Source organism: Podarcis melisellensis (assembly GCF_964234715.1).
Source record: "Podarcis melisellensis genome assembly, chromosome: 8".
Classification (NCBI taxonomy): domain Eukaryota; kingdom Metazoa; phylum Chordata; class Lepidosauria; order Squamata; family Lacertidae; genus Podarcis; species Podarcis melisellensis.
The window spans coordinates 5134276-5274064 of NC_138540.1; the positions used below are offsets into that span (position 1 = coordinate 5134276).

The 139789-nt window shown below is 46.9% G+C and overlaps 7 protein-coding genes and 1 long non-coding RNA gene across 17 annotated transcripts; 5 read left to right on the forward strand and 3 right to left on the reverse strand.

Annotated features, from left to right (window-relative positions):
- The first annotated feature begins 27586 nt into the window (after positions 1 to 27586).
- Positions 27587 to 34383, forward strand: FAM136A (family with sequence similarity 136 member A). Of its 2 annotated transcripts, XR_014171160.1 has the most exons (4): positions 27587 to 27747; positions 30326 to 30466; positions 31984 to 33151; positions 33215 to 34383. XR_014171160.1 is itself a non-coding variant. In XM_081922605.1 (3 exons), the coding sequence occupies exons 1-3, from the start codon at positions 27661 to 27663 to the stop codon at positions 32170 to 32172; spliced, it is 417 nt and encodes a 138-aa protein (XP_081778731.1). In that variant the 5' UTR covers positions 27587 to 27660; the 3' UTR covers positions 32173 to 34383. The 2 variants fall into 2 exon arrangements, 1 of the variants encoding a protein (XP_081778731.1); XM_081922605.1 differs by having other exon boundaries at positions 31984 to 34383.
- Positions 34384 to 35485: 1102 nt separating this feature from the next.
- SNRPG (small nuclear ribonucleoprotein polypeptide G) lies at positions 35486 to 38347 on the forward strand. Its single transcript, XM_081922611.1, has 4 exons — positions 35486 to 35619; positions 35967 to 35989; positions 36573 to 36697; positions 38187 to 38347. The coding sequence occupies exons 1-4, from the start codon at positions 35588 to 35590 to the stop codon at positions 38235 to 38237; spliced, it is 231 nt and encodes a 76-aa protein (XP_081778737.1). The 5' UTR covers positions 35486 to 35587; the 3' UTR covers positions 38238 to 38347.
- PCYOX1 (prenylcysteine oxidase 1) lies at positions 38305 to 51664 on the reverse strand. The gene is made up of 6 exons (XM_081922557.1): positions 51510 to 51664; positions 48251 to 48457; positions 46076 to 46250; positions 43704 to 43915; positions 40479 to 40634; positions 38305 to 40164 (listed from the first exon to the last, which is right to left on the reverse strand). The coding sequence occupies exons 1-6, from the start codon at positions 51610 to 51612 to the stop codon at positions 39515 to 39517; spliced, it is 1503 nt and encodes a 500-aa protein (XP_081778683.1). The 5' UTR covers positions 51613 to 51664; the 3' UTR covers positions 38305 to 39514.
- Positions 51665 to 55509: 3845 nt separating this feature from the next.
- On the forward strand, positions 55510 to 80234 carry TIA1 (TIA1 cytotoxic granule associated RNA binding protein). 7 transcript variants are annotated; one of them, XM_081922563.1, is made up of 13 exons: positions 55522 to 55764; positions 63778 to 63874; positions 64697 to 64795; positions 65126 to 65180; positions 65354 to 65386; positions 66605 to 66692; positions 71332 to 71407; positions 73846 to 73954; positions 74358 to 74453; positions 74543 to 74627; positions 75307 to 75430; positions 76717 to 76856; positions 77289 to 80234. In XM_081922563.1, the coding sequence occupies exons 1-13, from the start codon at positions 55739 to 55741 to the stop codon at positions 77434 to 77436; spliced, it is 1176 nt and encodes a 391-aa protein (XP_081778689.1). In that variant the 5' UTR covers positions 55522 to 55738; the 3' UTR covers positions 77437 to 80234. The 7 variants fall into 7 exon arrangements, with proteins under 7 accessions (XP_081778694.1, XP_081778693.1, XP_081778689.1 ...); XM_081922562.1 differs by having other exon boundaries at positions 55524 to 55764; positions 76714 to 76856; XM_081922565.1 differs by lacking the exon at positions 65354 to 65386.
- A 2003-nt stretch (positions 80235 to 82237) lies between these two features.
- On the forward strand, positions 82238 to 93652 carry LOC309376295 (uncharacterized protein C2orf42). Of its 3 annotated transcripts, none has more exons than XM_081922553.1 (9): positions 82238 to 82495; positions 86073 to 86907; positions 87204 to 87314; positions 87707 to 87808; positions 88701 to 88805; positions 90289 to 90396; positions 91672 to 91772; positions 92695 to 92857; positions 93000 to 93652. In XM_081922553.1, exons 2-9 carry the CDS (start codon positions 86085 to 86087, stop codon positions 93206 to 93208), a joined length of 1722 nt encoding a protein of 573 aa, XP_081778679.1. In that variant the 5' UTR covers positions 82238 to 82495; positions 86073 to 86084; the 3' UTR covers positions 93209 to 93652. The 3 variants fall into 3 exon arrangements, with proteins under 3 accessions (XP_081778679.1, XP_081778678.1, XP_081778680.1); XM_081922552.1 differs by lacking the exon at positions 82238 to 82495 and adding an exon at positions 83764 to 84417; XM_081922554.1 differs by lacking the exon at positions 82238 to 82495 and adding an exon at positions 84441 to 84464.
- A 2119-nt stretch (positions 93653 to 95771) lies between these two features.
- On the reverse strand, positions 95772 to 118925 carry LOC309376306 (aldo-keto reductase 1B-like). Its single transcript, XM_081922581.1, has 10 exons — positions 118768 to 118925; positions 107744 to 107911; positions 106122 to 106238; positions 103824 to 103901; positions 103036 to 103152; positions 102267 to 102373; positions 101094 to 101181; positions 98745 to 98828; positions 97860 to 97948; positions 95772 to 96347 (listed from the first exon to the last, which is right to left on the reverse strand). The coding sequence occupies exons 1-10, from the start codon at positions 118837 to 118839 to the stop codon at positions 96305 to 96307; spliced, it is 963 nt and encodes a 320-aa protein (XP_081778707.1). The 5' UTR covers positions 118840 to 118925; the 3' UTR covers positions 95772 to 96304.
- LOC309376335 lies at positions 98837 to 106644 on the forward strand. Its single transcript, XR_014171167.1, has 3 exons — positions 98837 to 100737; positions 102107 to 102245; positions 106499 to 106644. It is a non-coding gene; the product is annotated as an uncharacterized lncRNA (long non-coding RNA).
- An 11846-nt stretch (positions 118926 to 130771) lies between the features above and the next one.
- Positions 130772 to 137252, reverse strand: LOC309376300 (low molecular weight neuronal intermediate filament-like). The gene is made up of 4 exons (XM_081922560.1): positions 136151 to 137252; positions 133219 to 133536; positions 132441 to 132565; positions 130772 to 131851 (listed from the first exon to the last, which is right to left on the reverse strand). The coding sequence occupies exons 1-4, from the start codon at positions 136853 to 136855 to the stop codon at positions 131596 to 131598; spliced, it is 1404 nt and encodes a 467-aa protein (XP_081778686.1). The 5' UTR covers positions 136856 to 137252; the 3' UTR covers positions 130772 to 131595.
- Between the last annotated feature and the right edge of the window lie 2537 nt (positions 137253 to 139789).

A 139789-nucleotide genomic window follows, 5' to 3' on the forward strand; every position in this document is an offset into this window, starting at 1 on the left:
GCGTAGCATCTGGCTGGCCGTGATGAGAACAGAATGCTGGGCTAGGTGGGGAACCTTTGCCCCTCCAGATATCGCCGGGATACAACTACATCTCTTGCCCTCAGCTTGCTGAAGCTGATGGGAACAACAACATCTGGAGGACCAGCCGTTCCCCACACCTGAGGTCATGGCAATGAAAATAATGAATAGAGTTGGGGCAATAACACAACCTCGTTTAACACCAGATCCCACTGTGAATGGTTCACTTTGAGAGCCATTGTTATCTGCGATTGTTGCTATTCATATTATCATGGAGGAGCCGAATGATGTTTACAAATTCATCTGGGCAGCCAGTTTTCAGAAGGACAGTCCACAGGGCATTACAATTTACAGTGTCAAAAGCCTTAGTCAGGTCAATAAACGCCATATACAGGGGTTGGTTTTGCTCTCTGCATTTTTCTTGAAGCTGTCGAGCGGTGAAAATCATGTCCACTGTCCCCCTAGAAGGCCAAAAACCATCAGGAAGGGTCACCTCGGATATTGGTAAGAGATGGTTTGCTAAGATCCTTGCAATAATTTTGCCGGACGCAGCTAATAGAGAAATGCCTCGATAGTTTCCACAATCAGTTCTGTCACCTTTTTTAAAGAGATTGATAATTTTGGCACCCCTAAATTCTGTTGGGATCTCTTCTCTTTCCCATATTTTTTCGATGAGCTTGTGAAGTTGTTGTGTAAGTTCAATTCTGCCCACTTTGAAGATTTCGGCAGGTATCCCATCAGGTCCACTGGCCTTGTTGTTTTTCAATTGGTTAATAGCTGTACATTTTGAAGACACTCAAACTCAGGACGCAAGGGAGAAACGTGCTAGGAGGAAGGCACACTTGGCAAACCTATTGTGGAAGGACGTGTGAATCCAGAATTGGCCTCGACAGTCACTTACGGACTCATTGTTAAAACCGTGTTTATGGAAGACAATCTTACTCGGCTACGAGTGATCGCCAAAGAAGAAGAAGACACCTGAGGTAAGCCTTTTGTCTGAGCTTGCAGGGATCCTCTTACGATCTTGTGATGGGATTTCTCTTGTGTGGGCCTGTGTCACCGAGATCACACAGGAGACGTTTCATCAGCAAACTATCCGGTATGCTTTGCTGTTGCTTCAGTCATTGCAGCATGATGGCTCTTCCTTCCCCTTTCCTTCTGCGAGGACCCTGCCTTGGTACTTTTTTTCAGCGGGGATTATTTACTTCATTGAGCAACAGAGCTGGTGCCACAGGGAGGTTAAGAGCATGAGCTATGAGTCTGTGATCTTAGCTCAGCCTTAACAGAAGGGCCTTGTTTGGACATCATGGTAGATCCACTGTTCACTGTTTATGATAAATGCTCCTCCCTGCTAGCATATAGCAGACACAAAGCATGATCCTCGCCTTAGCATCACATCCAAACTGGGCATTGGGTTTGTGCCGCTCTGAACCAACCATGATTTGCAGCTGTACTTTGCTCTTGGCTTAATGGTTGCGATTTGCTTGAGCTATGATGCATTACCAACAAAGATGCCATTCTTGCATAGTATTTGTATACTGTACTGTGATTTAGATGTACCGTATTGGCCCAAATATAAGCTGCACCCAAATATAAGCTGCACCTTTAAAATTCAAGGGGGGGGGGAAGAAAAAAAAGACAATACCACCTGAATATAAGCCGCTCCTTTAAAATTCCACAGGCACTCACACCCATTCTGTTTTACTGTATATTTGTTTCAGCAGCGATATCATAAAAGCCAATTTTTGTAAGGTCACGATTTAAGCCGCGCTTTAACTTTAAACGGTCGGAATTGGGGGGGGGGGAGTGAGGCTTATATTCAGGCCAATACGGTATTGACACAAAAGCAGATTCTACGATTCTGAGTGTTGCTACTATTTAAATAGCAATCCAATGCATCTCCCCATAGTGAGGAAGACTCCAGGTGACTTGTGGGCTGCCCTGGATGGCCTCTAGGTTTTGCCACTTGTGGGACACTTCAAGTCTCAGCTGCTCTCCCCAGTGGCGTAGCGTGGGGGGTGCAGGGGGGGCTGGCCGCACCGGGCGCAACATCTGGGGGTTAGGGTTAGGGGGCGCAAATCCACGGGTTAGGGGGCACAAATTACTTGCCTTGCCCCGGGTGCTGACAACCCACGCTACGCCACTGGCTCTCCCCTTTCACAGTTCCTCATCTTTGAACCAGACTTGCACTGGGAAGCCCTCAAACAGAGGGCTGCCCTCTGTAAAGTAGGACACAGGGCTGCCTTCGTTTGAAGAAAACAAATGTTGGCCCCTGGCCGGGACGCAGTGCTAAGTGAAGGATTATTTCTTCCTACTTGCTAGCAGTGGTGGAGAACAGGCAAGATCAGCACAGTTTGCCAGGTTTTTACCATTTAGCTGTGATTCCATACCCGCCAACATTTTCACCTTTGGATCTGGGGCACGGGCATGATGCCTGCCTCAAATTGCTGGGGGCGGAAGCGACAGGGAGAAGCAGCAGTGGGAGGAACAGGGCTGGAACTCTCCTCCGCCACTGGGCACACGGGAGGCAAGGACATCCCCTGAAGGGAGGTCATCTTTGCATCACCGGCAGCACCTACAGCAGGTGTTAATGGAGAAATCTGAGGGCTCCCTTGGACAAAAAACAAGGACACCAGCCAGGAATACCAGAGCAAAACAGCAGCCAGTAGGCTTGGTCTTTATTGAAGACTGTCGTGACAGGACTCCCACCTGCCACAAGGTGAAACAAGATGGAAGCCCCAAACAAAAGAGCCCCCAAACTTTTATTAGCTGCTAATCCCCATATTACACCTCCCCCAAACTACATCACTCATACATCACGGAGGCATCCTGAAAGTGGAGGTCTGGTGGCAGTAATCTGAGCATCCTGGACCCTGCCCCATGGTTCCCCTTGCCCTCCACCAAACACCCCTCAAGTGAAACGAAAGAGATATTTACATTTCCCTGTTTCCCAGCCAAGTTAATCACACCCTTTTGTCTTCATCTGGGTGTGTTATTTCTGGAATGGCTACCTGTCTGGCACTCAGGTATCAGGATGCCTCAAATTATCACTCAGGCAGAGGGGCTGCTGCAGTGGCGTAGCGTGGGGGGTGCAGGGGGGGCTGGCCGCACCGGGCGCAACATCTGGGGGCTAGGGTGCGCAAATCCATGGGTTAGGGTGCGCAAATCCACGGGTTAGGGGGCGCAAATTACTTGCCTTGCCCCGGGTGCTGACAACCCACGCTACGCCACTGGGCTGCTGAGTAGCTGAGCTCACATGTCTATAGGAATTTCTGAAGTTTTCCCAGTGAGCCAGTACATAGATTCATTTATCTGTGAATTGTTACATTTGGTATTGGGCAGCAAAGGCCCTTTGAATAGATAGGAAGAAACTGTGATGAAGTGTTTTGTGGTGACAAATCACAAAAGTCACAAAAGCGATTGTGCTGGTTTTGGTAGTGGGCTGTATGTGCATGATATCTGCTGGAGGGGCAACCCCCCCCAACCTCTACATAGATTCCTGCAACACAGCAGAGCTGGAGCTGCTGGTTCCGGGACCTCATTTGGGGCTGGGCTGCGGCAGCAGTTGTCTCTCTTCTTCTTCTTGCTCTCCAGGAGCTGCTATGAGCTGCTCAAGGCTGCCAGTGGTGCCCATGGAGAGGCTTGGCTCGCTGGCTCATCCTCCTCTCTGAGCTTGGCAGCAGCGGTGCTGGAGGGGAGAAGTGGGACATTCCTGCATCCAAACGGAAGCTGGGATGCTTCCATGACTTCGGGAGTGTCCCGCTTGCAATGGGACAGTTGGAGGGTATGTGATTCCTGCACTGCAGGGGTTGGACTTGATGATCCTTCGGTTCCCTTCCAACGCTACAGTTCTATGAGTCCATGGCCATGAGGTGCACTCTGGGCTGCTGTGTTCACCATCAGACTCAGCCCCCCCCTAATATTGAGGAATAATAATAATAATAATAATAATAATAATAATAATAATAATTTATTTATACCCCGCCCATCTGGCTGGGTTTCTCCAGCCACTCTGGGCAGCTTCCAACAGAATATTAAAATACAATAACCTATTAAACATTAAAAGCTTCCCTAAACAGGGCTGCCTTCAGATGTCTTCTAAAAGTCAGGTAGTTTTTTTCCTCTTTGACATCTGTTGGGAGGGCGTTCCACAGGGCGGGTGCCACTACCGAGAAGGCCCTCTGCCTGGTTCCCTGTAACTTGGCTTCTCGCAGCGAAGGAAATGTCAGAAGGCAGTCATCCTTGCTTTACATTCCCAAGGAGCAACTTGGTTTGCAAAGGTCATTTCCACCACAGAGTCGGGCTAAGACCCGCCTCCCCAAACTGCCTTTTGCCACGGATTCCGCTTAATTTCCACCTTTCTAGTTTAGGAAGGAGGTTGTCGTAACAATTCTATTAGCAAAGCAACTTACACTTACGCAGAAAGGATGTGGGCGCATTCAACCACCATTTCCTTTGGGTGTATATCATACCTGCTGCTCGATACAGATTTGCAACTTTGGCCACTCATTCCTGGAGGGGCTCCCCTCTCATGTCTCACAGCCATACTGCCTTACTGTCATCGTTGACTCACCGCCTACCCTTCGTGCAGCCAAGTTGTTGTCCAATATTTGCTTTCAACATCTCCACTTCCTGAGTGCCCGCCGGGGGAGACCTCACCCATGCCCTTTCATCTCCTTTCACCCACAGCAGCCTTCCGGACTACGACTCCCATAATGCAGCTGTTCTGGGAATAGCAAATGGCCAGGCAGAGTGGTCGCTGCAGGAGACAGTTCCGGGGGGGGGGGGGGCGGCTCACTGGCGGCTGATTGCAGGCCAGACCGATGGAGGGGGTCTGGCTGTCTCGTGTCCCCCTCCACTGCAGCTAGGTGGACTGGTCCCAGTTCTGAAAGAGGCAATTGGCAGTCCCTGCCAATTTATCAAAGGCTGGGGGGGGGGTCCAAGCCCCAGACCGTTGATGCCAAGCCATGGATCTTGTTCTCCTTTCACAGAATTGGGACCCCAAGGACCATCCTGTCCAACCCAGGACCAGGTTTCTTTCCTCATACAACAATTATATTTTCTCTCTCTTTCTTTCTTTCTTTCTTTCTTTCTTTCTTTCTTTCTTTCTTTCTTTCTTTCTTTCTTTCTTTTGTAATTTTTTTTATTAAGTTTTACATAACAAATTTAAATTCAGACACATCAATCACCCCCTCATTTAGGATTCTCTGAATCCCTTGACTTCCCTCCGCCCTTCCATGGTTACCATTATCAATCCAATTTTCCACCTGCTTATCTTATTTCCTCTAAGTTGTTAAAAGAATATTGTCCATTTTTCCTTTTTTTTTTGTCCATTGTAGTGGTACCTCTGGTTGCGAACGGGATCAATTCCAGAGCCCTGTTCGCATCCAGAAGCAAACGCAACCCATGTCTGCAGGTGCGCGGGTCGCGATTCGCCGCTTCTGCGCATGCGCGCTGTCACGGCCACCCAGGTCTGGTCCCAGCTCACAAGAGACCTCACTCCGTTGCAGCTTATTTACAGGAAAAGTTTATTGAAGATTTCTGCTTCTCATACAGTTCACCATTGTGGCCGTACGTCTGCCACGTTAGACCGCTGAAGTCCCCTCTGACTCCTCCCCTCTTCCGCACCAACTTAATAGCCTGGCTCTAGACCACCTCTTCCTCTCCTTTCTTTTCCGCAGGGTCTTCCTGCCCCCCTGGGTTCCCTCTCTCCGTGACTCACCTGAGGCTGAATCCTCTGCCGCCTCTTCCCCCCTCTTTCTGGCTTTAGGGCCGGGCTCCTCCCCTGAGCTCTCTCCACTTCCGCGCGCCTCTACGTTTGAACTTGGCGCGCGTACGTTGCTGCTGACCTTTCTTTCGACCGCTACACCACCCCCTGCTCTGCTCTCCACCCTTTCCGGCTGAACACCCTGCTCCAACCCCCTCTCTCTGTTCTCTCCTAATCCTGCTCCCTCCGAGAGGCTGACGACTCCACCCCCTTTACTCCGTTCCGGCTGAGACGTCTCTTGCTTCCTCTGTCTTCCACTGGGCTCCTCTCCGCTTCTCCCTTCTCCTCCCCTTTGCTTGATTAAGGTAACCCCCTTTTGAGAATCCTCTGACTCGCTGCTCAGACTCGTGGATTCCCTCAGAATTCCGTCATCTTCTTCCTCATCCTTCTGCCCCTCCTCCCACTCGCTCTCCGTCTCCTCTGTCATCTCCTCCTCTCTCCCAGAAACCCTGACATCCATCCCCCCCTCGAAGCCCCCCCTTCCCCCCTCCCGCTCGCCGGGGACCGGTTGTGGAAACTGCGGCTCTTCGGGGGTAGGCTCAGGATACAGGTCGTCTACGTCAATGTTCTCTGCTGGCAGTTCTGTGTAAGTGTATTCGAAGTCGGGTTCTTCCCCCAAATGCTTCTCAGTCTCTGCTTCCATCGCTACTTCCTCCGGTGCTGCCCGCCAAGGACCTATCAGCCACCTCTTACGCCATTCCTCCTCTGGCTGCTCCTCCCACCAATAAGGGGTTTCCGTGTCCACCCCCGAGCACGATCCCCTGGGCGGGCTTGATTCTGGTGTTCTTTCCTCGGGGGAAGAGAAACCCCTGAACGTGCTATCTGACAATGTGGGTGTGAAAAGCCAGTCATCAAAGTACTCAGCTGGCATGGGTCTATGTGGGAAAAGTGCATGGAACTCTTCTTTCAAAAGGGGTTCGTCTAACTCGTAGCCTGGCACCCAACTATTAGCAGCGGCTGGTGTGCCCTCCCTGGCGAGAAAATATTCAACTCCCTCCTCCCCCCATCTCGAGTCCAGTATCTCTGTGACCTCGTTAAGAGGTTCTGGTCTTGGCGATTCCCCCCTCTCAGGCGCCCTCCTACGTGGCTCTGGGGGTGCTCCTGACTCTTGAAACCTGTGTGGGGTTTTGTAGGGAGTGAGCACCGACCTATGAAAGACCGGGTGCACCCTGGAACCTTCCGGAAGGGCTAGACGAAAAGCCACCGGATTGATCTTAGCCTCAACTTGATATGGCCCTAGCTGCCTGTGTCCTAACTTCTTCTTGGCCAATGACCTGGCCGGCATCGCGTGGGCTGCTAACCACACCCAGTCCCCAACCTGGATGTCCTCTCCCGCCCTCCTGTGCTTATCGGCCTGCACCTTATACGCCTGTTTTGCCAGCTCCAAATGTCTCCGCAGCTCCTCGTGCACCTCTTGCAACTCCGCTGCAAACTGGTCGGCATCTTGAGGCCCCCCCCCTCCTGGTGCCGCAAATCTCGGGAAGGTTCTGGGATGACGGCCATTGTTCGCGAAGAAAGGCGTCACCCCGGTGGAAGCGTGTTTCGTGTTGTTGTAGGCGAATTCAGCCATCGGCAGATAGTCCACCCACGCCGCAGGTCGCTGGTTGGCGTAGCACCGCAGGTACTGCTGCATGATCGCGTTGACCCTCTCCGCTTGACCGTTGGTTTGTGGATGCCTCGCCGATGTCAGGTTGATTTTGACGTGCAAGATGCCCAGAAGCTTTCGCCAGAAAGTGGAAACAAACTGGCGCCCCCTGTCGGACAAGACGGACTGCGGAAGTCCATGCACTCTGAAGACGTGATCGATGAAGAGCTTTGCGGTCTGTTCTGCCGTCGCCACCTTGGCACAAGGGATGAAGTGCGCCATCTTGGTGAACAAGTCCACCACCACTAACACCGCCGTCTTACCTCTGGAGCTGGGCAGGTCTGTAACAAAGTCCAACGCTACCCTCTCCCATGGTTGCTGCGGTGTCTCCAGCGGTTCTAGCAATCCCGCCTGCTTCTGGTGCACTGGTTTGGACCTCTGGCAGATATCACACCTGGCGACGTAGTCCGCCACCTCTCCTCTCATCTGGGGCCACCAAAAGTCTCTGGCCACCAACTCCATCGTCTTTTCTTTGCCGAAATGGCCTGCACTAGGGGCGTCATGCAACTGTTGCAGAACCTTGGCTCGAAGATCGTCGGTGGGCACGTAAAGGGCACCCTTACGAGTCAAAAGTCCATCTTGTAATTGAAACTCATCGTTGTGTCGCGACCCTCCGCGTAGCTCCTCCATCTTAGACTGTGCAAACTGATCCCTTTGCAACGCGCGTCGCACCGCGTCCAGGTCGACTGCGATGGTAGCGCACGTCCACGCCTGCGGTGCGAAAATGTGCTTTGCTGCGATTGGAGCTGCTTCCTCCAAGTATTGCGGCTTTCGGGACAGCGCGTCTGCAATAACATTGGAGTCTCCTGGGATGTATTCTATTTTGAAGTCGAAGTCCGCAAAGAACTCCGCCCAGCGCATGTGTCGCTGGGTCTGCAACTTAGCCGTCCGCCAATACTCTAAGTTCTTGTGATCCGTGCGGACCTGCACCGTGTGCTTGGCTCCTATTAAGAAGTGTCGCCACGCTTTGAAAGCTGCATGAATGGCCAACAACTCCCTGTCCCATATGGTATAATTGCGCTCCGTCTTGCTGAGCTTCCGGGAGTAGAACGCACCCGGTCGCCAGTTGCCTTGTGAATCCTCTTGCAAAAGAACGGCCCCAACCGCTCTATCTGACGCATCGGTCTCTACCCGCATGGGTCTGCCGGGATTCACGTGGAGCAGCTGCTCTTCGGAGGCGAAAAGACCCTTAAGCGTCCGGAAGGACCGCTCCGCTTGTTCGGTCCAGACGAACTTCTTCTTCTTGGAACTGAGGGTGTCAGTGATCGCCGCCGTCGCGTTCGCAAAACCTTTAATAAACTTGCGGTAAAAATTGGCAAAGCCGATGAACCTCTGGACCTCTTTCCGATTTCGAGGGCTTTTCCAGTCCAACAGCGCTTGAACCTTAGCCCTGTCCATGGCCAGTCCCTCGTCGGACAACTTGTAGCCAAGGAAATCAACCTCTCTGACATCAAACTGGCACTTTTCCAACTTGGCGTACAGCCTGTGTTCCTTCAGCCTCTGCAGGACCTCCCTCACGTCCTTATCGTGATCCTCCGGCGATTCCGAGAAAATCAGGATATCGTCGAGAAAGCAGACACACTTTTTGTAGAGGAGACCTGCTAGCACGTGGTGCATAAATGCTTGAAAAACGTGGCTGCCATTTTGGAGTCCGAAAGGCATGACTCTGTATTCGTATGTGCCCAGAGGGGTGAACATGGCGGTCTTCCACTCATCTCCTTTCCGGATGCGGATGAGATTGTAAGCTCCACGTAGGTCCAGCTTGGTGAAAATCTTGCCCCTCCTGACGGTCGCTAAAAGGTCGTCAATCTTGGGCATGGGGAAAGCTTTGGGCTTAGTCAAGCTGTTGATGAACCTGTAATCCACTATAAGCCTTTTTTGGGGCGTGTCCTTCTTCTTCACAAAGAAAACAGGGCTGCCTCCCGCTGCTTTAGATTCCTGGATGAAACCGCGCTTGAGGTTATGGTCTATGAACTCCCGAAGCTCTTGCATTTCGTCCTCCGACATGGAGTACAGCTTGGCAGCAGGCAATTGCGCCCCTGGCACTAAATCAATCGCGCAGTCGTAAGGTCTATGAGGCGGCAACTTGTCAGCTTCCTTCTCACAGAAAACCTCCAAGAATTCCTGGTACTTGTGAGGCACTGTTTGCACCATACCCAGATGCAATGGCTGCTCAGCTTCTCCTCCCTGATCGGTCTGAAAGCAATGCTGAGCACAATACGATGAACAAAAGTTGATCTGCCTCTGGTACCACGCAACCGCGGGACTGTGCCTCTCCAGCCAACTCATGCCTAACACGATGGGTGTGTCCGATAAGTGGGTGACATTGAAACTAATAAGCTCTCGATGGTTGCCAATCTGCATCATCATGGGAGGGGTTTGCTGCACCACTTGCCCCCCCAGCAACTTCCTGCCGTCCACCGTGACCACGTTCAGAGGCGTCGTTGCAGGCAGGAGCGCCATGTTGTGCTGCTTAACGAACTGCAGTCCCATGAAGTCGGCGTTGCTTCCCGAATCGATCGTTATTGGAACCTCGAGGAGTCTCCCATCAGGCAACTGGAGTGTTGCTGTGAGCAGAACTGCCGGTTTGGGAGGCAAAGGGTCCACGCTCTGCAGTGATGCTGGGGGCTTGTCTACAGATCCGCCTGGCTGAGCCCCAGTAGCTCTGCTTCCAGCCAGGCACTGTCGTTTCCCTGAAGCTGCTCCCCTGGTTGCACCTCTGCTGTTACAGTTGCCAGCGCTGCAGTGTGCTTCTGGAGCCTCTGGGGGCACTCTTTCGCCATATGGTGCGCACTGTCACAGATGTAACACTTCCTGGTTCCTCTAGGAGGCTTCGCTTTGGCTGCACCAGGGACAGGGCTCTGGGATGGCTTCTGAGCCCTAGCACCACCAATTTCCATTGGCTCCTCTCTGTCCTTCCCCATTGGCGAGGGGTGCGCACGGCTGAAGTCCCTGTGCACAAAAGGGAGAGTCCTTGCTTGCGCACGCGCTTGGGGCCCGTCCTCCTCATGCCACGGACGCCCCTCATGTCGAATTCCAAGAGCTAAAGCCCGTTGCACCACGTCTTCTAGGGTCTGGGGTCTGTCCCCCCTAGCGATCTCATCCTTGATGGGGGGGCTCAATCCCTCCCAAAAAAGATCTCTGACCGGTTTACTGTCCTTTGGCCAATCTAAGGCGGTGAGCAATGCAAAAAATTTAGAGTGGTATTGGCGCACAGTCGCTTTCCCCTGCCTCAGCCCGTGCATTTGACGGCGCGCAATGTCCACATCCACAGAGGATTGAAAACAAGAATCCATCGCTTTGATGAACGCAGTTGAATCGCGACGGGCCGGTCCATCTTCGCGCCACAAATTGCGTAGCCAAGCCCTGGCCTCCCCATGCAGGTGCGAAACAATGAACCCCACTCTCTCCTCCTCATCTTTAAAATCGTGACGGAGTAAGTGCAGTGCATATACAACGTCCGCTCTGAAATTGGGATAGTCTTGCAAGTTGCCATTAAAATGCGGAACTAGGGCACCCCCCCTCCGTCCAAGCGCAATGCCCTCCGCTCTGGATCCTGGGGCCCCCGCCTTGTCCGCGCGCTCCCACCTTGCCTGCAAATCCTGGCACGTCTTCTCCAAGTCGTCATTCTTCTTCTGCGAAGCAATGACTGCCGATGTGAGAGCGGTAACCTGATTCCGCAATGCAACCAGCTGCTCCTCAGCGCTCATGGCTGCTCCCGTTCGTGAGCTTCGCAAAAAAAAAAAATTTTGCTTTGAGAGAGGGGACTTACTGTCACGGCCACCCAGGTCTGGTCCCAGCTCACAAGAGACCTCACTCCGTTGCAGCTTATTTACAGGAAAAGTTTATTGAAGATTTCTGCTTCTCATACAGTTCACCATTGTGGCCGTACGTCTGCCACGTTAGACCGCTGAAGTCCCCTCTGACTCCTCCCCTCTTCCGCACCAACTTAATAGCCTGGCTCTAGACCACCTCTTCCTCTCCTTTCTTTTCCGCAGGGTCTTCCTGCCCCCCTGGGTTCCCTCTCTCCGTGACTCACCTGAGGCTGAATCCTCTGCCGCCTCTTCCCCCCTCTTTCTGGCTTTAGGGCCGGGCTCCTCCCCTGAGCTCTCTCCACTTCCGCGCGCCTCTACGTTTGAACTTGGCGCGCGTACGTTGCTGCTGACCTTTCTTTCGACCGCTACACCACCCCCTGCTCTGCTCTCCACCCTTTCCGGCTGAACACCCTGCTCCAACCCCCTCTCTCTGTTCTCTCCTAATCCTGCTCCCTCCGAGAGGCTGACGACTCCACCCCCTTTACTCCGTTCCGGCTGAGACGTCTCTTGCTTCCTCTGTCTTCCACTGGGCTCCTCTCCGCTTCTCCCTTCTCCTCCCCTTTGCTTGATTAAGGTAACCCCCTTTTGAGAATCCTCTGACTCGCTGCTCAGACTCGTGGATTCCCTCAGAATTCCGTCATCTTCTTCCTCATCCTTCTGCCCCTCCTCCCACTCGCTCTCCGTCTCCTCTGTCATCTCCTCCTCTCTCCCAGAAACCCTGACACGCGTGATGTCATTTTGACGGCCTGCGCATGCGCGAGTGGCGAAACCCAGAAGTAATGTGCTCCGTTACTTCTGGGTCGCTGCAGCATGCAACCCGAAAATACTTATCCCAAAGCTACTTCAACCCGAGGTATGACTGTACAAGCATTACTCAAATCCTGCTAAAGTTTCTAGTTGTTTACAATGTTCTCTTAAATACATTGTGATTTCCACCCCCCCAATCCTTCTTAAAATTCTTCTCTTCCTGGTTTCTGATTTTCCCAGTCAGTTTCTCCATTTCGGCGTTGTCCATCACCTTCATCAGCTGTTCCTCTCTGGCTGGAACCATGAATAGGTACAGAGATTCCGAGAGAGCAGAAAAGACTATTCATGATTATCTTTTCTTAAAGGGTTGCTGCTGGTGTTATAAGAATGTTAAGGTCTTGGATAAAATCGTGCTATGGAATTATGGAAACATCTAGGAGAGATGAGAGGCAGGACTGTGATTTGGAAAATGCTTCGGAATTCAGACCGTGGGAAGTCGTAAAAATAAGATTACAATTTGAAGACAATTGGACTTTTTTATTTTAGTTTTTTATTTTTATTGGATTGTGATTTGATATGTTGATTGGATGTTTTTATTGGAAAATTAATAAACACTCTAACAACAGAAAAACACTCTAACAACTGTATCTGAAGAAGTGTGCATGCACACGAAAGCTCATACCAAGAACTAACTTAGTTGGTCTTTAAGGTGCTACTGGAAGGGGAAAAAAATTTGTTTTAACAGAAAAAAAGAATGTTAAGGTCACACACACACACACATATATATATAATGTTCATAAATCTACCAAGCAAACACATACATAAATATATGAACTACATGTCTGAAAAGCACAGAAAAAGTCCTGAAACCATTTTGTCTCTCCCCAAATTGACCTCAAATATTTCTCTGCAAGGCCAAAGGAAATGGGAAGCCTCCCCATTGTTTCTTTGTTCACAAATCCTGCCTCAAGGGCACATTTAAGGTGTGAATAGGGTGAGCCTGTGACCTGTCACCTGGATTCAGGAATTAAGTAGTTATCATAACAAAAGAGTGGCCAAAACCCAGGTGATGCGATCAGGTAACTTGGCAGACAGGAGAGGAACAACACACTCAGGATTCTGTTTTAGACCACCCCTTCTCTGATGTATGTATGATGTATGGGGGTGGTCTTGGGCTCTAGGGCAGGCCATTTAAAATGTCTATATAAGGACTTGGTTCGGGGTCCTCCTCTCTCCTGTGTGTGTGGGGAACACCCTGTTGCAACAGCTTTAATAAAGATCAGGCTTACTAGCTGCTTTGCTTCTCAATATTCTCTGGTTGGCCTCTGTTATTTTCTCCTACCGAAAGAGAACCTACAAAGGACTCTATAAGGGCTCCTGTGTACCCCATAAGGGAAAGGGAGCAGTTTTCGTTTACAACACTGGGAATATGGAGAAGCACAATGGTTTTGAGGGCTCATCAGCCTCCTGCCACCTTAATTTGTCCAGAGGCGTCCACTGCCCTGTGCAGGTTTGTGCCACGATCTTATGCCCTGAGTCCTTTAGGTCCTTTAAGCAGCTAGCAATGCTTAGTTGGATGAGGAGCAAAATATAACCAGCCAATTATACTTGCACCAGTATGGGAGCACCCTTCACTTCTGGCGCTGATACGCCTCACTTGAATCGGCATGTTTGCTTGAAGATCAGTCACTGAGTGTTCACGTTGGTAGTTCAGAAGAATTGCATTCATTGGAGTCTCCCAGGCAGGGTTTTCAAACAGAATCAATATAAATCGTTCTCTCGAGCCGACCAGCCTTCTTCCTTGGCTCACTTTGAGTCTTTCCAGTGTGTAGTGAGCTGTGTACATCTGGAGTCTCTTAAACTTTTTGACCCTAGCTTCACACACTGCGGCCTTTGAACGGGGGACTTTTCCATCCATTCTGAGCTGTCACCCCTTGTTTTATTTTACCGGGATGGAACTTTTGCAAATATCATGAATTAGTTCATGTCTGCAAGAAGTACTTGGAAGATGTAATGTCTTTTCAAGCAGCAAACTGTTCATGTTAGAGACTCAGAAATTGCTTTCTCTGTCAAAGCTTTGCAGAAAGAAACTTCTATTCAGGCTTGCTGGAAGGTAATCTGATTTTAATTTTATTTGATTATTTAGGAAAAGGTATCAGCCGCTCAAAGGGACGCAGGTGGCGCTGTGGGTTAAACCACAGATCCTAGGACTTGCCGATCAGAAGGTCGGCGGTTCGAATCCCCGCAATGGGGTGAGCTCCCGTTGCTCGGTCCCTGCTCCTGCCAACCTAGCAGTTCGAAAGCACGTCAAAGTGCAAGTAGATAAATAGGGACCACTCTGGCGGGAAGGTAAACGGCATTTCCGTGTGCTGCTCTCCTTTGCCAGAAGCAGCTTAGTCATGCTGGCCACATGACCCAGAAGCCGTACGCCAGCTCCCTCGGCCAGTAAAGCGAGATGAGCGCCGCAACCCCAGAGTCGGTCACGACTGGACCTAATGGTCAGGGGTCCCTTTACCTTTACCTTATCGGCTGCTCAATCAGACGAATATCTATTGAGAGTAAAATAAATAATAAAATAATTATCAATAAAGCACAGTTAAAGGCAGCAGTCTTAAAAAACAAGAACAACCAAATACAGATGACTGAATTATACGCCTGAGTAGGCTGTATTCAGATATGTTTTACTCAGAGTAAACCTAACTTAATGGACTTAACTCAGTCACAGTTATTAATCTGAATGGGTTTACTCTGAGCGAAACTTAGTTGCATGCAACCCATATTCTTAAAAGAAGGGAGGCTTCGGCCCAGAATTGGTTGACCTTTTCCCTGAACGGGAGCAAAACCAGCTGGGAAGAGGCCTGTGAGATCCTGCAGAGGCTGCAGCGGGTGAAAATGTCCAAGGAATGCCTCAGAGATGGGCAACACAAAGCTGTTGTTGTAAGCAGCCCAGATATTAAATCAGCCGTGCATCTGACTTCCTCCTACAGGTCTGCTGGAAATTCTCATGCCTTTGGACTCCCACTGACCGGCATCTGTTTATAAGCATTGGAGAGAGGATGCTCAACAAGTTGGAGGCTCCTGTCCTGGGGGGGGAGGAGGGGAGATGCTCCTCGAAACCAGTGCGTTCCAGGCCAGAGTGGGAGTGGAGCTTCAGGCTGCTGGCTTGGAGGTGGGCAGAGATGCTGGTCTAAGTGGGATTGGAAGTTTGGGGTTTTTCGGCCTCCAGTCTGAAATCCCAGAGAGTTGCTGCCAGTCAGTGTAGACAATACTGAACAGGATGCTCCAATGATTTGAACTGGTATACTGATTCCTATACAGTGGACACTTGGGTTGTGAACGTGATCCATGCGGGATGCACGTCCGCAACCCGCAGCGTCCGCAACCTGCAGCGGTGCGTCTGTGCACGTGTGGGTTGTGATGCGGCGTGTCTGCGCATGCGCAAGGCACGTTTTAGCACTTCTGCGCATGCGCAACCGCCACAACTGGAAGCAACCCATTCCGGTGCTTCCTGTTTTCAGCAGTCTGCAACCCCAAAAAACGCCACCTGAAGCATCTGTAATCCGAGGTATGACTGTATTGCTATGATTTCAATAGTGCGTCTTCCAGTAGAATTAATAGGTAAAGGACCCCTGACCATTCGGTCCAGTCGTGACCGACTCTGGGCTTGTGGCACTCATCTCGCTTTATTGGCCTAGGGAGCTGGCGTACAGCTTCCGGGTCATGTGGCCAGCATGACTAAGCCGCTTCAGGTGAACCAGAGCAGCGCATGGAAACGCCATTTACCTTCCCGCCAGAGTGGTCCCTATTTATCTACTTGCACTTTGACGTGCTTTCGAACTGCTAGGTTGGCAGGGGCAGGGACTGAGCAACGGGAGCTCACCCCGTCGCGGGGATTCGAACCGCCGACCTTCTGATCAGCAAGCCCAGAGTGCCACCCAGTAGAATTAATACCTGCATCCAAAAAAAACTTATGCATGTAACAGGAGAGCGCCTCTTCAGGTGTGCTTGCCCCCTGTCCCAGCTCAGTCCCAAAATAACTAGTGTAAGCAGCAATGCCTTTCAGGGGGTGAGAACCAGAATGGCTGGTACTTAACCCTCATTTGATCCACCTTCATGTAAGCCTCTGCACATCACCGAAACTCAACATGAGCAGTCTTGTTGGAGGAGGAGGAGAACACCAGGGCATTGCCTTTGTTTGCAAAGTGCTTGACGTCACTCAGTGAGTCGTGCTGAGGTTGGATAGATCCCTGATCCGTGCATCTCTTTCAGCAGAAAGCAAGCACATTTGCTGTGGAAGGAGCTATAGGGAACTCACCTCCCTGTTGAAGTCTTTAGGACCCTCCCACCCAGTAGGCAGGCACGGGGCGGGGATTACCATCTGCTTGTCTGTGGACCACATCAGATTCCAAAGCACTTTGGAGCAGCCAACCATCTCAGCCAGCCTCAAAGAAGCAGTGCTGAAGACAATGCAGAAATGGGACTTAACAGCAGTTAAACTTCCATATATGCATTAACACACCTCTCCTATGTATTCCTGCATTTCGGGGGGTTGGACTAGATGACCCTCAGTGTCCCTTCCAACTCTGCAATTCTATGGTTCTATGCACTGACGAGTGTGTGGGGACAGGGGCAGCCCAAGGCACATGCAGTGGGCAAGACTACAGGTGGCAAATTTTGGAGAACAAGTGTCTAAGACATGAGTCAGCAAACTTTTTCAGCTGTGGGCCATTCCACCGTCCCTCAGACCATGTGGGGGGCCGGACTATACAGTATTTTTTTTGGGGGGGGAATGAACAAATTCCTATGCCCCACAGTTAACCCAGAGATGCATTTTAAATAAAAGCATACATTCTACTCATGTAAAAACATGCTGATTCCCAGGCCGGATTTAGGAGGTGATTGGGCTGCATCTGGCCCCCGGGCCTTAGGTTGCCTACCCCTGGTCTAAGATAAATAAAATTATACATCAACATATCACGAAGTCTCCAGGGCTTGCTTTGCTCAATCTATATGTAAATGAGAATCAGGACTTGGTGGGTAAACCAGTAATTGGATTTCTCGTACTGGCAGGGCATTGTTATAGCCACATTCAGGAAGGACTTAAAAGGGGCAAACTTGAACGTGTGGTGCAAGAGACCAGAGGAGGAATGACCCCACTGGGAAGAGTGCAAAGAGAAGAATCGCTATGGTGCATCTGCAGCAGCACAACCAGATGCCGCCTCTCTTCCTAGCTCAGTCAGCTGAGCTTGGGACTCCTCATCTCAGGGTTGAGGGTTTGAGCCCCACCTCGGGCAAAAGATTCCTGAATTTTGGGGGGTTGGACTAGCTGACCCATATGGACCCTCCCAGCTCCACAGTTCTATGAAGTCGTGAGAGGTGGTCCCCATTTCAAACTGCCTTCAACTCCAGAGGCAGTGTGTCCCATTTTGCTGCCACCCTGCGCCACCCTCACCTGGGAAGCAGAGGAAGCAGCGTCACCAGTGGGGACGTGGCACCAGCAGCGCTGCTGGTTTTGCGTGAGATCTTCCCAGAAACCAGAGGTGGAGGTGACTGGGTAGGGTGGCAGCAGTGCCAAATTTACGTATAAGCTAAGCAAGCTATAGCTTGGGCCCCCAGAAAAATATACTTCTTCTTATCTGTATTTCACTATTAATATACTTCTTCTTAATTGTATTTCAGTTCCAAAATTACTTTGATAAAATACATATTTTGTTATGTACAAATGGCTTTGTTGTTGTTTAGTTGTTTAGTCGTGTCCATGGACCAGAGCATGCCAGGCACTTCTGTCTTCCACTGCCTCCCGCAGTTTGGTCAAATTCATGCTGGTAGCTTTGAGAGCACTATCCAACCATCTTGTCCTCTGTCATCCCCTTCTCCTTGTGCTGATACCTATTAAAGGTAAAGGGTAAAGGGACCCCTGACCATTAGGTCCAGTCCTGACCGACTCTGGGGTTGCGGCACTCATCTTGCTTTACTGGCCGAGGGAGCCGGTGTACAGCTTCCGGGTCATGTGGCCAGCATGACTAAGCCGCTTCTGGCAAACCAGAGCAGCACACAGAAATGCTGTTTACCTTCCCGCTGGAGCAGTACCTATTGATCTACTTGCACTTTGACGTGCTTTCGAACTGCTAGGTTGGCAGGAGCAGGGACCGAGCAACGGGAGCTCACCCTGGGGCGGGGATTCGAACCACCAACCTTCTGATCGCCAAGTCCTAGGCTCTGTGGTTTAAACCACAGCGCCACCCATGTCCCAGGGAGGAGGAGAGGCCGTAGCAAATTCCTCTCCCCTCTCCTAATGTATTACCTCATACCCCATTATTAGGTCCATAAATTACCTTATAGCATATATTCAACACAAAAAAACAGTGACAATTTGTTGTTGACAAAGGACAGCTGGACATATAAAGGGCCCCATTACCTTCAGTAGCTTAGGGCCTCGTCAAACCTACCGTAAATCCGGCCCTGGGTGGCAGTCTCTTCCGCTTCCACCACCTGAGGCAACTGCTTCGTCCTGCAGGCCAGCCCTGTTCAACTCCCCCTCCCCCTCCCCCTGTGTCTCCAGTCTTTGGGTTTCTTCTCTGGACACTGAATCTTTGGACCGCCCATGTGTGATGATCATTGTATATCTGATGCCTTGGGGACATTCCCAGTTAATGCACCTTTGATTTGACAAGCAGCAGCAGACCGACATCACACATCAAAACGATTCTCTCTAGACAGCTTCCGAGATGCATCCAACCCAACATCTGGGCTCAGCGACTCAGCCGCTACGTACAAAGGGTGGAATTTGGAGTTCGGTCCTTTTCCACCACTTGTAACCCCAAGAAATGAGAGGCAAGCTAATCTTCAAAGGATCCCCCGGGAAGACTTCCATCCAGATGTCTCCCTGACCTGATGAACCCTCTCAGGGCTGCTGCTTTTGGCCCTCTTCATCCTGTTTTTAATATAAAGTGCTCAACTAAGATGCTGTCAATGTTGTCAGGTCCCACAGAGCAGAATTATCAGTTTTCATATCAGTCTGGCCCAGGGAGACACTTGGCATCTTCCTTCAGAGCCCCCTGGGGAGATAAAGAGCAACAGCTCATCCAAAGAAGATAACAAGCAAGAAGTGAGGCACTGGGAGATGATCTCTCCCTGTAAGTCTCAAGTGATGGTGGAGGACCATCTTGGGGATCATGATCACCAGCCTTTGAATTCTGTCTGGAGATGTCTCATTGGTTGCCTGCACCCTTGTAGCATGTGCTGGCTGACAATTTGATCCCAGGCCAAGTCAAAGCTGTTACTATTAGCATATAATGATCTTAGCAACTTGGGACAAGGTTACCCATGAGATCGCCTTATGGAAAGCGTAATGCTGGTGGTCAACAAAATAAGTTTGAAGACTCTCGCAAGGCAAATCTAAAAAAATGTAGTATAACTGGGAAACACTTGCCTGCGAGTGCTCCAGTTGGAGAACAGCCTTTACCAAAGGTGTCATGGGCTTTGAAGACGCTCAAACTCAGAACAAAAGGGAGAAATGTATTAAGAAGAAGGCACACTTGGCAAACCTTCTCCATGATTAACTCCCGCCCAGAAACCTATGTCCCCTCTGTGGAAGGATGTGTGGATCCAGAACTGGCCTCCATAGTCACTTTATTTCTGTAATTTTCTTCTACTATGGAACCCAAAGGAAGTAGGGTGCACTTAACAATGCATATGAACCCCATGTTCATGAAATTTGTGCATTTGGACCTGATGCCCATCACCAGGAATCAACAATGTCAGTTGGCTTTGTGATTATTTTTCCACGTTTAAAAGTAATAATATGAGAACTGGGTCTCCAGGAACTTGCTAAGGTTGTGCTAAGGACACCCCCTTAAGCCAGTGATGGCCAAACTTGGCCCTCCAGCTGTTTTGGGACTACAATTCCCATTATCCCTGACCACTGGTCCTGTTAGCTAGGGATGATGGGAGTTGTAGTCCCAAAACAGCAGAAGGGCCAAGTTTGGCCATCACTACCTTAAGCTATGAGACCCCAGGTTTAATTGTTAATATGAGAAATCCCCCTGGTTAATTGTTTTGCTCTGTATTATAAAAATCATTAAGAGCAAGGACTTAATTGGTTTTCCAAGCAACTGGTGGAGGGAAATATTTTGTGATATACAAGTAATGCGTCCAGATTGAGAAAGAACCCACTATATTCAGGGAACAAAACCAAAAGGAACATAAAAAACTTTTGCTAACTATACCATCAAGGAGGATATAACAAAAACAGTGAGAATCAAGGGACAAGTTATATATGAAGAAAAACAAATAATGCTCTTGTAATGGCTTAACGGCTGAAACTCTAAGCAGAGAGTCTGCAGGATCAGGCCAGAGACCCATCTAGTCCAGCATCCTGTTCTTACACTGGCCAAGCACATTCCCGTGGCAAACTGGGAAGCTTAAATATGCATTGTGTGAAGAAGGACTTTCTTTTATCTGCCCTGAATCTTCCAAAATTCAGCTTCCTTGGATTTCCATGAGTTCTAGTTTTCTGAGAGAGGAAGAAAAACTTCACTTTCCTCAATTCCAGGCATAATTTTACATACTTCTATCACGTTACTTCTTTCTTGCCTTTTCTCTAATCTAAAATGCCCCCAGTGCTGAAACCTTTCTTTGTAGGGGGGGGGGTTGCTCCACCCCCTTGATCATTTTAGCCACTCTTTTCCAAACCTGTTCCAACTCTACAACAGCCTTTCTTGGGTGAGGAAAACTATTCAAGCCAACTCCCAGAGAAGCTGGGATGAAATCCAGGCAGGAATTCCCCTTTGCCTAGGAATTGATAGTGTACGACAGAAAGCACTGGATTTTAAATAGACCTGATTCATATTCTCACCCTGTTGCAACTGCCCGTTCCGTGGGAGGAGGAAGAAATGGAAACGGAAGAGGAAACACTTGGCAATGATGTGGGAAAGGGACGGGAAGCAGCTTCACCTGAAGAACTAAAATGTCACAAACCAAAGAAGAAGCGGCACTTGATTCCAGTGAAACAAGAATCGCTAGATGGCTCTGGCCTGAATGACATGGAGTGACTCATAAGTGATATATGACTAAATATTACAGAGAAGGAAGAAAATAAAAACAGAAGGGTACCAAATGGGAGGCAAAATAACCTTTGAAAAGGCAGGAAGGGCTGCTATACAACAGATTGTGAGTCGAGGACCCGCCACCCGCATAGCAGTATAATAAGACACATTATTTTAGGTTAATGGGCAAAATTAGGCCGCAATTTTTATTGGTTACAGCATGTGACCAATATTGGCATTGGATGAAACAGCAATACAAGACTCCACGGGAGTCATATCAGGGTTAACAACCAATGGGAGGAGCTTGTTGATGCAAATACAACTGGAAGCTCCCCCATGACGTCACCGGGGGTTGTGCCATGGCCCTGGCCACCAGCAGGGCATCGGACAGGATCCACGACCGCCGGATTGCTTTAACAGAATACCCCAAAGAGGAGGGGTAGATGATGGCCCATACCCAGTCCTCCAGCACAGCACACATATTCCAGTGCCTAAATGCCAATACCATAAAGTTGTGACGAATTCCTACGAGGTAGGCGAAAAAACCAAGAGGCTGGTGCCAATTTGCCAAATGGATAAAAAAGTCCTACCAGGCCCCTTGGGCAACCAAGGCAACCAACCGAAGTTCATAGCAAGGTCAATACGCAAAAGAAGCTGACCTAAGAGGGAGGGAGGGCGGGAGATCCGAAGAAAGCAGGAACAGACTGGGAGCAGAGTGCTGCCGCGGCTGTTTAAATGCGGCTAGCCCCCCCCCCCCAGCTGGCCCCATTGGTCAGCTGGAAGGCTTGGCTGCGGCAGCAGAGGCAATGAGGAGCAGGGAGCCGAAAACGCCTCCCTGCCCCAGCGGGAAGCTGCTCCCGCTCACAACCCCTCCCCTCTGGGAGGAGGAGGTAAAGGAAAAGGTAAAGGGATCCCTGACCATTAGGTTCAGTCGTGGTCGACTGTGGGGTTGTGGCCGAGGGAGCCGGTGTACAGCTTCCAGGTCATGTGGCCAGCATTACTAAGCCGCTTCTGGCAAACCAGAGCAGCGCATGGAAACACCGTTTACCTTCCCACTGGAGCGGTACCTATTTATCTACTTGCACTTTGATGTGCTTTCGAACTGCTAGGTTGGCAGGAGCAGGGACCGAGCAATGGGAGCTCACCCCTTCCGGGGATTCGAACCGCCGACCTTCTGATCGCCAAGTCCTAGGCTATGTGGTTTAAACCACAGCACCACCCGTGTCCCAGGGAGGAGGAGAGGCTGTAGCAAATTCCTTGCCCCTCTCCCGACATATGACCTCATGGACAGTGCCACAGGAGGCAGCAATGGTCACCAACTTGGATGGCTCTAAAAGAGGATGAGACAAATTCGTGGAGGAGGAGAGGGCTAAAGGCTCCATGGTCAGGGGCAGCAGTGCTTCTGAAGACCAGTTGCTGGAAACCACAGAGCAGGACTCTTGTGCTCAAATTCTGCTTGCAGGTTTCCCAAAGGCATCAGGCTGGTTATGGAGAGACCAGGGTGCTGGATTAGATGGGTCAGGGCCCTAATCCTGTAGGCTCTTCTTAGGTTCTTATCCTTAGAGGTGTGGAGCACTGAGGAAGAGCTCAGACACAGCTAAATTGTTGCATTGGTTGTGCTACCACCCCCTTTCCACAAAGTGATGGAAGATGTTGATCACACCACAAGGTTCTCCACTCCAGTGGGGAGCCTTAGGGAGGGAGGCAGGGTGGGGTTTCGTATTATTCCAGTAAGTTTCATCATTTCTGCATATTCCATAAGTTTTTGTATCCATTCTCCTTTTACAGGGACTTCCTCTTCTTTCCATTTTGGGGCAAGTAACATTCTTGCTGCTGTAGTAGCATACCTAAATAAATTTCTATACAATTTAGGTAGTTCTGTCCCTATAATTCCCAAAAGAAAGGTTCTGGCGTTTTTTTAAAATAAAAGTTATTTTGAACATCTTTTTCAATTCATAATATATCATTTTCCAGTAAGCTTTAACTTTACTACAAGACCACCACACCTGATAAAAAGAACCTTCTTTCTCTTTACTTCTTTCTCTTTACTTTTCCAGCATTTGTTTGATTTAGGTTTATACATTTTTGCCAATTTACTTGGTGTTAGATACCAACAATATCTCATTTTCATATAATTTTCTCTTAAACCATAACATGCTGTAAATTTTATATCCAAATTCCACAATCGTCCCCATGCTTCCATGTCTATATTATGACCAATATCTATGGCCCAGTGTATCACTGAGGATTTGAAACACCGCCAGTCTCTGCCCCTTGTGTGTAGCAGCCTTTTTTGGAATTTGAGAGCCTCAAATACAAAGGGCAGGCAAGAAGTGAAAGTATTGAAGGCAAAATTAGGAAGAACTTGAGTATGCTAAGGAGTTCCTGCTATGCTAAGGAGTATGATTCAGGAGTTCCTGCGATTCTGCATGGCTCACATTTTCTTCTCTTCCGCTCATCTAACTTGAAGCAGGAACCAAAACCTTTCCTAGAAAGAGGAAAGCCTCCTCTAGATTTAGGCAGCTGATTCAACCCGTCTCTATTTTAGTCTTGCTCAGTCTGTGACGCAATGTGGGGCATCCACCTCTTCCTAGTTAAGTCTTTATTTGATCATGAAAACATGCATTTGTGATTCATTCCTTCCTTTGTTCGTTCATTCATTCATCCCCTTCTGTAGTATCAGGCTCTTTTGCCTTTGACTTCATTTCCTCTGCCTATCACATAGTTTTCTGACTAATGCCTTTCCTGAAATCCCCACTACTAGAATCCCTGAGCAGAATCATTATTTTGCATGAGTGGCTCTTGTGACCCTGGAGTCTCACAGTGACCAGGACAGTGGATCAAAGGCTCCATCATTTCTGGCCTTTGCCCTGGATGCTGGTGATCAGGCGACCCCTGAACTGGAGGGCGGCAGGCAAGAGGCCAGGAGTACAGGAGACATGCCCTCTAGGAGACTCTAGTGTCACATCCACACCATAAAGTTGAAGCACATTAAAAGCACATGGTGGGATTTTTTCGGGGAAGGCATGCACTTTGAATGTACAGTGTAGATGTGACTTGCTCTCCAGAAACTAGGAGAGATGAATTTGTAGGAGGTAGAGGCTCAAAAGGCCTCAGTTCACTCCCAACTCTTGGAGGAGCAGGTGGATCACTTGGCGTTCTCCATGGTGCCTAGGCAATTGACCTTCCTGGTTGCCCCCTGGCCCAGGGGAATCGGACCAGGCCAAATTCCTTGTGACTATAATCCTTCCCTAGCCTGGTACCCTCGAGGTTTTATGCTGCTGGGGCTGATGTGAGCCATAGCCCAAAACATCACCATGGTACCAGGTTGGAGAAGATTTTGCAGCAAGAACACACACACACACACACACACACACACACACACACACACACACAGAAATTAACCTGCAACATCTTTGCAAATCAGATTTGCTGAGTTTGTTGTTTTGTTTTACAGTGCTGCCCCCATGGCAGGAAAACCCACCCACCCACCACACTGGAAATAATATTTAGCCAACCTTCCAGCTTCTGAAATTTTGACATGCGCACTCTCAAGTCTATTGGCATCACACCCATGAGGGCTAGAAACTAGACTCTCAGAAAAGAAATCAGGAGCGCTATTATAGTATAAACCACCCGCCATTTGGAAATGTTATGGTTAGAGTATTGGACCTAGGTGACCTGCTCAGCCATGAAGCTCACCTTTAGCCAGTTACTGCCTCTCAGCCCAACCTACCTCACAGGGTTGTTGTGAGAATGAAGTGTGTGTTGGGGGGAAGAGCCATGCACACCCCATTGGAGCCCCTTGGAGAAGAAAGGTGGGCTTATAGATGCAGCAAATAATAAATATATAATAATGTAGATAAATAACTCCTGGCAAATCAGTGTGAGTTGAATGAATATGGGCACACACTTGTGAGGTGCAATATATGTGTAAAAAGCATTTGCAGCTGGACAGAGAGGGTGTTTCCAAAATACTTGAGAGGAAGAGGCTGGGTCTCTGGCCCTTGCTCGCTTTCCTCGTTTTTTTCTACCTTTTTATTCCCAGGGCAGCCTAATCCTCTCCTTGGAATGCAGTTTATGGTAGGAACTCAAGAGGAAAGCCGCTCTGTGCCTATTTCAGGGCAATCCTGCCCCCCAGTGGGAGACTGGTGTACAAGGTACTTTCAGTCCTGAGTTCAGGGTTGGCTTCATCAGGTAGCTGGCACCAACAGATAGAAAGTTCACCCTATGCAGCCTGATATTTATTTCTGCGCCTAAATTGGTGGGGTTTTTTGGGGGGCAGAATTTAGGTCACAGCCACTGGCTTTGCACCTGATCTCCAAGGGGTCATTTGCACAGGGGTCTAAGCACAGACATCCAGGTCTCATCCAGATCCCCACTTGTCCCATGCTACCTAGGGTTGGGTCCAAGCATTCCGACTGGAAGAAACAACAATCCATGGACAGCCTGTTTGCCATCTGTTCCGATTCAGCAGGAAACTGAAGCGTGGATGAGTCCTAAGAGAGACGTGTTGCTGTAATACGTTGTAAACACACACACACACACTTTTTCCAGTGTATGTGGGGAGCCTACCAGATGCCTTGTCAAAAGATAGTGCAGGAGGTAATCTCTAAAAAAACTGGATACATAATACAAAACATAACAAAGATAAAACTAAAAAGTTAGAACATCGACACCAGTCAAATGTACAGGACAGTCATTGCCATCTCCACCAATAATGTTTTTTATTTTATTTGTAGCTATCTATCCATTTTATTTCTTCATACATTTTTATCCCATGAGCTCAAGCACAGGGTTCACTGTCCATCTTTTTTTTTTTAATTTTTTTATTTGCTCAACCCATAACAACAAAAACAACAAAAAGACATATTACACCATAATAAGAATATCATCAGTCACACATTACAAAGAATATAAATTCCATAATCCATAAACTGTAATGGTCTCTTCCTTTTAAATCTGACTTCCTATCTACTCCATAAATCTAATTACCATTCTTTGCTGCCAATACATGTTATTGCTATCATCTCAAATCAGTTCAAAATGTATTACATCATACACCTATTGCTGGTATTATTCAAATGCCACAACAGATATATTTTAAATGCTTCCCATTTTGAAATAAATTCTTTCCTTGGTTTGTTCTTTAATTTTTCGGATAGGCTGTCTAATTCAGCATAGTCAATCATTTTTTGGACCCACTCTTGTCCAAGACAAGAGTGGGTTCACTGCTCGTCTTCACCACAACCTTGCAAAGTAGCTTAGGGTGTGAGACGAGATGGGCCTAAGGTCGCCCCAGTCAGGTTCATGGCTAGGTGGAGATCTCCCTGTCCGCGTGACACTGAACCAGGCGTTGCCAACCTGGAGCTGGTGGAAATTGCAGTGCAAAGCCTCTGGAGGGCACCAGGTTGGGAAAGGCTGCCCTGGCCACTGCACCACGCTGTGCACCATGTGAAACATCCTGTGTGTTTGAGTGTGCACATGTGACCACAGAGGATGCCACTTCCATTCAACATGCACACACAGAAGTCCCTTTCGAGAGCCTAAGCAAGGCTAATGACTTGGAGAGGATTAAATGAGAATTGGACAAATCGGGGGCGGCGGGGGGAGAGAAGGCTATAGATGGCTGCTAGCCAAGATTGCTATGCACAGTGCAACCGTCCTGTTCTCACAGTGGCCAGCCCAGGGTGGATTTGATTTAAATCAAATCGATTTAAATCATGATTTAAATTACTAGCCAGTAAGACTTGATTTGAATCATATATATATATATTTACAGAAAAACGTTCCTGCTTGTATATTCTTAATATTTACAACCAGATGAAGGTTTCATTTTTGAAACAATAAGTTTCCAGAGTAGTTTTTACAGTTATATTAAAATCTACTGATTTGGTTATACCATTAGAAATACATAGATAATTATGAAATTATTGTTAGGCTTAACGAGTTAACTGTTTATATTTGGGCAACTTTTCTGCCGTGCTTTATTGGAAGGAGAAAAACAATCATTTCCTTAATAACCATTTCCTTGAAAACCAACTTAGGCTGAGTTTCAGCGCACAGGAAAAACTTAAAACAAATCCTTATTTCCTGATGAATAGTCTTTGGACTATAATGTAACTGAAATAGAAAACAGAAATATTTTTTCCTCAAAAGCATTTTATTATAAAAATCCGATTTAAATTTTAAAAATATATATCCGATTTCTTTTTTTAATCGTTGCTTTTTATCCACCCTGGACCAGCCAGATGCATCAATGGGAGGGCCGCAAGCAGGGTCCCGGCACAAGAGCCCTCTGCCCCGCTTCGGAGCGGAGCCATCGGACCACCGCGCTCCCGCTGCGGCAACGCCTCGCCCGGACCTCCCTTGCTCTGCTTGGGGCAGCAGAGCCCGGCTGGCAGGAATCCAACCGGCGCGGCGGCTTTGGGCCAGGCGAGCCTTCCTCCCTGGCGCCGTGCAGTGCCGGGCGCCGGGCGCACGAGGTTGCGGCGGAGCTGCGCAGGCGGGCGAGCTCCGCGGAAGCGCGGCGCGCCTTGACCCGGGAAGCAGTGGCCGGGGGCGGGGAGAGGGCCGGGCTGCCGCCGAGGCGACCTTCCTCCATGCGCGGGGCGAGGCGGCATGGCCGAGGCTCAGCAGCTCCGCGTGCAGGAGGCCATCGACGGCATGGTGCAGGGGCTGGAGCGGGAGAACATCCGGAAGATGCAGGTCGGGCCGCGCTTGGAGCGCACGTGGGGATGCGGGTCGCGGGAACTCGCTGCCTCAGGGCACCAGCCTAGGCTTGAATGGAGCGCTACACGAATTCATGGAGGAGGAAGGGGCTGTCGGGGGCTGCTAGCCAGCGATGTTTCTGAACCCCAGTTGCTGGAAGCGCAGGAGGGGGCCCTTGTGCTCGGGTCCTCCTTGCCCTTTGGGGCATCGGGGTGGCCACTGTGAGAACAGGAGGCCCCTTTTGGCCTGATCCAGCAGGTTCTCAAGTCATCTGTGTTCAGAAATGGGAGTGTGCATGCGATGCATAATAGATATTGTGCTGATTTTAGGTCCCTCCCTGGTGATCTGCTTGAAGGGGGCAGAGGGCAGAGAGGCAGGGTGCGGGTGGGTGTTCTGCAATCCCCAAGCAACAGCCTTCCAATTAGTTTTTATTGCTTACTTCAAGAAGAAAAAGACAAAAGATATATATACACACACATAAACAAATAAAAATAAGAATCTTACACAATCATACACCAATAAAGAAGGAAAAGAAAAGTAGAAAAAATATATACAAAAACTTAATTTTCACATTTACTCCTTGTATGATTATCACTTTCAGGACTTCCTTTAGCTTTCCCGAAAATCATTCGAAGTAATACTTTAAGTTACACATTTCCTAGTATATATTGTCATTATACTTTTTTATATGTATTTCTTAATATATCCTGTTCTTATACATTATTTGTACTCCTATTGTCTTCAAACAATAACTCATAATCGTTTACAGTGCGTCTCTGAATCCCTTTAGCGTTATTTTCCCTTGACTAATAAGTTCCAGATAGTCTACATATTTTCCCCAATCCTTGGTAAATTTTTGGTCTCTTATATATTTTACTTTGCCTGTAAGTCTGTCCATTTCCATGTATTCCAGTAGTTTAGATCTCCACTCCTCTACCGTTGGTGTTTCCTGCCTTTTCCACATCTGAGCCAGCATTACTCTTGCTGCTGTAACTGCTACAGCAAGCAACAGCCTTCCAACCTGATGCCCGCCAGGTGCTTTAAACTACAACTCCCATCAGCCGCAACAAGTGTGGCTGAACCATTCCAGATGGAAGCTGTAGTCTGCATGTTCTGGAGGGCGCCAGGTTAGGCAGGCACCCCAGCAAGAATGGGCCATTATTTGCCACATTTCTGTTAGAATTCCTGCTCCATGATTGCAGTCATGGGATTTTTGTCTTTCACATGGCAATGTATGTTTTGACTCCACAAAGTGGGAAGTGACAGAGACAATATGCTTGTGTTACTGTGTTTCGTGAAGTGGGACTATTGTCCTTTGTTCTTTCTCTTTGCTTTCTGATGCTAGAGAGAGAGGGAGCCATGCTGCAGTGCTCCATGTGTGTTTATATTTAAATAAAGTAGATTAGCCAAAATGCTGAGTTGCTGAGGTCTGTCACGCAAGCTGCGAAGACTGCGGATCCCTAAGTGTGCCGATGTCTGTTGGCATCGGTCGCTGTGATGTTTGGGCTGTAGAAAGCTTTTGAAGCTCCCGAACAATCGACCAGGAGGGAGAGAACATGCTAGTCAGGCATGTGTCTCTGCCAGGGTCCTACTCGAGTGTAGGGTGAGCTCCTGACAATTTCAACCCTGCCCTTCCTCCAGAGTGGTTGTGGTGGTCTGTTTGCCCCCCTTACACCTTGCAACAGGCTCCCCAGTCACAGATGGCCTCAGTGAGCTTCACTGCTGGGGATAGATTTTAATACAGGCCAGTTTATAGGGTAGGGGACACTGGGGATTGAACCAAGGAACTAAAGGGGCTGTGGCCTGAAAAAAGTCTGAGAACCATTGCTCTAGTTCAGTGTTTCCCAACCTTGGGCCTCCAGCTGTTTTTGAACTACAATTACCATCATCCCTGACCATTGGTCTTGCTAGCTAGGGATGATGGGAGTTGTAGTCCAAAAACAGCTGGAGGCCCAAGGTTGGGAAATACTGCGAGTAGTCCATGGGAAGGCAAACTAAGGCCTGGGGGCCAGATCTGGCCCAATCACCTTCTAAATCCGGCCCGTAGGCGGTCCAGGAATCAGCGTGTTTTTACATGAGTAGAATGTGTGCTTTTATTTAAAATGCATCTCTGGATTATTGGTGGGGCATAGGAATTCGTTCATTCCCCCCCCCAAAATATATATAAAGTCCAGCCCCCCACAAGGTCTGAGGGACAGTGGATCGACCCCCTGCTGAAAAAGTTTGCTGACCCCTGCTAGTAGTCCTCTGCCACCCTGTGACCCTACTGTTCCACAAGTTCCTTTCCATTGGACTGTTTCTTTGAAAACTGGGCTACGGAGCAGGATTTTCTTCTTCCCTGCTGCTAGAGAGAGAATCTTGTGGACAAGAGAAGGATGACTAAGTGGAACCACCATGTTTGAGGCAGTCCGCCTCTGAATATCAGTTGCTGGGGGGCAAACAGCGGAGGGCCGTCGCTCACATCCCTTGCTGCTTGTGAGCTTTCCAGGAGCGCCTGGCTGGGAAAAGAGGGTCGCAGGGCCAGACCCAGGGTGGCTCTTCTGAGGTTATCTTACTGACACCTGGCTCTTTCCAGGGAATCATGTTCCGGTGCAGCGCGACCTGCTGTGAGAACAACAAGGCCTCCATGCAGCAAGTGCACCAGTGCATTGAGCGCTGCCATGCGCCTCTGGCTCAGGCGCAGGCAGTGGTCACCCAAGAGCTGGAGAGATTTCAGGTGAGGAGAAAAGTGGGGGTGGGTGTAGGTGGGAGAGTAGCTGGTCAGCGGGAAGTTGGACTTTGGTCTCGATCTGCCAGACCCTCCAGGGTTGCCCTCTTATCTTTCGAGAGGGCAATGGTCCTGGATTGCTCAACCACCAGATTCATGTGCTTAGCATCTTAAACAAATGCATGTCTTGGGTCACATTTGCAGCATACATTTGCAGCAGTATCATACCAGTTCAAACAGTCATGGCTTCCCCGAAGAATTCTGGGATCTGTAGTTTGTTTAAAGTGCTGAGTTGTTAGGACAGGCATAGGCAAACTTGACCCTCCAGATGTTTTGGGACTACAGTGGTACCTCGGGTTAAGTATATAATTCGTTCCGGAGGTCTGTTCTTAACCTGAAACTGTTCTTAACCTGAAGCACCACTTTAGCTAATGGGGCCTCCCACTGCTGCTGCCACGCGATTTCTGTTCTCATCCTGAAGCAAAGTTCAGGTACTATTTCTGGGTACTATCCGAGGTACTATTTCCGGGTTAGCGGAGTCTGTAACCTGAAGCGCATGTAACCTGAGGTACCACTGTACAACTCCCATGATCCCTAGCTAACAGGACCAGTGGTCAGGGATGATGGGAATTGTAGTCCCAAAACATCTGGAGGGCCGAGTTTGGCATGTCCAAAGTCTGTTTTGAAGGCCTAATCCAGCCTGCTGGTTGGTTTAATCCGGCCCCCGTAGCAGTTTATATCCTGGGGTAAAATCCTAAAAAGACACCACAACAACCTCAATCCTAAAAAAAAGCTCAATGACTTTGGGGTAAAATCAGAAAACAACTTCAGTTCTTAAAAAACAACAACAACAACAAATGGTTAATAACTTTGGTCGGCCCTCACAGCCCTTTACTTCATCAAATCTGGCCTTCTGGATACCTGTGTTAGGAGAACCCCTATTCCCCTAGGAGAGCTACAGTTCCCAGAGTTCCCCAAGAAGTGGTCCACCCTGAGAACTGTAGCACTGGGAGGGGACATGGGGTGTCCCAGCAACTCTCAGCACCCTTGACAAACTACAGCACCCAGAATTCAGGGGGGGAGGCAGGACTGTTTAAAGTGGTGAATGTAGCCTTGATTTATTCCTGCATTCCCATTGCAGGGGGTTGAACTAGATTACCTGTGGAGATACCTTGCAATTCTACAAATCTATTGTTGTTGTTGTTGTTGAAACAATCAATTTAAAAGCTCTTTCAGAGTCCTGTTTGGATGGCAGCTTTCAATTTATTTTGTTCCACTGATGAAGGCTGTTAATGTAACTTATTCTTAGCCTTGCCCACCTCCAGTGGCGTAGCGTGGGTTGTCAGCACCCAGGGCAAGGCAAGTAATTTGCACCCCCTAGCCCGTGGATTTGCGCCCCAACCCGTGGATTTGCGCCCCCTAACCCTAACCCCCAGATGTTGCGGCCAGCCCCCCCTGCACCCCCCACGCTATGCCACTGCACACCTCTGATTTCTGTGTTTGTTTGTTTGTTTTGCTAATTATAGGACCGCCTTGCCCGCTGCACGATGCATTGTAATGACCAAGCCAAGGACTCCTTAGATTCAGGGAGCAAAGAGAAGCAGATCAAACTGCAGCTGGACAACTGCGTGACAAAGTGTGTGGACGACCACATGCACCTCATCCCTAGCATGACGAAAAAGATGAAGGAGAACTTGGCCAGCATTGCCCAGTAAACGCCCTGGCTTTGCGGAGGAACGGGAAAGGGAGATAATCAATTAAAATTAAGATGGGCATGATTAACCTTTCTGGAAACATAGAAAGAAAACATGGGGTGTGTCCAGAGTGACTTTTTTATGGTGTGACTGTATACTCATGGCCTCCTGAAGTGCTTGAGAATTTAGGGTATGGTTTGGGAGGAAGGCTGCAGATTGTCAGATGGTGTAAAAGAAAACAGGCTCCTTTGGCATCAGTGATATGTGTGTATGTGCACAGACCCGTGTCAAACCCTTTTGTTCTGGTTCTTCCCCACCTTGTAGCAAAGCTGGGTGTGGGGAGGGGAATCCGGAAGGTGCTACCTGGTGTCTCAACAAGACAGAGCTACTGGCTGTCCGCCTCTTTCTTAAGCTGCCTTAGAAATACAGACACACATAAGTCCTGTCTCTGTGGTCTCTTCGGAAGGAGATGGTTTGATATTACATTTTTTGAAATAGCAGTGCTGAAACCAAACTGCCCCCAAATAGGAATTCCCCAAAGCTGAAGGGATCCTTATGCCTTCCGCAGAATCTAGTATTAATCCTTCTTCTGGACATTACCACTTCAGACTGCTGGTTCAAAGGCTTCCAGTGTGGAAGAAGAGCAAATTGGAACCATGCATATGAGGAAGGTTGGGAGAAGGTTAGGCTTAATTTTTCTCACTGAAATGCTAGTTTTCAGTGTGCTGGGGAAGTTCTACCGACCCAGTGAGGAAGGGGGCATTTATGACACCTCCCCACCATGCCAAATGCGGCCTGTAAAGCAAATCACTTGGATTTTGCTAATTAAATCAGAAATATGGCTTTCAATGGATTTTTAAACACCTCTGTGTGTTTTGTTGGGCATTGGAATGACACGGCAACATTTGTTTTTTTCTTTTTATTGGGTACTCCTCACTCTGAAAGTCAGCCCCAAACTAAACACTTATAAAACTTGATTCTTAAATTAAAACCTTGTATTGTTTCTCAGTTTCATTTGAAGTCTAGGCATGAATGCTTGAGCCATTTCCCAAGTTCATTTCAGCCGGGGGGAAATCCTTCATTGGCCACAAAGCACCCACAGTCCTTCAACTCCCTTCTCTCCTTCCCTGCTCAAAGACCTTCAGCAATTGTGAGGAACATTTTCCCAGTGGAACCTACTGTGGGATCCCAACCCAAGCAAAATAATGATTCCATCCTTTTTTTCATTGGCAGCTATTGACCTGTGTGCTGTAGAAGCAGTGAATGTATTGTGGTAAGGCGGGGGCAGCCAGCGTGGTACCCTTTGGATATTGTTGGAATACAGATCCCATTAGCCCCAGCCAAAAGAGTGATGGGAGTTGTAGTCCAAAACATCTGAAAGGCAGGCTGCCCCTGTACACTCCTGTGAGATGTTACAATAAGGCATCTAGCAGACAAAGTTGTCCCTGGGAGGAAGTTCTCATGGCTGCTTTTGCTATCTTGTAATATTTAAAATAACTTCAGATATATGGCTTTAAAGGTATATCATGGTAAAGAGGAGGTAAGGTTAGGGGCCAACCGCTTTTTGTGTCTTCCTCTAAGGGATGCAGGGAACTGTAGAGGGCTGGAGCGCTGTAAAATTTGGATGGAGAAGCTTTGTTTATGGAACAGCTTTTGAAGACTCAGGTGTCACGTTCAGGTTTATGCATAACAATTCTACTAAAAGATGTCAGTGGGACAAGTACAATGTGACATATAAAAGCCCCACCTGGCTCCTCAGCAAGCGAAACAATAATTCCTACCCTTGCATTGAAAACATACTTTTTTGTTTAATGCATTATATATGTGATTAAATTTATGTGTGCTGATCAACAGTATTGCTGCTGTGTTGAAACGGTTTCTCCTCAATTGCGTCTGAATTCTGTAACAATTTTAATTAGGGTTTGGATTCCCTGCTGCAGAACCAACTAGCACCACATCCTTCCAATCCAATAGTAATGTTTTCCCCTTCGAATGTAGGCAGTAGAGCTGTGAGTGCTTGGGTTAGACCCAACAACCAGAAAAATGCTGACCAGCAAACAGCATTTACTGTGAATGTGGGTGTGCTCATTCCAACGACAAGGACCCTTTGCGGCTGCAGGAATACTGTTCCAAGAATTAACAAAGCCCCGGTCCCCTATTTCTGCCTTCCTTTCTTTAAACTGTGAATTATTTTCTTAAAGTTGAATTAAAAATGGTTTTTAAAAATGAAAACTGTGTATTGTAGGTATTTTAGCTGTGTTGAAAAAGTGGCATGGGTACTGGGGAGGTGGATGCATGGGAGATAAACTGTGGTCACATCCACAACATACATTTAAAGCACACAATTCCCCACAAAGAGGCCTGGGACTGGGACCTGGCTTACTTTGGGGAAAGCCATATGCTTTTAGATGTATGGTGTGAATGTGGCCTGTTGCATTTAGGGGAATTATTATATTTATTATCTACCCCTCACCAGCAGATCTCAGGACAGGCTATAATAATTTAGAATTAATAACAGTTAAAACAGTTTACAATCACAGGAATAGGGACAGCATTTTAAGCATGGTAATTCCAGGCGGCAGCAGTAAAAGGATGCGATAATAGAAATGGCCTCCGTGTAAGTATATTTGCTTCTAAGTTTAACTTCCACCGCATGCAGCCAGAAATCCTGTACGCTTTTACTATAAAGTACTAATGATGTCAATATGACTTGCTTTCAGAATAAGCATACTCTGTGCTTTTTTCCTAAAAATATATTTAGGGGTACCCTCATTTTGACCCAAGAAAAATTATAGTTCAAATCGGGGAAAATAAATACAGTAAATGGACAAAAGTACAAAGATTCACAAAATGTTTCTGCATACCCCCAGAAAAAAAGCACCGAGTATAGTACTCAAGAATCTAGGCAGACTCGCTTCTCTGCCTGTCTACTCAGAAGTAAAACCCACTGCACAAATGAGTTTTACTCTCAGGTAAACGTGTGGCTTAATTTCCCAAGGGCATAATGGAGTCCTTATTTGTCCACCAGCTGGGATGCAATGGGAAGTCTGAAATAAAATACTTAAACCCTATACATAAGCATATTAGCATATATGCAAATAAACCCTAAATGCAAATGAAGCATGGCCTGTTGCTTTACACGTGGTGGAAACGAGTCGATAAGACCCACCCGCAAAGGGAACAGCTCGCCCGCTGATTGGTTGGCGGCGGAAATCCGAGGGCGGACCGCGGCGGTCTACTCTGCGCTGATTGGTTGCGAGGACGAGGTAGTCCACCCCCTGCAGGCGTCCCTTGCGTTAAGCTAGTCGTCCGCGCCGGCGCAACAGGCTCCTCCTGATTGGGGAAGAGCGGAAGCGGCGCCTTGACGTCATACGCCGGAACGGTGCTAAGGCGGGAGGAAGACGCTCGTCGCCGGAGCCGCCTGTGAGGAGACACGATGAGCAAAGCACACCCGCCGGAGCTGAAGAAGTGAGTGCGGAGCGCGGCAGGGGCGGCGGGGCCGGGGAGCCCGATGGGAAGGAGGCGGTGAAGAGCGCGGGGCGGCCGCCGTTAGTCCGCGAGCGAGCGAGCGCTTGGGCCTCTTCGCTCCCATCATGCACCGCACGTCGCGCGTGTGTGTCATAGAGCTACGAAAAAGTAGAGCAGCACGTGGTTCGGGACCGCCGTCGTTTTCCTCCTTAGGGCGAATTGATCATAGAGCTAGGGAGGCCGTATATCTATTTTTCTTTCTTTCTAAAGACATATAACTCTTTCCCTGTGTTGAGATGAATTTGACTGCTGTGATGCTTAATTATTCACTCTTATTTAATTTTCAGATTTATGGACAAGAAGCTGTCATGTAAGTTGAATGGCTTTTTTTTTGTTTGCTGCATTTTGGGAGGAAAACTTTACTGGGACTGACCATACTTTGTCTCTTGCCGTCTTAACTTGTGCTGAATGGCAACCTGCACTCACTTCCCCCATTCTTTGCTTCTGTAGCAGTACAGTCATACCTTGGGTTACAAACGCTGTGCGTTGCGCATTTTCAGGTTGCGGACCACGCCGAACCCAGAAGTACCGGAATGGGTTTTGGCACATACGCAGAAGTGCCAAATTGCGCCATGCATGTGTGCAGACACGGCGCTGCGGGTTGCGAACGTGCCTCCCACACCAATCATGTTCGCAACCCGAGGTATGACTGTATCCCATATATCTAGATTCCCTGTGATGCACAGCCAGCTGCCAAACAAACGTATGAAAGCGAGTAGTACATCTTTCCCCTGGTTTGAACTGGGTTCCACAATTGTGAGCAAGAAAGGATAAAGACAGACTACCTACATATCTGTCCATCTTAATTCCATAAATGTTGCCTTGGACATAGCAAACGTACACTCAAGATAAAGTACCAAGAGGAAGTAAACTAACCTGACTGTTCCTTACAGTGAAATTAAATGGTGGCCGGCATGTCCAAGGAATCTTAAGAGGATTTGATCCATTTATGAATCTTGTAATAGATGAGTGTGTGGAAATGGCACCAGGAGGACAACAGAACAACATAGGGATGGTGGTAAGTAGAAATTAATTAACCTTTTAAAAGTAGTTGAAACCGAGAAAGGCAGCTAAGCTAATGTCATCCATTGTACTTGAGAATTTATCAAAAGCATTTTCTAGAAAAATATCTTTGAGTTAGATTTTTTTTAATATGCAGGAGTTCATCTATATGGTTATGCACTTTTGCCTGGTTGGTCCTATAACAAACTATAATCCAAAATCTTGCAGTACTTTTTTATTAATTGTCAAAGCTTACAAAAGCTACTATAATAAAAAGAACAAGAATTAAACTAAAGAGGTAGACAAAATAAACCTCCTAAGTCCCCCATCCCACCCACTTTCACAGAACACTTCTGAAGAACACCAGGATACTGCTCCAAAGGCATGTTTGCACTGAAGGCAGGCAATATCCATATTCTTTTGTAAATGACTTGTTCACAATAGTGTATACCAAAGCTCTACTCATACTTGGCCAAAAGTGGTACAGTGGCTTTGGAACTCATACTCAAAGTAAGAATTTTAGGATCTGTTTGAAAGGCTTCTTCTGGGTGACTATTCAAACTGCATTTCTTCATGAAAATATCTTTTTAGCCTCAAGGATTTTACAGCACTTTTGGATCTTCAGCAACATCCTTTTCTTAAAATGAGGTCACCCAGAGCAGTCAGTGTGTGTACTTAAGAGTTATGAGGAAAATAAAGAGACCAACCTAAAATAATATTAGAGGCAGTAATCCTGAAAACAAGTTACTGGAAACCACAGAAAAGGAGTGGGCTCTTGTGCTCAAGTGAGAGCAGGATGCTGGACCAGACGCCTATTGGCCTGATCCAGCAGGCTCTTCTTACATTCTTAAGTGTAGCTGTGGATCTTTCTTAACTCTTGCAGAAGGCTCTTCTCCGACTTCTCCATAACCCCTTGTTTTCTTGTCCCATGTTCCTGGGACAGCTGGTACCTTGACGTTGGCCAAGGTGTATGCTTTGTGTCTAGACTCCTCTTTCCACATAAACTTGTCAAATCTTAGATGCGCCCTTTTCGGCTCTCTCTCCTCCCATTAGTTAACTGGGTAGGAACACATGAGATAAACTTTGGTGGTTGTGCTGCAGTTTCAGAACTTTCTCCCTAAGGAAGCTCATCTGGCACAGAGTTTGTCCTTTCAGTACAAGGTGATGACTTGCCTTTTATTTTTGGTATTTTAAGTTAGAAGATTAAGGTGCTTTGGGTGATGTTCACTGTTAGTCATAATCATAAATAGACTAATTATAATGAATTGAGTTGTCAGTGGGTTAACTCCCGAGTATGACTATTATTTGTTATTGCCCTTTAAAAGGCTTTGAGCAAATAATGTAGGAATAATAATAACAAAGCTTAAGCACTGAAGTGTGGTGACTTTCTGCAGCTGTCTTTCGTGATGTGGGAAACAGGTCCCTTTTGTGAGTCTATAATACTCTTCCTTAAGCCACTTGGCAGTATTTGGTTGGTGTTTAACTTTCAGTGTTTTTATTTCTAGGTAATACGTGGAAACAGCATCATTATGCTAGAAGCGTTGGAACGAGTATAAACAAACCAGTGGAACAAGCTACAATGTGGACATTTGTTTTTGTACTGTAGATTTTGCAGGCATGACACACTCTTTGTGATTTTTTTTTTTAATAAATCGTTAAAATTGGATCAACTTACTCTACTTTTTTGAAAGTAAATTCAGGGTGGTTTGAAGTCTATATGGTTGACTTCTCAGTGCATTAACAGGATAAAACTGAGGGTTTCTTCTGTTTTCTCCGTGTAATTCTTTCATTTGATAAACAGAATGAATTGTTCTAGCATGTAGCAGTAAACTAAACTTTTGGCAGTAAGGCTCATCAGTTAAGGCACCTTACCCTTTTGAAGAGACTGTACTAGAGCACATTGGGATAACGAAGATGAACCCATTACATACTTCCTTTTGCTGAGAGACTAAAAGAAATTGCCAGATTTCATTCAGAATTTCTGAATACTAGCAAAAGGTCAGTGCACATAATTTTATAGAATGGTATTCAGTGCTAGCTTTGTGCTCTTTTACCAGGCATGTTGTGACATTATTGTGCCTGATGTGCAAATAGTGGGCAGCATAAGCAGTCTGAAATACATAGAATCAGATAAACTGCATCTATGCCGCAGGTGCATTTAAGATAATCAATTTCCTATGACGTACTTTTAGTGGATTTAGATTGTGCTTAAAGCAGTCTTGCACCTCATGGCAAAAGGCTGTCAACTGGATCAACTGTAAGTAGCCTCCCTTAGTAAGCAACTAAATACACACAATCCCCTCTCTTGGGCTACATTTGTATTTTATATCAGACGCAGCTAAACATCAGAAACCTTACTTTGTCTAGCAATAATATGGCTTGAGTTATCCATTATCACAGTGTATAAGATTGGGACTTCTGAAAGGGAGATACATATTTGGACAGTATGACAATACACAATTCGTGGGCATCAGTATACTGATGGGAAAAATCATAACAATTTCATTTAATGTCACCCCTCCTTTTCTTTCAGCTACTTGCTGTCAGTTGCTAATCCACCCCAGCCCAGCACCTGATGGCTCTTGCATGTTGCTAACAAAGTAAAATCCTGAATTAAGCTGCATGGCTCAAAGACAGCTATTCTTTCACTCCCCTGTGCCTCGTTGCTATCTTTTCCTGTAAATATAGTAAAAGAGTTTTCAGTAGGTGATGCACCACATGGTCTGATACAGCTTGCTAAATCCTCAGATCCACTCTCTTCTCCTCTACCCCCACCCCACCAAATGCAGTATACCAACCTAGATTTCCTCCCCAGGAGTGTGTGTATTCTACCTCAGAGTTCTGTTTTGAGTCTCTCGTGCAAATCTTCTTGATCAATCATGTCTGCCTTATCATACCAGCGATGGTAGGCTAAAAGAGCAGCATTCTTGGCTGCAATCGCGCTCATTTCCATGGCACTTGCAGCCCATTCGATGCTGTTGAGGTAGTACATTCTGTCATGGAGAATGATAGGGGGGCATTTCTCTGGGGGGCTGTAGTGTGGGTAGGCAAGCCATGTCTTCGCTTCAACAGAATCGTAAGACGAGAAAAGCAAATTCAGTTGCTCCTTGGTGAGAGGCTTGGGTGAGAACACTTTCCAAACAGCAGGGCTCAGAAGCGGCTTAGTTTTATCTTCAACTGGAGAGACCATGCCAATACAATTGATAAACAATTTCGGGTGCTCCATTGTGAAAATGGCAGTTAAAGAGAACTTTGAAGGATCCTGGTAGCCAAAGTAGGAAGTGTTAATGCGCCCATGGACAAACGTTGCCACAGTCTGATGGTAGGGCTGGGAGAACTCAGGAATGGGTGGCTTGAAGTTGCGGAAAGTTATGTTGGCAATTTTACGCTGCAACGGGGTGGCAATCAGAATGATGTCGTACAGCTCTGACATCAATCCTGACGTAGAATTGTAGGTGACTTCATACAGCTTCGCAGTATCTCCTGGGAGACAAAGAAAGTACTTTTTAAAAAGCAACACTTTATTTACTTAAAACATAATCAAGAGTAATCTGCCTGATGTAGCACTAGGCCAGTTTTCCAGCAGATTTCAGGTGGCTTTGAAGAGGAAAAAAGTTGTAGTTTCAACTACAAGTAGTCTGTCTGGCTTTTATTATTGACATCTATGCCCCTTCCTTTCATCTACCCAGCCAGTTCTGACTTCCCCTGTCCAAACCAATATATCTCAACCAGCAGATTCTAGTGCAATTATTTTTTTCTACTGCATCCCAAGTGTAAGAATGTGGTAGCAAGCTCACCTAAGCGTCCCCTTTTCAGCGTTTTCTCTTCCAGAGCAATAACAGTGCCAGAAATCAGTTGTGCTTTAGAAGCATAAAGAAGGCCAGTGCATACCAGTTTGTTGCCACCTTCTACTGACCAAAGTCCAGAATCGGCGCCTGCCAAAGATACGGCACCTACCAGGGAGGCAATAATAAAATTTCACACAAACCTGCAGAACTCTACAACTAACAGTGAAGAAAAAAGCACTAACAGTGAAGAAAAAAGCATTTGAAGATTGTATATCTAATATTAGAGTATTTCTTTTTATTATTTCTTTATCACCAGAAGATTCCGGGGGGGGGGGGGTGTACAAAAGTGATAGTACAGCTCTTCTAGAGGGAAGATACAACAAAATACCGATCGAACAAAGATTATGTCCCTGTAACAGCAACGAAATCGAAATCATCGGGCATGTCATCTTATACCGCCCATTATATCGAGACTCAAGAAAAGAGCTGATCGAGCCGATTCTGAGGAAAATACCTCGTAGTACAGACGACACCTATATCAGACACCTCTTAGCTGACAAAGAGCCCAAAATTAACAGGCCTGTGGCAAAGTACTGTTACATTGCAATAAGAATAAGACGAGCAATGATGTCAACAACGGAGTTCAAATTGTAAATGTCAGAGACTGCCTCCAGGTCCCAGCTCACAGAAGACCAACGCTAGCCAGCGGAACTGTACAAAGTCTTTATTGAAGTTTAGTTCCCATTTTCAAACCCTAGCGTGCATCTCTACGTCTAGACCCTAGACCAGCGAAGCCTCATCTGAGTCTCCGCCCCCTGTACACCAGTTCAACACTCTAGCCTTACTCCACCTTCTGCGTTTCTCCTTCCGCCTCTGGGTCCTACTACCCCCCTGGGTGCCTTCCTTCCTGGACGCTTCGGATGCGGACCCCTCGGACTCCTCCCCCTCTCTTCGGCGGGCTTTGGGACCCGGCTCCCTCTCCGGGCTGCTTATGGCGCCACCCTCTTGTACATTTGAACTTGGCGCGCGCGCGCTGCCCCTGACCTTCCTTTTGACCGTTTCCTCGCTCTCTGATGCAGGCGTGGCTAACCCTGACTCCTGTCCTTCCGCTGACGGAGAGCTGCCTGCTCCCGATGCCTGGGGCTCCTCCCCCCTACTGCTCTCCGGTGGGGAAGCTGGTCCCGATTTCCAGCTGCTGCTCTCTGAGCCCTCTCTGGCCCCTCCCTCCTGGGGTGTTCCCCTTGGCAACCCCCTTGCTCTGATCACGGGAGCCCCTTTCTGTGAATCCTCTGATTCGCTGGAGAGACTTAGAGACCTCGGACGGCTATCATCGCTGACTTCTCCCTCGGATTCCTCTCCCTCGGTCTCTAATTCCTCCCTTCCCTGTCCCTCTGCTCCTGAACCCCTGACAGTAAACATCGAAGGAACGATAATAAACAGTAGTGACACCTGAATTGAATTCTTAAAACCTTAAAAGTCGAAACCTGGTCATAAACATAAGCACCAATTCTGTGAATTGGCCATATTTCCACTGCTATTTGTAGCACAATAATGTCATATATATATTTTATAAATTGCTTTCTGGTCATTGACCGTATTAAATATATTTGAATGTATATAGTACATACACACACAAATAGGTAATCTACAATAAGCCATAATTTAAGACAGATGAAAAACAAAATAAGGAGCAGGGGCAACCCGTCCTGTTTTGCCACCTGAGGCAACATGGGAAGGTGCCACCACCACCAAAGCCTCGCTTGCGGAGGTTGCACAGGGGCTTCCAGTGAAGTCTTGTCAGAAGCCGCTGCTGCTGCTCCTTTCTTCCCTGGCAAGGGCGGGCAGGATACCTTCAGGGGTTTTGTTGCCCAAGGGATTCTGCCACCCAAGGCGGGTGACTCAGCTCACCTCACGTCCAGCATCTTGTTCTCAAAAGTGGCCAACCAGATGCCTGTGAGAAACCCACAAGCAGCACCGAGTGCAAGAGCCCTCTCCCCTCCTATGGCCTCTAGCAGGAGCCATTGGTAACCCTCTCCTCCAGGTAAAGGTAAAGGGACCCCTGACCATTAGGTCCAGTTGTGGCCGACTCTGGGGTTGTGGTGCTCATCTCGCTTTATTGGCCGAGGGAGCCGGCGTACAGCTTCCGGGTCATGTGGCCAGCATGACTAAGCCGCTTCCGGCAAACCAGAGCAGTGCACAGAAATGCCGTTTACCTTCCCGCTGGAGCGGTACCTTTTTATCTACTTGCACTTTGACGTGCTTTTAAATTGCTAGGTTGGCAGGAGCAGGGACCGAGCAACGGGAGCTCACCCCGTCGCAGGGATTCGAACTGCCGACCTTCTGATTGGCAAGTCCTAGGCTCAGTGGTTTAACCAACAGCGCCACCCGCATCCCATTCTCCTCCAGGAATTTGTTTAATTCTCTTTTAAAGCCATCCAAGATAGTGGCTATCCCTGTGGGAACGAGTTCCACAGTTTAACCATGCACTGCATGAGGAAGTCCTTTCAGGACAGATGAAAGAACATTGAGCTTCATTGGGTGTTCACAAGTTCTAGCATAATAATAATAATAATAATAATAATAATAATTTACTTATACCCCATCCTTCCCAGTTCAGAAAACCGGGCTCAGGGCGGCTAACAACAAATTTAAAACACTTAATTGATGCTACAAAAAACAGCATAAAATACGGTATAAAACGTGAATAACAATAAAATCAAAAATCAGTTTAGGGGGAAAATCCATCCAGTAAACATCAGATGATCACCAGGGCTAGCTGGCTAAATTAGTCCTATTTGGGCCAGCGAGGAGACCAGGGGAGAATTAGCTTTGGGATCCCAGAGCGGGTAATCTTCATAAAAAGGGGAGGGAGAGGGAAGGAAGGGGAATAAAAGATCAGGCTAAGTTCCAATTGAAAGCCAGGCAGAGGAAGAGGGAGAAAAACTTTTCTCAATCCACTTTCTCTGTGCCCTTCATAATCTTGTAACCTAAAAAGTCCCAAACGCTGGAACCGGGGGTCACTCCACCCCCTTGATCATTTTGGTTGGTCTTTTCTCAACACCTCTTCCAAATCTACAACATCCTTTTCGGGGTGAGGCGACCAGAATTGCAAATGCAGACACACCATATGGATTTGTATAACAGCATTATGAAAATCAGCAGCTTTTATTTTCAATTCCTTGAACCTTCAAGATATGGCAAGGTACAAATCTGCAAACAAGCACTGCCACTTACCCACAAAGCTATTGATGTTGGCACCTTGGCCATAGTTGACTCTCATAACTGGAGTCACCATCTCATTGATGAACTTCTGAGAGAAGCTGGTCTTCTGCATGGCCTCATCAATGGTAACATTCAGCATCTGAACAAAGTCAGCCCCTCCGAGGGCATGAAGTAAACCCTCGTTGCTACTGAAGGCATAGTCGTAAACCTGATACCGATAGATCCTTTGTGCAAAAGGGGGAAAAGAATTAAGATATGCGAAAGCAAAGACTGTGCAGGAGGAAGACAAAGTTAGTGACTAGTATTGTTTTTGATAAGACTTTACTTATACAGTGGTACCTTGGGTTACATATGCTTCAGGTTACATACGCTTTAGGTTACAGACTCTGCTAACCCAGAAATAGTGCTTCAGGTTAAAAACTTTGCTTCAGGATGAGAACAGAAATCGTGCTCCGGTGGCGCGGCAGCAGCAGGAGGCCCCATTAGCTAAAGTGGTGCTTCAGGTTAAGAACAGTTTCAGGTTAAGTACAGACCTCCGGAACGAATTAAGTACTTAACCCGAGGTACCACTCTATTGGGTGGTGCCCTTTCAGAAGCTCTGTGTTGTTCTCAAACAGAAAATAAATTGACGTTCATGATTGCTTTGCTGAGTGCCACCAGGATGCACAACCACGTAAGAATACTGACCCTAATTTAATTGCAACTTATTCCAATGCACAGGACTGATAGCTAAGAAGCCTGCACCCCAGATTGCTTTGCTAGTGCTTCCAGGTATTTATTTAGGAATCTGTGTGCAGTGTTGATAGGACAGGTTTTTTCTTTCTCCCCCCACCTTGTACCTGATTGTAAATAGCAAATAAAAAAGGGGTCCTAATAATGCTGATGCACACTGGCTTAATGAGACAGAAAATACTGGCAGTGTATCGAGGCTTAAGGGTGAGCATATTTTAACAGGCCTGGAGTAAAGCAATTGATTCCTTAAGTATATAATTTTTTCTTTGTAGGCTTCTACCATTTGGGGGCCCCAGGTAAAAACAGACTTCACTGTGCATCTGATCTTGTATCTTGCTGGATACTCAGGTGGTTATAGTCATTTTTCAGACTTGTTCTTCTGCTTGCTCCTGAAGCTTTGAAATGGCTGTCAGAAACAGGTATCAGAGAGTGGCTGAGGAAACCAGCTTGACAAGTCCATAGTCTAGAGTGCATTGGGCAGGCAGTATCCTTTACATTTGTGTAATCAATAAATCCTCTTGATCACAGGATAAACCTATGAGATAACATTCCTAGCTTGGCTAGCTAACAGGGTCGCTGAGAATATGGCAGGGGTCAACAACCTTTTTCAGCTGTGGGCCAGTCCACCGACCCTCAGACCTTGGGGGGGGGGTGGACTATATTTTTTGGGGGAAATGAACGGATTCCTATGCCCCACAAATAACCCAGAGATGCATTTTAAATAAAAGGACACATTCTACTCATGTAAGAACACGCTGATTCCCAGACCATCTGCGGGCTGGATTTAGAAGGCGATTGGGCCGCATCCGGCCCCCGGGCCTTAGGTTGCCTACCCTTAATTATTATTATTATTTAGTAAAAGGTGGGCAACATCTAACTTCCTAGCCAGAATGAATAAACCAGGGGTCAGCAAACTTTTACAGCAGGGGGCCGATCCATTGTCCCTCAGACCTTGTGGGGGGCCGGACTATATTTTGAAAGAAAAAAACCGAACAAATTCTTATGCCCCACAAATAACCCAGAGATGCATTTTAAATACAGTGGTGCCTCGCAAGACGAAATTAATCTGTTCTGTGAGGCTCTTCGTATAGCAGTTTTTTCGTTTTGCGAAGCAAGCCCATTGACAGCTTATCAGATTAGCGCTATTAGCGGCTTATCAGCTTAGCGGATCAGCTGATAAGCGGCTTAGCTGCTTAGAAAAGGGGAGGGGGAAAAACCCGCAAGAACTCGCAAGACATTTTCGTCTTGCGAAGCAAGCCCATAGGGAAATTCGTTTTGCAAAGCGCCTCCAAAACGGAAAACCCTTTCGTCTAGCGGGTTTTCCGTCTTGCGAGGCGTTCGTCTTGCAGGGCACCACTGTAAAAGCACACATTCTCCTCATGTAAAAACATGCTGATTCCCGGACCATCCGCAGGCTGGATTTAGAAGGCAATTGGGCCAGATCCGGCCCCCGGACCTTAGTTTGCCTACCCATGGAATAAACCATTCCAGTTTGGGGTTAAGGCAGCCTTTGCCAGTCTGGCACCTTCCAGGTGTTTCAAAAGTACTGGCAAGGGCCGGAGCCCCACAGGTTTCAGGGAAAGGTGCAGTAGCTACAGGTGCCTTGCCAGGGTGGGTGGGGAGGGGGCCTGCATTGAGACAGGCAGACTTACCTCATAAATTTGTCTAGCACATCCTCTACCCACATGTACATCCGCACAGGATTCAGTCCATAATGCCAGAAGAGCTTGAGAAAATTCCAAATGTACCAGCTGCTCTCCTCAAAGACAAACTCATCTCCATTGTAGATGCCCAAAAGCCCACCTTGACCTTGATGGACGTTAAGACCTGCAGGTTTGAAAGCACAGCTTGTGAACTGGGAGAAGGTCTGAGTTGACATTAGGGCAGCAGGCTGAGAACTCTGCATCTGTTTGAGATTTGGTGGGTGATGGATGCGTGCACACAGGCCTCTCTATCAGACACAGGATTTGGTGGGAACCCGTATTTTTAAATCTGAACTCCAGTAAGTCTGCTGTTCTGGGACCCGGGTGACGCTGTGGGTTAAACCACAGAGCCTAGGACTTGCCAATCAGAAAGTCGGTGGTTCCCTGCGACGGGGTGAGCTCCCGTTGCTCAGTCCCTGCTCCTGCCAACCTAGCAGTTCAAAAGCACGTCTAAGTGCAAGTAGATAAATAGGTACCGTTCCAGCGGGAAGGTAAACGGCGTTTCCGTGTGCTGCTCTGGTTCGCCAGAAGCGGCTTAGTCATGTAGGCCATATGACCCGGAAGCTGTACGCCGGCTCCCTCGGCCAATAAAGTGAGATGAGCGCCGCAACCCCAGAGTGGGCCACGACTGGACCTAATGGTCAGGGGTCCCTTTACCTAAGTCTGCTGTTCACTTGTGTCTTTTTCGGAAATCTTGAGACGGTGGGGAATGTTCATTTCCTTTCTGCCATGTGACTACAGTCGTACCTTGGAAGTCGAACGGAATCTGTTCCAGAAGTCTGTTTGATTTCCAAAATGTTCATAAACCAAAGAACGGCTACCGATTGGCTGCAGGAGCTTCCTGCAGCCAATTGGAAGCTGCAGAAGCCACGTTGGATATTTGGTTTCCAAAGAATGTTTGCAAACCGAAACACTCACTTCCAGGTTTGCGGCGCTCAGGAGCCAAAACATCCAAGCACCAAGGCATTCGGGATCCAAGGTACGACTGTATTGCAGAACATGTCACACTCTACGTAGATCTGATTCAGATCTCATAAAACCAGTGTTTTCAAAACAACAGCACTTGTTGGTTTATTTCCGAGCCTTAATCAAGGTGCTCACATGAGTATTAAAAGCCCTAAACTACTCACTAAACAACCCCAGGTACATGAAAGACTGCCTCCTTCTCTACTGACACACTTGGGTGCTAAAATTGGCATAGGGGGATGCAGTCCAGGAAAGGGCCTTTTCTGTGGTGGAGAGAAGCTTCTGGCAAGTGTGGAAGACACACCTCTTTACCTTGGCTTTTGAAACCTGAGATGTACCCATCTTATTCTTGTGACTGTGGCTTATAGCTTACATTTTGAGCGGAAGTAAAGCAGCGATACCCAGACTTGTCACACACAGAAACACAGGCCCATCTTACCCATTGAGGCTAGTGGCGCGGGGTGCCAGAGCGCCAGGTTCTGGATGGCGCTAGGCGAGAGTCTGGAGAACACCAAATGAGTGCGCTGAGTGAGCAAGGGTGCGTGCGCCACTCCCGCCAAGCGCCGGCTCTGTTTTTTCCCTTTTAGCCTGCAGGCACCAAATTCTGCGGGGCTACAGAAGACTAAAAGGGAAAAAACCGAGCCGATGCTTGGCGGGAGCGGTGCACGCGCCCTCGCTTGCTCAGCGCAGGCCAGCTCGCTCGGTGTGCTGCCTGCTGTGGCCATCGCAGCACAAAGCGTCCAGCTGAGCCAGGAGACACCGCGTTCAGCCTCCGCCTCTTCCCCGCTGGAGGAGCCGCCTTCCAGCCGCTGCCCGCCTCCTCCAGCCCTAAAAAAAGGTCAACTCTGGGAAGGGATCTTTGCACCACGGCACCGGATATGCTTAAGACGGCCCTGCACAAACACCCCCAGAAAGAAAATGCCCCTCCTATTTCCTCCAAATTAATTATAGCAACCTTCCCAGACATTGGGCCCTCCAGATGTTTTAGACGATAACTGGCTGGCATGGATAGGAATTGTAATCCTACACATCTGGTGGGCAGAGAAGGCTGTACTGGAGCAAGAATTGGCGTGAAATGGAACCAAAACAGTTTCCACTGGCATAAGAACAAAGGAGCAGAGATGAAACCTGCTCCTAGGGAAAATAAGGTCTCCATACCTAGCTCTTTCACAAAATGTTTCATGTGCAGGTTAAGGGGGTGGATGACGGATCCTCCTGCTTCGTAGTATTTGCCTTCCAAATTGATAGTAGCTGCACGGCCTCCGACTTCTCCTCTTTCAAAGATATCAATCTGGATGTCTTTACCAAACTTCTGGCGCAGGAAATAGGCTGCAGATGTGCCCCCGACGCCAGCTCCAATCACACCTGGAATTAAGTTAATTTTCCTGTATTTAATTCCTTTCAACAGAACTCAGAATAAGGTAACCTGCATAAGATTCCCTCGGAAGGTGGTGGACTCTCTTTCATGGGAGCTTTTTATGCAGAGCTTGGAGGGCCATCTGTCATGGATGCTTCAGTCGAGATTCCTGCATTGCACTGGGCTGGACTAGATGACTATCGGGGTCTCTTCCTCCTCTACAATTCTGTAATTCTATAAGAACATCAGAAGACCCTGCTGGATCAGGCCCAAGGGATGTGTTTATGGAAGCAAGGGCACAGTGGCCTGAAAGAGTTTTGGAACCACTTAAATACAGTGGTACCTCAGGTTAAGTACTTAATCCGTTCCGGAGGTCCGTTCTTAACCTGAAACTGTTCTTAACCTGAGGCACCATTTTAGCTAATGGGGCCTCCTGCTGCCCTGCACAATTTCTGTTCTCATCCTGAAGCAAATTTCTTAACCCGAGGTAATATTTCTGGGTTAGCGGAGTCTGTAACCTGAAGCGTATGTAACCCGAGGTACCACTGTAAACTGTAATGAGCAATGGAAGTCCAGGCAGAAGCTTAATACAGGGCTACCTTGGTTTGCAAACAGTCTGGTTTGCATACGTTTTGGGTTACAAACACGTCAAACCCGGAAGTGCATGTCCCAGTTTGCAAACTTTTTTTGGATTACAATCCATTTTTTGGATTATGAACATTTTTTTTGAAGGCCCCATTGGCGAAAGCGCGCCTTGAGTTACAACCAGCTTTGGTTTATGAACGGACCTCCAGAATGGATTAAAATGTCTCTGGCAATAGTTTGTTTGATTTTTGTTAAAAAAACCACACACTCCTGGATACTTCACGGAAGAAGTAGATCTAGATTAAATAGCAGGGGGAGGGGTGCAGACTGACATTTTGATGGCAAGGGCACTGTGTGATCACTCTGAAAAACTTGCAAACCATTTAGGAGCATCACCAATCTACCATAAGCGTATGTCACAGGAGTTCCTGAGAGTAATAATAATAATAATAATAATTATTATTTATTATTTATATCCCGCCCATCTGGCTGGGTTTCCTCAGTCACTCTGGGTGGCTCCCAACAGAATATTAAAAAAACGATAAAACTTCCCTAAACAGGACTGCCTTCAGATGTCTTCTAAAAGTCAGATAGATGTTTATTTCCTTGACATCTGATGGGAGGGCATTCCACAGGGCGGGCGCCGCCACCGAGCAGGCCCTCTGCCTGGTCCCCTGTAGCTTCAATTCATGCAGAAGGCCCCCAGAGCTGGACCTCTGTGTCCTAGCTGAACGATGTGGTTGGAGACGCTTCTTCAGGTATACTGAGAGCTGAAACCTTTCGTTGATCATCTCACAGATTTAGTAAACAAAGCTGGGGTGAAGTTGGAAAGGGGTGTTTGAGTAATTTGGTCATTTGTTGACCAAAGCATTGTCCAGAATTTGGATACTTGTGGGCAGTCCCGTGGAGGAGGGTACCTCTTTCTCCACAGCCCCTCCAACTGGAGGAGGAGGAGACTGCAATGTCATATGGGCAATCTGCACTGCTATCCACTGGTGTACAACTTCCATTCAACACTTGCTCACATAAGCTGAGACTGACCCATCACGATTTAGAACAGCCTCGGTCCAGTATACCTGAAGGAGCATCTCCACCCCCATTGTGCTGCCTGGACACTGAGGTCCAGCGCCAAGGGCCTTCTGCAAAAATTGAAGCTACAAGGGACCAGGCAGAGGGCCTTCTCAGTTGTGGCACCTGCCCTGTGGAATGCCCTTCCACCAGATGTCAAAGAGAAAAACAACTACCAGACTTTTAGAAGACATCTGAAGGCAGCCCTGTTTAGGGAAGCTTTTAATATTTGACGGACTATTGTATTTTAATATTTTGTTGGAAGCCGCCCAGAGTGGCTGGGGAATATTATTATTATTATTATTATTATTATTATTATTATTATTATTATTATACATAGCATTTAAAATCCTTTATTTGGACGTGCAGGTCTTTCTCCCCTATAAGTTGTCCAACTGGTGTAAGCAGTTTGGTGTAAGCATTTTCTAAAGGAAAAACTGGACTAGCTTGTTTCAAAAAGCCACGTGTGGGTTTCCAACTAGGGTCAGCACATCTTTCACAAGCCCATGAGTCAATGGCGCACAGAAAGTCATGTCCCAATAGGGCCGGCGGAACTTTGTGTGGCAAAGCATTATTTGCTTCAAGACGATTTTTAACTTTACACCTACCGTAACTGAAATTTCATGTGAAATGCATGTCTGCACAAGCACATGTTGCAGCTCACGGTTATTGGGAATTGAGTTTCCTCAAAGGGTGAGCTCCCAAGTACATGATGCCAGGCTCAGGAGGAGGAGGGGCAAGAAAAACCCACTTCCCTATTTTCTACTGGTTGCCATGGCCCAGTAAAAAGGCCTCTCCTTTTGCCCATGCTCTCCTAGGAAGGAAACTAGAATTTTAAAGGTGGCATTTTGTCTGCATTAATAAGATGCTGAAGCGATGTATGGATGTGAAAATTCACCCCACAGAGCTTTTCCTATCACAATGGGGCACAGGGCAGAGAATTTGCATCCGCTTTAAGTTCTCCGCAAGAACTATCTCAGGATCTCAAACGCAGTTTCCAAACTTAGTTGGTGTTCCTGAAAGCAGATCCACCTCAAAGGACGAATGTGTGGCCAGGGAGCCAGCCCCCTTTGAAATGAAGGGACGCCCCTGTTATATCTCATCTTTGTCAAAATCCGTGTGGGGAACCCCAACTTCAAAAACAAAGGCTATTGCAATCAAGATCATAAAGGCAAGATGCAGAGCGCCTTTCATCTCTTATGCGTGTAACACTCTGGAAGCTGAGCGTTCTGCACATGCTCCAAGGCACCTTTGCACCAATGCACGAGTGTGCGCGTAGGTGCAATTGCAAATATGTGTGTGTTTGCGTCTTTGCCCTTCAGCACCTTGCCGAAAAGTAACGAGGCGGCAGAGGGTCCCCTTCCTCCCCCCCCCCCCCGGCCCCAGCCCCCCTCCGCCACTCCCTACCTATCCTGGCGGGCGGGGGGCGCAGCTCCTGGTTCCCCCGCGCGACTCCCTGCCACAAGGCGGCCAGGAGCGGCAGGGCGCGGAGCAGGCAGCGGGCGGCCATGGCGGCGGCGGCGGCTCGGCGAAGATGGAAGGAGGGAAGCGGGGAGGGACTCTCCTGGGCCCGCGCCCCGCCCCGCGGCCTCTGGGCGGCGGCGGAAAGGGGAGGCCGCGGCGCGGGCCAGAAGGGTAGAGCCAGTGTTTCCCAACCTTCAGTCTCCAGCTGTTTTCAGACTACAATTCCCAAGACTACAATTCCCATCATCCTTGACCACTGGTTTTGCTAGCTAGGGATGATGGGAGTTGTAGTCCAAAAACAGCTGGAGACCCAAGGTTGGGAAACATTGGGGTAGACTGCTGCTGCGCCGGGAGGATTCCTCTGGCAACGCGAGCCGGAGAGGAGCCTCCGGACCCGCGTTTTGGCCCGTGTCTCCCGCCCGCCCCCGCGGAAAGAAAGCCGGCAAGGGGGGGGGCTCCCTGCCGCCCAGCAGCTGCTCTTGGCGGGTAGACTGCCTCTGGACGAGGAGCTTCACCTCAGCTGGCTGCTGGCATCACGCTTAGAGCGCCCGCTGTGGCGCATCTAGTCCAGCCTCCTGTTCTCTCAGGTGGCCAAATACCCGCGAGGACCGAGGGGTCCAGGTAGAAGACTGCCTCTGGATGCCTGGATGCTGGATCGGGGCCCAGCCAGATGTTCCCAAGGGAAAGCCCGCAAGCAGCATTCGAGCGCGGGAGCAACTCTTCGGAATCTCCCCTCCGGGGATCCAGACCCTGGAGGCAGAGCAGAGCCAAGTTGGTGGCCATGCACTGCCTCCTGCAGAAGCGAGTTCCCCAGATCATCATCATCATATTAAATGTTTAATAGGTTATTGTATTTTAGTGTTCTGTTGGAAGCCGTCCAGAGTGGCTGGGTATAAATTATTATTATTATTATTATTATTATTATTATTATTATTATTATTATTATTACTATTTATTAATACAGTAATAATAATAATACAGTAATCAATTGTGTGCTGCTCAAGTACTTTCTTTTAGGTGTCCCGAACCTTTCAACATTCAGTTTCATTGGATGCCCATGAGAAAAAGGGAGAAAAACTTTTCTCTACCTGCTTTTTACATGTTTAATTTTATAAGCTTCTATCATTTCACCTCTTACTTTTTTCTTTTATTATTATTATTATTATTATTATTATTATTATTATTATTATATTTATATCTCACCCTCCCCGGACAGAGCCAGGCTCAGGGCAGCTTACACCAATAAAATAAAATCACATTAAAACATAATGAGAGTGCCTGATCACCTCATCTGTCTCTTGAGAAATCTCTATGTGGGACAAGAAGCTACAATTGGAACTGGATATGGAATAACTGATTGGTTCAAAATTGGGAAAGGAGTACGACAAGGCTGTATATTGTCTCCCTGCTTATTTAACTTATATGCAGAATTCATCATGCGAAAGGCTGAACTGGATGAATCCCAAATTGGAATTACTGTAAGATTGCCGGAAGAAATATCAACAACCTCAGATATGCAGATGACACAACATTGATGGCAGAAAGTGAGGAGGAATTAACCTTTTAATGAGGGTGAAAGAGAGCACAAAATATGGTCTGAAGCTCAACATCAAAAAAACTAAAATCATGGCCACTGGTCCCATTACCTCCTGGCAAATAGAAGGGGAAGAAATGGAGGCAGTGAGAGATTTTACTTTCTTGGGCTCCATGATCACTGCAGATGGTGGCAGCAGCCACAAAATTAAAAGACGCCTGCTTCTTGGGAGAAAAGCAATGACAAACCTAGACAGCATCTTAAAAAGCAGAGACATCACCTTGCCAACAAGGTCTGTATAGTTAAAGCTATGGTTTTCCCAGTAGTGATGTATGGAAGTGAGAGCTGGACCATAAAGAAGGATTGATGCTTTTGAATTATGGTGCTGGAGGAGACTCCTGAGAGTCCCATGGACTGCAAGAAGATCAAACGTGTCCATTCTGAAGGAAATCAGCCCTGAGTGCTCACTGGAAGGACAGATCCTGAAGCTGAGGCTCACCTCATGAGCAGAGAAGACTCCCTGGAAAAGACCCTGATGTTGGGAAAGATGGGGGGCACAAGGAGAAGGGGGCAACAGAGGACGAGATGGTTGGACAGTGTTCTCAAAGCTACCAGCATGAGTTTGACCGAGCCGCGGGAGGCAGTGGAAGACAGGAGTGCCTGGCGTGCTCTGGTCCAGGGGGTCACGAAGAGTCGGACACGACTAAAGGACTAAACAACAACAAAACATATTAGGGGGGAAAGAGAGGGAGAAAAAACCCAAACCAATTTAAAATACAAGGTTATAATGCAATTTAAAATGCAGCCTCATTTTAAAATAGCTGATAAATCAAGACCATAAGGGGAGGGAAACATAAGAGTCAGACCGAGTCAAAACCAAAGGCCAGGTGGAACAGACTTTCTTCCTAGGTGAGCCGATTCATCCCTTTGGCCAATTTGGTTGCTGTTTTCCAAACCCTTTCCCAGCTGGACAATCTCCTTTTTCAGATGAGGGGACCAGAATTGCACAACTATCTCCCCAGGGTTTGATGAAATGGAGAGACACACATATTGGGGACATCTCAGTTGAACAACAACCCTATAGGGTAGACCTGGCTAGACTGAAACTTAGCAACTAGCCCCAACTCTCCCCTGTGAACTTGATGGCTGAATGCAGATTTGAAGCTGGGTATCACCAATTCTTCTTCAGCCCCACTCACTTCTGCATAGGATTGCAGCCCTTGGCACATTTTGAAAATTTAAAATATTTAGTGTGTGCCTGCAATGGAGATTGCTGTAATATATTAAACTACTCTGCATACTCAGTGAAAACAAGTTTGAATAAGATGAACCATAGTGGCTATTAGTAATGTTAACTGTTGAAGGTTCTACTAATGAAACCTACTGAAATAAATGGGGAAAACTTAGTGATTTCAGAATATTCTGGGAATTCTTAGAATTTTAAGATTTATTTCCTTTGGGTGCTACTCAGAGTCCTTGTACAAGTTTAATTTTCTGCGCTCGTTTCATGCTGTTTTTGAAAAGTGTACAGTATTGGATTTTATGCTGGTCTTAATTTCATAGTCTTTTACCTTGCTTTGCATTCCTTTGTTTTGATTGTCAGTGGAAGCTGCACAGAGAGCTTATGCTGCTGGATTTGCATAAAAAGTACTGCATGCATTTTGCAAATAATCAAAGAACCAGATAAACACTGTTTTCCTCGTTTTGGGGGGGGGCGAGACCCCCCTGGATCTTACTCCAAATGTAGGATTGCAGATGTCTGCTCTGAAGTCAGTCCCATTTACCATTCTGCGGGGTTTATTCCCAGGTACAATGAACGCAGGCTCAGAAGGGTTAGTATTGGCAAGAGAGTGGCGAGTGTCCATTGCCATTTTTTTCACTGTTCCTCTGCATACCTGTGATTTATTGTTAAATGCTTTGCTTCCTAAGATCTATTTCCCACCCTTCTTCTCGTCAGCGCCGCTGGTGTAGTGGTATCATGCAAGATTCCCATTCTTGCGACCCGGGTTCGATTCCCGGGCGGCGCAAAAGCATTTTGTGTAAAAAAAAAACACAAAAACAAACCACCACCACAACTAATCCAAGCAATATTATTATTCAGTATCCCACTAGTTTGGCGGGGGGGGGGGCGGAGTTGGATTTCTTTTTATTTGTAAAGGAGACGTGAAGCCGGATTTGCGCGCGCGGGGCTGAGGGTTAAGCTTTCCTAAGATTTAAACCGCACCTAAGACGCACGGACTGGCTTAGAAATCTCGCGAGAGTACGCAAGAGAAAGGCGAAGAAGCTGCAAAGAGGCCGGCGGAGGATTACGTCGGGCGCGAGAGAGCGGCCGCGGTTGGCGAGGAGGCGCCAGCGCGCGTGCGCGTTGGTCGGCGGCGCCGCGGTTGCCTTCTTGCGGCGCATGCGCCGACGGTCCTTTCCGTCGGCCGGCCCGGGCCCTCTCTTTGCCCACCAGCGCCATCTTGAGAGGCCAGCGGCGGATTTGTTGTCCGCCGCGCCGTCGTCGGGGCTCCCCGGAGGCCTCCCGCCCCGCACCCCCGCCGCACCCGCGCGCGGATTTGGCCTGCGGCGAGCCGGGCGCGGCTGTGACCAGGCCTGGCTGGAGGGCTGAGGAGGGAGAGGAACCGCCGCCGCCGCCATGGAGGACGAAATGCCCAAGACGCTGTGAGTTGGGCCGGCAGGGAGGCTGTGAGGAGGCCTATTGTGAGGGGGAGGGGTCGAGCCACGTTGCGCCCCCTCCCCCCCTCCCGCCTTCCCCTCCCCCGCTGCCCCTCTCTCTCCTTTTGTGCGGGCGAATAACACCCCTCGGCTCCCCATAAAAACCGGGGCGGGGGGAGGCGAAGGGGGAAGCATTCGCCCCTCTTAAATTATTATTTTTTTTGGGGGGGGTGGCCTTGGCCTTTTCTCCTCTCGGGCAGCGGACCGAGCTTCTGTGTTGAAAAGCGCTAGTACCACAAATACTGTTAGATGGATCTTATGGGGCGAACGCAGTTGGACTCTGGTGCACAGTTCTGCTCGCCTCAGCTCGAGAAAGGATGGGAAAGGGCAACCAAAATGATCAAGAGGGTGGAGCGACCCCCCTCCCCAAGAAAGGCTGCAGCATTTGAGCCTTTTTAGCTTTGTGGCGGAAAGGAGAAGGAAAGAAGCGACAAGTTCATGAAGCCGCGCATGGCGTGGAGAAAGCGGAGCGAGGGAAGTTTCCCCCCTCTCTCAACACGGAGAGCTCCTGTACAGCCAGCGAAGCCTAATGTTGGCACTACGGAACTCGTTCCCGCAGGAGGCACCGAGGGCCACCAACCTAAATGGCTTTAAAAGAGTGGGACAAATTTTGGGAGGAGATGGCAATAGATGGCTATTAACCAGCCCATGCTCTGCCTCCCCAGTTGGAGGCAGCAGTGCTTCTGAATATCCATTGCTGGAAACCACAGGAAGGGAGAGTTGCTCTTTTGCTTGAATCCTGCTTGTGGGTTTCCCAAAAGAGGCATCCGGTTAGCAACTGTGAGAACAAGCTGCTGGACGGGATGGCCCCACTTTGGCCTGCTCTTTTATGTTAATGACTGTTAATATATATATATACAGTATTTTATTCTGCTGTTCTTGAACGGAGCTCAGGGCAGCAGATATGGTTCTCCCACCCCCACACAGCACACTCATTTTGTCCACAACAACCCTGTAAGGTTGGCTGGGCTCAGAGAGAGAGCCTGGGGTGCATGTAGTGTGACTGGCTGAAGATCGCTCAGTGAAGCTTGATGGAGTGTGTGGATTTGAACCTACATCTCCCGGTTCTAGGATAGAATCTAGTCTCCATTTCAGATTTGAAAAAACATTTCCTTGTGAAAAACCGAACAGCTGATAGCAGTACAGCTGATGAGTGTGTGCATAGCTAGAATCCTTGCACTGGTTATTATCTCTGTAGCACCGCATGCTCCATAGGCAGGGTTACAAGTCTCTGGTCCCCAGGGAACTTAAAGAAGTGACTAGAATGTCTTATAGGCCTGCCTGAGGGTTTGCAGAGACCGTATTGTTGCATATTACTCCAATCTTGTGAGTGGAGTGAGATTCTAGGGATTCCAGACGCTTATTCAGAGTTCGTGTTTCCTTTTGGAGTGAGGAACAGCAGAGACAGTGGCATCTTTATGCTTTATTTACGCAAATATACAACCTGAGCCTATGATGGAGGGGTTCATAGCATTAACATCCCAAGAGAGTCCTGCTTCTCCCATAGCCACAGCCTGTGGGTAGAAATTAAACATGGCTCTCTCTCTCAGCAGAAATCAGGCCTGGCTCTCTCTGCCTTTCCAGTTTACAGCTTTTGCATCCAGTTTCTAAGCTCACATAACTCCACTCTCAACTCTGGCCTTTTGTCTTTCTAAGAAAGAGACAGTTGAGGGAGGTAGCGCCCCCCCCATTTCCCCTCTGGCACAGAGCCACTCCCTTTGTTCCCTTAAGGACCCATCTTTAGTGGTGCGTGCAACTTACCCACCTCCCAAAACCTCATAACACCATGGACAGCTTCATTTCTGTGCTGAATACATTGGAGGAGGTTTTCCTTCTGATAGCCTGCTTGGTTTCTATGGTGGACACAGAGGTGGAGCATCTGAAACCCTAGAAAGCAACTGCCAGTCAGTATTGGCCAAGTATCTTCAAACTTTTAAGACCCAGGACCCACTTTTATCTCAAACATGCCTTTGGGGACCAATTTCTTAATTTTTTACAATATATTTGCAGGGTGGCAGTGCTACTGTTGTGACCCATCTTCAATAAGGCCACAAACCACTAGGGTCCTGACACACCATTGGAAGACCTGTGGTGTAGACAGTACTGAGCTAAGTGAACCAGTGGTCTGACTATATAAGGCGCTAGCCTGTGTTCCTATGACAGAGCTCTCCATCCTCCCTTGCTAGCCCACTCCTTATTTGCATGGAATTCCATTCACCTACTTGCACTTTTTGATCTCCTGTGGCTACAGCACTAGTAAACAGACTATATTTTCTGATAGAGAGCCAGTGGATGAAGGGGGTGGAAGGCAGGAGTAAACGGTGGAAGAATGTCAGATTAAATCTGTTGCCCATAGTTAGGTTTGGGTACAGTAATTGATTTTTTACGTGCGGTTTAAAAACAAAATATGCAGCAGCATTCAAAAATGATACAGTATTATCCACTTGTAGCTCTGAGTGGCATAATAGAGCAGACCATCATCTTTCCCTCTCTCCAACAGTATGCAGCCACCAATGGAAGGTGTTTCTTTAGTCCAAAACGTAGCTGATCAATTATTAACTGGGACTTCCCCAATGGAATGTCAGGGAAGTGTCCCCTACTGCTTGTTTATTAATGTAATGCTATTTTCTGGGTGCCCCCACCTTTTGAGGGTGAGGCAGGTCATGGCCATAGAGGGGGGGGGCTTTTCAGTTCTGCACCATTATTGGTACACTGTCCCCGGAGTGTCAGGACCATTTATATTTTTATTTGGTGTTATGAAATACCATATGAATTTTGCTAATTCTGTTAATCAACTGTTTTATTACGCTGTCTGCTGTTTGTTTTGGTAGCTTTTTCTGTTATTATAATTTGTCAGCCACTCTGGCAATAAATACTGAAGGGACATATTTATATTTTCTAAATAACATGAATAATCCTTAGAGACTAACTCTGTAAAGGAGATCTGTATTACCTTCATGCTGCGGATAAGGGTTGTGGCTGAACTACTAGTGGCTTGTTTATTGTCTTTTAACTTCTGTACTATATCAGCACTCTTCTCCACCATCACCATTTTCTGTTTTGCAGCACTATTGCCTTCCTCAGCCCTTTGGACCGTTTGCTTGCTTGCATAGTTTCTGGACCGCTTAATATATTAAAAATATATTTAAGCATTATACAGAAAACTGAAGTGACAACTTTAAAATATTCCAAAAATAGTTACGTATAAAAATGTCACATTAATACAAAGTTCCTAATATATATCAATATCATTTCATTTTCCTTCTGACACCCTCCCTAACAGCCTCTTGAGTTCTCACCCAGGGTCCAAAACAAACTCTTAGTTCACCCACAAAAATCTCACAACCAGAAGAGTTCTTGGAAACAGTGGGCATTGCCCTAGTCAGTCACTCTAGAAGACTTTCTTTTTATAGGCAGGCCCAAGGTGGATGGTACTTCCTCAGGCTACCAACATGGGAAAAAGAAAATTCACCCTCTTTGAATTGTGGTTTTACATACCAGGACATAAACATTTGTTCCTTAGCAGATCTTAAAATTAGGTAAATACAACCTCAGATGAACAAAACATGACATATTAAACCATGTAATGATTTATTTAACAAAAATAAAGCCAAAATGGAGAAGCCATGTGTGAATACCCAATGATTGTAGAACCACCTTTAGCAGCAATAACTTTAAGTACGGTAATTGTTTTCTGTATGACTTCATCAGTCACTCATCATTGTGGAGGAATTTTGGCCCACTCTTCTTTATAACGTTGCTTCAGATCATTGAGGTTTGCTGGCATTTGTCAATGCACAGCTCTCTTAAGGTCCCGCCACAGCATTTCAATTGGGTTGAGGTTTGGACTTTGACTGGGCCATTGCAACACCTTGATTATTTTCTTTTTCAGCCATTCTATTGTAGAGTTGCACGACTCAGTTTCAGCCAAGCTTCAGTTGTTGGGCAGGTGGCCTCACATTTGACTCTCAAATACTTTGGTATACAGTATTCATGGTCAACTCAGTGACTGCTAGGCTCCCAGTTCCTGTGGCTGTAGAGCCTAACTCTTGAGTTTCTTGCAATTTCTCTGAGCATTGCACGGTCTGACCTTGGGGTGAATTTGCTGGGGCATCTATTTTCCATTTTTGAATAATCTTTCTCACTGTAGAATGATGGACTTTGCATTGGTGGGAAATGGCCTTATAGCCCTTCCCTGTTCCATGGGCAGAAATAATTGCTTCTCTAAGAGCACTGCTGACATCTTTCCTCCTTGGCATTGTGTGAAAACACACCTGGGTGCTCCAGACCAGCAAACCGCTGAAACTTTGACTTTAATAGAGGTGGCCACACTTGCTCATGATCAGTTAAGCAAGTGCATTTGATTAGCAGCACCTTCTGCTACTTAGCTTCTTTATTCCTATGGAAGCAGTAAGGGTGTACTTAGTTTTTCACACATGGCTTCTCCATTTTGGTTTTATTTTTGTTAAATAAATCATGATACTGTGTAATGGCATGTGTTGTTCATCTGAGGTTCTTTTACCTAATTTTAAGACCTGTCAGGCCACAGATGATTGTTATTATGTAATATGTAAAGCTACATAACAAAACTAATATGTAAAACTACATAATACTCCCCCCCATGACTGTATGTCCCATTTCAATGGTCCTTTGCCTTACTTTTTTACACATTTTATGCACTTTTCTCTTTTTTACCTTTGGGGGGTGTATTGAAAATAGGTTCATAACAATGTCTTTCTTATGACTAGCACATTGTGAGGAAATGCAGGAACCATTGCACTGGACATTTTTGTCTTTTCTTCTTTCCAGTGGTGCTCCTTTCTGCTTCACTCTGTAGCAACAAAAGTTAAATGCCTAGGTCAAATGAAGGCCTGGTAGCTACTAGAGAGACTAAAGCAGTTTGTTTTCACGAGGCGAAAATGAAATGCCTATGTTAGTAGGTATAAATAATTAAATTTCAGGATTGATCATATTGATTCTCTATATAAAAAAGCCTCATTTAACTTAATATATTTGGTGGAAGCATTGATTTGATTAAGAGAGTAATTGTATGACTGACATGCTTATATCCAGTTTATTTAATATTAACCTAATCATTTTAAAAAGCAAAGCCATCTGTTTTGAACTGGGGGAAAAATAAACTGCTTTCATTTTTCTTAAATATTCAGCACTGAAAAGAAGTTTAGGTTATATGGCAAGTATTGGCCTTCAAATAGTTGATTAATTGTGAATCCCACTTCAGGGAAAGTACAAATTAAGGCATTTGAGAGAAGAGTATGTAAGTTCAAGTGTGTTGAGATCAGGATGCCAAGTGGGGGCTACAGAGTGTAGCTCATGAGCCAGTCCAGACAATGAGCCTGATGTTGGAGATCAGGGGAGCATTGAGGCTGGCAGGTAGGAGCCAACTGACCCAGCTCCCACAGCACCAGCTTCCATAGAGGTCTTTCACAGGAATATCCCCCTGGACCTGAGGACCTAAGCTACTCACATAGTACCTCACCATTCCAGTGATGCAGTAGGTGGGAGATAGTAGCACAGGAGAATTGCCAGTGAGTTGGCCCTAAAGGAGACACTGGGTTGCCAGGAGGAGAGGCAGGTTTGAAAGCAGTGGCTCACAGTTCCCCAGAAGGTTTGCAGCTCTTTTTGGAGCAAAATGGTCACTTGGAGCTCTCCATGGTGCTGGGACTTGCCTTGCTGCTCTATCAGTGCCAGTAGGAGGCAGGGTTGAAAGCCTATTTGTGGCATTGGAGATTGTTCTGTGGGTTGGGTTCCAGCTTCAGAAGAAAGAGTTAACCGTCCTATCCACACTGCAATTAGGCTTGAAAGCAACCTTCTGTTGGTACCATTGGAAGGTTGTTTTCAAGCCTAATTGCAATGCAGGTGGATAATCTTTGTGTAACTGGTAAGAAAAGGGTTAACCCTCCCTAGTCAAAATCCCCATAAAAATTATATCCCCTTGGACAGTTGTTTGGGGATTAAGACTGTGTGTTGGTGGGTTTACTTGGAGTATGTGCATGTGAGAGGTCTCACCCACCATCAGCTTGCAGACCCAGAGAGGTTTGGCAAAGATGGAATGCAACTCTTGGTTTTCAAAACATTTTAATGCAGTTTTTCAATTCAAAATTATCAAAATGGTGAACAAAATAAAATACACCAGCTTAAGTGTGCATCAGATAATAAAGCGGTGTAGGCTAATAATTCAACTCGCAAAGGCAGAATGAAAAAGCGAAAGCTTTAACTTGCCTTTTGATAAAGAAGTAAAAATGGAAATCATACCAAGTTCCTGAGGATGTTTCGGCTCAGACCTCCTTAAACTACCGGTAACCCCCACATATGGTGGAATGTTTTAGTAAAGCCTCACTGGTAGTTCTTAATTCAGGTTAGGCACATAACAGACAAGGTGGCCTCTGAGATAATCAGAACTCATACTATCTTGGTCATTAAAGCTTAAAATCAATACTGTGGTTTTGGTTCTGTAGCCACTGCTACTGTTTTAAAATAGGCTTTAGATATGAAAATTGTATTGATCCCATTAACCATCAAGACAGTGCATTTTGTACCACATGAAAATTCTGAACCATCTTCAAAGGCAGTTATGTGTTGAATACATATACAGTAGTATCTTGGGTTACATACGCTTCAGGTTACATACGCTTCAGGTTACAGACTCCACTAACCCAGAAATGGTACCTCGGGTTAAGAACTTTGCTTCAGGATGAGAACAGAAATCGTGCGGCAGCGGCACGGCAGCAGGAGGCCCCATTAGCTAAAGTGGTGCTTCAGGTTAAGAACAGTTTCAGGTTAAGAACGGATCTCCGGAACGAATTAAGTACATAACCAGGCAAGGGTTGATTTATGTGCATTTGATTGACCCGCGATTGCACATGTGTGCCTGGGGTCAAACCCAGAAGTGACCCTCAAATGTCACTAAAAGGGCAGCATGGAGGAGGGGCAGAATGCTTTACGCAGGCCCCGCCAGCGTGTGGGGTTCCAGAACGTAACCCCCATGCAAAACAAGGATTGCCTGCTGTCTAGAGGCCACCTAAGCATAAACAGTGGTGGATGGATCTGGCCCACCCACCCCAGGTCACTTTTGACATGTTGATGGGGTTGACAACTGTCAGTCATCTAACATCACATGGTTCATACTTCAAAGGAAGAACCAAGTGCGCAATATTAAGTGCGCTGTCTATTTTTCTCTTCTTCCTTGGTAAGCCTGAATTGAATTTATGCCTGCTGAAAATGGGGTTGCATTTGGTGCTGAATTTTAAATTTGGTCACTTGATGCTGATAGTGGTCAGGTAAACCTGGAGTCTTAGGAAGGATTTTGTGGAGGGATATAAATGGAGAAAGGGATACAAATACCTTACTTAGTTTTCTTATAAATGCACTGTACTGTACTACTGCTCTGCAAGCTTTTTTATAGCATTTGTAATTTGTGCAGCAAATATATTGAGTAATACTGTATTGTGGTTTCACCTGTTCTCAGCCTTTAGGTTTAGTAACAGTGAAAAGATCCTCCCTTGTTCTGCACACATTTTCAAGCCTGCTTCTCCCTCTTTTGTTAACTTCTGAGCATCCTGTTCTTGTGATTGAGTGCTTATTTTTGTTTTAGCTTTGGAAGGTATAGTTACTTTTCTTTTATTAAGGAAGTCTGACTATGATGGTTAGTTTACTTACTACATTTCTGCCAAGGAATCCAAAGTGGTTTAAAATACGAAAACAAATAAAATGCAGTGTGACAGAGTCCTTCAGGCTATGTGTTGCTCACACAGGTCTTTCTTAGGTAGCTCCAGGGAAGATGGGTGAGGGCTGCCCCAACAATTCTCCTTGATAGTTCTGTCATGAGCTAGTGGTATGGCCTAGACTTCCTCACTTCTCCCTTCCTTCAGGGCAAACAGGTCTTCATTGTTTGAGACTCAGACCTCCATGGATCTAAAATTTGGATAATTTTTGCAGGTATGTGGGGAATTTGTCAAGAGATGTTACCGAAGCCCTAATTCTCCAGCTCTTCAGCCAGATTGGACCATGCAAAAATTGCAAAATGATCATGGATGTAAGTTAATGCAATGGTTATGTTCTGCACAAAAAATTTGGGTAAAGGTAAAGGTACCCCTGCCCGTACGGGCCAGTCCTGCCAGACTCTGGGGTTGTGCGCCCATCTCACTCAAGAGGCCAGGGGCCAGCGCTGTCCGAAGACACTTCCGGGTCACGTGGCCAGCGTGACATCGCTGCTCTGGCGAGCCAGAGCTGCACACGGAAACGCCGTTTACCTTCCCGCTGGTAAGCGGTCCCTATTTATCTACTTGCACCCGGAGGTGCTTTCGAACTGCTAGGTTGGCAGGCGCTGGGACCAAGCAGCGGGAGCGCACCCCGCAGCAGGGATTCGAACCGCCGACCTTTCGATCGGCAAGCCCTAGGCGCTGAGGCTTTTACCCACAGCGCCACAAAAATTGTGGTTTTGAGGATTCTAACAAGGTTTAGATTTCTTCCCCCAGGAGTTTCACAGGTTGTTGCCGTCCCTTTAGAAATTTCAGTAAAACAAATTAAACTGAAGGGTAACGAACAAGTAAAAGAACTAAGAAAAAAGTAGTAAGCTAAAAGTAGTTTTCAAACTACTCTGTTTCCACTAAAAATAATCAGTGTATAATTTACAAGGTCTAAAGATTCAACCCACTTTTTTAACACTTTAGGCATAAAATCTTACTTATTGCTGTGGAACTCTCTTTTTCTGCTAATCCTACAAAATAATAGTAATAGTACCTAGGATTGTGGACTTAAATGATGCTGCTTGCTTGGGAGATATCATAAAACAAAATACAGACATTGAGATGGCTCAGCAATGGTTTCTGATAGCTTTCCTTTCTGTGTTACACAGACAGCTGGAAATGATCCATACTGTTTTGTGGAGTTCTATGAGCATCGACATGCAGCTGCAGCTTTAGCGGCTATGAATGGACGGAAGATAATGGGTAAGGTAAGCTCTCAGGTCTAAAGGGTGAGTTGGAGCAGAAGTGTGGCTTTAGGTTGTGGATGAAACCGCTTTTGTAAAAAGAAGAAGATCTAAAGGTAAACTTTTATCCTGTTGTATATAGTAGAACTTTAAATTTTAAAAAACACACCATATAGATAAATTTAAGTACAGTGAAAAGTTATCATGAAATAGGGTGGGAGCATATTTTGCATTAAATATGGCAAAATAATATAAAACATAAATCAAATTTGTCAAACACACTACATTCTGAGGGTTTGTGGGTTATGTAAACATAACTTCCTTGAATATAATTTTAGCAAATATTATTTGTAGGAGGTCAAAGTGAACTGGGCAACAACCCCCAGCAGCCAGAAGAAAGATACCAGCAGTAAGTTCCTTACAATTCTTAGTAATTACTCTTTATTTGCACAAAAGTGTTTTAAATGTTAAGCAATAAGCATCATACAAATATTTGCCCTATTGTTTTGATCATTATCCTAAGATATTATTTAATGTGTTTGTGTTAATAAACTTAAGAACAAATCTAATCTTTGTCATCAGGTAGTACCGTTGTCAACACACTGCGTTCACAAGGTAATTGTATCTTCTTAAACATAAAATGAAATCTCTCAGGGGTATTCACTAACCGCCTGAAGCTATTTGGGGGGGTTGTTCTGTTGTCACAAGATTTCTCCCTCCTCTCTCAATGGATCAGGATGTGGACTGTTGCTGACTCTTAAGCCCTTTGACCCCAATAAAGCTGCTATTGCTGTAAGAATTCTTTCCCTCTCTGTGAGGTTAAGATAACCAGCTTCCTTCAAGGCTGCTGGCTGTGCTGGGCCATAAGCCCCCCTTGTGGTATATCAAAATTGCTATTCCAATTGGATCATTTTCCCTTCTGCTCCTATGCAACCCAGTGTGTTGCTTCTCTACTTGTCTGGCCTTAGAACTTTAAAACTTTGGGGAAGGATTAAAGTAGACTTTCCAAGGTGGAGATGTAAAGTGTCATGTGTGCATTGAAATCAGTTAGAGGTGATGATAATTAAAATGGGCTTTATGTGAGTATGAAGAAAGTCCTTAGATATGAGATCTTTGTATCAACCAGTTCTTATGTAAATGGCTCTAACAAACTGTGAAGGGATTACTGTTTCCGTTCTGTTGCCTTCAGTCTTAGTTCACTTGCTCATGGATTTCACATACTTTGAATTCACATGGATTCACATGGTGTAAAGGCTGGGCAACCAAAACTGTTGGCTTTTCAGAAAACTGTCAAATACTTTAACATCAAACTGTTGCAATGCAAGGTATCTTTTTGACTGTTCTTCACCAAATATGACTAAGATTGAGCTGCTTGTAATTTATATTGTCCATACTGGTTTGTGTAAATCCTACTCTGTTCTGCTCGCAGAACCAGTAGACATATTTAGCTCATTATTGTTAAACTTGTGTATAATTAAGGCTAAACTCTAGCATTATTAAATAAGGCTGTAATATAACTTTTTGGCTTTGGACTAAATGGACTTAGCTCTCATGGAAGTATAGCTTCTGTTATGAATAACTACAGATATAATTTAATGAAAAATTCTAGTTATATGTAATTTTCTGTAATTGCGTACTATCATGTCTGTTCATGGTTATATATTAAACCATAATGTATTTTGTTATCTGTTAGGTAAAAAGATTCTAGTTCTCATGTAGTTTCCAGATGTATGGAAATTGATACAAGATTATTTTTTAAAAAAAGCAAACCTATCCTGTATTTCCATGAGTTCTCTGCAAACTTGTACATTTCTTTTTCTTTTTCTTGGTAAGACCACTTCCATGTCTTTGTTGGAGACCTCAGCCCAGAAATTACAACTGAAGATATTAAAGCAGCTTTTGCACCATTTGGAAGAATATCGTAAGTAATGCCTTATGAAAGATAATGGGGGCAAGAATTTGATGCTAAAACTAAGGAAAATGTGCTGATTAAGAGTGTCAGTATATTTAAGGATACCTATATTCTCTAAAGAGTTGTATCTTTTTGTAGTTAATCAGAGCTATCAAACAGTTCATCTTGCTTTATTTGAATGTGAATTTCTAGACTTTGGATTTATATTTCTGTATTTTAGACTTGCAACTTAATTTTAAAAACAGTATTGATTCATTTCATTATCCAATTACTAGATAATCTAGAAGGGGTTTTCTAAGGGAAAGCTGATTTCTGGGTGACTTACACCAATGAAAAGGCATTGCATAGTCTTATAAAAGCAGCTTTAATAAATATCAGATTTCATAGAAGTTATGGCCTATAAGATTTTGGCTTTTTGTGAAATGGGTGCTCTATTAAATAAAATAAACTAGAAATCGGCCTCCAGTATAGTTTCTCGGTTTCAGTCATTGTCTTAGTTTGGAAGGCATGTGAAAGTGTGTGTAACATACCAGGGAACCAGCTGTATTGTTTCCGTGGAGAAACATTTTTTTAGTTTTAGGACTTGGAAGTTTGCTGTTGATAGCAATGACCAATTAGGCTGAGTTGCAAGGTAATATTTGTATATTGTAAGTACTTCATTGGTAGCATTTCCTGATAGATCTGATGTAAATCCTCATCAGTGACTGAATTATAATTGCAGCAACTTGAGAACAAGATTTCTGTATGGAGATCAATGTAGCATGTTATGAATTACTTGTTTTAGTATGCAGGCAGACCTGCTTAAATGGAAGCAAGATGTAGTGCCAGGGATACATAATGTGTCCTCCAGATTTTGTTGGACTACAACTGTCCTATTGGCTATGCTGGCTGCTGGGGTTGATGGACGTTGGAGTCCCAATATCTGGAGGGCACCATATTGGCAACCCCTGACGTAGTGTATCTCTTGGACGTTTGTTCTTATCTGTCACTAATTCTTCCAAGTGTTGCTTACTGCTGTGAAGTATATCAACCAACTCTCAGAACTGGTTGGAAGGTAATCTCAAAACTGATAACACAATGAGATTGTATCAGTTTCCAGAGGGGTAATCATATAAGTCTCTTGAAACAAAAGCAATTTAGAGCCTTGTAGCATCTTAGAAGACTCACGAATGTATTATGGCACAAGTGTGTTTGCACTCAAGCCAACTTTGTGAGATGCATTATTGTACATATGAGTCCCATTCTATATGGCTGGTCAAAAAGGTTCCTTATCCTAGCAAAAAAGGGGGGTGGGAGGGTAACTTACCCTTCCAAAGCCTGTTGTTAGTACCTGTGTACATGATTTGTCCTTGCAACCAAGAGCTAAGGAGTGTTACCAAGCCTGGGCCAAATGAAGGGGGAATGGAATTTCTTTGTTTAAAGTTCCTCCTCCCAAGAGGTTCCCTGGTTATACCTGTGTTTGAGGTGTTGGGACATGGAGGCAGGAGCCTGAATGTATTCCTGGATTCCCTAAGGTTTGACTTAGCCTAACAGCTGCCGTGGTCACCTGGTCTGTTTCAATGTAATCAACAGCTAGAAGGGCTTGCAACTACTGCTGCAAGACTGGTAGGCCTTGGGGGTTTCCAAACACAGCAGGAACTTCAGGTTGCTGACATGTTTTGAGGAGAAGCATTGCTTCAGGGGAAGATCAGAAAAGCTGGACAATCATATAAAGAAATGTTGGTTAGTGAATATTCTTGCTAGCCTTCTTTGAAGAAGAGTTTTTGCTCAAAACATGTCTCAAACACTAAGGATCAGAAACAAGGAGGGTAAGTAAAGAAGTCCTAATCATACTCACAAACACTAAAACCTTTAAAGGGTGCTTGAGCATAGTAACTTGGAGTACTGTAGAATCAAGGCAATCGACGATAGCAGCCTTGTTCAAGGAAATAATACAGTTGATATACAAACTGTAAAAGTTATCAGTTTCACAGACCCTTTTATGAAACTCAACACTTGGCTCTCAGTACTAAAAGGTGGCCCACCCATATACACTAGTCATCTTATTTAAGGCTACATTAAATAGTTATACTTGCTGCCTCCTAGTAGGGGCTTCAGACCATAGGAGTGAAAAGGTGGGGGCAGCTGGGTAGGAGGATCTGGAATCCCTGCTCCCAAGAAATGCCACTTCATCTACAGAAAGGCCACATGAGGCCAGCCCACTTCTGTGTAGCATCTGCCCAAAATGTGCTTCCATATTTGAGTAAGACCTGAAATTCTCTGGGTTATAGCTGTCTGCTGATACACAAAGTGGTACAAAGTAGTTCGCAGAAGTCTTATCAGTGAAGGCCTAGGGCAGCAAAGGCCGTGATAGCAAAGCAAGTGCTAAATATTTTAGTCCCATGAATTTTAGTTTGGCTTAAGCATCTGTGTGACTTTGAAATCAGAGTGCTTCTGGTATGCTTAATTTGATAAAATTAAAATCCACTTTGCTTGCATTAACAAGATTCCTTCTTAAAGTTAAGAGTTCTGCTAGTATTCTGATGACATTCCACACTACATTTCTGTTGGAATAAGTCCACAAACACTTAAGACCTTCTGGTTGGCTTCCTGCTTAGTGATGCAGCTGCATTGACTGATTGCTGTTGATCTAAGCCTAATCTGTACGGTGGAACTAATGTGTGCTGATATACTAGGAGCAGGGAAGACAGAGTTAATATTGGGTTGAAATAAATGCCCACAGACTCTTCCCCACCCCTCCATCAACCCTCCAAAAATAAGTTGGCCATGAGTGAGCCAAGTTTACTGCCTTGTCTCTCATGAGCACTTTCTTACCTCTGAAGCAGCTGCTGGGAAAGGAAGAACTGGGACTTGACATATTTTTATGGATTCACAGTGTTTTGTCACTTAGATCATTACTTTAAGCCTGTGAACTGTATCCTATCAAGTTAATCTATAGAAAACAAATGTGACACAGATCAAAGTGAAAAACCCCTCATTTTAAAAGTTTTCCAATAGTAAATGTTCAAAGTTGTTTTTTGAATAGCTGGTTTATAATTCTAAATGTTACAAATGGTCACACTGTTTAAAAGACAAAATATAGGCAAAAGTTTCTTTTCATTTTTAAAGCTGAGAGAAAATAATTGTTTAAGTTCTTGAGTCATTTTCAAGAATGACAGTTGAGGGGTAAGTATAGAGCCACGGGTAGTGCTTTAGATTTTTCTGGACTACAACTCCCATCACCCCTGACCATTGGCCATGCTGATTGGGGCTGATGGGAGTTGGTTATCCTTGGTATAGAGGATTCTCTCCCCCCCCCCTTTAAGATGTGCAGAGAGAACCATCCATGTCATGATTAAAGTGGCTGTTCTCAGGCAATTTGTAACATAGCCTTAACTTAGACTAATGAACTCTTGAAAGCATATGTGCATTGTTAAAATTAGGTTATTTTCCATGGAGTGACATTTTTAAATTTTATTTGGGACTTTCAGTGATCTCAGCATTATTTAGCTCCCTTCGTTAAATCAAGTTTCTTCATACAGGATGCAATAGTAGCGTGTGTTGAAATTCCCTTGATGACCGTCTGGCATCATACAGCCTCTCGCATTATTGCTGTATAGTGACACTAGTTACACTGCATGACTTTCTTACTATGTTTGTGTGTGTTTGTGTGTAATAAATGCCTGATTCTTGTGGGTTGGGGAGGGCAAAGTAGGCCTGTGTGTTTGAAAATGTTATTGACCATTTAGTCATGTATACAAATTGCCTGAGAAGCATATAGCTAATAGAAACAGAGTTTTCACCAGTGGGGTTTAGCTATTGTAGCTGGGTCTTTTGTCTTTTTTCACTCAATCTCAAATAATAGGGCTCTGGTTATTTTGCAGAATGTCTCTGAAGAATGGACAGCATTGCCATGGCTAACTGCAAGCTACAGTTCACAGTGGACAAACGTTGTAGTTTTTCTATTTACTTTTATAAATTTTTTACTTTATATACTTTGTAGTTTTCAATCAGTCCTGTATGATTGTTAATTACGAATGCAGTCTTTAAAAGATTATTTAATAGTGTATAGTAAAAAAGAAAAAACATGTTAGTGTTTATTTTCTTCCATAATGCAACCATTTCTGAAAATGTCAATTTCTCAAAATTTACAGCTGCCCAAGTCCAAAAAGGGGGTAACGAATTGACCTGAGAAAATTAAAGAATTCAGTTAACAGGCGACGTATGCCTTTTAATTCCTATTTTTTCATTTTTTCTATTTTCTATTTCTAATAAGTAGGTAGAATGTGTTGGCCAATAGTAAGTTTATAAATTGCATGGTTAAAGAGAGCCGTTCGCTAATATGCTAGTTAGCTACATGCCCTCAGTTATTCCTTTGAATAGCTGCTTTGACCATGCGTAGTATTTTTAACAGTATGTAAGAGCATTTTGAACTGTGAACCAACGACTGTAAAATACTTGTTTTAAAGAGCTATTGATTTTGCATGTTTACACAATTAAGTTTAATTTTTTGCTATTGTGATAAAACATTAGTAAAAGGGAGAATTGCTTTGACTATGTATTGCTGGTGCATTTAAGAAGTTCATTTTATTAAAGGAGCTGCGTGTGAGACATTTTCACTTGGATTCTGTTCTCTTTATGTTTAACTGGCCTTCTCTTTGCTTTTTAGGGATGCACGGGTTGTTAAGGACATGGCAACAGGAAAATCTAAAGGATATGGCTTTGTTTCTTTCTTCAATAAATGGGTGAGTGCATGTTGATTCTTAAGAACCCTTCTTCCAGAAATGAACATTGCCAGACTCTAATGGAGTTCTCAGAGTTCTGAACTAACTTGGCAAGTCAACTCAGAATAAGATAGAGATCCTGTGCTCAGGCTTGCAATCTAAAATATAAGAATCACAAGGAAAGAGGACTGGGTGGGGAAAGAAAGAGGATGGAGATGGGTTTGATGATGCCAGATGGGGGTTACCGGGCATCTGAATCCTGTTAGGGGCTAGTTGATCTATTCTTCCTTGGAGGGAGATGGTACCAGAGTCTTACCCTTGTTTCTGCAATCACTGATAAATTCTAATTATCTGCAAGTATTAAATAGTTATGTGCTGGTGTAACAATCAGCATACTCAGGGCAGCTTAAGATCATCCTATGAAATGGCTGAATAAGAATCACTTTAGATGATTTCTTTTAACTGCTCTTGGGTTGTATAGGTTTTTTATTTACTTTAAAGTAACTATAAGAGCATCTTGAAGATACTTTTATTTTGTGAGCAAGATTTTTGTAAAGGGAAAACATCTTAGACTACATTTTCCACTGTCAGGACTTTTTTTTTGTACTGTATGTAGTTCCATTAAATGGTGCGTCTTTAATACATATGACACTTTTAAATCTTGCTTTTATCTTAGGAGAGCTAATTGAAAATATTCTGCCAATAATACTGAATGAAGCTTAATGAATGGAAGTGCACATTAACTTGAAATGCTAAAATAGTTGCTATTGGTATCTTTCAGTCATATCACCTTGTGGTGGTAAAAATCTACAAAAGTGGTTATCAGCTCTCTATGTCTTAAATGGTTTGCAGCAGCATAACTGTAATGGTTATAGGGGTTGCTCGTGCGTAAGTTGCCGCCACTCCTGGCTAGGTTGCCTGGTTAAACCTTTTCTGTCTGGACAGCCCTTCACTTCGTGGCTGTTTCAGTCGCTAGCAGAATCCGTCAGTGGGCGTTTCTTGAACCTCTTCCAGCAAAGAAGTTCTTTGATGCCAAGTCTCCGCCTACTCTCCCTGCGCGGAAGTCTTCTGCGCAGGGTGGGTGTGGGCAGCGGAAGACCCGTGCTCTCCCCGTTGGTCTCTGGCGAGGAGTCCTGGAGCCCCCTCGCCGATTTCCCCATCTGCCCCCCTTTATCCCTGGTGTTACGCTGATTTCCTTCCCTAGCCGACGAGCTGCCTCTCTCCCTGCTGGGCCCTTCTCCAGCATCGCTTTGGAGCCTTGCCTCCACCTCTAGCTCCGATGGCAGTTCCCTGACAATAACTTTCTCAAGAGCAGTGAGTTTCTGAGTTAGATCACTTGTTTCTCCATCTAGGAGCCAGTGCATGAGCCTCTCTCTGGGAGGAGGTTACAGTCAAAAAACCTCAGCCTTTGTTCTCCATTTGTGGAACACATGCCCTAACGTACTGTGCTTAAAGTATACTAAAACTGTAGTAACAGTTCACTTTTCCTGACAGCTAAGATTGGTTGAGGGGAGGCAGAATTGTCACATGTTAAAACAATTGTTTGACCCATTCATATACAAAGCATGGTTGGGGGTACTCTTTACACAAATGTGGGGAAGCAGGAAAGTACAATCTTCCCCCACCTTACATTTCTGCTGCTTCTAAGCAGTTTCTCCCCGAGCCTTGCTTTGATACCAGCCACCCAGGGAGAAAACTGCTGGAAGTGTAGTAAGGTAAGGCAAAGGAAGAGTGGGGAGCTTTGCTTCCACACCCCCATGCTCCTTTTTATGTGGAGGGTAGACCAACTTAACCCCATTATATATGTGACCAGACTAAATCAGAGTAGCATATATGCAGTTGCCCCGCATGTGTAATTTGGCCCTAAATGGCCATGGCTATGCATGGAGCTGCAGGTTCTTGGAGCACAATAGGAAAATTCAAACAATGAGTACTATTTGGGTTTGGAGTCTAATTGTAGTCTTTCAGAATTTGATAGCTGATTACCTGTGAATGATAGAGCTTCATATCTTTATACCTGCAAGTTGATATTTTTTATATTAAAATGGCACTGACTTAGGTTACTTCACTACAATGGATCCACACTGAATAAAACTTGAGATCCAGCCCATTTTTCTGGTTGTTGGAGGCACCTTTTGTCTCTATTTTCATTTGCCATTTAGCATTCATTTGCATAATGAAGTACTTGGAGCATCTGGAGAAAATTTATGGACAAAAGGGCTATTCACAGAACAGCCTTTTGTAAGCTGCCTTTGTATTTGGAGGGTTTTTTGGGGGGGGTATTATTATTTTTTGCAAATTTAAAGAGACCACATATAATTGTTGATCTGATGCTTTTGCAGCCTTTGTGTAGTAAAGCGATTGTGTAATTGAAACAAATATTTTTCTATAAATTAGCATTGTTAGTAGTTTTCTTTCTTACAGAGCTGCCTTCTGAAAGTGTTTTGCTTTCTCTGTAGGATGCAGAAAATGCGATTCAGCAGATGGGGGGACAGTGGCTCGGTGGAAGACAAATCAGGACAAACTGGGCAACACGTAAACCTCCAGCTCCAAAGAGTACATACGAGTGTGAGTATTTTAGCTTCCAAAACACACATGGGGATATTTCCTCTCCAGCCTGGAATAAGCTTTTAGAACTGACAGTCTAGGGCTAGGGATAGCCAGTATATTTAATTGATGTGCTGCCTCCCATTAGGTGGTGAGTTTGATGCTCTGAATAGAATTTTGTTTGGGTGGAACACCTTACAAGCAGGTTTCGATTGTCAATTGTTCAGGGACAGGAGCCCTGGCCACATAGAATTGTAAGCCTTTGGGGCAGAATGTGGCTGTAAATTGAAACAGTAATTATATATTGCAAAGCATAAGCCATGGTAGTTGCGGGGAATGGACAGCCAATTCTTTCTACAAATGCTTGGGTCTTTTATTTGTGGGCAAATTAGAGACTTGTGTAACCTTTTTTCCCCCTAAACAGCAAACGCCAAACAACTATCCTATGATGATGTTGTGAATCAGTCCAGTCCAAGCAACTGCACAGTGTACTGTGGAGGTGTTACTTCAGGGCTAACAGGTATGGCACCTCATGAGTTTTTAGTAGCCTTAGGAAGTTGTACATAACTCCATATCCTGACATCCTTATTTCTGTCTTCTGATTTGCAGAACAGCTGATGCGCCAGACATTTTCTCCATTTGGGCAAATAATGGAAATTCGGGTCTTCCCAGATAAAGGATACTCCTTTGTACGGTATGATACTGTTTGTCTTTCCTGTGTGTTTTTTAGCAAGCCCATGCCACAGTGTACAGTTTAAAGTATTGCAATCCTTTTTTGAAACTGTGACCTAAAGTGTACTCCTTCCAGTGTCCTGCCATTCATGTTGATTATTTCTAAGAAACAGGAACCTGCAATCATTCACATAAAACTTTCATTTGCGTGTCTTGGGGCTGTTGGGTGTTTTGCACCTGATTTTGACATCACAGCTGCTACTCCGATGTTCTTTTTTCAGTATTCTGACTCCTAATACAGCGGCTTAATGGAGGGGTGGCTGATGGTGGCCACCTTCATTCTCTTTCCGGAAGGCATTGACTTGCACAAAGACCTTAAAAAAAAAAGCGTTGCTCCTGCTATGCCATGATTGCTGAGCAGCCCAATGTATCAGGCCTGCAATTTCCTCTGGAGCCCCCTCACAAGTTTCTTGACTTACTTACATGTTGAATGATATCCTGCCCTTTCTCCCCAAAGATGTGCCCCCCATGGCCTTGTGCATGTGTCATACATTGTGAAGGATCTACACATGCGCTTGCAATATTTCATAGATTATCCCTTGAAATGAATGGTTGGATGGCTTTTTGGTGAGAGGGATTTGTATTACTTGGATGTTTGGCGGGGTTTTGTATTATTGATTAATTTTCTCAAATGGTTACAGGTTCAATTCTCATGAAAGCGCTGCACATGCAATTGTTTCAGTCAATGGCACAACTATAGAAGGACATGTTGTGAAATGTTACTGGGGCAAAGAAACACCAGATATGATAAATCCAATCCAGCAGGTAAGCGTCTACCAAAAAAAAGGGTTGTCCCCCCCCCCCCAAAAAAAAATTAATTCTGTTCTGGTAGGTTTCTTCATCCTAAATAGTTAGACCACAAACCCCTTTACTGGTTGTTCATTTCATTTATATGCATCATTTCCCACATGTTGCTTAACATGGGATCCAACTGTAAAACATACACAAATAATAGGGGCCGGAGGTGTAAAAGGTCATTAGAAAATGTGTTGATCTTTCTTCAGTTATTGTGCTCTCTTTGCTGTGGAACTCTTGGAATAAAAGTATAAATTTAAGATAATCTTAGGGTTAACCACAGGCCTATCAACACATCCTAAGGCTTGTGTACTGTTGCTATCACACTGACACAAACTTGTTTTTTGGGAAATGGGGAGTGGAAGTGGCATGCTGTATGGGAGAGTGCTGAATCTTGGTGCCTCAGTTACCTAATTTAGCTTTTGTGGTCCAAGCCCCTGCTTCTGCTGCACGAGTTCTAAATGTATTTTTGTGGGCAGCAGAAGTTATGATGGCATAATAAGAGCTTGCTAGATCAGGTCCATGGCCCATCTAGTCCAGCATCCTCGTCTCAAAGTGGCCACCCAGATGCATATGGGAAACCAGGAAACAGGATTTGAGCAGAGGAGCCCTTTCCCCTCCTGTGGTTTTCAGCAACTGGCATTCAGAACCGTAGGAGGCAAAGCATAGCCATCAGGGCTAGTAGCCATCGATAGGCACCTACTCAATGAATTTGTCTAATCCTCTTTTAAAGCTGTTAAAATTTATGGCCATCGCTACCTCCTGCAGGACCGAGTTCCACAGTTTAACTGCACTGCCTGAAAATTTAGCTGTTTAGCTTTCTTACAATAGTTTTCCCATAAGAGGGCCAGAAAATAATGGTAGAGAACATATTTTGCATCTGTAAGATCCCCGATTTATTTTCTGTTACCTCTAACACTGGCTCTGCCTGAGGCCAATGTCAGAGCAGATGTGCCACTGATGTACCACTGGTCTGACTGACTCCTACTGTTGAGTTTCATATGGAACAAATAACAAATTCTTCAGCTCTCCAACATGGTATGATTTAATTATTTAATGTTGTGAAATACAGTCCATACATGTCTTTGGAATGAGCTTTGTTGTACGAACTAAAACACTTTTGTGTTTGTGATTACACGAGCTTTAGGATGCAAAAGGCAAAGGGGCATGTGGCAGTGTAACTGAAAACCATCCACCTTTGTGTGTCTTCCCTGTACCAATGTTCTAACTTTGTTTAATTTGAACTTTTTCAGCAGAATCAAGTGGGATACCCACCGCCTTATGGGCAGTGGGGTCAGTGGTATGGAAATGCGCAGCAGATTGGCCAGTACATGCCTAATGGCTGGCAGGTCCCTGCGTATGGAATGTATGGACAAGCATGGAATCAGGGATTCAAGTAAGTGTTTGCTGTTTTGTACAGGCTCTGTGCCAGGGAATCTTTAAGGCTTTAATTCTGAAACTTCTCATATGGACCATATTATGTTGGATTCTGAAACAGGCCATTGGACTTGCAGTTCTGTGTCCTTTCTAAGCAAAATATAGACCCTTTTGATCCACATTGCTGTGTGTAGAATGATAGAAGTCAGCGGTCACTCAAACTAATCTATCTTCATATATCTTAGAAATTATTTTGTACATTCTTTATTTGGTGCTGAAAGCAGGAATGAATTTCTGAAGGCATCCTCTGTGGTTTAATTTTGTGGGCCTGGACTAATGGTGGTGGATAAAGTGATAAAATATTTGGTTTCACATTCATTGTTGTCTTGATTCCAGTTCATTATGTCTGTGTAAACTTTCTAAGCTTTATTTCATTTCCTTTTTCATTCAGTCAGACACAGTCTTCTGCAGCATGGATGGGTGCAAATTATGGTGTGCCGCCCCCGCCCCCACCGCCGCCGCCCCCACCACAGGGTCAAAATGGAAGCGTTCTAACTAGTCAAACTGGATATCGAATGGCAGGTTTTGAAACACAGTGAGAGGAACAGAGAAAGACTCTGGAATAGAACAACTGGTGGCTTTGAGGCTATATATGGAGCATTGTAAAACCCTTTGTTTACTTAAAAAAAACCTATCCAATCAAGTCAGTGCAAAAGTCAGAAAACAGTATTTATTTTTAATCATGAAACTATGTTGTCCACATTTTTTTTTAAAACACACACACAGGAAATACTAGATGCTGGATATCTGCCAACTTTTGCCTTCTTTTCCTCTTTTGAGATGTGTTTCTTAAGATCCTTGTTTGAAACACAACTAATGCAGGGATTTCTGCCACTTTTAGATTGGGGCAGAATATTGCACAATATCAAACTTTTTTCCACTGAAGTAGTGTGCAGTTCTAGTTGCATTCCTAGTATGACTGAAAATGTATATGAAAAGTTGTACAAAAACAAAACACGCCAAAACTGTGTGAGTTCTGAAGGTTTATTGTGATCTTCAGCTTGTGCACAATTCTGTTCTAAAGAGAGCCTATTGTATAAAGTGTCCCATCTCCTCACTTTTGTTATACTGGGGTTTCAAATATAACTTATTGGTTTACATTATTTTGTATCTAGACATTTTTCAAAAAGTGATTTTTGCCTTACTGTCAGCTGTTAAATTATTAAATGGAGGTGGCGGTGGGAATTGGTGGTTGGCAGCCGTAGTTGTTCAGAGCTCTCCAACGGATCCAACTCTTCCTGTTGTTAGACGTGAGAAGGTGCCTGGGAAATCCCTGTTGGGTTTGTGCAAAGATCTTCACCGATGAACTTCAACCCAGTTTCAGATATTATTAAAAATGTGACACATTCTAATGAACCAGCTTTTCTAAATCTCTCAGTTTTTACATTTACATGTATCCTATACCATGTAAACTATTTTAGCAAATTAATATTTTTCACAAAAGTTGGTCAGCTTTTGTATGTCTCCTTCTTTGAAAGGGTAAAAGGCAGAGAGGTCTGTGTGACTTAATGAGTATGATTCTAAACTTTGGCTTTTTGCATGTGAATATCCAATACATTATTAGATTTTGAATACACCAGTCATGCTCTCATTTTTCAAATATGTAGAGAATACATTGGTCTTAGCAACTTCTTACTCAAGTGGAGTAAATTTGACTTGATTTAGCATGTACAGGTAGAGCTCTGATTGCTTGTAGCATTGTGCGGATCAGGCCAGGAGTATGAGGAATGCTCCAGTTAAGCCTGAAGGACCAGCTGGATTAAGCATTTTTAATTGTTCAGAGGCCAAAAAAAACCCTTGCTATCCTACCTCCTTGACTTAGCCTTCAGAGAGTGCAAAAAAGAAAGCTACCCCTAGGTGTAATATTTATTTATCCCAGTTACTGTCTGGGCCCATGGAGGTGTATGCTTTTTATTCTGCATTGGTTGTAGTGGAGCAATGTATCAAGGGATTATTGAGTTTATGATATATGGAGTGTCCTATGACAAATGTGTTTTATGGAAATAAGTGACCCTATGATAGAGGGTTGGCTTTGGAGATGTTAAAATCCTATTTGTCTTGATTTCAACGCCTCACCTTTGGGAAGTGTTCCATGATTTGCTGGGTGTGAATGGTGTTCTAAAATTTGAAAGTTTGCTACAAATATAATTTGCAGTGGGAGGGGGTAGAGGAAAAGACAAAAGAAAACATGGTGACTCTTGAGAAACTCTCGTCCCTGACTCTGTTTAACAACTGGAATTCTGTAAAGGAAGCAGAACCAGATGGCTTGAGTTCAGTGAAACCTGGCTGTAGAAAACAACAATCACAAACCAGTTTTTACCCTGAAAGCAGGTTCTGGTCCCCCATATGTTTAAAAAAGTGAAGTATACTGAAAAGACAGCTTTAACTCATAGACCACTCTTATTTCTGCCTCCTTGCTGCCTTTTAAACTTGCATAAACATATCTTTAAAATTATTTTTACCACCTCTGCCTGTACAATTCTTTCAAAAGAGGACAGGAATAGGTTTGAGGTGAGTTTGGTGCCGCACTGGAATTTCTATGTGTGTATTTTCAGCAATAGAACTGCCCAGGTTTAGTTGTCTTAAATAAAATTCCTGCCATTGGAACTGTCTGAGATACTGTTACCTAGTTTAAAAAACACACAAACAAGGCTTTTAATATTATGTCAGTGCTGGTTGCTTTTCCCCTACTCTCTGTTTGGGCACCCAGGAAAGACATGAATTTCAGGTTGTTTTGTTGAGCATAATTAAAGGCTTAAAATTCTCAAGTTCCTCAGACTTAGACATGCTTTGAGAAAAATGAATGGACGAGGCCCTTCCAGTTATACAATTGTTACTGCTAAGCTACTTCTGACTAGGATTTTTCATACTTTTCTGGAGGTCACTTCTGCTACATAAGCCACATTAAAAACTAGTTGCTTACCAAGTGTCAGCCTCCTCTGCTGTAACGTCTCCAGTGGCCCTACAAAAAATGTAGGTGAAGCATTTGAGCCTATTTCTTTCTCTCTCTATTGCCCTTTTCCTTCTTGTTTTTAGTTTAAGCAGCCTTTCAGTTTTAAAAGGGAGTCTTCTTAAAATACGGTAAATGTAAAGGAGAGCAATGCCCCATACAGATAACAAAGGAGGATAAAGCTGCCTGGGGTATTGTTTTGGGGTTATTTTGTTTTTAAAAGTAGCAGCCCATTTTTGTCTCTGTATGAACATTGAAAGCTTCGTTTGAACTAATGTATTTTGATACTTGTGTTTAGAAGTTCAAGAACTTCACTCCAGAAGCCGTGACTTTTGAAAGCCATTAAGATGTTAATAAAAGATGTGAGCTTGCATATTTCATCCTTAACCTTTCGTTTACTTTACTGTTCAGATATTCTAGCACAGGTTTGGGAGAAAAGTGGAACTGGAAAAGGTCTCTTGAGTTGCCAAATCTAAATTACCTGCCAGCCTTTTTCTCTTGGGTGATGAGACTCTGAAGGAGGCCTTAGCAAGAGCAACCAGTGTCTTGGGTAGCCATCCTTAATCAATTGAAGGGCTGTTGAGACCTTATTACACCACCTCTCTTATGTGTGTTAAGAAATAAAGAGTGGGCGTTTGGCACTTGCCTGCACTTCTTCCTTGAGCATCTCTCACCAGGCATAGAGGTGAATGTTCAAACCCAGAACTCCTTTGGTTTTTGATTGCAGCATCTTTACTTCACACTGGACAGGTTGTGTTTTTCCAACTCTGGGTGAACTCTTCAGTGACACATTGCTTTGTTTGCTGACCATCATGTGCAAATGTAATAAGGTCATATTTTTCAGAGATCATCAACCACTTCATAGAAAATGGGGAGTTGTGGCATATTATGAAATAGAAGCAGCTCTAACCAACCAAAGGCTCATATTCTCTGGAGCCTTTCCTAAGGGGTATTTCTGGTGTGCAGAAACTTCAGAACCTAGACCAGAAACTCCTGGAAACTTCAGAACCTAGACCCAAAGAAGGCTACATCCTGAATAGAGGCCTTCACTGCCTCTAGCAACCCATGCAACTATTGCTTATTTCCTCTCAATAAATTGCACTCTTGAGGCTTTGCAGTTGCGGCCAAGCTTCACTTTATGGGGAGTGATATTGCCACTTTTTTTTACGACAAAGGTCCGTCTAGTTCAAGCTCTGGTTTTCCCAGTAGTGATGTATGGAAGTGAGAGCTGGACCATCAAGAAGGCTGATCGCCGAAGAATTGATGCTTTTGAATTCTGGTGCTGGAGGAGACTCTTGGAGAGTCCCATGGACTGCAAGAAGATCAAACCTCTCCATTCTTAGGGAAATCAGCCCTGAGCGCTCACTGGAAGGACAGATCCTGAAGCTGAGGCTCCAATACTTTGGCCACCTCATGAGAAGAGGAGACTCCCTGGAAAAGACCCTGATGTTGGGAAAGATGGAGGGCCCAAGGAGAAGGGGACGACAGAGGACGAGATGGTGGGACAGTGTTCTCGAAGCTGCGAACATGAGTTTGACCAAACTGCGGGAGGCAGTGGAAGACAGGAGTGCCTGGCGTGCTCTGGTCCAGGGGGTCACGAAGAGTCGGACACAACTAAACAATTGCCACTTTAGTAAGTAGGTTTGACATCCTGCCTCGGTGCTAGTCACCCAGCCTCAGATGGAGAAAACGGAGAGCCGTCCTTTATAGGCGTGCCAGGGCTCGCCTCTGCGAGGGAATGGCAAGGGGGCATCCAAGGGCATTTTTAACACGAAAGAGCATTAAGTAAACTAGGCGAGACGGCTGCAAAGTCCACGCCAACCCAAAAGCCAGGTAGGTGCAGTTTCGTGCTACGCCTGTAAGGAATAAAGTGCAGCCCTCGTATCCTTCCCCCACATCCTTTCCCCTCGAGCTCTCGGGGCCTTTTACATAAGGAGGAGCCCCGCACGGGACTTCCGCGACCCTGGGAGGCAGCCGGACTGCATTTCCCGTCGTGCTTCGCGAGCCAGCGGCGCCTCGGCTGCGCCAATGGGAGCCGCTCTTACAGACGGGACCCGCGAGCCGTTTGTAAGGAGCCATAGCGGAGGCCGCTCGCCGACTTCCTCCGCCGGCCGCCCGCCCGGCTGGGGCCCGAGGCTGAGGAGGCCGCCCAGGTAAAAGGCGACGCGGCGGGGGCCTCGGCGGGAAGGGGAAGGGTCCTGCTGGGCGCCCGCTGCGGAGGGAGCGGCAGGAAGTGACGTTGGGCGGGCTGGAGGGAGACTCTCTGGCCTAGGCCTCACCTCGCCCGCCCCGCCCGCCCGCGGTTGCCATGCGACCGAGGAGGGGGCGCGGCCGCTGCCGGCCCGTGACGTCATCGCCGCACGTCGCGCAGCTGCTGCTGGTGACGCCACGCGGAAGGTGTCAAGCGCGGGGTCGGAGGGTGGCTGCTTGTCGGGCCGGCTGAGCTGCGCGTCCAAGCGGGGAGGAGGGATGGCCCGCCGTGGGGCCGCCTCCCTGCTTCTCAAAACGCAGTCTGGCCTCTGAACATGTGCAGAGTGCTTTCTCCTGCCTCCCCGAAGAAGCTCGCACGGGCCACGTGGCCCTGAGCCTTCCCTTTGTGAAGGGAACGAATGCCTCCTCGCCTCCCTCCCTGCCCGGTCTCTGTCCAAGTGAGTCTCTTTCGCCCCTGGAAGCCGCTGCCCCGATTTGCCAGGCTGGCTCTGCTGCTGCCGCCGCCGCCGAAGGCAACAATGCGTGCCCGTTGCTGGAGACCACAGGAGGGGAGAGGGCTGCTCTTGGGCTCGCATCCTGCTCTCCGCAGATTCCCACTGTGAGAGCAGGATGCTGAACTGGACGGGCCATTGGCCTGATGATAATAACAACCACGATGATGATTTTATTGTTTGTGCCCTGCCCATCTCACTCGGTTGCCCCAGCCACTCTGGGTGACTTCCAGCAGACTCTTCTTATGTTCTTAAAAATGCCTGAATCACTGCTTTCTGGTTTGCTGCTTGTTTCAGGAGTGCTACTTGCAAAGGAATGCTATGTGATGACTTACTGGGTGGCTAAAGAGGTGGAAACCGTTGCAAGTTTCACAACAAAATATGTGAATTGATTTGAACCTGTACAAATAATACATTGGAGACTGTTAGGTAGTGGTTAGAGCACCATTCCGCAACCTGGTGTCTTAGAGATCATTTGCACTACAACTTCCATTAGCCCCAGAATCATATGGCTAAGCTTCCATTGCTGGGAGTTGTAGTCCAAAACATCTGGCCAGTTATTCTCTCTCAATGTAGCCCACCTCATAAGATTGTTCTGAGAATAAAATAGGTAAGAGGAGAACTGTGTGTGCTGCTTTCTGGTGCCTGGAGAAAGAGTGGGCAAAAGATAAAAAAAACAACTGCCGCTCTCCTAGCTCTGAACTCTCATTTTAATGATCACTTGGCTGGCAGGTGACCAGACAACCTGATGGACTGTGGAATAGTTCATGAACTAGGAAGACTTCTTGGAACCATGGAATGGGGGGAGGAGAAATGAATTATGAGTTCTGGCAGATACTGGGGAAGGGCAGAGCAATCCTAAATGGGCTTGAGGGGATTGAGACAGCAAATCTACAGCCACATTCTAAGCCCTCCTACTGGTTCATATCAGGTAGGGTGGGCATTTTGCAGTTTTTCAGTGCTGTACCTCAAGATTGGTGTGGCTTGGGGATCAAGAATCAGGGGCTTTCAATCCAGCCCTCTGTGCTGACTATGATCTGGGAGATTCCCACTCAGGAAGCTCACTTGGCATGACCTTGGGCCAGTCATTGCCTCTCAGTCTAACCTACCTCTCAGGGTTGTTGGGATTAATGAGGAGAGGGGAAACAATATACGCCACCTTGAGCTCCTTAGGAAAAAAAGGTGAGATATAAAAAAATATTAAATGATTGCCTCCCCCTTGAATTCACCTTTTTGTACTAATTATTGAAGAGTTTTGTTTATTTTCATGATTCTGCATTTGTTTATAGTTTGAGATGTGTTGTGAATAATCTGAAATGCAGGGCATCCCTTAGAGCTAAAAGTAGGCTGGAAGCGACGATGCATCTGGGTTGTGGGGGGGGGGATGCTTCTAAGTAGGTAAAGGCCCTGCCTGGCTGTCCACTGGACCTTGACCTAGGCAGAATCTGATCAGTCCTTTCCTCCTGCACTATTGACAGAGATCGGGAGAGAGAGAGCAGTCCCCAAATCAACATTTGCCTTCCAGCAGCAGCAGCAGTGAGTCCCAATATGTGTAACTTCCTAAGATTCCTCTGACTCAATCTGAAAATGCAACGGCTAGTGGCAAGATGCACATTTCGCATGCATCTTTTCCCCTTTATGACCTCACTGGAACATCACAGCAGAGGTTCCTTGCCAGAAAATGCTGCATTGTGACACCACTGAGCTGATGGTCCGAGTTCTTGCCAGAATCTTGAGAATGATTCATGGCATCACTAGATCCCACCACTTCTTGGTCCATCCTCAGTTCTGGGGTCATGTAAAACAGGCACCTAACAGATTATATTACTTTCAACATGGATAGCTGGACATTGGACTGAACAGCACTGGTTAATGATGTTCCATTGGACTTTGGGGGAAGCAGGAGTGGGGACTGGTATGTTTGATGCTGTGCATCAGGGACAGCCAACATGGTCCCCCCCTCCAGGTGTTGCCGGAGGAGAGCTCTGATCATTCTTGACCTGCTGCCACACTGGATTCAGTTGTTGGGAGTCAGGAGTCCAACAGCCTCACTGCACCTAATTTATTTATTTAGGTCACTTTCTTCATTCTGCCGTCCTGTAAGGAAGGTTCCTTCTTCCCATTTTAGGAGGTGGGAAACTGAGGCTTTGATTTGCACAGTACAGATACCTCTCCACATACACACATTTTTTGTTGTTGATTGATAATGTGGCCCACCAAGTCGAACTGGACTGAGATGCCTAAGTTTTTGGAGCAGTTCTGCTTAATCTGATCCTCCTTGCAGGAAAGGTCACCTAAGGTTAAAGGTAAAGGTAAAGGTACCCCTGCCCGTACGGGCCAGTCTTGACAGACTCTGGGGTTGTGCGCCCATCTCACTCAAGAGGCCAGGGGCCAGCGCTGTCCGGAGACACTTCCGGGTCACGTGGCCAGCGTGACATCGCTGCTCTGGCGAGGCAGAGCTGCACACGGAAACGCCGTTTACCTTCCCGCTAGTAAGCGGTCCCTATTTATCTACTTGCACCCGGGGGTGCTTTCGAACTGCTAGGTTGGCAGGCGCTGGGACCGAGCAACGGGAGCGCACCCCGCCGCGGGGATTCGAACCGCCGACCTTTTGATCGGCAAGCCCTAGGCGCTGAGGCTTTTACCCACAGCGCCACCCGCGTCCCAACCTAAGGTTAGCAACCTGGAAAATGAATGTCTGAAGTGATTAGTGTTTTGAACGGAGTTCAGATGTTAATAGGGGTCCTTTGCTTCCAATGCCACATTTATCACTCCAGATTTAAAAGGGCATATAGGGAAAATGAAGACAAGATGAACCAAGCTGTGTGTGTTTCATAAGGTTGAAAAGGTCAGGTGTACCTGAGGGACAAACGAGACCTGACATCTCAGAAGCATTTTTTAATTTTTGTTGAAAGCAGAGTGTTAGGTCATACTGCGGTGGAGGGGGCTAACCTGCCTCCCGACACACACACACACACATGCTGTAGTTGTATCTGCTGCTGAGATGTGAATATACAGGGAGCTATGATGTCTATATGGTTCTGTCTGTCCATAGCTAACAGCAGCTATTTTTTGTGCTTCCTGCACAGCTGCTCAAAACTGACCCCCTTGCAGCTTCTTTTTAGCAACAACAAGAGCCAGCGTGGTGTAGTAGTTAAGAGCGGTAGACTCGTAATCTGGTGAACTGGGTTCGCATCTCTGCTCCTCCACATGCAGCTGCTGGGTGACCTTGGGCTAGTCACACTTCTTTGAAGTTTCTCAGCCCCACTCACCTCACAGAGTGTTTGTTGTGGGGGAGGAAGGGAAAGGAGAATGTTAGCCGCTTTGAGACTCCTTCGGGTAGTGATAAAGCGGGATATCAAATCCAAACTCTTCTTCTCTTCAAACAACAAACAGGTAGATCATCTCTGACATCATGTTTGCTTCTGAAAGCCCCTACAGAGCACCATTGCTTGAATGCACTTGGAGCGAGGCATTCCAACTGATCGGCTCTCTCATTTCTTTGTGCCTTCCTTTTGTCCAGGCTGCCTGAAGGATGGAATCAAACCCTGCCAGGAGTAAAGTCCCAGCTTTTTTATCAGACTTGGGGAAAGCTACCCTGAGAGGCATCAGGAAATGCCCCCGGTGCGGCACCTACAACGGCACCCGCGGGCTGAGCTGCAAGAACAAGACTTGCGGCACCATCTTCCGCTACGGCACCCGGAAGCAGGCCGGTGTCGACGCGGTCAAAATCAACACTGGCTCTGATCTACAGGTCTATTCAGTGCGGCAGAGGGATAGGGGGCCAGAGTACCGGTGCTTTGTGGAGCTGGGAGTTTCGGAGACCACCATCCAGACAGTAGACGGGACCATCATCACACAGCTCAGCTCTGGGCGCTGCTACGTCCCATCGTGCTTGAAGACGGCTGCACAAGGGGTGGTGGAAAACCAGTGCCAGCACATTAAGCTGGCTGTGAACTGTCAGGCAGAGGCCACCCCGTTGCCTCTGAAAAGCTCAGTCTTGAACTCGTTGCAGGCCTCTGCTGAGACAAAGCAAACCTTATGGCAGTTGGCCACGGAGTCCACAGGGCCCCTAGTTCAGAGGATTACCAAGAACATCCTAGTGGTGAAGTGCAAAGCCAGCCAGAAGCATAGCTTGGGTTACCTCCACATCTCCTTCTCCCACAAGGCTGGACACAAGAGCAGGGCGGAACACCGCTTCCTCTGCTCCTGTCAGTCGCTGAAGTCCAGCAAGGCGGCCTCTGCTAAGGAAGAGGCAAGCCAGAAATGCAATCACTTCTTTGCCTGCCTCTGTGCCTTTGCCAGCGATGATCTCTTGGCCCAGGAGTTTGCAGATTTCCTCAGCTATGATTCCAGCGGTGGGTAAGGTCAGAGAACATGAGTGAGGCTGAAAGGATGTGGTCAGCAGACAGCTCAGGCCAAGTGCATGAAGTAAAAAATCCCCTGTCATGCCTGTATGTGGGGTGTGTGGGTGCGCAGACTGAGATACCTTGGAAGGGCTGGGCCCCTGCAGCTCACCCTGGGAATACCACTGACAGTCCCTGTAGGCAGGCTTAGAAGCAAAGGGAGCTCACTGCATTTAAGCTGACATTTTACGAGGAGAAACGCAGAGTGAAGACTCAAACCTTCAACCTCTTCTCTCCTGCAACTCCAGGTCTGAAGTCAACAGTAGGAGCCCAGCTTCTCTGTCAGCCTGAATCCGCGTTGAGCTCTGGAGAGGCTGCTGCCTCCAAGGCCAAAAAGAGGAAAAAAGATGAAGGAATGGGTGAGAATATTAAATTTTGACTTGTTTGTGTTACATGTTCCACTTTGATACGGATGATTCTTACCTGCATCCATAGTGCAGAGTTTGCCTTTTGGGGATCATCATAGCTACTAGCAGCACTTGTTATAGCGCTAGAGCCTTCATTGAGTCCTGTGTGGCTTGGATACTCCCACAATTAGAAGAGACCCATGGGAAGCATTTTAAATGCATTGGGGTCACCAATGCAATATCCTCCAGACATTGTGGACTACAGCTCTCATCACCCTGCCCTGACCATGTTAACCATGTTAGCTGGGACTGATGGGAGCTGTAGTTCAACAACATCTGGCAGGCACCATCTTCGCTTTCCCAGTGCTACTCATTCTAAAGCTGTTGCAACTTTTACTTTTAAGGCACACAAGCAAGTGGCCCCCTCTTGTCTCAAGACGTGGCAAACACAAACCTGCGCAAAAGTGGATTGAAAAAGCCAGCGGTTGCTTCACTGAAAAGGCAAGGTGAGTTTTCTTTCTGCCAGCTCAGCAAGCTGCAAGGAACGCAAAGCAGAAATGGACTGAGAGGGTTTTCCACAAAAGGCCAGTTTTGCTCAGCCTACACTCTACTTTCCTGCTGGGTTCTTTAGTTCCTTCAGCTTTTTGGCCTTCCTGCCTTATATGCATGTCTGGGGAACTGTATTACACTCCCTTTCCTCTCCATGAGGAAATAAATTAATATAAGAAATTAAAGACTTGAAACCTCAGCACTGACCTTGTCTCTCTTAAGATTCTGAGCATCCTAAAATGAAAGCTGGTCATTATAAGAACTTTGTAACATTAATGGTTGAGTGCCTGTGTTTGTTTGCTTGCTTTCTTTTCCCCTGTCCATCCCTTTTTCCTTTTGTGTCATTCACATATTTTTAGATTGTCTCTTGGTGAGTACTTGTGACCGAGTAAGATTGTCTTCCATGAACACAGTCTATGGGGTGCGTCTGTAAATGGCTGTGGAGGCCAATTCTGGATCTGCACATCCTTCCACAGTGGAGACATAGGTTTCCGGGTGGGAGTTGATTGCAATGAGGATTTGCCAAACGTACCTTCCTCTTAGTTTTTTTCTCCCTTTGTTCCCGAATTTGGGCTTCCTTACAAGGTCTTTAGTAGAGGCTGTTCTCCAATTGGGGGGGGGAGTGCTGTTGTGTTCAGGATAGCTGTCAACGTTTTCCCTTTTTTAAGGGAAATTCCCTTTTTCTGACTAGGATTCCTTGCAAGAAAAGGGAAAAGTTGACAGCTGTGGTTCAGGTCCTGCTTGCAGGTTTCCCCAAAGAGGCACCTGCTTGGCCACTGTGAGCCAGGAGGCTGGACTAGGTGGCCATTGGCCTGATGTTCTTAGGTGAAAGTTTTTCCTTTTCCTTAGTTTGCAGTCAGCTGCTTGATGAATCGCAAGTAACCTTGTCCTTCCAAGAGTGGTTGGCCAGCGTCACTGAACGCATCCACCAAGCCATGCATTACCAGTTTGACGGTAAGTCTCCTCTGACCTCACCTTTATCCCTTGAATCCTTGTTCATATTATAAGAGGATCATCGGAGGGAATACCCTGCAGGGTCTTGTGTAAGTGGCTTTTGTCTGCATAAGGCTATTCTCCAGTAGCACTCAGATGGTACTGATATGATTGGTGTCAGGTTGCACTCGACACTGTTAATTTCTTAGGGGGAAAGAGAGAGAGCACTTATGGCTAAATGAAACTGGCAGAGAAGCCCTCTCACTATGTTTAATTTACACGCTGGGCTCAAATAAACTGGCAGCAGCAGAAACCAGATCTAGACAAGGTTGATTGACTGGAGCCAATCAAGAACCTCCTGCCACCTCCTCCTGTACTCCTATACTGCTTTCTGGAGTCACAGACTCATAATCTTTAGTGGCACTCCCGGTTCCCGGCTGAACGTAGTGCTGTTGTGAACTGCAGACCCAAAAGAGGACTTGTGGGAGTGGTTGGGTGCAGGAGTACCAAAGAAAGATGTCAAAAACATCAAAATGGCCAGTTCTGGTACTTCATTAAAAATTGTGTACACTTACTGCAAATCAGCCTGACTGATCTCCCAGCCTTTACAGGCACAGGACCGACACTGCAGCACGGAGATGGCTTTTCCACCCCCAAGGAACCATTCATGCATTCTTTATGCAGAAAGCAGAACACCTTGCTTTGGCCAGGACTTCCCATCACTTCACCTGGGCAGTTGCAAGCAGAATGCCTGCTAACTCTAGGAGCCAGTCAATAAAATATGTATGTACAGTGGTGCCTTGCAAGACGAAAAGAATCCATTCCGCGATTCTCTTCGTCTAGCGGTTTTTTCGTCTTGCGAAGCAAGCCCATTGACAGCTTAGCGGATTAGCGCTACAGTGGTCTAGCGGCTTCTAGCAATCAGCTGTTAAGCGGCTTAGCGGCTTAGGAAAGGGGGGGGAAGCAAAAAAAACCCCCACGGGGACTCGCAAGATTTTTTCGTCTTGCAAAGCAACCCCATAGGGAAATTCGTTTTGCGAAGCGCCTCCAAAATGGAAAACCGTTTCGTCTAGCGGGTTTTCCGTCTTGCGAGGCGTTCGTCTTGCGGGGCACCACTGTATGTGTTTGAGCATAGAAGAGAATTGAACTAACTGATAAAAACTGCCCCATATATCAGAACTTTGGGATGGTTGGCCTCTCTCGTCTCTCTCACACACACCAGTCTCCATCTGTTCCCTGGCTGCCCACAAAATATTCACCCAGAGGAAATCCTACATAGCTATCCCATAGCTGTGAGTTTTTCTCTCTTTCTCTCTTAAACATCCAACCTCCTCTTTGGTTATCTTTGTGAATTATTTCATGAGTTTTTCACCTCAATAGGTTTCTTCCCCCCTTCCTTTTTTATGATTAAATAGCTTGAGCCTTGGCCCTTGTTGAAATGTCTAAACATCATTATGTTGTTCCTCTCAAAAGCATTTCTTCATTTGTGCATGTTTTTACCCAGGCAAACCAGAGCCACTGGTGTTCCACATCCCCCAGGCTTTCTTTGACGCTCTCCAGCAGAGGATTTCTGTTGGGAGCATCAAGAAGCGGATGCCAAATTCAACCACAGGTACTCAACCTTTAGGCATCTTTTCTGTGGGAAGCCACTTGGGATATTAGCTGCACATTGATGCTTTGTAATAGAAAGGTTGTATTGAGGCATAAGAAAGCTTAACAGTGTCAGCAGTGTGATGCAGCAGCAACAGAAGCTAATACTGTTCTAGGCTGCTGCAGCAGAAGTAGATCAAAGGAAGCGATAGTACTACTCTATTCTTCTTTGGTCAGACCCCACCTGGAGTCCTGTGTCCAGTTCTGGGCACCACAATTTAAGAAGGATATTGACCAGCTGGAAGGTGTGCAGAGGAAGGGGACCAAGAGGACCAGGGGTTTGGAAACCAGGCCTTGTGAGGAACGGTTGAGGGAGTTGGGGATGTTTAGCCTGGAGAAGGCAAGGCTGAGGGGTGATATGAGAGCCATCTTCAAATATGTGGAGGGCTGTCCCATGGAAGATGGAGCCAGGTTGTTGTTTTTGCTGTTCCAGAGGAGAAGACCAGAACCAATGGATTCAAATAACAAGATTCTGACTAAACATTAGGAAGAACTTCCTAGTTGTAAGACAGTGAGACTGACTCACTAGGAAGCTGATAGACTCTCTTTCACTGGAGGTTTCTAAGCAGAGGTCAAATGCCCACCTGTCAGGGGTTCTTTAGCTGTGATTCCTGCCTTGCAGGGGTTAGACTAGATCAGTGTTTCCCAACCTTGGGCCTCCAGATATTTTTGGCCTACAACTCCCATCACCCCTAGCTAGCAGGACTAGTGGTCCGGGATGCTGGGAATTGTAGTCTCAAAACTTTTGGAGGGTCGAGGTTGAGGAAGCCTACTTTAGGTCTCCTTCCAGCTCTAAAATTCTATGAACTCTCAGGGACAGTGGGAGCAGCAGCTGAAGGGGACCAGTCCCTTGTAACTGCATGCTGCAGGGCTGAAAGGTCTCTCTGCACAGCCTCTCCTTGTGGCCTCAGAATAACTTTATGCCACAGTGATTATGACCCTTGTGGTCCCTTCCAACTCTACAACTTGGGATCTGTTTCTGTGACTCCCTTGAGATCACATTTTGTCCCCTTTCTCAACACCATGTGAAGGGGATAGCCAACAGATGCCCTCTGGTTGTTGTTGGACGCCACCTTCCATCACTCTTGGCCAGCGTGGCCAAAGGTCAGGAATGATGGGAATTGTAGGGAGCGGCAGCTCGAGGGTGCCGTGTTGGCTCCCTCTGCCATTGGAGTTGGCCACAGGAGGAGGAATGTGGCCGCCATCACACCACCTTGATGGGCTTCTTCCTTTCCAGCTTTTGTCCGGAAAGATGCTTTGCCCCTGGGCACCTTTTCCAAATATACGTGGCACATCACAAACATCTTGCAAGTCAAACAGATCTTTGATACCCTTGAGGTAAGACACCCCCCCCCTTGCTCCTTCTTGTCTGCGGTTTTTCTCTGTTTTGTGAAGAGATGCGAGGGCATTCATTGGGGGGTTGGGGAGGAGGGGCCAGCGCTAGGCATAACATTTTATGTTCCTGGGATTAAAAGTTTGGGGAGCTGGCCTCTGGGGGTTAGCATGAGCTTCCTAGAATAATTCTCTTATGATCTACTAGTTGTGATGATTTTAGAAGAAGGTTAGAGAAATTCATGAATTCATGGAGGAGAGGACTCCTGGTGGCTGCTAGCCCTGATGGCTCGACTCTGCCTCCATGGTCAGAGGCAGCAATGCTTCTGAATATCAGTTGCTGGAAACTACAGGAGGGGAGGTTTTGTTGTTGTTGTTGTTATTATTATTATTATTATTATTATTATTATTATTATTATTATTATTAAAGATTTTCTTGTTTTACAGAAGTGTAATGTCTCTCATATTTTTTCCATGTAACATTTTTACAAATCCGTTTCATTTGTTGAGACATCGGGGGAGGAAAAAAATAGGGGTGGAGGGAGGGAAGATGGGTGGGGGTGGGGTCGGGTGGCGATGTTTCTGTTATGCTTAATGTATGCGCTGCTTGTTCTGTTCACTAGTGTTTCTTTGGTGGTGAGAGAGGTTGGGGAGTTTTTGTGCTCAAATCCTGCTTTCAGGGTTCTGCAGGCATCTGGTTGGCCACTGTGAGAACAGAATGTTGGACCAGATGGGCCACTGGCCTGATCCAGCGAGGCTTTTCTTAGGTTCTTACTCAACTCCCAGACCTTTGGCATCCTGGTTTCTGCAGGGTGAGGATCAAACTCTGGGCTTACAAAGGGCCTCTTGCAAAGGGATGCCGCTCTTCTCATTTGCCTGTTCAAGAAATCCTGTGTTTTCATCTCCCATTCCTAACTCCTCTTCCCAGATGCCTCTGAAAATCACACGCAGCTTCATCCAGAACCAGGATGGCACCTACGAGCCCTTTAAGTGCCCCAAAGTTGAGGTGGAGAGCATCCCAGACACTTACGGGCGTTTGGAGAAGCAGCCAGTCCTCCGTCCTCTGGAGCTGAAAACCTTCCTGAAAGTCGGTAGGTGTATAAGCAGATCCCTTTGCACCTCAAAGGAGCCTTCTTTTCCCACCAGCTCACAGATTTGTAGAGTTGGAAGCTCCTCCTCCTCTTGGGGAAAGAAGGTCCAAAGTGCTCCTCTTTCTGGCTTCCTTCCTCCCAGGCAACACATCCCCTGATCAGAAAGAACCAACACCTTTCATCATTGAGTGGATTCCAGATATCCTCCCCCAGTCGAAAATTGGTGAACTGAGGATTAAGTTTGAATATGGCCACTACAGAAATGGTCACACCACCGACTACCAGGAGCAGCGCACTTCCCTTGAACAGACGCTGGAGCTTATGCCTCTCACCACCATCACCTTCCCTTGAACTCGTCATGCAGTTCTTGCACAGCTTGGTTTGCACAACTCCTGCCCTGTAGCTGGTCAGCCTTTGCGGGTATCAGCCAGCCATTTGACTGGGGAACGCGCCAGGAGCCGGAATGCAGCGGGGCTTCACTACAAATGACCCACTTCTTCTTTTTTTTAAGCAGCTGCACTAGAAACTTCTGCCTCTTTCCTTTCAAACAGCATTTTCAGTCGCTTCTTGGGACAAAATTAATTCATGCACTCTCCACTTCTACTCTGAGACTCACCTGTGTGCCGACCCATGATTGCTGATTTTTTCCGCCACCCTGTTTTGCACAGTTGACAGATGAGGGTGGAGCAGGTGAGGGTGGAGCAGAGTGTTCAGTTGCTCGGCTGCCTTGGCTAATTACTACCCCCTTACTGGCATATTTTGCAATATATTTCTACAATAAAGTAAATTGAACCAGTTCCAATGTTTTGAGTTCAGTCTCTCAGATAAACACCAGCAAGCTTAAGCCTTCTCCTGTTCACACAGTTTCTGCTTTGAGTCACCCCTAGAGTGTACAAAAACACAAAAGGCAAAACTGAGGCTGGACTTTCTGGGTTGTTGGGGTCTGTACCCAGTAATTACCTATGCAGTTACTGCAAACTCCTGCAAGTGAACTGACTTTGCACAGGTTGAATGCATCAGCTGGTCTGTGCACTGGGAACCAAATTCAGACTTCTTTGTGGACAAAGGATGTGTGGAGTTTGCAAACGATAGCACTGCATTCTTCAGCACTTGAACAGAGACACCAAGCAGGATCCAGGCAAAGTAGAGCACTAAGTCTTGCTCATGGCATGGACGTGATTTAAGCACACACTGCACCGTGAGCAGCCAGTGGCATTTAAAAAGATATCAGGCAGAATTGCAGCTTCCCAGGGACATCAACACCAGCCCCGAGGAAAGTCCCCTGCTTCCCGTTTCTCTAGTACAAATGATCTTAGACCATTCAATGTTGTGAAGCAAATTGATAGGAAAATAGGTGGCACGATGGCATTAAATGTTAGGGAGAGGAGAGGGAAGAACTTGACCAGTGTTAGAAACTGAGATATGAAAGCTAGCAGCTAAATGGCGCCTTAAACCTTGGTTATGAGAGTAACAATGGAATGTCTATCTGCTCTTTTTTTTATAACAAGAAATACAAAGCTGAAAATGAATGAACTGCAGCTAAAACATTACGTTCATTTTTCAGATGGTCTGGTCCTTCACCTGCCCACCCCCCTAATATTCTTAAGAGGGTCTCTTCTCCTGTCATCAGAAAGTAGCTGGAAGTGGGGAGGCAAAAAACAGGTCCTCCTTCCACTCTGCAGTTTAAATCCGAAATGTTAGGCACAGTACTGCGCCCAGACCTCAAATTGCTCGTGCTAATGAAATTCCCTGTTGCAAAATGTGCCTAGAGCAATGGGAGTTTCGAACACTGAACTTGACCCAGGGGCTACTGTTTCTGGCAGCAGCAGACCTTGGTTTGTAACAGGCCTTCCATCCCCTGCTGTTTGGACTAGATCCACTGTAAGCAAAATCAAGTACTGCTTAGCAACACTAGGAGGCAGTGTTGCCCTAAGCAGGAACCACAAAGGCTGCAGTTGGAGGTACATTCAACATCCCAGGCTGCCTTTTTGATAAAAGGACTGGGAGAAGCAAAGGCTGCAATTCTTCTTTACTTCCTCACAAAGGATTGCTTGTCCCAGCGCAGTAGAGAAAAGAGCATGGTTTCAAACTTGCTGTTGAACCTCTAACCCTGCCATTTACACTATTTAAATGAACATATGACCACAACCCCTTTTCCCAGCTCAGCAATGGTCCTTGGCTGCATAAATGGTCAAAGCCCTGCTGGATGTGTGGAATACCGAGGTAACAGTTCTGCTCCTATGCCTTGACGTTTATGCTTTTGGCTGCAGCTTCCGCTATATGGAAGCCAGTCCTTCCGAATGCTGATAATGCCTTTTAGACTGAGGCGTTGGCTACAAGTTCTGTAACGGGTCAGAGACTCGGTCCAATCATACCTGCGTTAGCCTCAATCAGGTCCAATCGTGGCTGACTCTGGGGTTGCGGCGCTCATCTCGCTTTATTGGCCGAGGGAGCCGGCGTACAGCTTCCGGGTCATGTGGCTAGCATGACTAAGCCGCTTCTGGCGAACCAGAGGAGCGCACGGAAACGCTGTTTACCTTCCCGCCGGAGCGGTACCTATTTATCTACTTGCACTTTGACATGTAAAGTTAAATAATTCAGTATTAATTATGTTATGTACTGAAGTTCTCACCCTGGGCCAGCAGGGGGATACTGTAGATAGTGATGCAAATAAGGGATCGAAAGTGATGTTCAGTAATTGGATAGTTTTAGAAAGTTGTTACAGTTACATTGTACTGGAGCTCTATATAAGCAGGCTGACTGAGCCCTTCAGTTCAGTTCTGTTCTGGCCTCTGAATAAACAAGAGCTGTTTGAAGCATCGCTGTGTCGTCTGATATGTTCACCCAGAACTTAACAAATTACAAATCAGAAATAAAGTGAAGTTGCATATAAGTCACGAGACTCATGTAATCGTACTATGGGAGAATATTTTTATTTTTTTCATTCAGTGAACTTTCAGAGTGGGGAAAATGGAACACACAACATTCTCCCTCACCCCAAGCATACAGAACTTTTCAAACTGCAGGTGCGATGCAGAAAGCTGAGCGTGCATATAAAGTCAAGCATTTAAACTCCAACATGTGGGGCAGGGCAGAGGTGGGGCTAGCTGTTTACTTGGGGGTGGGGCTAGACTCCCCGGGGGTGGCACGGTGATGTCACCCCCCTCAGGGATGACACCTAGGGCAGGCCGCCCGCACCTGTCGCGCCCCCTTCCTCTGCCAGTGGGGCAGGGTCAATTCCAGCGGAAGCAGAAGCATCAGATCTCACTGCAGACAAACCACTCGTCCTCATTTCACTTATGCCCCTTGAGACACAGGGAGGACATGGAGCAGTCAACCTTGGGAGAGCAGAATCAACTCGCTTTGGTTAGATGCAAAATGCAGAAGCCATCTCCATTATTTCCATGCCTTGAAGCCCGGGAGGGGTGAGCGCTGTTGCTTGCAGAATCACTCATCCTTGGTAAAAGGGTAGTGCTTGTGGGTTCCCATCCTGCAAGGAAAAGCAACACTCCTTAAATCACTGAAAGCCCTGCAGCATCTTCTACCTAAAAGCTTTGCTGTGAGTGCTGGTCGTTCCTCCAGGCAGAGGGCCTTCTTGGTAGTGGCACTGACCCTGTGGAAGGCCCTCCCATCAGATGTCAAGGAAATAAACAACTATCTGACTTTTAGAAGACATCTGAAGGCAGCCCTGTTTAGGGAGGTTTTTAATGTTTGATGTTTTATTGTATTTTTAATATTTTGTTGGAAGCCGCCCAGAGTGGCTGGGGAAACCCAGCCAGACGGATGGGGTATAAATAATTATTATTATGACTCCAAAACAAAAAAAACCGCTGGTTGTTCCTACCACATACAGCTGTTTCCAAATATAAACAATGCTTACAAAGCCTCGTGTCTGCGTGAAGATGCTAAAGTTAAGTGTGGCAGCATCTACCCTCTGGAACTCCCTGCCCATTAATATCAGGCAGGCAACTTGGCTGTGCTTTTTTTGGCTCCTGCTAGAAACATTTTTGTTTAGACAAGGCTAACCAGACATGTAGAATGTTGCTGTGCATTTTAATCTGTTTTTGGTTTATTGCTGGTTTTATCTTATGAATGTTTTAAGGAGCTGTTGTTACTGGTATTTTATTTTTTTGTTTTCTCTCTTTTGTAAACCACTTTGAGGTTTATGGTGTGTTTTTTTAACAATCAAGCGAGGTACAAAATTTATGAAATAAATAAACAAAGCACCCAATGAAGTCAGTGCTGCCTCCTGTGGTTCTGAGTTGCAGAGCGCTCACCCAAAAAGTTGGCCACCCCATGTGAGTTCAGAGGTCAAGCCTCTGCTTAGTCTTTCCCAGCTGCGTTGCCCAGTGGCGTAGCGTGGGGGGTGCAGGGGAGGCCGGCCGCACCGGGCGCAACATCTGGGGGTAAGGGTTAGGGGGCGCAAATCCACGGGTTAGGGGGCGCAAATTACTTGCCTTGCCCCGGGTGCTGACAACCCATGCTACGCCACTGGCGTTGCCCTTGGCATCACATGAGGCCACTGAACACTTGAGTTGCTGGCTCTGGCAAATCTGATGAATGCAGCGGGTGGGTTTATCGCTAAGGAGCTGTAGCCCATCTTCATTGGCCAATCTGACTGTCAGCAACCTCATGAGCCAGAGGGAGCTCAGGAAAGCCACATTTCCCCCATTTACAGGTCAAACAGAGGCCAATGTGGGTGTTTCATCCACCTAGACAGCACCTTTGCTCTCCATGTTGTGCTGGGAAGCCAGTGTGGTGTAGTGGTTAGAGTGTTGGACTAGGACCTGGGAGACCATGGTTCAAATCCCCACTCAGCCGTAAGTGACCACGTGCCAATCACTGCCTCTCAGCTTAGCGTACCTCACAGGGTTGTTGTGGGGATTAAATGGGGATTAAAGATACTTTGAGCATCTTTAAGAAAAAGGTGAGATATAAGGCAATAAAATAATTACATGTTGCACAGCCTAAAGTGTCCGATGTTTTCAGCGCACAGACTCACCCTAAGATGTCCCAGGCCACAGCCCGTGCCCCACAGTGCAGCGATTCCAGCTTTTTCATTTCTTCATCCGTCAGTCGGAAATCAAAAACCTATAAAAGAAGAGAAGCAATGACTTTTGCTTGGAAATACTTGGCTTGGCACAGTGCAAGTAGGTGCAGTCTTTGAAAAGGAGAAAATCCCAAAGGATCTGAGGCCTGATATCCAAGACAGAAACTTTAAACCCCCTTACTTTAAAGTTGGTAGTAAAGATATTAATTGATTTTTTAAAAACAGCTTTCTCCTGCACCCCAACTACCTTTTGACACCAGTCAGAGGGAGGCAAATTATGTGGGGCTATAAGAGACTTTCACAACCCATGCTTCAAAACTCATTGAAAACTCAGTGTTTGGCCTTCCATTTGACTGAGGTTACAAAGGCGAACCCCTCTCTCCCTTTTGTAATATAAATAAATGGCCATTTTAAGTTGATATTGTTTAACTGTGATACTGGTCTTTTTTGGTGATAACCATCTAAGTAATTTCCACTGAGATTAATGGACCTGTCCATTAATTTCCAGTTTATCTGCTCGGAATACAAGAGAGTTGAATTATGGATCATGGCATTTCAAGATCTAGCTTAATGCTGCATTTTTTTATTTATTTTCATGCGAATTTAAAATATGTGGTAAACTCTCAGTGCTTAATAGCCCAAAGGAACAAATATTTAAATAATCAAGTACACTTTTTCAAAAGAAGAGCTTTGATATCTATGGGCTTACTCGCCCCTTAACAGCAACACTATTCATACTTCAAGTAGCATCCTAAACTTCGGCCCTTTAAGCCTCCAGTCTGCAGCATCTTGAAGCATATAAAGGTGTTAGCAGAAAGAGCTTGACGTCTACTTTACCTTTGAATTCTCGATGATGTGAGCAGGTGTCTGGCTTTTTGGGATAGTGGCTATGCCACTCTGAATGTTGAAGCGGATCAGAATCTGTGGAGACATTGGCAATAAGGAGAGACTGGTCATCATTTGGACCCTCCATGTACTTGCTGTGTCCGGGAACTGGCAACATTCATCATCACAAACTTGGACACCTGCCTTTTTCAAGAGCCAGGACCACCAACCCAGTTTGCCTTGAACCAGCTGCCCTCACCCAGGGGACGGTCAGTGCCCCCCCCCCACTGTCAACACTACACAAAGGCCTTGCAAATATTTTTACTGAGCCTTCACTGTAAGCACTTCATGTGTGTGTTTTTAAACAGAAAAGGGAGGTGGTTAGAAATAAATATTATTGGTAATAATAATATAGCCTGCCAGCATGGATATCCGTGGATATTGTTCGTGATGCATGAATAGAAGCAGTCCCTGTCTCTGCAGGTACAATCCCTGGCCTCTCTGGGTACAGCTGAGAGATACCTCTGCCTGGATACTGCTGGCCAGTGTTGCCAGTACAGTGGTACCTCTGGTTAAGAACTTAATTCGTTCTGGAGGTCTGTTCTTAACCTGAGGTACCACTTTAGCTAATGGGACCTCCCACTGCCATGGCGTGATTTCTGTTCTCATCCTGAAGCAAATTTGTTAACCTGAGGTACTATTTCTGAGTTATTGGAGTCTGTAACCTGAAGCGTCTGTAACCCGAGGTACCACTGTACTGAGCTAGATGGAGCAGTGGTCTGACTCTGTGAAAGGCAGCTTTGCTTATCTTCCTTTGTCAGTTGTAGAAAAAGCTTCCCCCACCTGGTCACCTGGAAGAGATTCTTACTCATGTCCCCGAGATACTGCAAGTAGCAGTTATGCTGTGCCGGTCAATTCCGCTTCCATGTAAGAATCTACCATCCCCTTCCTATCTTAGTGCTACAGCTTCAGTGCCCTGGTGCATCCTTGTGAAGATTCGGAGCTGTTTTATATACAGGATCAGATGGGATGATATAGCCCATTATCATCTGCTTTGCCCACAGAGTTCTCCAAGGTCTTTCCCAGTTTTGCCATCAGATCTTTTAACTGAAGTGTCAGGGACTGAACATGGGAGCTTCTTCATGTGTGAAATCTACACACATACAAAAAATGGTCTGAAAATGTTGTTTTTTTAAAGTGCTTTTAAAAATACATTGAATTTTCCCTAAGGCTCGTCATCGCCATCCAGTGTCACACTGTATATTGCACTTAAAGCACACTTAAAATGTTTTATTTGCAGCTGTATATCTGAGTCTATGGTCCCTCCCCAATCTTTAGACCAACAGCAAAGGGCGTTCCTTGCCCCTGCACTGACTTCAGAGAGCAAAGGCACAAAGAGAGGGGGTTTAGGAAGGGGCCTTCTAGAGATCCACCAAAGTCAGAGCCTGACCAACGTCCTGAAGCTGTTTATTAGGAGGCCATTCAGGAAGAAACATTATGGTGTTCTGTTATGTTTTTAAAAATGTTTTACTGGATTTTTTAATTGTTGTTTCTAACTCATGTGAAGCCCTAGATGTAGCTCAAGAAAAACTGCACATGCAATAAGACCCATGATAAAGAACAGCTATTTTGTTCAATAAACCTTGTGGACTCACGTATTCACGACACTTTGCTTCCATTATCTCTATCATACGACTCTTTTCAATGTAATCAGTCACATGCTGAACGAAGGAGAAACTGTCTGACTGGATGTTAACTCAGCCGACAACAGCTTTCAGCAATTTGAACCATCTCAGATAAGCAGGGCTTTGACTTTGAGGCGATCTCCTTTCCTTGGAAGTTACAGCTTGTCAAGGCAAGGACTGGTTGAAATTGCCTAGTCAGGGCAGTGGTCTTCCACAAATGGCAACAGCATCCTGGTTATGCAGTGTCAGCTTGCCTGCCATGCAACTTGGGCCTTCGTCAACAAAGAGACTTGGGCTGAACAACTAACGGCAGGAAAATGGTAAGTACTTTAGAGACACAGACATTTTGAGGGAAAGGGCTCTGCGGCACCCCCAGCGAGCTGCCCTCCAATGTTCTCCTCCATCCATCCCTCTATGATACTAGGCTGGCTGGCTAGTTAGAGAAACAATCTTTGCAGCGCTTGAGTGGCTGTGTTGCATGATTGGGAATCATTTGACAAGCAAAATTAATACAACACTTTCGAAACTCGTACCGTTGCCTTGCTCTCTGTATTCCCCACCCACCTCTGATCTTGGATCGTAACTCCTGACACAAGTGGTCATAATGCAAAAAAGGAATAGTTTTCTTTTTGAACAGGTACCATTTGCACACACCTGCACACCTGGAACACTTTACCTGAGCTGGGGATTTCCCATGCTTCTTAGCAATCTCCTTCACCACAGGGTCCTCCATGCCATTCTTAGGATCCAGAGGACCTGGAGGGCTAGAGGGGAAAGAGCCTTTCAAAATAAGGCGGTTTTTATTTTGCATTTTCAATCAATTAGTTTTTTTTAATGTCTATGCCTCCCTTCCAAAGGAGCCCGGGGCTATCAGCATGTGGATTAAGCAACCAAAGCTTTAGCTAATTAATCTGGAGGAGGGAGGGTTGAGAGAGGGAAAATATCTTAATTGATGGGTCTGGTTTTCAATCTACTCTGCTTGTGCTGAATGTTTGTAGCAATGAATTAAAGAGAAAATGAGGTTATTAAAGGGCTAACAGATGGTTGTTTTTGTTTATCAAATTACAAATCATCTCCCCTTTCCTTGGTGTCTCAAGAAGAGTAATATGAACACACATTTGAATCTAATCAGCTGATTAATCATCTGCTTTTTAACTCAGTAAATCAAGTCACAACACCTTTGAGGAGTTGACTGCTCCAGTGATTCTGGTTTTGTACCTTTTACATGCAAGAGCTGACCAGATTGGGGGACATTTCCTTCACTCCCAACAGCTCAGTGCAAGTGAGGATGTCTTAAAGACGTCTCCACTCCACCTGATCCTTTATTCTAGGAATGAAGCCCCACTGGAGAACTGTGTCCTGATGTAACTCAGGGTGCCTCCAGACTCTTGCTATTTTTCAGGAGGGATTCAAGCACACCCCCAAACTGTAGGGGTGTGTCTGCACCATTAAAGTGAGTTGAAAGGTTCTGTTGCCCTAGCACAACAATCCACTTTAAGGGGGGGGGGGTTTGTTTGCTGGGGGAGGTTTGCAACATGATGAGGATGGGAAAGTGTGGCGTGACCAAATGACACGCGGAAAGAGGGACTGGGATGGAGGCAGGACGCTTATTGTCATATAAATATCCAACCCAAAGAAAACAGAATGAATGCTCAATAGAGACTGGATATAATCTATTCTGTGCCATAGGCTGTGCAGGGAAATCAGGACGCATGCCAAGTCCACAAGCCACCTGCAGAGGCCCTTTTTCGCAGGCTAGCCATCCCACCCCCAACCCGGTATTGCCTGCCAGAGGAACTACTGAAGATGCGAACAGGGGGCCCTTAAGGTACAAAAGACAGTGTCTTACAAGGGACGCTTGGGGGATGTCAAGGGGCTGTATCCTGTGAGGGCCATCTTTTTGGCCTTGGTGAAAGCAATCAGTGCGCGCTGGATCTGGTATACGTGCCGCTCCACCTGTGGAGGAAAGAGAGAGAGCCTAGAGCATGGGTAAGCAAACTAACAGAAGAGGTTGCTGGACCTATCAGGCAAGCTTTTTTGTAAGACAAAGACCTTAGCTGGCCACTTAAGTGTCCTCATTAGCATCCCAAAAGAATGGGCTAGGTTGAAAGAACTACAAGTGATGGTGGGCCTTTCCTCCACCTGCTCACTAGCTGCTAGGTAAGAGAACAGTAGCCATAGTGTGAGAGACAGAGCTGAGCTGGAAGCAGGCTGGAAGATGGAGAAACAGAGACCAGCTTGCTCTGTGCTGGATCCAAAGCTGTGACTCATGGAGAAGCAAGATCTGTTGGGGTGCTGATGCTGTGAGCGCCTCCATCTTATGCTCAGGTTGTATAGATGTGCAAATTACACCATACATCCTAAAAACACCACAAGGAAACCAAACCCAGGCTACGCATGTGGAACCCCTGGAGTCTCTCCCTGCTTGGAGATTGGGGTGGCACATATCAATAAAGCCAGGGAGCAAATGCTGGGAGATCATAACATGAGCTTCTAAGGCCACCAGGTGCATCCTCAAGCAAGTGGGAATTTGAACCCATGGCCAAGGCTGTCTAACATGGCCTCCCTCCTATTGGATACAATTCTGACACTTCCAAATGGAAGAAGAAGAAGGATACCTGGAGAACATCTGGCTTAATCCTTGCGATGGAGAGCAGCCGCTCCAACTGGCACTGGTTGAAGTTGGCCACCCCAATAGACTTCACCAGGCCTTCATCCACCAGCTTCTCCATAGCCTGCAAGAAAAGGGACAAGTCCAAAAGTTTAAGAGCAGCTGGTCCCTGGCTAAGGGTGATGGGAGTTGTCGTCCCAAACATCTGCAGGGCAAAGGTCACTCTAGAGGCAACAGGGACATGGGAGGGAAGAAGATCCAGTTGTGTTTTCTCTACACACAATGGCTGGTAGACAAAGGTGTGAAGTGGTAGCCCTGTGTGTTTTGAGGTGGCGTGGGCTGTGAAGAAAGGCCCCAACCTGCCCCTGCCATTTCTCTAGGCTAGTCTGTCACTTATCTCCTGCCAGCCTCTGCAAAAATGGTGCTTAGGAGGCCTGTGGGAGAGGTGCAGAACCTGACCAACAAACTCAGCGTCTTACTGGTCAGAAGTCACAACCCTCCAAAGATGGGGGGGGAGAATTTAGAAAGGTGAGCTGCCCTCGCAGCATTGTTCTTTCCCACCACCAGGGATCCAAGCTTTCTAAAAAGCCACCTGTGTTTCTTGCTTACTATGATTCTGTGTGTGAACTAGTCCCTAGGACAGGAACATGACAATGTAAGGCTAGCCATGACTACCTGGAAATGAGGCCCACTGAATTCAGTGGGGTTTACTCCCAAGTCAGGAGCCCCTTTCCTTGGCGGTATCTCTGATCCAGCAGGCAACTTGTGGCAGGAGGCACAGTGGTTGTCACTTACCTTCCATGTGTCCACGTAATCGACATCAGTCTGCAGAACCTTCCCATCCTTCTGGGGCAAGGTATCACCCTTGACGTTCTACATGAAGGAGAATGAGAGCATGAGGGGGGCAGAGACTGTGCTAGCCATCAAGGCATGCCCTCCCCCCAGCAGGTGTACCTAAGTTCCCTTGCGCCCTTAGCAAGGAGACGTATCGGTGCCAGTGGCATAGTGTGGGTTGCCAGGGCCCGGGGCAAGGCAAGTATTGTGCCCCCTGACCCACGGGCCATGAGCACTCCCCGAGTCCACCAGTCCAGTACTGAATAAAGTCAATGAAAGACTCTCCCACAAAGACTTCTTATCTTATCTTCAATGTGCACAGATTGAACCCCTTGAGACCTTTGCCCCAGCAGCCCCCCACTCACCTCTGCAGCACCCCAGAGACCAGCAGGAACCAGCTGGCAATGGGGGAGAGCAGCATGGGGTGGGGTGGAGCTCCTTGGCACCACCTGCCAATGGGCTGGGACGAAGGGGCAACGGCTCGCAGGGACGCGGACTTATAAAAAATATTGGGGGGGCCCGGGAAAGCTCATGAATAATAAATAAGCTCATGAATATGCAAATAAAGTGGCGTCGCCTCCTCGTGAGCGAATAGGGGAGAGCGTGCTGCGCCTATTAATCAGCTCCAAAGGAAATTGGGTGGAGCTTTTGCTCGGGAGGGAGGGCAGGAGGCATGCAGCCCGCCCCTCCCTGTGCATTTTGGGCTGGGGGAGGGGCGGCGATGGCGCTCTGCTGGAGGGGCGCCGGAGATTATTGGGGGGGCAGAGCCCCCCCAAACGAATTTTTGAGGGGGCTCGGGCCCCCTCAAGCCCCATGGAGTCGGCGCCTATGACGGCTCGGCAACCTACCCAAGTGGCAGTCGCGGTGCCCCATGAGCGTTGAGCGTGGCAGAGAGCAGGACAGAGGATTGGTCAGCAGTGGGTATCTTTCTAAAGCTCGTGTGGAAGGTGTCCTAGCAACTGGGCACCGCCAAAATCCGCTCTTCAATCTGCCCACATGAACTTTGGGAGATGTTCTGCGTGAAGTGGAGTGTGCACTGCTTTATTATTATTTATTTTTCTTTTGAACTTTTGCACCCCGCCAGTGACTTCCTCCACAGCCACGGGGGGGGGGGCTGCTCTGCTCCCCCTCCCCCTCCTCTGTCAGTCTGCTTGCCTGTTCACCTGCCTTCCCAGGGCACCCCCTCCCTAATGCTCCCACGCTTTGGCCCACCATCACCATCGCCACCCACACCCCCCGCTAGTTATTTAAAAGGACATTCCAGGTGCTTTAAAATGTGTTTGTGGGGAGCGTTATGGGTTTTCCTTGTTCTTGTCTTTATTATGTATTGTGTGTTTTTATTTTGTGAACCGCCCTGAGATCTTTGGATGAAGGGTGGTATATAAATTTAATCAAACAGAATGGATTGGAGCACCAATGTATTTAGTCATGCAAAATGCGGTACACAAACAGGCCACCGCCATAAGGACAGAGGATGCAGCAGGATCATCTTGCTGCCACCAGGTGGCGCCTGTTTCCCTCCTGATGAACCTGAGACATAGATTATTCCTCTAGCACAGAGCTTTCCAAACTTTTCATGTTGGTGTGACACTTTTTAGTCATTCAGTTTTGCATCATTCGGCGACACGGCAATTCAGTTTTACAAGCAAACCAGAGGTTAAACCCCTTTCCAGCCTCAGGAGCAGGACGGGGAGCATTTACGTGACATATTTACACGCTGCAGCCGACACACGAACGTGTCGCGACACACAGTTTGGAAAGCTCTGCTCGCGCAAGAGCCATACTGAAATGAATGGGACACGACTGCCGGCCTCTTGCACGGGTCCTGTTCATTTCTGCAAGGCTTGTGCAGAGGAGCCGCCCCATGGATCCCTCTCCATGGGGCAGATCTGCCTGCCTATTGCTTCATTGCTTCAGGTGAGCCCCACCTGAGAATATCCAAACTTCCCACACTGAACCTGCCAGCAGACCAAAGGCAGCCTTTCTTCTGTGTTGCAAGACTTGGTGCTACTGAAACGTACAAAACGCAAATAGACACAAATGCCCCTGAGCAGATGCAGAGTGCATTTTCCTGACTCCTGTGTAGTGTGTAGCTGCAAAGTGTGTCTCTCCCCCCCCCCCCGCCAACTTGGCTCAATCAAGGACTATTGGGTGGGGGCTTCCAGCTTAGATAGAGCAGGGCATTTCCAGAGAGACCTTTCTGGGGAAACAGCTGGAAGAATGATCTGCTCAGGACAGCCAGGCGGACTTCCACTTCACCTTAATGCCCATGGGAGAGTGCATCAGGTACAGATCCAGGTAATCCAGGCGCAGCAGCTTGAGGGTTTCCAGGAGAGCTGGCTTCACATCTTCAGGAGCGTGGTAGCTATTCCACAGCTGCCAAAGGAAGAGCATTCAAGTGAGGCCGAGGAGACATGCAATTTAGAACATCAGAGGTGCATTGTGTCTGGATCAGGCCAGAGGACAGCAGCCCTCCTTGCTGTTCTTCTTCCTCAGAGCATCACAGGACACAGGCCGTCTCCCCAACCAGAATTTGTGCGTGCATGTCTAAAAGTTTGCATGAATTCAAAATAATTGGAAATTTTATTTACATATTGCTGTAATTTTTTTTTTTAAAAAAGCTTTTCTTTTCAAAGGCTTAAATACAATGGTGGGATCTTCTCTGGAAAAGCACGAGACAAATGAGGAGCGATAAACAAGGTAAACTTCCTTGCCTTTGTATCCACCAAATGATGGGAAACAGAACCATCTGAAGGCAGCCCTGTTTAGGGAAGCTTTTAATGTTTGATGGACTATTGTATTTTAATATTTTGTTGGTAGCTGCCCAGAGTGGCTGGGGAAACCCAGCCAGATGGGCAGGGTATTAATAATAATAATAATAATAATAATAATAATAATAATAATAAAAAATAAATAAATAAATAAATAAATAAAAATTATATAACCAAGATGCAAATTTGGAAATCCAGTCTCTGAAATTAGAACTTGAAGCTCTGAACTAGAAACTTCAGACTTCAGGCTTGCAAAAATTTATCATCTGCCCGATAATAAATGTTGGAAATGCAAAGAAAATGAAGGTACATTCTTTCACCTTTGGTGGACGTGCCCAAGGATTAAGGCTTTCTGGGAAATGATATATAATGAAATGAAAAAGGTATTCAAATATACCTTCCTGAAGAAACCAGAGGCCTTTCTCCTGGGCATGGTCAGCCAATTGGTGCCAAAGAAGGATAGAACTTTCTTTATGTACGCTACAACAGCAGCAAGAATACTCATTGCAAAGTACTGGAAGACACAGGATCTACCCACTCTGGAAGAATGGCAGATGAAGGTGATGGACTATATGGGATTGGCAGAAATGACTGGCAGAATCCGAGACCAGGGAGAAGAGTGGGCGGAAGAAGATTGGAAGAAATTTAAAGACTATCTACAGAAACATTGCAAAATTAATGAATGTTAGAATGATGTTGGATAGAAATTAAGTGGTTTCCAGCTGTAATGCCTTAAGAGAATATGGGGGGGAAAGGTTTAGAATTAGGTTAAAATTCATTGATAAGGATTTGCTGAACTAACAATTTGAATTGGAACACAAAAAAGGGAGGTATGAGGAGGCCTGGGAAATAAGTTAATGGAAATAAGTAACGGAAATTTTGTGTGTTTTTAAAATTATTTTTATTTTTGTATTTCTGTTATTTTTCTTTTCTTTTCTCTTTTTGATTTTTATTGTATTATTATTGAAAACTTTAATAAATCTTCTTGAGGGGAAAAAAATAGAAACTTCAGACTTTTGGATTTTGCTTTCAAAGAGGCTTATTTCAGACCCAGCCTCCCCCAGGGACTTGTATTCATAGCTTATTGGCGGCAGCAGCACAGCAGCTCACCTTACTGACAATAAAAAGGTCCTCTCTCTTCACTGACCCTTCCTTCAACACTTTCTCGAAAGCTTCCCCGATGGCCCCCTCGTTGTCGTAGAAGTAGGCGCAGTCGATATGCCGGTAGCCGTTTTTGATCGCCACTTCAATGGCCCCCTGGACGATACCTGGAGGAGACTAACAGGAAGAGAAGACTTTGTTTGACCCTTGGAAATGCAGATATAATGCCCTCAAGACCCACCTTTCACAAACACACATGGAAAGCAGAGGTGATGCCTGAAAGTGAGAGAGGAAGTCAGGGTTTAAGTGCAATATATAATAAATAAAAGCAGAAAAAATTGATTGGAAATCATTTGGCATCACAGACTCTCTTTCACTGGAAGTTTTTACACGGTGGTTGGATGGCCATCTGTCAGATTCCTTAGTTGTGATTTCTGCATCGTAGGGGGTTGGACTAGAAGGTCCCTGGGTGTCCCACCCAATTTTAGGATTCCATGATGCTATGACTAATCTAGCACAGCACAGAACAGTTGCTGGAAAAGACAGAAAAAGCACTGAATGGTCCACCAAGTTTCAAGTGGTCTGAGACAAGGAGACTTCAAGAATTAAAAATCAACATGAATATTTAGCGTGATGGATGGGCTGCCTGCTGTTACCAACCCCAAATCCACAGAGTCCCTATGACCACCTAAATGAAGCTCATGGGCAGCTGGTTCTGCCTGGACCACAGCTTGGGAAGCCCTGTGCCAGGTTACAAACACGTGGGCACTGGCCAGCAACCATTAATTCTGAAATAATCTGGTTGATCTTCCAGGAAATTATGGAACAAACCTAAGCCTTTCCCTCGGTGAGTTGTATAAAGGGAGACACAAAGCAGTCACTTGTTGGCCTAGAACCACACTTGCAGGGTTCTCCAATTCAACCCCTTGCAATGCACGGATCTCAGCTAAAGAATCCTGTGAAAGACTTAAGTACACAGGTGCTCTGTGGGCATGATCCCACACCCTGAGCGGCGTAAATGGACGTCTAAACTGGGGAGGGGTAAACACTGCAGGTAAACAGCCCTTTTCGTGGCCAGATTTAGGGGAACCACCCATGGTATGTGGGGAAAAAGGAACCAGAAGAAGCAAGAGTCAGACCTGGATGAATTAACTGGACACCAAAACACCTGCCCGTGTACACAAGGGCTGGGTACTATTTATTTTCCTTGTTAAGCAATAACTTGATAGCACAATACATTATCTTGAACTGGCCCTTTTCCATTTCACGCCAACAAGGGCTAGATGAGAATTTGAGCTCTGCCTATTTGAACAGAGAAGAAAGGCTTTATTTGCCTTGTGGCCGAGTCCCTCAGGCAACCCCAGCTCTCTGGCAAGGCAACACCCACAACCCCGTGCCATAGCCAGGCTCCCTTGCTTTGCACCTTTTCTGGTCTTATCAGCCAGGCTCAGTTGTCCTGCCTCACAAGAAAGAAAGAGGCAAGAGTTCAAATGAAAGCCAGTGTGGTGTAGTGGTTAGAGCATCAGACTAGGCCCTGGGCGGCCAGGGTTCGAATCCCCACTCCGCCATGAAGCTCCCTGGGTATCCTTGGAGGCCAGTCACTGGCTCTCAGTCTAACCTACTTCACAGGGCTGTTGTGAAGAAGGGGAGAACCAGGTAGATCACCTTGAGCTCCTTGGAGGAAACAGTGGTCTATAAATGCAATAAATAAAATAAAAATAATACAACCCCAAGCCATTATTAGGCCAATAGGCTTAATTAGGCCAACCAAAACAACACAAAATAGTGTATGAAAGCTTCTGAGAACTCCAGAAAGAAGAGGTATGACAGCCATCTTCAAATATATAAAGGGCTGTTACATGGAAGAAACTTGTTTTCTCCTGGTTCTGGAAGGTGGGACTTGAACCAATGGTTTCAAGTGACAAGTGTACAATAGTGGTTACTTGATGTGACATTGTAATGGGGGGGCCCACCAAAAGTTTGGAAAAAGTGCTGTAGTCGTCAGTCACAAAATGGCTGCCCTGGAGGTGTAGCACAGCACAAAATGGCTGCCACATGTAAAAGAGCAGAAAAGAGAGACAGGAGGACCACATCTTTGTGTGGGCATGCTCCCCCCAGCACAGCCTTCTTCCTCAATGGGTTGGAAGCAACCTACATCAGCTGCCACACTTGTGGGAAGGTGGGCACCCAGTGCCAATCCTGGCAACCAGTGAAAGGAAGGCATAGCTAAGGGGGCATGCTGTTGGATTGGCTGAGGCTGTGCAAACAGGATCTGAGCAGGAAGAATAAATAACCTCTTGTGCATTGTGAGTTTTTGAGGAGATATATACTAAGACGCATGAAACATGCTGCTTGGCACACTGGTGTCCATGGGCACTGTGTCGATGATGCCTGTTGCATGACCTCTGCCCAAAGCAATTGTTGTTCAATAAGCAATGAACATAATTGAGACAAGATGGCCCTTTGGCTCCCTCCCAACTCTACAATTTGATGTTTCTATATCCTCCTCAAAGACTTTGTGCAAACAAATGAGGATGAAAGCTCAAGAAACAGGTCATCTGGATGTGATCTAAGAGAGCTGGCTTCTGCCAAAGATTCTCTCGTAGAGGTAGAGGACATTCCTTCCATGCCTTCCTCTCAGAACTCCCTGCTCCCCGGGGGGAGAGGAAGGGTTAGGCTGGTGTAAGTCGCTTGTGCAGATGTGCCCTCAGGTGGCTTTCTCTCAAGAAGTTTCACAGCTGGCTCAACGCTCCACTTAGCTTGCAGGGTGTGGATGGGATTAAGCTGGCAGAACAGTCGTCACATGCCTCTGCCTGTGGCTGTGATCTTGGCATGATAACGCCCAAAGGAGATGGCTGCCAGCTTTGCAGAACAAGGAAGCATTGAGCAAGAGGTTGGGCAGGCTGGCTCTGTGTTGGAGGCACAGATGCTGCCCGTTCAAGGCAGCCTCAGGGCTGGCAACGTGGCCAGGGGCCTTGCGTGACACGGCAGAGGCCGCCTCCTGTAAACAACCAGGATGGGAGGTTGGCCTTCATCTGCATTTCAACTTTTGTCCGAACATTAGTCTGGGTGGAAATTGAAATAACGGGGAACCTGCGCCAGGAATTTGGGGTGCAGATTTAAGCCAAATGGTTTGAGCAAGAAAGGGGCCTTCACCCCGGAGGCACAGCTGAGGAAGCAGCTTGCAAGAACTAGCCATGGCAGATACCTCCTCCTTCCCAGCCCACCTCATTCTGACTGCGATCATTCTCCACCCTAGAGAGAGACAATCAACTCATGACTTGTGCAGGGGTTAGGTTCGGAGATTGTGTGTAAAGCTGAAATTGAGTGTAGCTAGAACAACCCCGGGGACGCAGGTGGCGCTGTGGGTTAAAGCCTCAGCGCCTAGGACTTGCCGATCGAAAGGTCGGCGGTTCAAATCCTGCGGCGGGGTGCGCTCCCGCTGCTCGGTCCCAGCGCCTGCCAACCTAGCAGTTCGAAAGCACCTCCGGGTGCAAGTAGATAAATAGGGACCGCTTACCAGCGGGAAGGTAAACGGTGTTTCCGTGTGCTTGGCTGGCTCGCCAGAGCAGCGATGTCACGCTGGCCACGTGACCCGGAAGTGTCTCCGGACAGCGCTGGCCCCTGGCCTCTTAAGTGAGATGGGCGCACAACCCCAGAGTCTGTCAAGACTGGCCCGTACGGGCAGGGGTACCTTTACCTTTACCTTTAGAACAACCCCAGAACCACCCCTGTGTGACCAACCCTACTTTTGTGTAGCCAGTGCACCGAACAGGCCTTGTCCCACCTGCCCCGGTGCAAAGCGGCAAGGTTTTAAGCTCTTCACCTTGCTTCCCAGGCTCTGGGAAGCTCCCAGAGCCCAGTAAGCAAGCCTGAGAGATGAAAAGCAATCACTGTGGCAGGAAAGCCCACAGTGGAAGGAGATTTTAATCTTTCTGACCTGCTAAGTTTGTGACGCTGCAATTGTGCAAGTCAAATGCAAGCAAGTTGCAAGCAAGGACTGTACATCATTTACAAAGTGCTGTGCATGAGACTTGCCCCACCCCACAACCCTGTGAGGGAGACTGCAACGGACTGGGTTGATTAACTTGATTTAACAATCTTATTGTCATCCTTTTTAAATTTTGTGAGCTGCCTTGGAAATGCTTGATAAATTTATATTTATCAGATGAACAAAAGAAGAAGAAGAAGTGAAATAAGCAATGAGAGGAGAGAGAGAGAGAGAGAGAGAGAGAGAGAGAGAGAGAGAGAGAGAGAGGACCTTGTCCTATTCTTACCAGAAGCCACACCATGTGTCATAAGTGTTTGTACCTCTGGGATACTTCAAGGAATCACACAGTGCATTGCTTATCAGGCTACCTCAAACTCGACCCTCCAGATGTTTTGAGACTACAATTCCCATCATCCTTGACCACTGGTCCTGCTAGCTAGGGATTATGGGAGTTGTAGGCCAAGAACATCTGGAGGGCCAAGTCTGAGGAAGCCTGACTAAGATTGTGTCCCACTTAATGGGCACTCTGGCAGATATGGCTCCCTTTCTGTTGAGATGGCGCAACCAACCGTTTCCTATTCTGCGGTGGGCGGACAGTTGGAGTCCTCTCATGAGGAAGCCACTGGAAGCATAACAAGGTTTCCCAATTTGCAGAATCCAGCCTTGTATGACTGCGGCTGGCTTCACCTGCTGCACACATATAAGAAGATCAGAAGAGCCTGCTGGATCGGGCCCATCAAGTCCAGCATCCTGTTCTCACAGCGGCCAACCAGACGCCGGCGGGAAACCAGCAAGCAGGAATGGAGCACAAGAGGCCTCTCCTCTCCTGTGGTTTCCAGCAACTAGTCTTCAAAAGCATTGCTGCCTCTGACCATGAAGGCAGAGGCTAGCCCTCCTGGCTAGCAGCCATTGATAGCCCCTTCCATCATGACTTTCTTTAATCCTCTTTTAAAGCCATCCAAGATGGTGGCCATCCCTGCCTCCTGTGGGAGCCAGTGCCATAATTTAACTCTGTGCTGCGTGAAGAAGTTTCCCCCCTCTCTGCATCTCAGCTAGATTATATTGGTTATGCATCAGGGAACGGTGGAGGAGGGAACTGAAGCTTCCAAGCCTCCCATCTGGGCTTAATTTTGGGCTTGGCCTCAGGAAATACAACTCGAAACCTGTGTCAGTCAAGCGAATGGCATCTTAATTCTGAATTGTGGAACGGAGCCAGTGGAAGCCCTTTGTGTGGGAGGACAAGAACAAATACACAATTTTCTGCAAAATGCATAACATTAAGGCAGGCCCCATGGCAGCAAAGAAAAAAATTTGGCTGCCCATAATAAGTTCTTCAAAAGTCCAAATGGACCGTTTGGGAATTTCCAGTGTTTGTAAAATGAATTCAAGAGCCCTGTAGATTAGAACTTTCACGGGGTTTAAAAAGAAAGGACTTATCTGCCTTTCTGTAAGAACTGGCACTTTGGAAAATTTGGAGAACCTGCTCTGCTCAGAAGTCAGTCCCACCAATTTAAATGATACTCAACTTCAACATGTGTATTTAAATCATAGAATTGTAGTGTTGGAAGGGAACCCAATGGACATCTAGTCCAACCCATTGCAATGAAGGAATACACAGCTTTAAAATCCCTGACAGAAGGCCATCCAGTCTCTATTTAAAAACCTCCAATGAACGTCCACCACCTAAAGTTTAGTCAGAATCTCCATTCTTGTAATTTGAAGCCATTGGTTCTGGAGCAGCAGAAACCAAGCTTGATCCATCTTCAGTCTGACAGCCTTTTAGATGTTTGGACATGACCATCACAGCACCTCTCAGTCTTTTCTTCTCCAGGCTAGACATACCTAAACATACACCTGTTTTGCATTTCCCACGCCTATTGTGTTAATACTCATTGACTAGAATGTAAAATATCATTTTGCAAGAGGCCCTTTGCCACCTTCCCCCCTGCATTAAGAACAATCACTTGATTATGCAGGGAGCGCACAAGAGACTCATTGATACTTTGAGCATCATGGGTAAAAATATTTGTAAAAGTTTTTTTTAATAATAAAACACACACCCTATAATATATTGCTACTATTTAATTATATGTACAAACATAAGAAAAAGACCCATCAGTACAACCACAATCGGATTCTAAATATGTATCCTTAATGTACATAAGAAACCACTTTAGAACATACTTCTAAAAAACAAATGTGTATAGATTTACTGTGAAATAGATATTGATTATTGCCTTTTGGAACACCTGTTTGCAAACTCTGTACATCTGGTTTGTTCCTCTCCATTGTACATTTTGTATAATTCATTATTCTTTTGCATATATTTTTTAAAAAATAATGGGCTTAAACAGATTAGAATTTACCAGCTCTGTAACTTTGTAGTAGCTTTTAGTTAAAAGCATTGAATAAACCACTGTTCTCTGAGTTTCACCCAAACCCAAGAAACCATTCACTAACTCTACCCATTGTTTGTGTGTGTTTGTGTACTGGGAATGTCTATGGCTGTGTGAATGTGGCCCCAACCACTTCTGGATCTGACCCTGTCCATCCCTATTCCATTCAGGTAATCTGACCCTCTGCTTGAAAATGGTCCCTCTCCCTCCCCGCACCATAATCCTTTTACATATTTATTTCATTTAAGTTGACTGTAGCCCACAAACCGTAGTTCACCTCACATCACGCCCAGTCCCTGTTACCCTAAGCCTGCCCCCCAAAACTGCCCAAAGCTGCTGCCATTCTTTGATGTCTTTGTTAAGAAGACCCTCTTTCTCTCTTTTTCAGATGTCCCAGCGAGCCTGACCTCAATTTGCCAAGCAGGCAAGACGTCTGCTTTGCGTTATGCTGTTCTCAAAGTCAGAACGTAAGTGGGTTTGTTTTTTTGTCCTGAAAGAAGTCCTGCCTGGAGCCAGGTTTACGCGGACTGGAAGAAATTTTGTGTTTGTGTAAACAAAGGAAATTGGTATTCTGGCAAGGAGGGGAGAGGAGTGGCTGGCGTGAATTATGCTGAGCTGGGGGGGGGGGCAAGGAGCCCATTTACTGAAGAACCCAGACTGAAACACCCCTCTTCTGCCAGAGTTTCTTCTTGAATTAAGAATGGCTTATTTATCACAGGATGACCAGGATGGTCACAGAATGGACTTCTTTATTTTATGTTCTTGCCCTATAGATTTCATAAGGTTGTTCTTGCTGATTTTATATAGTTTAATGATGCAGGCTGCCCTGAGATTAGTTTTATGGTGCACAGTGGTACCTCGGGTTACAGACACTTCAGGTTACATACGCTTCAGATTACAGACTCCGCTAACTCAGGTTACAGACTCCGCTAACCCAGAAATAGTACCTTGGGTTAAGAACTTTGCTTCAGGATTAGAATAGAAATCATGCTCCAGCGGCGCAGCGGCAGCAGGAGGCCCCATTAGCTAAAGTGGTGCTTCAGGTTAAGAACAGTTTCAGGTTAAGAACGGACCTCTGGAACAAATTAGGTACGTAACCAGAGATACCACTGTATATCCGACACCCTGGGTAGCAGCCTGGGCCTGAAAGAGATGCCCGCCCTTGTGCCACAAAGCACCTTAGGTTGGGCCAAATCAACTTCAGTGAGCAATTTCATGGCAAATAAGAGGACCAGTGTCTGCCAGCCATGGTGGGCAGGTGCTATCTTCCGTATTGGAGGTGGGATGCCTGCCCACCCCCCTTTTAGAGAACCTGCCTTTTGTTCCCGCAGTGGTGTCCAACCCTTTTTCAAAGAGGGCCAGATTTGATGAAGTGAAGAGCCATGAGGGCCAACCTTTTTTTTTTAGGATTGAAGTTGATGAAGTTTTTGTAGGATTTTACAGGGGCCAGATTAAACCGACTGGCAGGCCGGATCAGGCCCCCGAAACCGACTTTGGACATGCCTGCTGGAGGATTTAAAGCGTAAAGAAAAGTTATGGGGACAATAGTACTGGCCTGCCCCACAGGATTGTTGGAGTATTGGAACAGCCTTGGTCACGATATAAGGGCTATCTAACTGCATTCTGAGCGGCTTGACTAAGCTGACCTTTGGGATTCTTTCCAACTTTACAATTATATGAATCACGGCAATATTTGCTGGGGTCACGGCCAGCTGTCAGGGGTGTTGATCTGCAGTGCTGTGCTTGGCTGTTCCTTCCCCCAAAGGATGGGAGACAGGGAGGGTGGATGTTCCTGAGCTCAGCTGGGGCTTGGCCGCCTGGGGCGAAGTAGGGGCCTTTCTGTCGGACAAGGAAGGTGGCCAGCCGCAGGTTCCTCTCCTTGCCTTCCCCTGCCTTGCCCCAAGGCGCTTCCCGGCTGCCCAGGATGGGATAAGATTTCCAGAGCGAAATGTTTCTTATTTCCTCTCTCCGTCCAGCCAACGGACTCCTCCCACCTGCAAAGGTCTGGCTCTTCTGGACAGGAGAGCTGCTGAGGGGCAAGATGGGGCTGGTGAAAGTTGCCAACTTGCCCCAAATCTAGCAGGCCTGGGAGGGGCCTGTTCCCCCTCCAGAGCAGTTTTTCCAAACTGGGCACCCCCCACCCAGATCATAGCTGTCAACCTTCCCTTTTTTGCGGGAAATTCCCTTATTCCAGCGCTGTTTCCCGCTGCTTCCCCGGATTGTTAGCTATCCCGTAGACTGTCCCTGGGACAGGTGAGGCTGCTGATCCCTCATTTTCAAGGCTGCTGATCTCCTATTTTCAAATCTGAAAGTTCAGAGCTTTGGCCCAGATGTGCTGTACTGTTTTTAACATCTGCATTTTAATAACAGGTAGGTGTTGGTCTGCCGTAGTCGAAACAAGCAAAAAAATCCTTCCAGTAGCACCTTAGAGACCAACTAAGTTTGTTATTGGTATGAGCTTAGTTGGTCTCTAAGGTGCTACTAGAAGGAATTTATTTTATTTTATTTTTTGCATTTTACCAGTTTGTTTTAGAGCTTGGTTACTTTTCAACGATCGTCTTCTATAACTTTAAAGCTTTTTGTCTTTTATCTGTGTCATTTTAATTTGGGCAAGTCACTTTGAGTCCCAACCTGGGGGAAAGGATATGGATAATTATAATGGTGGTTACAATTGCAGCCCCAGCTTCCAACAGACCCATCTGGCAGGGCCAGGATGGCTAGCAATGGAGGGGTGTTTTAGTCCCCCAAACAGGCAGAGGGCATCCGATTGAGGAATGGGGGCGTGCTTGTAAGCCACCTCCCAAAGCGGATTCGTTTTGCTTTGCAATGCCCCCCCTGCACTATTATCATTAAAAACCACAAATCATTTTGTTCTTTAGGTTAAAGGACCACTAAGAAAGTTCTTTGTCACCTGTTATCAAAAGCTCAAAATGAGCATCAATAGCATGGGAACTGCTAAGCTGTGCTCACCAGCAAAATCATGCTTTGGGCATTAGAGATAGGATTCCCAGCTGCCACTGACCCCCACTTGGGGGAGATTGGGGGTGGATGGGATTCAACTTCAGATCATTGGTTCCCAAACTTTTTTGGGCCACTGGGCCCTTGGTTCCATGAACTCATCTCCCGTGCCCCCCACCCTGCCCTATAAAAATACATGAAGGCAGCAAACCTCCTTTCTCCTTTCCTCCCAGCAAGTATTCAAAGGTAGACTGTCCCTGAACATGGAAGTTCCACCAATCCTTCATGAATTTGGGGGGAGGTTTTTTTTCCTTACCCAAAGCTATCTAAGCTGGTGGCCTCTATTGAATCTTGTAGTAGAGTTTAGAAAGGAGTCAAAGCTCTGTCTTCCTACAATAAACCATCCAGATTTTTTCTTAGTCAACTTATTTGCTAAACTCAGAAGTCTCTCCCCTCCCTCCAAAGTTCAGAACAGGGATGGCTAACTTCTAGTCTGCAAGATTATAAAAATCATTTTTAAAAAATTATATACCACTTGATTATAGTAAAGCTTCCAAGTAGTTTACAAGAAATATTAAAATTATTAACAGAAAACAGTTTCCGTCGCAGCTAGCTCATCCCTTCACCACCCACAAAAGATCACAGCTACAGGTAAGAACTTGAGAGTCAGCAGGGTGTAATGGTTAGAGTGTTGGACTAGAACCTGCAAGAGACCTGGGTTCGAATCCCCACTCGGTCATGAAGCTCACTGGGTGACCTTGGGGGGCAGTGGCTGCCTCTCAGCCTAACCTCCCTTGCAGGGTTGCCGTGGGGGTTAAATGAGGAGAGGGGGGACCACGCTCTGCCACCTTGAGCTCCACAGATAAAGGGGGGATATAAATGCAGTAAATAAAATAATAAGTAAGAAGATGGTGGCTGCTGGACCAGACAACTGGCCCACCTAGTCCAGCATCTTATTCTCCCAGATGCCTCTAGGAAACCCACAAGTGGGGAATGAGCACAAGAGCCCTCTTTCCATTCCTAATGCCCCCCCAAGCATTTGCACTGGCTCCCCATCTACTGCCAAGCCAAGTTCAAGGTCCTTATATTAATCTACAAAGCCCTTAACAACTTAGGTCCAGAGTACTTCAGGATCGTCCTGGACCCTCAAATCCCAGCTCGATCACTGAGATCATCTGCAGGAACATCACTGGCCATTCCTCAAGTTGGTGAGGTGCACTTGACAACAGCAAGGAGCTGAGCCTTTAGTCTCATTGGCCTGGTGCTGTGGAACTCTCTGCCACAAGAGATTCAGCAGCTGCCTTCTGTGCCAACTTTTAAGTGCCTGCTGAAAACTTTACTTTCCCGCCAGGCCTATTGAAGGCAATTAAGAATCCATATTTCCAAAACAGTTCACCGATTTCTGATTTAAACTTTTTAAAATGTGGTTTTGATTGTGTGGTTTAACATTCAATTGCTGTAAATGGCTCCGATACCTTTTCTGGATAGTGGTATGTAAATGCCTTTGTAAATAAATAAAACAAACTGCCACTGACTGAGGAAAAGCGCATTTCTCTCAAGAGAATCCCATAGTCACCCCTAAATTGGGAGAAAGTTTTGAGAAGGTCTGGCTCTCAGCCTCCCACTCAGTTTCCTGACAGCGAGAGACGAACAACAATTTAGATGAGCAAAGCATCCTTTTTGCTTACCAGCCAGGTGCCCAGGCCCAGCTGCGGCATCTTCTTGCCAGAAGGCAGAGTCAGGAATGTAGTGGAAGCCATTGCGACTCTTCGGAGTTTGGTTTCTCTCGGCTGTTGCCTTTCACCGTTCCAGGCGCTGGGTTTTTATGCACGAGATCCAGGAAACTGGGGGATTTGCAACACCCACATGCTCCCTAGTCATTGGCTGGAGGATGAAAACTTTTACATAACTATCTGAAGCTGGACCGTGAAGTCCCACCCTTCAAAAAACATAAAGACCTTATACATTTTAGGTGGGATGTGTGCATGTGATGGCATGCCTGCGAGGGTCAGTGAATCATTGAACTGTAGAGTTGAAAAGGACCCCATTGGTCATCTAGTCCAACGCCCTGCAAAGCAGGAATCACAATGAAAGAGAGAAAGCTTTGTGCTTGCTTGCATGTTTGCATTGGCCATGCAAGGCCAGCCCAAGACATTTTGCTGCCTGAGGCACAGTACAAGGCGACGCCCCTCATTATTCCTTGCACAGAAGCCAAGTGGATTGACAGTTGAGTCTTAATTCAGTACTGGGAATCGGACAGCATTTTCCACAGCTCTGACAGCCCTTGTACCGTAAATAACTCTGTCCTTTGATAGAGAGAGGAATGGCCCCAGAGCTTAGAAGGAGCAGCCAAGGGGCCGTTGTCCGTGTCAGCCACCCGAGGCAATCGCCTCACTTTGACTGTGGCAGAGTCGGTCCTTTGACCATAACTACTGTTGCCATGGGACGCGAGTGGTGCTGTGGGTTAAACCACAGAGCCTAGGACTTGTCGACCAATCCCCACAATGGGGTGAGCTCCTGTTGCTCAGTCCCTGCTCCTGCCAACCTAGCAGTTCAAAAGCACGTCAAAGTGCAAGTAGATAAATAAATACTGCTCTGGCGGGAAGGTAAATGGCGTTTCCGTGCGCTGCTCTGGTTCACCAGAAGTGGCTTAGTCATGCTGGCCACATGACCCGGAAGCTGTATGCCGGCTCCCTCGGCCAATAAAGCGAGATGAGCGCCGCAAACCCAGAGTCGGCCACAACTGGACCTAATGGTCAGGGGCCTCTTTACCCTTTACCATTGCCATGAACCCTCCAGAAGAATGGCAGGCGTCGGCTGTGTTCATTCAGTGCAAAGAATTCTGGTCATTGCGGTTTGCTTAAGGGTTGCTGGGAACTGTGACTCTATGAGGGGTGAACTACAGTGCCCAGAATTCTCTGCAGAGAAAAATGTGCCACAAATGTGATTTAAAGGGATCCCACCCTGCGACTCATTTAGATGTATTTTTGAGCAAATTCATGGAGCGTGAAAACCTCCATGTTCAGGGGCACTCTGTCTCTGAATACCAGTCGCTGGTGAACAAACAGCAGTATCCCTCAGGCCTCATTTGCAGGATACCCAGCTGCATCTGCCTTGCCGCTGCCACAAGAAGGGTGCTGGACTAGGTGGGCCTTTGACCTTAGCCAGGCAAGTTGGTTGAGCACCAAGGGTGGTCCGTTCTCATGTCACCCTTTACCCTTTACCCTCCTGTCCTCGGTTACTAGTCTGAACTTGCAGTCCTTCATTCAGTGTTAGGCTTTGAAAGAGCCTTGTTACAGTAGAAATCTGTTGACAGTAGAAATCTGAACCCTACCCGAGTCACAATACTAAGCCGGTGGGAACCCAACCGCGCCCTCTAATCTGAATGCCTCCAAAGAAAGCTTAGTGCTTTCTTAGTGCTTAGGATTCTCAAGTTCTCTCTTGTGGGGTGCATGATTCTTGCCTGGGAGACGCTAATCCCTTTGTAAAGCGCCTTTAAGGTTCTGAATGTTGAAAGAACTGCCTGAGGAACTGTCATCAATGTGGAGGAGGCATGAATAGGTTGGATAAAACCAAGGGATCCTTTCAGGGTGGGACTCTGGTATTTTGCCAGACCAGGATAAACCATTTAGGCCAAGCCCAGATGGAAGCTTTCCCCAACCTGGTGCCCTCCATGTGCTAGGGGTGTTAGTAGACCACAAGCTTAACACAAGTCAACAGTGCCATGCAGCAGCAAAAGTGCTAATGCAATTCTAAATTACACCAGTGGAAGTAGAGTGTCCAGGTCAAGGGAAGTCATAGTCCCACTCTATTCTGCCTTGGTTAGACCCCAGCTGGAGTCCCGTGTCCAGTTCTGGGCACCACAGAACTGACAGGCTGGAAGGTGTGCAGAGCAAGGCAGCCAAGAGGATCAGGGTCTAGAAACCAGGCCTTGTGAGGAACAGTTGAGGGAGCCGAGTGAGGCAGAGTCTGTCTGCAAGGTTCAGTCCAGTCCAGAGGTCAGATGTATCTCAGTTCATGTAGTCAGATAATCTGGGGGTCAAGAAAACCGAAGGCCCAAGGTTTTGAGAAGCAAGCAGCAGCAAGGTCTGGCCAGGAACAACGGGTGTTGTTTCCAGCAACTGACTGAGGCTGGAAACCTTGCTTAAGAAAGCTGGAGCCAGCTGGTTCTCATCATGGAACAAGAAGGCTGATCAGCAGCAGATGGAGTCACTTCTGCTCCTTCAGGCTGCTGCTCAACAGGTGAAGCCGATCTCTTGGCTCATGACACCGAGTATGTTTAGCTTGGAGAAGCAAAGACAGAGGAGATTTGACCGCCACCTTCAGATATCTAAGGACTGTCACATGGAAAGTGGCACAGGCTTGTCTTCTGCTGCCCCAGAAGGGAGATACTGAACCAATGGCTTCAAGTAGCAAAACATGAGATTCCAATAATAATAATAATAATAATAATAATAATAATAATAATAATAATTTATTATTTATACCCCACCCATCTGGCTGAGTCTCCCTAGCCACTCTGGGCTGCTCCCAATCGAGTAATCGAGTGTTAAAAACAATACAGCATTAAATATTAAAAACTTCCCTAAACAGGGCTGCCTTCAGATGTCTTTTAAAGATAAGATAGCTGCTTATTTCCTTCACATCTGAAAGGAGGGCGTTCCACAGGGCGGGGGCCACTACCGAGAAGGCCCTCTGCCTGGTTCCCTGTAACCTCACTTCTCGCAATGAAGTGAAACTCACTTCTTGCAATGAACTAAACATTCGGAATAACTTTCTGAGGTCGGATGGCCATCTGTCTTGGACTCTTTAGCTGTGATTCCTTGCAGGGGGTTGCACTAGATTAAGGTTACCATATTTTTTCCAATGAATCCGGGGACACTTTTCAACTTCAATAGGAATGATAGGATTTTGTCAGCAGACTGATTTGTAAATCCAGGGACTGTCCCCGGGAAACGGGGACGTCTGGTAACCTTAGACTAGATCACCCTCCGGGTCCCTTCCAAGTCTACAATTATTTGATTCTATGTATGTGGTAACACTAGGTGGCGCTGTGGGTTAAACCACAGAGCCTAGGACTTGCCGATCAGAAGGTCGGCGGTTCGAATCCCCGCCACGGGGTGAGCTCCTGTTGCTCGGTCCCTGCTCCTGCCAACCTAGCAGTTCGAAAGCATGTCAAAGTGCAAGTAGATAAATAGGTACCGCTCCAGTGGGAAGGTAAACGGCGTTTCCGTGCGCTGCTCTGGTTCGCCAGAAGTGGCTTAGTCATGCTGGCCACATGACTCGGAAGCTGTACGCCGGCTCCCTCAGCCAGTAAAGCGAGATGAGCGCCGCAACCCCAGAGTCGGCCACGACTGGACCTAATGGTCAGGGGTACCTTTACTCTTTACCTTTTATGTGGTAACACTGGGGAAGCATCTCAGAATAAAGCTAAGGCATAACAACAACACCACCACTAGTGCACAATGATTGTGTTAAAACCAAGGCACCCACAATCAAACCCAGTCTGGGGGGCCTCCTTGCAGCCATTGGCGCTTTCCCTGAGCGAAGGTCTGGGTCAAAGGCATTTGCTTAAAACTCTCTTTTCCAATCTGTGTAAGAGCGAGCCATTTACTTTGCTGAGACTTCCACTCATTGCAGTTCTAAGCACTTTAGAGATGGAAATCAAAGCAGGCGAGGCAAACCTGTGACCTTGTCAACATGAGGCTTTCTCCAGCGCCCTTGGGGGGAGGGAGAGAATACAGATTGCGGGATAATTGTGCCAAACGAATCGTCAGCCCCACCACGTTATTTGATCAAGATGTTGAAGCTAGCCTGTGGCAGTTTGGAATATTTCATAATAAATATCAAGAGCAGGCCTGCTTGCTGTATTAATACTGTAGTGTCTGTAGAACAAAATTCACCTTTGATTCCCATTCAAATAGGCAGACGATTTTGACTCCTAGAGGAAATTTATATAAGAGAGGAATAGAAGAAAAGAGAAGGAAGAAAAAAGACAGGCTATGTTAAGATTTAAACTTTAAAAGCTCCGACCCACTCAACTGAATGGGTGAGAAACAATTAATAACTTTATTGCACTATTCACAGAACAATAGAATTGTACAGTTGGAAGTGACCCCGTGTACCATCTGGTCCAACCTCATGCACTGCTGGAATCAGAGCTAAAGAACCCATGATAGATGGCCATCGGACCTCTGCTGAGAAACCTCCAATGAAGGAGGCTCCATCATCTTCCGACGGAGTCCGTTCCACTATCAAACAGCTCTTCCCTTTTTAAAGTTCTTCCTAATCTACTTTCTTGACATTTGAATCTATTAGTTTGGTTCCTACCCTCTGGAGCAGCAGAAAACAAGCCTGCTCTTCCTTCCACATGGCAGCCTATATTTGAAGATAGCTATCCTATCCCTTCTCAATCTTCTCTTCTCCAGGCTAAACATACCCAACTGCCTCCATCACTCCTCATGAGGCTTAGGTTCCAAACCCTTTGTCATCTTGGCTGCATCTGTTCCAGCTTGCCAATATCCTTCTTAAACTGATTCCCAGGATGCAGGTGGGATGCGACCAAGGCAGAATAGAGCGGGGCTAGTATTACTTCCCTCCATCAGGACACTCACTTTTTGTTGATACAGGCTAGAAATGCATTAGCTTAGTCCTGTACAAGCAAAGCATGCAACCCCAGTGAGGTTCAAGTCATATTCTCCTTTCTCTCACTTTGTAGGATACCCTTTTCCCACAACGTATCCTGCAACTGCCTTGTTTTGTCTCTTCAGTTGTTCCCCCCCTCCAGCCGTTGCGAAGAGCCTAGCTCCCATCTTTCTCCCTCCAATGTCCTTCGTGACACCCCAAATCTGCCACTTTTGTTAGCCTCCGAAAGGATCCAGAGGCTTGATGGCTGGGAGCTGAGCACTCTGAGGAGTTGCAATAACACTGAATTGCTTCCTCAGCATTTAAAACCATTCAAGGGGATGCAGAGGGCATTTCTCTCTCCTCCTCATTCAAACGTAATTAGATTAGAAAAGAACAAGTAGGCCACTGTGCAGCACAAGAAACCTACCAACACAGGTATTCCTTTCAGTGCCCACTCTGCACTTGGAGTTGAGATCTGGTGCATGATTAAAACTGTGCTCTCCAGGGGATCAATGATTTGTTTATCTCTTGCCAAGGCTAGGTGGGGAGAAACAGTATTACACGCAGAAACGACGACTTTGCCCTTGATATTGCGAGGCTCCTGTACATACTGTGGTACCTCGGTGTAAGAACAGCCCGGTTTACGAACAATTTGGTTTACAAACTTCGCAAAACCAGAAGTAGTGTCCCAGTTTGCAAACTTACCTCGGTCTAAAAACGGAAGCCGAACAGTGGAAGGGCACCAGCGGCGGGAGGCCTCATTAGGGAAAGCACACCTCAGTTTAAGAATGGTTTTGGTTTAAGAACGGACTTCCAGAATGGATTAAGTTCGTAAACTGAGGTACCCCTGTATTTGGACCTTCTATTGCATCCCTAAGAATTGCAGAAAATTCATAGGGTTGTGGGTTTTTTTGCACATTATTCAATTTGGTTCTCATCCATAAAAGTACACAAGGAACAGATTTGCAAGTCAAATAGGGAGGAGATACGCTAGAAATTTGGAACGCGGGTGGTGCTGTGGGTTAAACCACAGAGCCTAGAGATTGCTGATCAGAAAGTCAGTGGTTCAAATCCCTATGACAGGGTGAGCTCCCGTTGCTCGGTCCCTGCTCCTGCCAACCTAGCAGCTTGAAAGCACGTCAAAGTGCAAGTAGATCAATAGGTACCACTCCGGCAGGAAGGTAAACGGTGTTTCCATGCGCTGCTCTGGTTTGCCAGAAGCGGCTTAGTCATGCTGGCCACATGACCCGGAATCTGTACGCCGGCTCCCTCGGCCAATAAAGCAAGATGAGCGCTGCAACCCCAGAGTTGTCTGTGACTGGACCTAATGGCCAGGGGTCCCTTTACCTTTATGCTAGAAATTGGACAAAATGAAGCAAGTTCTCTAATATATGGGGGTCTGTAAAATTGCCAATGGGTATAGGGTTTGCTTGTTTGTTTTATTTTTTTCCCCAAAATATTTTTTTTCTTGGTTTTCACAATATTATAAACAAACAGGGTTGGTTTGTTTTAAAGGTGGTTTAAAGATGTGTGTGACAAGACTGCAATAATATATGTACTAATCTCTAGTACATGTGCTAATTTTTAAACATCCCAACCAGTATTGAGATTCAACGGATTCCAAGAGGTCTTTAGTGCACTCTAGCGGCCAAATGGAAGGATTGCCCAGCATCACATCTTGCCTTTTCCACCAACATCCACTGAGGGCTTGTCCACACATATTTCCTCTGTGCTGTAAAGCTCCATGTCCAAGCCTTCTTCTTTTTGCCCGGGAGCTTCCTCCACAAAACCCCGCTCTTTAACGCTGAATCAGAGCAAGCAGCAATCTGCCGGAAACCTGAATTGTTGTTTGTTGTGCTTTTTGAATTTATAATAGGAGGCATCACAGAGGAGGAGAATCAAGGATCCTGACTGGGGGCCCTAATCTCATTTGCCTGTTCTGCCTAGCAAAGCACCCGTGTTAAGGCTGGAAAATACATTTGTGATTCAATTCTGCCGCAGGCTCCCGACAGCGCTGGGTTCCAGGCATTAGTAGCAAATAGCCTGGTTCCCGTCTCCTTCAATTAGGCAGAGTCTGTGTGCATTAAACAGACTGTTTAGGGCAGGCTCCTTACTGCTTAGGAGAGGAAGACCACATTTGCCTTCCCAGGCCTGAAGTGGAAAAGAGTACTCAATAGCAGGGAGAAAATGTTTATTTGGGCTGCACATGGAGAGACGTCAGAAGCCATCAGGTTTTTACCAATTTCACTCTTGTGATACATACATACATACATACATACTACATACATACATACATAGAGAGCCAGTGTGGTGCAGTGATTTAGTGTCAGTGACTTGGGTTCAAATCCCCATTTGGCCATGAAGCTCACTGGGTGACTAGTTGGGGGCTAGTCACCTAACCCTACCTTGCAGGGTTGTTGTTGTTGTTGCTGTTATGTACTGAAGTTCTCACCCTGGGCCAGCAGGGGGATACTGTAGATAGTTCAGGTCCACATATGCAAATAAGGGATCGAAAGTGACATTCAGTGACTGGATAGTTACAGAAAGTTGTTACAGTTACGTTGTACTAGAGCTCTATATAAGCAGGCTGGCTGAACCCTTCAGTTCAGTTCAGTTCTGTCCTGGCCTGTGAATAAACAAGAGCTGTTTGGAGAATCGCTGTGTCGTCTGATATGTTCACCCACAACTTAAACAGTTGTGGAGATTACGGTAAGTGAGCTCCTCTGATGAAAAGGTGGGATACAAATGCAATAAAAAGTGTGTGTTTGGGGGGGGGGAAGAGGAGGAAATAAATGAATAATTAAATATATGCAATTATCTATCTAATCTATCCAGCCCTGCACATACTTTGGCAAGCAGCTTCTACCATATCAATAATAGACTTACCTCCCTCATTTCATTAGCTGCCTCTCCTGGGCTGCTCTACCAATGGCTCACTGGGGGCCACTTTCTGATCTATTAGTTTCTGGAAAAGCACCTCTTGTTCTTGCCAGAGATGTATTTCCCTTTGCAGGAGTTATTTCATTAACGCAGCCTGAGTTTTAATGCAATAATCTTCGAAGAAGTTTCCAGTAATACAGGAATCAGGCCAAGGCTATCTGCATTAGTTGCATTAGGATGTAAGAGGCGGCGGTGGCTGGATCAGGCCAGAGGCACCATCTGGTCCATTATGTCACGGTCCGATTCATGGGCAATCAAAGTCCTGGCAGGGGATGTCAGGACCGGGGGCAAGATGGCGGGGTGGGAGCAGGAATGGGGGTCTGGAAGCCAGGAATCAGGAAGCCAAGGGTCTGAGGGTCAGGAAGCAAGGAGTTACAAAGTCAAGGGGTCAAGGATCGAGAAGCAGGGAGTCCAGAAGCCAAGGTTCAAAGATCAGGAAGCTAGAAGCCAAAGACAGGAAGTGTATTGCTGTGGCAAAGAGCCAAAGGGAAATGCTGACCTTATATCCCTTCCCGGCTCTTGCCACCAGGTGCTGTGAGTTACCAATCGGCCTCACCTGTGCGGCCGCGCCTTGCCTCTTCAAAACAAACTTAGGAAGGCCCCAGTCCTGCAAAGTCCTATTGGTCGCAGGGCCTGGCTCTTGCATGCACTCCTGACACATCATCCTGTTCTCACAGTGGCCACCCAGATGCTGCCAAGGGAAGCCCAAAAGCAATGCTCTCCCCTCCTCTGGTTTCCAGCACTTAGGATTCAGAAGCATTGCTGCCTTCAACTGTGGAGGCAGAACACACTGACAGCCCTCTCCTCCTCCATGGATTTGTCTCTTCCTGTTTTAAAGCCATCCAAGTTGGTGGCCATCACTGCCTCCTGTGGCAGGCAGTTCCGTAGATTAACTAGGCGCCACCTAAACAGGCCCCATGAACGAACGTTCTGCACCAGGGTTGAGCCTCAATAACCATTCTAAATTCTGCCTAGATCAATTGAATGTCAGCGGTTAAAGCAGAGGGGGCATAATCCAGGGAAATCTAGGCAATTTCCAACTCCTGCCGATTTCAACATTTATCCAGCAGAACTTTAAAGCCCCCCCTCCCTTGAAACCAAAGGGATATTGATACTGGCAGCATTGAAACACGATTTCACACGGGGCAAATGAGGGAGGGGGAAAAAGCACAATCCTGTTCATCGGGGCTTTTCGTTTCCATTTTATTTTTGCCTTCCAAATAACAAAACAAACAATGAAAATAAATAAATAAATAAATAAATAAATAACCATCACAGGACATCAATTGGAATGTAGCTTCATGCACAGGTAACACCAATGATTAAATAAGCAGCATCTGAAATGACTGTATGACCTTCCTTGTCTTACATTCAATTTGCATTCCTCTACATTTATACACAGACACTTAAAACTCTCTCTCTATCTGGACATGCATTGCATTCTCTAATAGGCATTGCATATTTCTGGACACTCAAAAGGGAGGCTGGGGCAGAATCTGTGGGGAGCATCTCTTGGGTGAAAACGTCCAACCAGAGGAACACCTGGGACATTTAATTTTGTGCTGTTAAGATGAAGACCATGATGATCTGCAGGCGGCCGATGGGATTACAGCACAATCGCATCTTTCGCAGAGTTTCAATTCCAAGGGTTTTGTGTATACCACAAAGGTCGCACATACCCAGCCCCCTGGAGCTGCCCCAGCTGGCAAGTGAGGGGGAGAAACTGCAGGACTCCTAGAGGGGGTGCGCTGAGCAGGCCTTGCCCCCCAAGCAAGGTGGAGAACTCAAAAGCTCTTTTCATTTGGGGTTACCTTTTAAGATCTCCACCTTGCGTGAGGGAGCGGGGTTGGCAAGGCCTGCTCAATGCACCACTTCTGGAAGGCCAGAGATGCTCGTGGAAGATCTCACCGGACCTCAGATTTCCCTGCGAGATCTTGCAAGAGCATCCCAGAGCTAGCGCACTGTCTGGGTCTTGGCCCCATCAAGCAAGGCTTAAATGCTCTTTCTGTAGTGGGTAACCACAAAAGGACCTGGTGCAAAAAACGCTTTGGAGCTCTCCCCTTTGCTTGGATTTAACCTGCGCAATTTCAACTGCATATGGTTGAAATTGTGCAGGTTAAATGCACACAAGATGCCACTGTACTGTATTTAACATTATGTGGCACCTTCACTACTACAAAATAAAAAAATTCCTTCCAGTAGCACCTTAGAGACCAACTAAGTTTGTTATTGGTATGAGCTTTTGTGTGCATGCACACTTCTTCAGATACTACTACAATCGTACCTTGGAAGACAAACGGAATCCGCCCTGCAAGTCCGTTCGACTTCCAAAATGTTTGAAAACCAAAGCGCAGTTTCTTATTGGCTGCAAGAAGCCCCTGCAAACAATCGGAAGCCACAGATGCCCCGTCAGACGTTCAAAAACTGCAACACTCACTTCCGGGTTTCGATCGTTCAGGAGCCAAGGCGTTTAAGATCCAAGGTACGACTGTACAGGCAAGTTATGGCAGACTGACTATACATCCTTCTAACATATTTATTCTACAACACGACTCTGTTTTATAAAGTTCCAGGAACTTTTAGTAGAACACAACGATAACAAACTTTTCTTATTTAAATGCTTTTGCATATCTGACATCTTCCCATTTAAATGGCATTCTACAATAGGAATGTTTAATTCCAATTTGATCGTTGCCTCCCACTTTTTTGAGTTGCCACCGGGAGATGTTCCTTGCAGACTGCGCCTGCCACCAAACAGCTGAGAGGGATGACATTTGCCCAGTAAATGTCTTTGCCTAATTCCTTTCTCTAAAAAGGACCCAAAATGGGTGGTTTAAATTCTTCAACTCCTTTAGCAGCTCTCTAGTGTTGCTTGCGGACCAGTCCCCACAGGCTTTACATTCAGAATACCCAACTAACCCTTCCTACAAATTGCTCAGCATGCAATGGGTACATTCCTAGAGCCAAGATACAAATGGCATTCAAACGTGTGCTTGCAAAGGGAAACACATTTCAAACTGTGTGTGTAAACTGCAACACAGGATAATGGTGGACAGGGAAAAGCTTAAACCCGGCTTCCTCAACCTTGGCCCTCCAGATGTTTTGAGACTACAATTCCCAGCATCCCTGACCACTGGTCCTGCTAGCTAGGGATCATGGGAGTTGCAGGCCTGGCTTTAAGCACACAAACACTCCTGCCTCTCTGCTCTTTCCTTGTTAAATGGGCAGGCTGGACTCAACAATGGGAATATCAAGGCAGAAGCATTACAGATGCTCAGGAACAATTCTTTTGCGCTATCCATATTCCTCTGGGTACTTACCTTCTGTTTCAGAATCAGTTTACCCCAAAACTCCCTCCATTTTTATTTTATTTTTTATATAAATAGATAACAAAGAATTAGAAAGTCAGAGATCGGTCACACCTTAGGAAGCCTAACAGGTAAAGAGAATAACTTCAAGGCTAGGACCGTTGTTAGAAAGGGCAAAACCTGTGGAAAAAACAAGAGCCCAGTGGTGGGTTTTAATTCCCTGACCCTCCATGGCTAGAGGACCACCTGGGGCAGCTGTAGAAAGACATAGGAAAAGTTCAACATGCACAGGTGAGGAGGGAGGGCTTCCTGTCTGCCCCACCCAAAGGCACTGCGCCTTTAACTGCAGGTAGGGAATCTACAAGTGCAGATGTGGTGGTGGTGGGGTTTGGTGGGGAGGAGCTCATTGGATGTTTTCCAACTCTACAGTTCTACCACAAAGGATCTGAGTAACCCTAACCCTTTCCCTGCCAGCTGTAAGTCAGCACCCAGCCACTCTAAACTGCTTGTCCACCTGGAGAACAGGGAGGAAGACCAGTTTTGAATGAGTAAGAAGCTGTCAAGGAAAGAGTAAAACAGCCAGTTCTCCCCTGAGAACTGACTGCCACTCCTCCTGACTGCAGCTTTTCCTGAACAGACAGACAGACAAAGGGGTGGAGATCACATAACCACAATGATCTGCCCTGTGGCTTTTAAAGTCAGAGGTTTTGAAAGAGGCACAAAAAGAGTAACTCGGAAGTATTAAATATATTCTAGAGCAGCAGATCCCAAAGTGGGTAGGATGACCCCTGGGGGCAGTGGCATCTCCTGGGGCAAGGGGGTGGCAGGGGGCGCTGGAGGTGTAAATGGCAAGCAGACTTTGAAAAGCTGGTCTCACTGGATCCAGTTCATCAGTTCTGTTGAATCAATTTAACTACATAGCGATTTTCCCTAGTGGGTCATGCAAACCTCTATTCTGGAATAATGCTTTTCATGGGGAGGGGGCAGTGGGGGTTGAATTTATGGAGCCAAGGGGGCAGCGGCCTGAAAAATATTTGGGAATCGCTGCACTTCAGCATTCAAGGACCTTGTCTGAAGTCGGGTCAGCCTCAGAGCAGAAGTGGGCAATGCTAATGTGACCTAAGTGAGCCTTCCCCAACCTGGTGCCCTCCAGATCAGAAGACTGAAGATGATCATCAAAGGGGGGGAATGGAGGGCAGGCTAATCTTAAGAACACACACACACACACCCCTGCCAAGTCTCCCTCTCGGAAGATTACGTTTTGCAGGAAGTGTTTCAGACAGGGGAAGGCTTCTGTGTGTCGCTCACAGACAAACACAGCGGGATTTACTCCAAAGTAAACTTGCAGAGCTCTGTGATGCCAGAGAGCTAAGAGGCCCAGCTAGCTGCCCAAGAGCTCTAAAGCCTCTGCTTGTGATATGCAACTGAGTTCTGGGCAGATCTGTGTGGTGCTGGCTCCTGGAGAGTTGCCAGAGACTTGTGGATCTGTCCGGGAGTAATCTGGGGTCCAGTTATCGTGGTCTGCCTGACGGATTCATCCCGAGAGCCATCCCATGTCTGAAAAACCTGCAACACCCTCACCCCATTCTGAGGAAATTCAGTGAGAGGGTGGGTGGGGAGGACTACCTTTGGGACACAGTTTTAGGTTTTGGGCACGCCCGCTGCAGACTTCTCGTCTCCAGAATCATCCTCGTCCTTGGACTCTCCCGAGTCATTGGACTCCTTGGGGCTGTCCTGGGTCTCTGCCTTCTTGTCCTTCCGGATCGCCACTGTGCTGGCCGAGAACCCCTTGAAGCCAGCCAGGGGGCTTGAGGAGAAGGGGTAGCCCAGGCCGAACGCACTGCTGCTGCTGCTGCTGACGGTGCTCAGGCGGGTCTCTTCCCCTTCCAGCAATTTTCTGCAGGGGCAAAAACACACAAACCACGTCAGAACAACACTACGGATCTCTCAAGATCCACCACTGGTTCCCAAAGTGGGTGGTGGCGCCCCCTGGGGGCCGTGGTGTAAGGGAGTTATTAATCCAGAAACACAGAGAAGATTCCAGAACAGTTGTACATAAGTGGGAGTGGCACTCTGAGCACGCGCAGCTTCAGCTGGAAGCGCTGATAAAAAGAGAACTTTTGTTTTAGCTTTTTGCAGACAACTGACCAACAAATGCTGTCTGCAAACTGCTTCATCCGATGTTTTTAAACAGAGGTGGGCTAGCCATCTGTCATGGATTCTTTGGCTGAGATTCCTGCATTGCAGGAGGTTGGACTAGATGACTCTCAGGGTCCCTTCCAGCTATACCATTTGATAATTCAATGATTTGTGCAGGGGACGTTCCTGATGGATGGTTTCCCCACCCCCACCCCAAAATTAGCATGAGTTTATGTGGGGCCTGCATGTTGGAGACCAAAACGTTGATGCCCAGCCTGCGTTTCTACCCCAAACAGCCCAAAGAATGGAACAACAGGTGAGCAGGAAGGGGGAGATGGTCCTCCTACCTGTACGCTGCTATTTCAATATCCAGAGCCATCTTCACATTCAACAGGTCCTGGTACTCCCGCAGGTGACGGGCCATCTCCCCCTTGGTTGTCCTCAGGGCATTTTCCAGCTGGCTGATGGTCTCCTGAAATGTATCACAATTTCTACGTAACATCAAATACCTGTAGCACTTTAAAGCATAACAAGGAAGGCGGATCCCCATCCCCGAGGTGCTGCCAATCAAAACCAGCCTTCCCCAATCAGGTGCTCTCCAACTGTGGACTCCAGCTGTGGACTACATATCCCATTAGCCTCAGCCAACTGCACTAGATCCTGGGAACTGTAGTCTAACCTTCCTGCATACGCTAAGATGAGGCTGGCTGGTTGTCAGAGGAAAGAACAGGACAGGGTGGCAGAGACAGGCATGGGGGGATGTGATCATGAGCTGTGGGCAGGGGGACTGTCTGGAAAAAGCGGATTTTAAGGAGAAAGGTGTGCAGAACTTTGGGACAGCAAGCGAGAATTGACAGAGGAAGAGCAGGGCTTGGAGAATGGAGTTCATTGTCAGGGAGAAGATGGGGAAATAAGGGCAGAAGGAAAACAATAGACAAGTAAAATCATGGACAATCTTTACAAATGTTCCCTGTGGAGCACAACTCAACATTGAGGTCTTTAGGACAAAAAAGGCAGCAGGCAGAGAGTTATGCAGGTTAACTTAAAGAGGCAGCTGGAAAACGACCAAACCACGGTTTGTTAACGCCTCTTAGCTCAACAAACCGTGGCTTCCGTGTAACGCACCTGCAAGTCACGCATCTCTTTGTTGCTCCTCTCCTCGGCCTCCTGCAGCTGCCTCTCCAGGGACTCGTTGGCTCCGCGCAGGGACTCGATCTCGATGTTCCGGGCTTGCAGCTGCCGGCGATATTCGGAAATCTCCTCCTTGGCCTGGCGGATGCTGTCGCTGCTGCGAGCTGCCTCTTCAGTGAAGTTGGCAAACTTGGATTTGTACCACTCCTCAGCAGACTGCTGGTTCCGGGCGGACAGGACTTCGTATTGGGTGCGGATCTCTTTCAAGGCAGCTGTGAGGTCAGGCTTGCTCATGTCGATCTCGACGGAGACCTGGAGGGGAACAGATAGACGGAAGGCCCTCAGCGGCAGGAAGAGGTCCACTCTTCCTAATGAGAGGCCCTGGGAATCTGCTCTATTTATTATGATGGTGGCTGGGATTGCAGTTATTATCATGCTTTACGATTACATGCTTTATGATTACAGTCATATCCTCTTTTCCCTCCAAGGAGTTTAAGGTGAGATCCGTGTGGATAAGCTCAGATTTTCACTAATATATGCATTCCTAAATACACTTTCCTCCATTGTATGTATTTTGGTGAACATAACTTAGAGAACTGCAAGGCAAAATTCAGAGAGGTGCAAATTTCAATGGGTGGGTGTTGGCATATTTAGGCTGGCATATTGTTTCAGAAACGGTTACCTGGGCAATTTCACCTTTAACTGTGAACAGAATTAAATTTCTTCCAGAGGTCAAGAATGCCCCCGCTAACCCCTCCTGTTTCCAACAGGGCTTGCCAGATTGGCTGCTCTGAGGCTTGGTGCTTCCAAGGAACTGAAACGCCCCCACCCCTAGGGAAGGGGGAAGCTGCCTTTATGAAGACCTTGGTCCACTGAGCTCAGTGTGGTTTCGTGAGGAGGTTTCCAGAGACATTTCCAGCCCTACTCGGAGATGCTGCCTGGAGCTGACCCTGGGACCTTCTGCATGCAGCCACTGGGCTACCAAGGAGCGGGGGAGGGGCACCTGGCACTCAGCAAGGGGTGATCTCCGCTGACCTGCAGCCTCAAAGCTGGGAGAAAGGCTGGTCGGTCTTCACATGTGCTTCAGGAGCCAGCAGAGTTGCCACAGCCAGGGATCTGATGTCAAAGCCTGAGCAAATGTCTCATGAGGACGTAAGAAGCGCCTGCTGGATCAGGCCAACCTAGTCCAGCATCCTGTTCTCACAGGGGCCAGCCCGATGCTCCAGTGGGAAACCTGCAAACAGGATCCGAGCACAAGAGCAACTCTTCCCCCGTGGCTTCCAGGAACTGGTATTCTGAAGCACTGCTGCCTCCAGCTGTAGAGGAACAGCACAGCCATAGTCTCTTGTTGCTGCTCTCCAAACTCCACTCCCAATAAGCTGCAGACAGCCCTGTTCACCATGTATCTAACCCAGGACTCCCAAGTCCCACCGCTCCCAGCCAGCATGGCCAATGGTCACTGCTAGGCCACAGTACACTACATCTGGAAGGCACCACTTTTTTTCCAAGTCCACTTCAACCTGCAGCCACAACCACACCCTGCAGCAGTGAGTTCCACTGATCAGCTGACACTTGAAGCCGCACTCGGTCAAACAATTCACTGCGTACCCCTAGAGGGCAGGAGTTGTGCTCGCAAGCACACAATCCATGTCGCTTCCCAACTGTACAGAAGAAGGTAAGAAGAGCCAGGTTGCTGGATCAGACCAAAGGCCCACTGAGTCCTCTGCACCTGTGGACGATGTCCACGAACTGCTACATCTGGCAGCAGCAACCAATTCCCCCAAATAACTGCACCGTGCGCAAAGAAGCTTTAGCTTGCCCTGACTCTCACACGCAATTCCTTTAAAGCGCAACGTTCCTTCTCAAAGAATTCCAGACACTGAAGTTTACTCCTTACAGAGTTACAGTTCCTGGCAACCCCGAAAAAACTACACTGCCCACAATTCTATGAGGAGGCAAAACTTGCCTTAACTGTTCTTTAAATGAATCGTGTGTAGGCAGACAATGGTAACTGGCTAACCTCAAGTCCTAGTATTATGCTAAGAGGAGTAAAATTAGGCCCACAATATGTCCAGGTTTTCCCGGACACATCTGGGAATCGGGCTTGAAAATGGCACAAAGGTGGATTTTTGCTGAATTTGCAAAATGTGCAGGAAAACCCAGACACGTGGCAAGTAGGGTTATTTAAAAAAAATATATCCCAAAATTTATTTAAAAGCGCAAAAATGTTTCTATTTTTTGGAGGGGGGGGTATTCGCAGAAAAAGCTCAACAACTCCATCTGGATTTTCACTTTGGGGGAAATGGAAACCCTAAGTAAACTTCTCTCCATCCATCTACTTTGTCCACACAATGGTTAGTTTTCTAAATCTTTCACGCGGATCCTTGGAAGCGCCTCCTAGGATGTAGCCTTGACTCTTGGGAAAAGAGTGAGACTAGAACTCAGGGACATTCAGTGAAGTTAAATGCTGGAAGACAGATAAGAAAGAGTATTTCTTTAAACAGTAGGACACAGCTAAACTAGGGGCACTCTCTCCCACAGGAGGCAGGAATGGCCACCAACCTAGATGGCTTTCAAAGTCAAGGAGGAGAAGGCCACCGATGGCGATGCTCTGTCTCCACAGTTACAATTTCTGGAAACAGCAGGAGGGGAGAGGGCTTTTGTGCGCAAATCCTACGTGCAGGTTTCCCAAAAGGGGCATCTGAGTCAGAACAGGATATTGAACTAGATGGACCACTGGCCTGATCCAGATCAGAAGGCTCTTCTTACCTCCTCAAGCAGGACATTTTGGGCGCTGCTTTCACTACATTCACCTTCCCGCCTCCACCATCATGTCCTTTAGACAGGAGTGTACACCCGATGCCCTCCACTTTGCGCACACGATGCTGGACCAGACAGAGGCGCCGCCCCCGCCGCGCCCCCTCACCTGCGCCCCCTGGAGCTCGGCCTGCAGCTCGGCCACCTCCTGGTCGTGGACGTGGCGCAGGAAGGCGATCTCGTCCAGGAGCGCCTCCACCTTCTTCTCCAGCTCCAGGCGGGCCAGGGCGGCGCGGTCGGCGTCCTTGCGCGCGTCGCGCAGCGCCAGCTCGGCCTCCTGGCGCCGCGCCGCCTCGCGGGCCGCCTGCTCGCGCAGCCCCTGGAGGGCGCGGCCCAGCTGCTGGCTCTCCAGCGCCGCCTGGTCGCCGTCGTGGCGCAGCGCCTCCACCTGCGAGCGCAGCTCGCGCACCTCCTGCTCGTACAGCGCCTGCAGCCGCGACGGCTCGGCCTGCCGCTGCCGCAGCGCCGCCACCTCGGCCTCCAGCAGCCGGTTGTGCTGCTCCAGCTGGTGCACCTTCTCGATGTAGCTGACGAAGCGGTCGTTGAGGCCCTGCAGCTGCTCCTTCTCGTTGGTGCGCACGATCTTCAGCTCGTTGCTCAGCGCGCTCGGCCCCGACGCCCCGACGCCGCCGCCCCGCAGCGCCTCCAGGTGGTCCAGCGAGCTGCTCGGCGCCGGCAGCTTCCGATACGACGACGAGAAGGCCGAGGGGCCCGCGGCCCCCGACGCCCCCGCCCGGCCCGCCGTCGAGCCGTACGCCAGGCTGCGGCCCGCGAAGGCCTTCTTGCCGTAGAGCAGCTCCCGGCTGTAGCTCATGGCCGCGGCTGCGAGGGGCGTCGGGGCGCCGCGAAGGGGGCGATCCTGCCGGAGGGAGGAGGGTCGCGGCGCCGGCGGAGGCTCTTCGACAGCGGGCGGGGAGCGCGGCACGCCGGGGCTTTTATCGCCGGGCCGGCGCCAATCCTAGCGGCGCAGCGGCGACAAAGTCACGTCGGGCAGCCAATTGCAAAGGCGAGGAGGGGGGCGCAGGGGGGGGAGGAGGAGGATTTTTCTCGCCGGCTGCCGCCGCCAAGAGCTTCATCAGCAAATGTGGCCGCGGAGATCAGCCCTGACCGAGCCCCGAAATCTAGATGGGGCGGGGGTGTCGTGGCAGGAGGCGGACGAGCCCTCGGGTCTCCCCACGCGGCTGCGTTGCGAAAGGCGGATCGGGCCCCGAGGCGGAGCATCGGGGGCTCCCTTACCGAATCAGGCTACGTTGGTGCCCCTAGCGCAGTGTCCTCTGCTCTCCCGGCTTGCACAACGGGGGTTGTCCATCCCGGGCTGCACCTGCCTGCCTGCAAAGCCGCTGCTCTCCCGCTGAGCTGTGGTCCCTCCAGGGCACCCAAGACTTGACGCCCAGTGATCCTTTGCATAGCGTTGCTCTGGCAGTGATAATAGCGTGGCAGGGATTAGTAATATTCCCAAGGGAACCTGCTTGTAGTTGCCACTTTCCTGCCGAGCATCGGAGCTCCCCTAAAGCCCTGCTGGGACACAGGCAACAAGCTGGTCCTGATTTCCTGCTGGTCCCGATTTCCTCCTTCTCCCAAGAGCTGCCAGCCGGGTGCCTCTGATATGTTCCGGGGAGGCAGGAATCCTGCCTGTTAAATGTTCTTTCAGACTTACAGTTTGATCCTCTCCATCCCCTTCTTTGCTCATCTCAAGAAAACAGAGCCATGTGTAGTGCATCTGAGCATGTACAGAGTGTTGTTCCCACATCACCTATGGCTTGCTTCCACGTTAGGTTTACACAAGCACAAGCTGTCTCTACACATGTACAAATGTATGTGTGAAACGCTTGATTTGGCCACCCAGCTGTTGTGCACACAGACTGTACAAACATCTGTAGTCTGTTCCCAGGTGCTTAGAATGGAGCTGGGGGCATGTGGAAGGGAGGTGGCAAAGTCCCAATATACTACCAGCATGTGCCTAAGAGATGCCCCCAGCCCTTTTCCATGGGGCAGCAGGACCAAGGACATTGCCTGCCCCATCTTTCCATTGATGTGCCAACTAGTCAGCCAGGTTTTCCCTACTCACAAAACTGTCGGGAACCACTCCTGAGGTCTGAGAAGCCAGGGCCACCCAGGGGATTCCGCCATCACCCGTCCCCTGGGATGTGCCTTAGAAGCCTTTGCCCTGGGCTGCCAAATTCCTCCAGGATCTGCCGCTGGTTTTGCCCTGAATGTGCTAAAGGCCGTTTGTGGCCACCCAGTGGAGCTGAATGCCGGGAGATTGAGGGCAGATGAAGTCCTTCTTTACACTGTTGTTGTTGTTTAGACGTTTAGTGGTGTCCGACTCTTCGTGACCCCCTGGACCAGAGCACGCCAGGCACTCCTGTCCTCCACTGCCTCCCGCAGTTTGGTCAAACTCATGCTGGTAACTTCGAGAACACTGTCCCACCATCTCGTCCTCTGTCGTCCCCTTCTGCTTGTGCCCTCAATCTTTCTCAACCTCAGGGTCTTTTCCAGGGAGTCTTCTCTTCTCATGAGGTGGCCAAAGTCTTGAAGCCTCAGCTTTAGGATCTGTCCTTCCAGTGAGCACTCAGGGCTGATTTCCTTAAGAATGGAGAGGTTTGATCTTCTTGCAGTCCATGGGACTCTCAAGAGTCTCCTCCAGCACCAGAATTCAAAAGCATCCATTCTTCGGCGATCAGCCTTCTTTATGGTCCAGCTCTCACTTCCATACATCACTACTGGGAAAACCATAGCTTTTACTATACGGACCTTTGTCAGCAAGGTGATGTCTCTGCTTTTTAAGATGCTGTCTGGGTTTGTCATTGCTTTTCTCCCAAGAAGCAGGCGTCTTTTAATTTCGTGGCTGCTGTCACCATCTACAGTGATCATGGAGCCCAAGAAAGTAAAATCTCTCACTGCCTCCATTTCTTCCCCTTCTATTTGCCAGGAGGTGATGGGACCAGTGGCCATGATCTTCGTTTTTTTGATGTTGAGCTTCAAACCATATTTTGTGCTCTCCTCTTTCACCCTCATTAAAAGGTTCTCTAATTCCTCCTCACTATGGAACCCACACCTGCAGGAGGCACTAATGGCCATAGCTGTCAACATTTCCCTTTTTAAAAGGGAAATTCCCTTATTTCAAATAGGATTCCTTGCAAGAAAAGGGAAAAGATGACAGCTATGCTGATGGTCACCAAACTAGGGGGCTTTAATAGAGGTGGAGAGGGCCTGGCTACAAGCCATGATGTCTGTGCTTTGTCTCCACTGTCAGAGACAGTAAATCCTTCTGAATATTAGTTGCTGGAAACCACAGGAAGGGAGAAGTTTCTTGTGCTTGGATCCTGTTGCAGGTTTCTCATTGGGGCACCTGGTCAGCCCCTGGGAGAACAGGATGCTGGACCAGATGGGCCACTGGCCTGGTCTGATGTTCTTCGCCCTTGCAGAGCCTGCTGGTGTCACTGTGTGCGTGTTTAATCTGTGGCCCATTGTAGCTCCCCATGTCCACAGGATCAGAGGAAAGATCCTGGGGGGGAGGAGGGGTGTTTTCTTCTTTTTGTGTGTGAGTGACTACAAATGATTTTACCATGCAACCAAGAAATCAATACTATTTAAAAACGAGGGTGAAAAGATGGCTTCTTCACATCCTGCTTCCCTGCAGCGGCCGATGGTGCCTCCCCCACCCCCCACGGCCCAGCACCATCTGTCCCTTCCCCATTTAATTTCCTCCTCTTTGTGCAATAAATCAATGCTCCTTTCAAGAAGG

Coding starts and splice junctions, on each gene's coding strand:
- FAM136A (XM_081922605.1), top strand. CDS start 27,661: ATGGCCGAGGCTCAGCAGCTCCGCGTGCAGGAGGCCATCGACGGCATG. Junction 27,748..30,325: donor AGAACATCCGGAAGATGCAG/GTCGGGCCGCGC, acceptor GGCTCTTTCCAG/GGAATCATGTTCCGGTGCAG. Junction 30,467..31,983: donor AAGAGCTGGAGAGATTTCAG/GTGAGGAGAAAA, acceptor TGCTAATTATAG/GACCGCCTTGCCCGCTGCAC.
- LOC309376300 (XM_081922560.1), bottom strand. CDS start 136,855: ATGAGCTACAGCCGGGAGCTGCTCTACGGCAAGAAGGCCTTCGCGGGC. Junction 133,537..136,150: donor CCGAGCTCCAGGGGGCGCAG/GTGAGGGGGCGC, acceptor GTTCCCCTCCAG/GTCTCCGTCGAGATCGACAT. Junction 132,566..133,218: donor AAGAGATGCGTGACTTGCAG/GTGCGTTACACG, acceptor GATACATTTCAG/GAGACCATCAGCCAGCTGGA.
- LOC309376306 (XM_081922581.1), bottom strand. CDS start 118,839: ATGGCTTCCACTACATTCCTGACTCTGCCTTCTGGCAAGAAGATGCCG. Junction 102,374..103,035: donor TTAAGCCAGATGTTCTCCAG/GTATCCTTCTTC, acceptor TTTCCTCCACAG/GTGGAGCGGCACGTATACCA. Junction 97,949..98,744: donor ACATCATCGAGAATTCAAAG/GTAAAGTAGACG, acceptor CTTCTTTTATAG/GTTTTTGATTTCCGACTGAC.
- SNRPG (XM_081922611.1), top strand. CDS start 35,588: ATGAGCAAAGCACACCCGCCGGAGCTGAAGAA. Junction 35,620..35,966: donor CACCCGCCGGAGCTGAAGAA/GTGAGTGCGGAG, acceptor TTTAATTTTCAG/ATTTATGGACAAGAAGCTGT. Junction 35,990..36,572: donor TATGGACAAGAAGCTGTCAT/GTAAGTTGAATG, acceptor TGTTCCTTACAG/TGAAATTAAATGGTGGCCGG.
- PCYOX1 (XM_081922557.1), bottom strand. CDS start 51,612: ATGGCCGCCCGCTGCCTGCTCCGCGCCCTGCCGCTCCTGGCCGCCTTG. Junction 46,251..48,250: donor ACATTTTGTGAAAGAGCTAG/GTATGGAGACCT, acceptor TCAAACCTGCAG/GTCTTAACGTCCATCAAGGT. Junction 43,916..46,075: donor GTGCTAGACAAATTTATGAG/GTAAGTCTGCCT, acceptor TTTTGCACAAAG/GATCTATCGGTATCAGGTTT.
- TIA1 (XM_081922562.1), top strand. CDS start 55,739: ATGGAGGACGAAATGCCCAAGACGCT. Junction 74,454..74,542: donor TGTTACTTCAGGGCTAACAG/GTATGGCACCTC, acceptor TCTGATTTGCAG/AACAGCTGATGCGCCAGACA. Junction 75,431..76,713: donor TGATAAATCCAATCCAGCAG/GTAAGCGTCTAC, acceptor GAACTTTTTCAG/CAGAATCAAGTGGGATACCC.
- LOC309376295 (XM_081922553.1), top strand. CDS start 86,085: ATGGAATCAAACCCTGCCAGGAGTAAAGTCCCAGCTTTTTTATCAGAC. Junction 87,809..88,700: donor TGCTTCACTGAAAAGGCAAG/GTGAGTTTTCTT, acceptor CCTTTTCCTTAG/TTTGCAGTCAGCTGCTTGAT. Junction 88,806..90,288: donor CATGCATTACCAGTTTGACG/GTAAGTCTCCTC, acceptor GTTTTTACCCAG/GCAAACCAGAGCCACTGGTG.